This window comes from Myotis brandtii, unplaced genomic scaffold (assembly GCF_000412655.1).
Source record: "Myotis brandtii unplaced genomic scaffold, ASM41265v1 scaffold339, whole genome shotgun sequence".
Classification (NCBI taxonomy): Eukaryota; Metazoa; Chordata; class Mammalia; order Chiroptera; family Vespertilionidae; genus Myotis; species Myotis brandtii.
In genome coordinates, this window is record NW_005363061.1 from 1,315,512 (window position 1) to 1,418,467 (window position 102,956).

The 102,956-nt window shown below is 45.1% G+C and overlaps 2 protein-coding genes across 6 annotated transcripts in view; one reads left to right on the forward strand and one right to left on the reverse strand.

Moving 5' to 3' along the window:
* Nucleotides 1-9,237: 9,237 nt before the first annotated feature.
* On the reverse strand, nucleotides 9,238-76,939 carry GRAP2 (GRB2-related adaptor protein 2). 5 transcript variants are annotated; one of them, XM_014543850.1, is made up of 9 exons: nucleotides 76,766-76,939; nucleotides 33,244-33,335; nucleotides 26,287-26,378; nucleotides 21,489-21,608; nucleotides 18,364-18,532; nucleotides 16,000-16,188; nucleotides 14,348-14,444; nucleotides 13,846-13,877; nucleotides 9,238-13,237 (listed from the first exon to the last, which is right to left on the reverse strand). In XM_014543850.1, exons 2-9 carry the CDS (start codon nucleotides 33,319-33,321, stop codon nucleotides 13,058-13,060), a joined length of 957 nt encoding a protein of 318 aa, XP_014399336.1. In that variant the 5' UTR covers nucleotides 33,322-33,335; nucleotides 76,766-76,939; the 3' UTR covers nucleotides 9,238-13,057. The 5 variants fall into 5 exon arrangements, with proteins under 5 accessions (XP_014399336.1, XP_014399337.1, XP_005871442.1 ...); XM_014543851.1 differs by lacking the exon at nucleotides 76,766-76,939 and adding an exon at nucleotides 53,601-53,769; XM_005871380.2 differs by lacking the exon at nucleotides 14,348-14,444 and having other exon boundaries at nucleotides 13,846-13,974.
* An 11,501-nt stretch (nucleotides 76,940-88,440) lies between these two features.
* ENTHD1 (ENTH domain containing 1) overlaps nucleotides 88,441-102,956 on the forward strand; it is a 106,113-nt gene continuing 91,597 nt past the window's right edge. Inside the window, exons 1-2 of the mRNA XM_005871396.1 lie at nucleotides 88,441-88,789; nucleotides 97,483-97,725. Of these exons, the coding sequence (XP_005871458.1) occupies nucleotides 88,441-88,789; nucleotides 97,483-97,725 (592 nt within the window). The remainder of the gene's footprint in view (nucleotides 88,790-97,482; nucleotides 97,726-102,956) is intronic.

Genomic DNA, 102,956 nt, shown 5'->3' on the forward strand with positions numbered 1-102,956 from the left:
GCGGTCCAGCCCCCCAGCCCCCCAGCCCCCCGCGGGGAAACGTGAGCACGTGCTGGGCCGGGGCGCTTCTGGGGCTGCGGGTCTGACCTCTCCCCGTTGGAGAGCCTGGGACCCCGAAGCCTGAGGCCCCGAAGCTAGACCGGATGGTAAGGGGCGGGCAAGTGTGCGCAAGGAAAATGATAATAAAACCCCCAGCTCCGGGCCCACGCGCCCCATTTCTGAGGTCAGAGGCCTCCCTCCAGAAGCTGTCAATTCAACACCTTCACCACGATAAAAATTTCTTTAAAAAATCCACCCAAATGCAGCAAGGATGTAAGCAAGCAGCAGTGGTGGAATTTCACCCCATTTTAATTTGAAGTGGAGTGTGTGTGTGTGTTTGGGCAAGATAGGCTGCCAGAGGCCTGATTACCATATTAGTGATTCAGAATAGATGTTTGAGCTCAAGGAAGAAAGCCGCACATGAGACACCACACACACACACACACACACACACATCACCACCACCCCCAGCAGCAGCTCTGCTGTTTCCCACTGGATTCAATAGAATCCTCTTAGTCATTAACATATTATTTTGCTCAAGCACTACTGTACATTTGATTCTCTACATTCAAAATATTTTCAGATCATAGCAACCAAGGGTTCACATTTCTCTCATTTTATAGCACAGCCTCTTAGAGCTGCAAGGAGCTTTAGAAACTAGTCCAACCCCCTCATTTACAGATGAGGAAATTGAGGCTTAGAAACATGTGGTTTGCCCAAGTTCCCCGTAAAGAGAAACAGCCCTTGGGGTTCTATGTCTCAGGGCTCTTTGCACTACATTAAAAGCACTTTTGTCTTTTTTATTTCCCTTGTGATATGACAGGATTTGGGACCCGATTTTAAATCAGTGAATTTGAAGAGGTTTCCTACTATTCCTTAGATGGTCTTAAAATAAAGTGAGGATTAGATTTTCAAATATAAGCAAATTTTGTTACAATAGTCAGTCTGCCTGGCTGGTGTGGCTCAGTGGTTGAGTGTTGACCCATGAACCAAGAGGTCACCGGTTCAATTCCTGGTCAGGGCACATACCAGGGTTACGGGCTCAGTCCCCAGTGGGGGGCATGCAGGAGGCAGCCGATCGATAATGTTTCTCTCGTATGGATGTTTCTATCTCTCTATCCCTCTCTCTCTCTAAAAATCAATAAAAACACATATTTTTAAAAGTTGTTTTTTTTTTTTAAAGTCGGTTCTGCCATTCCATGTCAGCCCAAAGATCAGAGTGGTGAGTAGTGAGGTGCTTATGTTCTTTTCTACTCCTGGGGATTGGAAAGCCTTCCTCCTGCTAACACTCCACTTGTAAGTATAGACAAGTTTTCATCTTTAGACTGGAGAGCATTTAGTTTGTTTCCTGATGACTTGGAAGCAAGCATTTACTCAAGGCCTACTATGTGCCTGGCTCAGCACAGACTTCTTTAAAAAAGAATGACATGGGGATATAAAGTACAGCATAGAGAATATAGTCAATAATCTATATATATAAAAGCCTAAGTGACTGTTATGACCCGTTGACCGAACAACCGCTCGACTGGTCGCTATGATGCGCACTGACCACCAGGGGACAAACGCTCAACACAGGAGCTGCCCCCTGGTGGTCAGTGCGCTCCCACAGCCAACCTCTCGCAGCTGGCCAATCTCCCAGGGTCCTTCCCCCTCGGCCGGCCGGCCCTGATCGACCCCGATTGGGACTGGGCGAGAGATGGCCCCAATTGGCCCTGATCGCTGGCCAGGCTGAGGGACCCCAGCCATGCATGAATTCATGCACTGGGCCTCTAGTATTGTAATAACTAGGGATGGTGTCAGATACGGGTACAAGACCTATCAGGGTGATCACTTTGGAAGATATCTAAATGTCTCATCACTGTTGTACACCTGAAACGAATATAATATTGTATGTTAACTGTAATTGAAAAACAAATTTTAAAAAAGAGAGAATGAATTGGGGCCAAGAGACAGGTCTGTGTGGGAGGCTGTGGGGACTCTGAGGGGAGGAGTAATTAAGCTATCCAATGGCATGTGGGTAAGAAGGGCTTCACCCGGCAGGAAGGGATTTTGAGTAGAGCCTAAAAGGATGAGAATTCAAAGGGGAGAGAGAGCGAGAACATTCGAGGCAGAGGGAGTTGAGATTGGGTGTGTCGGAGCATCAGGCTGGTATCAGGTACACGCGGGTTCAGTTCAAGATACAGCCATGGGCCTCATAGCGACATTTTGGTCAATGATGGATGTCAGTAGTCCCATAAGATTATAATGAGCTGAAAAATTTTTATAGCCTCGTGTCGTAGCCATGGTGAGGTCGTGGTGCAGCGGGTTACTCATGTGTTTGTGGTGATGCTGGTGTAAACACACCTACTGCGCTGCCAGTGGTATAAAAGCACAGCAATACAGTTACATACAGTACAAAATACTTGATCATGATAATAAATGACTATGTTACTGGTTTATGTATTTACTGTATTTTTTATTGTCATTTTAGAGTGTACTCTTTCTACTTATAAAAAAAAAAGCCCAAAACAAAGTTTGCTGTAAAATAGTATGCCGTGTTCTTCCAGCCGCAGCCTCGTACAGCTTGTGTTTACCTGTCTCTCAACTATACCATTTTCTCTTGTGTTTGATTTAACCTCATTTTTATTTTTTTTTGTACAGTCACATGCTGTACAGGCTTGTAGCCTAGGAGCAACAGGCTACCCATACAGCCTAGGTGGGTAGTAGGCTGCCCCATCTAGGCTCGTGCAAGTGCTCTATGATGTTTGCACAATGACGAAATCACCCAAGGACGCAGTTCTCAGAATGCATCCCCGGTGTCAAGCGGCGCACGGCTGTACCTAACCCTCAGAGCCTTGGTGTCCCCATCTGTAAAAAGGGATCACAATTCTGACCTCCTATGAGCTCTCAGATTGACGTAGGGATTAAATGAGATCATGTATTTGATTTAATTAGTTCTATCTGACTGGTAGAAAGTGGTTTACAAACGTGATTCTAAAACTTTACTGTGCTTAGCAGCCACCTGGGGAATCGTGCTAAAATTCAGATTCTGGTTCAGTAGGTGTGAGGTGGGGCCCGAGGTTCTCCATTTCTAGCAAGCTCCCGGGTAGGGCTGTCAGTGCTGGTTCATAAATCACACTGTGCATGGCGAGGATTTCAGAGGCCGGTGACTAGGAGCATGAACTTTCATGTCAGAGAGTCCCGGAATGGGGTCCCACTTTCCTGGGATAAGCTGTGTGTCCCTGGGGAAGCCACTTCCCCTTTCTGAGCCTTAGTCACATCATCGGTGAAATATGGGCAATAATAAGTCCAACCTTACAGGGCGTGTGAGAAAGGAAACAAGCTAACGGATAGACATTAGTTAGAGGAGGGCCTGGAAGCCAGTGAAGGGTAGTTGGTGTTAAAGTATGGGTAAGAGGGACCGGAAGAAAGGGACATCGGGGCCAAATTGTGGGGACCTTGACTTTAGATCTTATTCTGTAGCTAGAGGGGAGCCACTGAAGGTTATTAAGAGAGTGATATGGTCATTAAAAAATAGCAGCAGTTACTGTGTGCCAGGCACTGTGCTAAATACTTTAAGTATCCTCCAGGTGAATTCATAAAACCCTATTGGAAAAATTATTATCATCCCCATTTAACAGGTGAGAAAACTGAAGCCCAGAGCGGCTCAGGAGCTCACTCTAGGTGACCCAGCTAGTAAAGAAGAGCCAGGATTAAAACCTGGACCACCTGACTCCAAACCCTGACCTCCTACCCACTTTGTTTTGCTGCCTGTGTTGAGAGTGCTGGAAACGGACATTAGTAAAAGACATCGTTCCCCTTATTTAATAACTTGTTCATTCAACAAACATCTCCTGAATGCTTAGCATTATACTATGGGTTTCAAACCATTCATTCATTCATTTACCATATCCTCATGGAGCCTTACTGAGCACAAGGGCATGTTCTGGGCACTGGGGATGCAGCTCTGATCAAGACCAAGTCCTGGCCCCTGTGGAATGATGAAGACGTGGTTTTGCTCTGAAGGAGCACAAATGTTATACGGCACAGAAGGTGAGAATCTGAGTAGAATACTTTAGTGACAGTTCACATCGGACAAAATCTTTCTTAGATCTGATTGAAACACAGGCGGACTTTTTGTAATGTTTCCCTTTACATACCAATGACGTATTTATTCCATCAACATGTTTGAGCAGTTAATGTGTGCTAGACAACACGCATGTCTCTGAGAATAGGGAAGAAAGAGGAATCAGACATGACAGCCAGCTGCTGTGGCGGCTCCTTTGTTTAGCGGGGAGTCAGACACCCTGTCTTTACAAGGCTGGTTGATGAGTGACACAGTGGCCTTCGCAGAGCGGTTTCAGGCTATGGAGGTATTTTCATGTACAGTTATCTAATCTGACTGCCCCGATCTGGTAAAGTAGACTGTGAAAGTGATTACTGTCAGGTGTTACAGATGAATACACTGAGGCTCTGGGAGGTCTGTTCAAGGTTATCCGCTGCAAGGGGAAATGCCGGGACATGCGCAGGCAGCCCGAGCCCCGGGCCTGCCACCCTGCCACCCAGCTGAGCGCTCCGTGCATCATTACGGAGACTCTACAAGAGCCTTATCAGCCAGGAAACCATTCCTTTCAGCCACAGGTCCTGTGGTGCCTGGGGACATTCCACGAATGGTGACATCCCAGGAGGCCTCTGGCTCTCCAGGTGTTCCTCCTGCCTTAGGTGTGGAGTTCCCGAGCGAGGTGGTGCTCCTCACTGTGGCATTTCCAACTTCGGAGGCCACCTGGGGCAGGGGACGGGCCTTCCTGAGAAATCGCGCCTCCTCCTTCCTTGGCACAGGAACTGGGCCTCTCCCTCCTGCTCGGGACCTTGGCTCTCGTTCACCTTCCTCACCCACGGCACCTGCTGGCTGCGTGTGCAGTGAAGATATGACACCTGCCGAAACCGGTTTGGCTCAGTGGATAGAGCGTCGGCCTGCGGACTGAAGGGTCCTAGGTTCGATTCCGATCAAGGGCATGTACCTGGGTTGCGGGCACATCCCCAGTAGGAGATGTGCAGGAGGCAGCTGATCGATGTTTCTCTCTCATCGATGTTTCTAGCTCTCTATCTCTCTCCCTTCCTCTCTGTAAAAATTCAATAAAATATATTTAAAAAAAAAAGAAAAGAAGATATGACACCTTGTGGTTCACAGTAATTGTAGCTGTGTTCGTCCCCAGGCCATCCTGGGTAATGCAGCCCCAAATAGCCCACCTCTCCATATATGCTTAGATACGTTCCCAGGGCTGACTTTCCCCTCTGTGGCAACTTGTGTCATGAGCCCTATTATAAAACGTTGCGGGCTCTCTCACACTTCTGTGAAATTCGTGCTCGTTGCTGCTATTCCCAGAGAGGATGTGAGAATGAGGGCAGGGGGCTACAGCGGGCACCGTGAGGAGGAGGCGTGGAGGTCTTAGGACCCAAATAATTGAGCAGCTTTCACTTTTTAAAAAATATATATTTTATTGATTTTTTACAGAGAGGAAGGGAGAGGGATAGAGAGTTAGAAACATCAATGAGAGAGAAACATCGATCAGCTGCCTTCTGCACACCCCCCACTGGGGATGTGCCCGCAACCAAGGTACATGCCCTTGACTGGAATCAAACCTGGGACCTTTCAGTCTGCAGGCTGACGCTCTATCCACTGAGCCAAACCGGTCAGGGCGAGCAGCTTTCACTTCTGGCCCGCTCCACTGGCCTGAGAAATGAACGCACTGAGCTTCTCCCCTGCTGGACAGACTCCCTGAGGCCTTCACCTCCTCATCCAGGAGGGCTTTATCGAGCTCCTATTATGTGCTCGGCACATTCCTGCCCTCCCAGACTTGGGGACTTTGTTGTATCTGCAACTTTGGAAACATATGGGCTCCTCTCCCCAACTATTTTGCGACTGCCCGAGCTTCCTGGACACCCCACTTCCTGGACACGCCGCTTCCTGGGTTTTTCTGCCCCTCCCTGTCACTCATTCTTAGTCTGCTTCAGTCATCCCTTAAATGTTGGTGTTGTTCCTCAGGGCAGCAGCCCGGGGAATTCCTGGAGCGGTGCACCCTGGCAGCTGAGCAGGTGGCTGGAGCAACCTTTACCTGTAGGGCTCAGAGCTGCTGACAAAATGCCTCCTTCTCCCACCCTCTGGCAGTGCCGGGGAACTGGGGTGTGTCTAGAATATTCGAGGACACATTTTTAAAACAGCTCTGACCTCAAACAAGGGGCCGGAGCTGGAATTACCTACCTACTTCGTGTCTGCTCATTCCTGTCGTTGGGGACTGAAACCTAAATGTCTAGGGCCAGGCCCGGGGAGCACATGTCAGGAGAGGGACGGTTAGACCCAAGGAAGCCTGGGAAGGACATGGCATTGTCCCTGCCCTCGCAGGCTGGTGAGGATGTGGACAGAGGCCCATAGAAAGGCAGGGGCATTGCAGAGTAGCCCAGCGGTCCTGCCGCCATCTCCCCTCCCCCGCCTTCGGGAGGCAGCTGGAACCCAAGCCACAGACGGCAGGGGAAAGGTTTCCAGTAGAGAAAGCGCCCGGTCTCGGTGGGCTGGTGTGCAAGGGCGGAGAGCCCAGAGGCAGGCAGATGGGCCGAGGAAGGGATGGTGGCTCCAGCTGCTGCCCACCCCTCGGGATGGCCTGCACTTCTCCCTGCAAGAACCAGTCCTTTGGTCTCTGCTTCCGTGAGTTTGTTTCTATTGTATTTGTTCATTTATTTTTTAGATTCCACATATGTGAAATGTTCAAGCACTTGCCTTTCTCTGACTTATTTCACTTAGTACATTATCCTCTAGGTCTGCTCATGTGGCAAATAGCAAGATTTCACTTTTTTTTTAATGGCTGAATAATATTCCATTAAATATACATACCATTTCTTCTTTATCCATTCATTTATCAATGGACACCTAAGCTACTGCCCAATCTTGGCTCTTGTCAAGAATGCCACAACTGATGGTTGCCAGGCAGGAGGGGGGCTGGCAGAGTGGGTGAAAAAGATCAAAGGGATTAAGAGGTGCAAATTGCCAGTTATGAAAATAGTCACGGGGATGTCAAGTACAGCATCAGGAATATAGTCAATAACATTGTGATAACTATGTAGGGTGCCAGATGGGCACCAGAGTCATCAGCAGATCGCTTTGTAAGGTATGTACAAGTCCAGCCACCATGTTGTACACCTGAAACTAACATAATATTGTATGTCATCTGTACTTGAAAAATACATTTAAAAAAAGAATCATTCCTTTATTTGGCCAACACCCTCGGCACTGTTCCCTGCTGGCCACCCCTACAGGCAGCCATCACCTGGACGGGGTGGGCGAGGCCCAGGGAGGGGGCCTCCCCAGAAGTCGATTTACTCCAGCAGCAAGTTACCAGTTTGACGGATGCACAGAGACTTTCCTTGAGCAGGACTGAACATAGGACAGGCGAGTTACAAAGCGGGGAGGCCTTTGTGGGAACATGTCCCTGGGGGTGGGGGGTCAGGTAAAGAAGGCTGCTTCTGCCATCTGGAAGGCACAGTGGGGCTGCCCACCGTTTGCTGGGCCCTTACCGTGCAGATCCTATACTGTGTTTTCTTCTCATGACAACTCTGTGCTACTGGCCCTGGCTCTCTAGATGACCTCAGAGAGGTCAAGTGACCTGTCCAGGCTCACACAGTCAGTGGCAGAGTCTGGACGGGGACCCAGGTCTGCCTGACTCAAAGCTGGTGCCTTCTCCACTGGGGTGCATGGGACTCAAACGTTTGTTTAGTTTATGCTGGCTGCGCACATCAGCGATTTAGAGCAAGGAGAGAGCCAGCCTCTCCTTCATTTTACTGGTAAGGAAAATCAGGCCCCGAGGGATGAAGAGACGTCCCTCAGGCCCAGTGACCCAGAGGGAGTGAGGGCAGAATCCAGGCTGCGGAAGTCCTGGCCACTCTCCCATTCCCCTGCACGCCCCATCTCATCTGGACTTGCCATGGTAACCAACCCTCCTTCAGCGTGGGAAGCAAAGGCTGACTAGCGGTTACCTAGCAACTCCCCATAACCAGGTCAGACGGAGCAGGGGGAGGGAGGCGCCCCTCGCTGCGCACCCTGGGGAGTTCTGACCTGTTGAGATGGAATTGCCCACATCAGAATGTGCTCACAAATGACCCTGGGTAGAGCCATACCTGGAAGAACCTGCGCTGCAGAGGCTCAGTGAGTTGCTGGGATTTATGACACGGATCAGGCTGGCTGGGGCCTCTGTCCCCACGGCAGACACAGGGCCTCATTATGCACGGTCTGCTTTCTGTGAATAGCACGGAACCTGACCCCACTGACGTGCTGGCTTCATCTGCATGTGGAAATCCATACAGGAGGGTGGATGGAAGGGTGAGTGTGTGTGAGACACAGACGCTGTGTGTGTAGTGTGTGTCTGTCTGTCTGTCTACATAGGCATTTTGACTTAGAGGGGAAAAGCTGGGGAGCTGTGCTCCCTCACACTGCCATCTTGTTCCTTAACTATCTCGAGACATGTTTATGGAATGGTCTGGTCATGTAAGATACGAATTTTTTACTATTCCCTGTAGATTGGGTCTTGACAGCCACTGCCCACCTCATTCATTAAACAAATATTTATTGAGCCTCTGTATGCCATGCACAGTGCTAGATGCTGGGCAGACAACAGTTTACAAAACAGAGATGACTCCTGCCCCCAGGGAGCTTACAGTCTAATAGTCACACAAGTCAGTCTAGTGCCGTCATCTAGTGCTACTCAGGCAAAGCACCGGCAACCGCGAGGCGGTCTAATGCAGGCGGACGTTCCCCGCCCACGGGCCCTATAAGGCCCGAGAAATCGTTTGGTCTGGCCCTGCCATGGCATTAGGGGTGAGTTAATGGCAACCACGAGGCGGTCTAAATGCAGGCGACGTTCCCCGCCCACGGGCCCTATAAGGCCCGAAAAATCATTTGGTCTGGCCCTGCCATGGCATTAGGGGTGAGTTAATTAAATGTTTGACCAAATATAGCAGGCTAATTTTTAAGTTGATAATTTTGTATGGCCGCGAAAGATGTTGTATATATCCAAATGGCCCTTGGCAGAAAAACAGGTTCCCCACCCCTGGTAGTGGGAAGGATGGTTTTAGATTAGGGGCCAGAAAATTACAATTTGAGAAAGTGACACTTAAACCAAGACCTAAGATGCATAGCAATTAGCCAGGCGAAGAACAGGGGATGTGGGATGGTTTTAGATTAGGGGCCAGAAAATAACAATTTGAGAAAGTGACACTTAAACCAAGACCTGAAGATGCATAGCAATTAGCCAGGCGAAGAACAGGGGATGCATTCCAGGTAGAGAGAACAGTGGGTACAAAGGACGTGGGGACAAATCCTTGGCCATCTGGAGGCTGAGTGAAGGCCAGTGGGGCAGGAGCATGAAGGCAAGGAGGGGAGAGGCACCGATGGGGACTGGGGAGGGAGGCAGGGGCCAGACCTCACAGGGCCACACTTAGGACTCTGCATTTTAACCCAAGTGCGAGGGGCAAGGGAGTAATGCAATCAGATTCCTGGTTTACAGATTGCTCTGTGTGGAGAAGGGAGTAGAGCAAGAGGGCAGCAGGGAGAAAGGTGAGGAGGTTGGTTCTGTTGCCTAAGGGAGAGATGTTGCTGGCATGGCTGTGGTCATGGAGAGAGTGAAGGAACCTGAGCAGTATTTAAAAAAAGAATTGACACGATGTTTTTCTCTTGCCCTTGCCTTGCTATAGCTAGGCCGAACTGTCGACTTCAGACAGACAAATGGCAGATGTTCTGGCCGTGCCCATCTGCCTCCTATGCGGCCTGGTTTGCTTTGGGCTGGCTCAGATCTAAGGCTGTCACACGGGCCACTCCCCTGCCTCCCAGCAGGCCCACACCTGATGGTGGGAATCAATTTTGTTTAAAGATTTCCTGAGAAGGCTTTCACAACGTGTTCAGTAACCTCTGCTCATGTTTAAAATGATTACTATTCGGAAATCCCAGTTTGTACTTCACCTGAATGCCCCTCCCCCTAAAATTTCCTGATGCTTGATGGAGATAAAGATGCTATAATAATAATACATCACCTGGGCAGCCAAATATGACGTCATAATGACAGCTCTGAATCATGTCTCTCTGTCCCACAGCCCAAGCGACTTATTTGTTAGCAACAAAGAAAGATGCCCTAATGTCCCGGGAAAAGGGATCCGAGCAGCTGTTTAGCTCACTGCCGAGTCCTCTGCCCTTGTGCTCAAAGTGTGGTCTGTGGCTCAGCAACAGAACTTCTGAGACTGGTCGAAAGGCAGGATTGAGTCAGGACCTGCATTTTAACACACTCCCCAGGCAACTCATGGGCACATTTATTTTGAGAAGCACCAGCTTAGATCACCCCAAGGCCGTCTAAACGTGGGTGGGCAGGGGCAGGGGCCAGGCATTTGAAACGCAGCGAGCCTCGGCACGCGGGACGCGGCATGCCGTTGGTGAGACCCAACTGGTCCGACAGGAACTGGGTTTTCGCTGGAAGTTCCCTGCTCCCAAGTCCCACAGGGCATTGCAGCCGGATTCAGAGACAGTGTGCCGTTTCCTGGTTGTGCAGCCTGAGAGGCACTGGTGGACGAGCCCTGGGGCTGAGATGCTATCGGGTGGACGCACTCGCAGGCGCTCCCCCAGCCGGCACCAGGGCCCAGGAGGGTCAGCCTCCCTCCCCCGGCGTGGACGGTGTGGGCCTTGTCCCCTTAGCTTGGTCCCTAAGGCCCTTGTTCTCTGGGTGGCACCTTCCTTCTGAACTGAGCCATGTAACGAGCAGGCTATTTTGGCACCTCAGTTAAAATGACTCCCACAGTGGCCTCTGGTGGAAGAGAAGGTCCAGGCCCGGGGTTCTGAAAGCTCTGCCCACACTGTGCGGTCAGCCTCTGCGGGCCAAGGACTCCTGCGCCGTGTGTGTGTGTGTGTGTGTGTGTGTGTGTCTCACTAGGCACAGCCCCGGCAAAACAAGGCCCTTGTCTTATTATCGCTTTCTTGAAAAGTGTTTCAAGGCACGAAATCCAGGCCAGAACCAAATCTTCTCACTCTGTCCTCACTGGGGCTGATCCTACATAATCAGACAGACAGATCCCGTTTGTGGGCTGTTTAAAGCATATGGGTTGTAAATACTGTACAATCAGACATTAATTCTGGCTTTTATTTTCCTTAACGTGTTCACATTGCCTCGCACCAAAAAGCTGATCGAGTCCCCTTTGCCTCTGCTCTGTCTTCATTCCTGTGGTGCCTTTGCCCCTACCTGCTGGCTTCATCTCTCTGCTCCAATTCCTCCTCCCACCTGCCTCCGCCCTCCTCCGGAGCTGAGCCTGCTGACTCCAGCATCTTCCTGGCCTGTCCCACTTAACCTCTTGCTCCCTCCCCTCCCTCTGCGCCTCTCACGCGGCTCCTTCATCTTGTGAAACATCTTCGCTACTTTTTCCTTCCTGTGCTTTCATTTTCAGAGGCTACAAGACGCCCCTCACTCACGCTCGCCTCCCCCTGCTTCTCTCAGGCGACTTCCTCTCCCCTCCTGCGACCCATCACGGAGTCCCTTCTTGTCCTGTTTTTCTCTAAAGGTGTCCTGGGGAATCAGAGAATCGTAGAATTCAGGGTCAAAGGGAGATAGCCCGCATTACACTGACAGTTACTTCTGAGTCACAAACTCTTTCTTTTGCTTATATGACCTTCAATGATGGTTGTCCCCGTCCCTCCTTAGAGCAGCAAGGATGCAAGGACGAAGGAAGAAGAAACAGACCCCCACTCACCCCGCATGCCCCTCACTAACACACTCAAACCAACCCTTTTTTCACACGCACAACCTCCTAGGTGCCCTGATGCAGAGCTGTGCTCCCAGCTACCCTAGGACACTGAGCGCCCTTCCCCAGGGCCCCTGTTCCCCAGCCTGGCTGGTCTGTGTTATGCCCAGGGGTGGGTCCTGGGAGACACAGTCCACTTTGAGGTGCTGAGGAGAGACGGTGGGGGGTTCCTTTCCCCAGGTGCGGCTCTTGGTGGAGGGAAGGTGCCAGCCCAGGTCCAATGGTCAGGGGAACAGGAAGCTCATCTAAAAGCCAGGCCCACCCAGGGTCATGTTCAACCAACCAATTAGCCAATCACTAGTCAGTGCTCTTGTGGCGTGGGCTTCTGTCTGTGCCGCTGGGCAAGGCATCTTCAAAACGCAGAAAACAAGAGAGAAAACAAACAGAGCCCCAAAGAGACACCCTGTAACCACAGAACAATGACTCTCCCACCCGGCATGCTCGGCCAGGGGTCCTCCGAGCACTTTACAGAAGCTAGGGTGCTGCTTTCTTAGAAGCCGGGGACACAGAGCTCACACCCAGGTTCGCCCCTGGGAGGCCTGTGCAAGTCCCTTCACTTCCCCGTGCGTGGCCCTCACGGTGTCCCCGTGTCTCCACGCCAGCCACAGGACGAGGAGCAGCCAAGGAGCAGCCACTGAAGGAGAGGGAGGTGCCGGCCTTGCCCAGGCCTCACACCCAGCTGCTCTAGCTCAGACTGGAGCGGCTGCACCCTAATTCTCAACCCAGCACGCTCTCCCTGGGAGAGCAGGAGGGAGGCTGCCCTGCAAACCCTCGGGGTGAGTCGGGCGCGCAGGTGAGCCAGAACATGCCCCGCTGAGTCCTGCCCCACCCTGCGGTTCTGCGTCCAGCTCCGGGTGTGGATCTCTGCTCAGCTCCTTGAAAATTCCCAAGACCAGGGGGAAGTGGTGCCATCTTTAGGAGAGCAAGGATTTCTGTTTCCCTGCTCCCTCCTCCCCCAAGCGCCCCCACCTCCGGCACACCCCTTGGGGGGGTGGGGCAGAAAAACAAGTATGAATATAAGCTTCCACCTGAGTTCCTTTCATATCAACTAATTAACCAACTAAATTGCCAATAAATTACTGTTATAAAATGTGTGTACCCATAGGCATATATGTGTGTGTATGCGCGCACGCGTATATGCAGTTCCAGCCTTTCCTCCTTGCTTCCTCTTGCAGGCAGCTCAGACACAAGCCTCCGACCCCGGAGAAGGGCTTCACCGGATCATGGGCGCCACGTAGTTGGCAGGGAAGAGGCCCAGCTTGTTGTGCAGGCGGCCTGTCCACCAGGAGGGGTTGGAGCTGTCCAGGACCTCGACCACCTCTCCGGAGCGGAATCCCAGCTCGTCATCCTCCAGGGCCTCGAAGTCGTACAGCGCCTGGGCCCACCGCACTCGCTGTTGGGGGAAATCACAGGGGGTCCTGCTGAGTTGGGGCGGCCTCCGAGCCACTGTCACACAGAAGAGAATCTGCTGGCTTTGACATCCAGACAAAGTCCTCGGCGAGCAGCCTGCCCTGAAGGCTGATGTTGCCTCTCCAGAGACAGTTCACCCCCCGCTGCGACGGAAAGCAGATGTGGGCTGCAAGGCCCTGAGCTCCAAGTCACCAGAGTCATCGTCGAGGCTCAGGACTTGGGCTAACAGAGCCTCCAAGGCCCCAAGAAAATCCTCGAGGACGACTCTCCCTACGTCGACAGGTGCTCTTTCTACTTTGTTCACGTGACAAACAGAACGGCAGTGCCCAAATGGGCATCTCCCTCCACCAGAACCAGAGCCAAGAAATGGGAGAAGGACGGGGCAAGGCTGACGGCCAGCCGAGAACAAGGGGCTGGATTGTGCTGGGCTGGGACCAGCCCCACGGGAACACTCCCCCCATGGCCACTATTTGGGTTCCCACTACCTCTATTTGAGCTCCGTGCAGTTTGGCATCTTTCCTGGAGAACCAACCGTTTCTCTAATTGCCTATCTTACCTCCTCCATTGGGCCCAGAGGGAAAGTTCACGTACCCCGGCCACCTGGAGTTGCACTGGGTCTGTGTGTCTCCGGTGCATGAGGGTGGCATTCATTTCGCTGCCCATGCCCATGCCCAGGCCACAGTGTCCGTCATTTATGTCAAGGCTGCCTCCACGGCGCTCCTAGAAACAGACGCAAGAGAGGAGCTGTCATCACGCCACCAGAGCATCCCTCACTGTCTTCCCCAGGCCTTGCTCGGATAAACACAGCCAGGGTTCCAGTAATCCTTGCTGATGATGGCAATAAACCAGCCGTGGGCAAACTACGGCCCGCGGGCCGGATCCGGCCCGTTTGAAATGAATAAAACTAAAAAAAAAAAGACCGTACCCTTTTATGTAATGATGTTTACTTTGAATTTATATTAGTTCACACAAACACTCCATCCATGCTTTTGTTCCGGCCCTCCGGTCCAGTCTAAGAACCCATTGTGGCCCTCGAGTCAAAAAGGTTGCCCACCCCTGCCTTAGACCCTCGGGGGAGGGGGAGCTGGGTCATGTCTCCGGTGCATGAGGGTGGCATTCATTTCGCTGCCCATGCCCATGCCCAGGCCACAGTGTCCGTCGTTTATGTCAAGGCTGCCTCCACGGCGCTCCTAGAAACAGACGCAAGAGAGGAGCTGTCATCATGCCACCAGAGCACCCCTCACTGTCTTCCCCAGGGCCTTGCTCGGATAAACACGGCCAGGGTTCCAGTAATCCTTGCTGATGATGGCAATAAGCCCTATAGATGATGGCGAGAGGGGGAGGGATGACAAAGGTACCTAAGATTATGAAGACAAAGATGATGGCAGGTCCCATTTTTTCAATCAAGAAATGCTTATCAGGCCCCTACCATGTACTTCATACTGTTCTAAGCAATGGGGACAAGTAGCTGGAAAGAGAAGGTCCCTTGTCTTCACGGGGCATCAGTTCCGAGGGGGAATCATGCACATGTAAGTGATAAGTGAGCAGGGAGACGAATGTCTAAGTCTGCCTGGGTAATCAGGGAGGGCTTCATAGAGGAAGTGATGCTTGAATTCCAACTTAAAGGGGGAGCTCCAGGAAAGAGCATTTGAGGCAGAGGGGACAGCATATAAAAAGCCTCAAAGGCATGAAAGAAGATACAATGGGCTATGCCAGTAACTAAAGGTAGTGGAGCACTGCTGAAATGTGTGTGTCAGGGGAGCAGAGGGAGGTAGCAGGAGAGAGGCTGGGGGAACAGATATGTGCAGCTCAGAAAGGACTCTGTATGCCCTGCTAAGGAATTTAGGAACGATGTTATCTGGCAGTATTGTCCATCTCGGTAAGCCGCCTCAAATCCCATCTGGATAAGGCGGGGAGAAGTAAATAAATAAGTAAGTAAGTAAGGCTCCGCGGCAGGTGTTAATCCGTCTTTCTTGTAGATCGCCACAGCCAGGTGGGGTAAGGGACGTGAACAGATTTGAAATTGTGCTGATAGAAAAATGAAGCAATTGTTCCCTGAGTCCTTGGGGTAAGAAAGGGTGTGAGTGTGAGTGAGTGTGTGTGTGTGTGTGTGTGTGTGTGGTGTGTGTTCAGGCAGGGAGCAGTTTGATTCACACAGGCTTCTTTGCCAAAGCAGTTTCCATATCATATCAGGCAGGGAGCAGTTTGATTCTCACAGGCTTCTTTGCCAAAGCAGTTTCCATATCATATTTCTACCACTTGGGGCCCCAGCATCATCTTCTTCTTCTTCTTTTTTAAAAAAAATGTTTTTATTGATTTCAGAAAGGAAGGGAGAGGAAGAGAGAGATAGAAACATCAATGATGAGAGAGAATCATTGATCGGCTGCCTCCTGCACACCCCCCACTGGGGATTGAGCCCGCAACCCGGGCATGTGCCCTTGACTGGAACTGAATCTGGGACCTTTCAGTCCACAGACCGATGCTCTATCCACTGCGCCAAACTGGCTCGGGCCCCAGCATCTTCTTTACGAACTTCGTGAGACCTGCTGAGGGGCGGCCAGGCCAGCAGCCCCGGACCCCAGCAGAACCACGGCGTTTATTTGCTATGGCTGTTTCCAGCCTCGCGGGAGGCTCTCACCCAGTAAGTGGCAGTGGGAACAAGGTGACCTGAGCCTCGGTGTGGGGGTGGGGGAGAGAAGGGCCTGCCCCCCACCTCACTGTGCCCGCTCCATCCCTTCCAGATACCTGGTGAAAGTGGTGATGCTGCAGGTACCGCTGCTGCGCCGGTGGTGGGGCTGGGGGATACTGTGATGGAGGGGGCGGTGGGTGATCCGACAGCTTCCGGTTCATCGCAGGCCGGGTTTCTTCTCCCACAGCCCCACTGATATGTGGGCCTCCCTGGGGCCATCGGTCCAGGCTGTTGCCCCGGCGACCCTGGAAGAGAACAAAGATGATCCATCCTCCTCCCATGTCTCCTGGCTCTACCCCCCACTTCAGGCAGCTGTTCCCAGACTTTGCTCATGACAGCTCCGAGAAACTGCTGACAGGTTGGGGGGTATCTTAGAGAGAAGCCATGGTTCAGACCTTCAGATTCTCCTTTTTTGGGGATGTCAGGTCTCTGGGTCACAGACTGACACTTTCCATATGGTCTCCATTTAGTCCATTCCTAGTGGGCTTGTTTTTTCTCTGTGTAATCAAGCTTAGATAGTCTCTTTTTTATTCTGACACAATGCCACCCCTCCTTATCGCATGTTGCCACAATGCTGGGCATGCTACCCTCCAGATAAGCTCTGCTATTGACTTTGCATGATTCTGAACTGTCATTTATAGCCTGGTGATGAGACACAAACACAACCCTCTTGCAGCACCATGGAAACCAGGCCTGCACTGGGCATGCTGGGAGGAGCAAGGCCTTCTTCTTAAGGGTCTCCACCTCAGGAAGCAGAGGGTTATTTTTATGTAACAAGTGTAGAAGGGTTTAGTGTATGCCAGGCAGTGTTCTAAGCACTTTGCAGATACGAACGCATTTAGTCCAGTTTAGGGCAGTTTCATGTGGCCTCTCTATCTCTGCATGCACATCCTAGTAAATTAATACGCCTGTCCGTTCCCTGGTTACAATAATTCACAAGGTCTTGGCTGACCTTTGTTTTTCTTTCTGAGCTTCTGTGTGCACTTGGTGGGAACACCCTTTTCTCCTTTGATTGTAACTTCTCAGGCTGAAAAGCAGCCAATTACTTGAAAGGGACGGTTTCCTTTGTTTCCCCACAGCATGTGTTGCTTTGAAAGTCTCAATGCCTTTTCAGAACCCATCCCTGGGATTTCAGCTACTCCAGTCAACGCTTCTTCCTATACCTCTCTCTTATGTTTTTTCCTTTGAAAAGCATTTTATAAATTGTGTGTGTGCCTGTGAATTTACTCATGGAAGACAAGTTAGTATTTTCATTGCATCTACTATGGACCAGAATCTGTGGCAAGTGCTCTAACTATATTTTCTCAATTAATCCTCATAACAGCTCATTCTATACTCAGGTTTCTTTTTTGTTTTTGAAATTTTTTAAAAAATCCTCATCCGAGGATATATTTTTTATTGATTTTAGAGAGCGGAAGAGGGGTAATGAGAGAGAGAGAGAGACATTGATGTGAGAGAGAAACATTAATCAGTTGCCTCCCGTATGTGCTCCCAACTGGGGATCAAACCTGCAACCTGGGAATGTACCCTGACTAGGAATAGCACCCACAATCTTTTGGAGCACGGGATAACACTCCAGCCAAGTGAGCTACCGGCCAGGGCAGAAATGTTTCTTAACTTGGCTAAGTCATAGGATAGCTAGTGATGAAATCTGAATTTAAAGTTGGGTCTGTCTGATGCATTTTCTGTGAAAACAATATTCTATATTCCAAATTTTCCAAGAGCAAGAATTCCAGGACTATGCTAAGTACTATGAATCCTGTACTATGCTAAGTCTTCTACCCCAATGCCTCCTCTCCACCCCACATCCTGTCACAAAGCTCTAGCTCTGGGCCGAAACTGATGTAGTAATGTCGGTAACAAAATGACGGCATCCAGTGAGAGCTCACTGCACCGAGTGCGCGATGTGGTTAGGAACGACGTACGGGAAGGGGACGCATTATCTTCTCACCTTCACAACCATCCTAGGAGGTGGATAGCACTGACATCCCCATTTCATGGATGAGGAAACTGAGGATCAGAGACCTTTCCAGAATCACCTAGCTAGGGGTTTGAACTGAGATCTGACTTCGCAGTTATTCTACCTTTCAGAATCCTCAGAGGACCTGCCCATCAAATACATCGACTTGGTGGTTCATGTAAGACTCCAGCTGCCTAAAAATATCTAGATGGGCCGGGCCAGTGTGGCTCATTAGTTGAGGGTTGACCCATGAACCAGAAAGTCATGGTTCAATTTCTAGTCAAGGCACATATCCGGTTGCAGGCTCAATTCCCAGTAGGGGACTTGTAGGAGGCAGCCAATCAATGATTCTCTTTCACACTGATGTTTCCATCCCTCTCTCCCTCTCCCTTCCTCTCTCTGAAATCAATAAAAAAAATATTAAAACACTTTTTTTTTTTCAATCCTGAGATGGGCTGACCTGGTCCTCTCGCGTCCTATCCCTCAGGAAGATCTGCTTCTGTTTGGAGATAGAAGTTGTCCTGTAGTAGTCCACCAGCTTGTTGAGGGATGGAAACTTCTCTGTCCATAGGAAGTAGTTACCCTTGTTGTCTCTCATGACCTTGAAGTGCTGAACGTCATCCTCGTGCCTAGAAATCAAGGCAAATCCAAACTGTGTGTTACATGGTGACTGTGTCCCCGCCTTTGGGGTTGATGGCACCTGGGGATGCCAAGCGAGTTCTGTTAGGGCAGGACATGGAGATATGGGGAGCTTGCTCATCACTAGGCAGGTGGGCTGGGCCAGTCAAGCTCTAGGAGGAAAGGGCTGTTCAGGACACAGGCTGCACTAGAGCAGAAGGTAATGTGTCTTCTGACACTGGAGTCGACCTTTGACAAGAAAAAATGTGCCAAGTGCTTTAAAGACTATGAGGTCAAGGACCTTTTGACTATGTTTATCTGAAATGTGGCCACCCCTGGGAAATGTACTATGCTAAGCACTCTGTCAAGACTCAGAAGGGAGGGGTTCTCAAGCCCTTGTTATCTTTCCGTTATCGGAAATACCTCGAACCAGCTCCTTCAAGCCCATAGACTTGCTCTGGACAGTCAGACACTACCTTGAGAAATGTGTCATGCTTGGTCTCTACATCGGTCTCTTGGTCTTGCTTTAGTTTTGCATAAATAAGGTTGCAAAGCATTTTGAGCTTTTGGGGAAAGAAGTATTACATAGCATTGTAGCGTTTTCATGGGAACAGACTTCAGAGATTGTTGATCCTTATGTCTCCATGTCACAGCTGAGGATGCTGAGGCTCCGAGAGATGGAGGGCCTTGGTCAAGGTCCCCGCGAATGAATGGCAGAGCTGAGGCAAGAACCCCGGGTCTCTGACTCCTGCCTGCCACACCATGTGCACATGCTAACTGCTTTAGATGGGCATCTTTTAACACCAGCTGGACTCACAGGGCAGGGGCACATTTGTAGCGGGGTGGAGAGATTGGATTTTATTCATCACAAAAGGGAGGACTGGACCTTTACTAATAGCTCCAAGTGATTCTATCTAGGATATCAAGTTTATGTGTGAAATGGACACACATTTATATCTAAAAGTTAACTGATGTTAATAGTGCCAATTGCCTGATCCAGCAGAAAAATCAAGAATTTAGAGTGTCGGAGAGTAAAGCTACGTCTGAAGGATAGTGGCACTTTCTTAGGGATGGAGTTAGTGGTCTGTGCTCAGAGGGGACAGGAATTCCGATCACCAGTATCATTTACGTGCTGGGCTCTGCTCATGGGCAGGTGAACCCATGCGGTGACCTCTGCTTTGGCTGCTCTGGGGTGGTAACCAGCACTGTGCAATCATGGCCTGGCCGTTCACAGATGTTTCCTTCCCTGTAACACCACATAGCTCAGCTCATAGTCATTACCCCTCACATTTGGGTGAAGAGGAGGGAATATCCTTGCGGTATATTATTCATCCGCCGCCTCTGGCCAAAGACCACAAGAGTGAGAAACATTAACCCTTTCACTCTCATGAGCTGGGAGGGGGGGATGCCAGGATTTTGGTGGAGAGAGCGTGTTCTGCGAGGGGCAGAGAAAAGGCTAAAATTTAGTGTTTCAGATGCTTATCAAATGCTAAGTGACAGAACTACAATTAGCTCTTAATTATCTGTGCCCATGACAGAAAGCAAATGTGTAAATAAATAAATAAAAATGACTTCGCTCTGGAATGCATTACCCTACTTTTCTGCAGAAGATGAGCTCATGATTATGGTAATAATCACTGTTACAGAAGCTGCATTGCCTCAATAGCAGGGGAAGGCCTGGCGGAAGGCAAGGCTGACTGCTTTATAGAATCTGCTTCAATCAAGGAAATGTACTAGGAAGTCATAGCTCCGGGCTGAAGAGGCCAGAGTCAACTTCATGCCAACCACAGGCACCGAGGTGCCCTTTGGTCTGACAACTCACTTGGTCCATTCCATAATCAAGGCCCTTAAGAACTAGGTTAGGCTTGTAAGGTTTACTGACAGAGCAAAATTTCATTAAAAGATGTAACAAGTTTAGAATTGTGAGACATCAGTATTGGCCTGACCTAGAATATACCGCTGTCCAAGCTGTGAAAAAGAGAGGAAAATTAAGAGTTTAAGTGAGACTGCAAGGGCAATGCGCACAAGCCCAAGCTATTTTTGAGAGGCACATGCACATACAAATCACTGACCCATTATTTGTCAGCCCCTCCTCCCTAGTCCTTAAAATATCCATTCTTTCTAAATAGTACAGGGACCTCAGTTTATTAGCCGAGATTGGATTTATGTACCTAAAGCACTCAAGCCACAGGCCTTTCAAAATGTACTGAATAATCCAGATCAGCATTTCCTGTCAACTAACTCGACAGCAGGCTTCACTGTGCAGGCTGTCACCCTCCCGTGCTGCCATCAGCATGAATTCTTGCACTTTCACATGTGGTCACCAAGTCTGAAACGTGACTGCAACCCCAGACATGCTGACCACACGCCGTGTGTTCAGACGTGGGGCTTCTGAGTGCGGCGCTGCATCACGCTTGTGCCTGGACTGAGTCACTTCCTCTGGGTGCTGAGCATTAGGGAGTTTGCTGTTCGTCTCCCCACCCCGGCCGCCTCGGCTCTGCCCTGCTGCCTCTGTTGTAGGTGTGTTGTGCGGACACCCCCCACTCCATCTGTACCCCATAGCGGTGACTAGGGGTTTTCATTTCTCTCCGACCCTGCCTCAGACATCCATCTGTAGTGAAAGGTTACAATTTAGATCTCAAGATGGATGTGGACAATTCTCCCCACTTCTCTCCACAAATACTCATCATGCACCACTGGGCACCAGGCACTGTTAAAGGCACAGAGATGAGGTGGATAAAAATCCCATCTTTCTGGAAGCACCTGCGCTAGAGGGGGAGGCAGAGAAATGTGCGCATGCTTTCGGCCACAGACCAATGTGCCTAGGAGTTACATGCAAGTGCCATGGGAAGCAAGTGGACAGCATCAGGCCCCTTGGCCACCACGCTCCTGAGCAATAGGTCACGTGCAAGAGGTCACTTCATGGCTTAGAGGTCCAGGTCAGGGCGGTGTCGGGGATGACAGTACCTGACGGATATGGAGAAGTCCCCTGGGGAGCTCTGGCTGGCCCGGATGATGAAGAAACCAACCTCCTTGGCCATGAGTAAGTTCTCTGCCTGGTGTCGCGAGAGGCCTTCGTGAAACCATCTACCGGGTGAGAAAACCACAGGATTTTGGTGAGATGCCAGAGCGATAGGAGGGGGAAGTAGAAGTGAGATAACCCCAAGGAGGGAGGCTGGGGACAGCAGCGGAGGAAGTAGAAAGAGGGGCCAGGCACTCTGGAAGCCCAACAAACGTGCAGGCGTGCTCAGGCACAAGAGTGAGTGTGCCTGTGACGCCCCCTCTGTTCCCTCCAGGAGAAGCCCCTCCAGCTCGGAAAGAGTCGCAGCCTTGGCCCAGCTCTCGCTCAGTGCTCGGCCAAGGCTGCAAGGCACCGGCCAAGGCTGCAAGGCACCGGGGAAGCCCTGCACATGCACTTGGAAGTGAGCGAGGCCGGCAGCAGCCCGAGAACCAGGTCTACAGAGCGGGCTCCTGGGCCTCCTCAAAAATCCAGGCTGAAAATAACCTTTACTGCGGAAAAGGAGAAACCGAGGAGAAACTGCCCTTTCAGGGGGCAGCGATGGTGGCGGCCTCGGAAGTGTCAGGCCGCCTGTCATTTATGGAAAAGGCCGCATTCCTAGTATTTTCACTGTAAGCTATTTGCCGGAAACATTTTTGCCACAAGCCCTTTTGCTAATGGCCACAAGGCAATTTTGCAGTAAAAAAAGTTAAAATCACGACAAATAAAAGAACATAAAATTAAAAAGGCTTCATTTGAATATAGTTGAAGTGTGTGTGGCTTCATGGCAGTGCTGCGCAGATAACGGATTTTATTTTGGGGATCGTAGCTGAGCACTTGTCTTCGTTCTGTGGGAAATGTGGGTTCAACTCTGTGCCCGCACAGGGCCTCGCTTCTCTCCTCCAATTAGTGTGTTTGAACACAAGAAACCCACCTTTGGGGCCAATCTTCCTCCTCTGGAAGAAATGCTATGCTAAGACCCCAACCACGTCTCCTCTCACTGTATAGACCGTGAAGAGGGCTGGCTAAACCTCACAGACAGTATAGAAATGGGAGGAACTAGGAGAACTTGTCAATGGAGAAATGTAACAAAATGACAACTAGCTTAAATGCACTGTGTGTGGAAGGCAATTGATCGGTTCATCAATGGAGAAATGAAACCAAACAAACAAGCAAAAAAATCAAAATCAAACTGCCAAACAATTATTTTCTTTTTTATGGCAGTTGATTGATTTGTCAATAAAGAAATGAAACCAGAAGAAAAAAACAATTGTCAACCAGTTATTTATCATTTTTTTTACGGCAAAATTGCCTTCAGCCAATTAGTTAAATGGGGGAAATGTCTGTAGCAAAATGTCTACAGCAAGGACTCTACTAGGGAAGCACCCAGAACAGAAAGGGCCAAGCACCTCCACAGGCCAGGCAAACAGTGGCCACACCTCTCACCCACAGGAAAGCGAAACAAGTATTTGCAATCACTCGGTGGCCAAAGGTGGGACTGGGTCCCGTTGCTCCCAGGTGGGTGCCCTAATTGCTGCCACTGGAAGGCCAGTGTGTGCTTCCCTTTAAGGCAGCGGTTCTCAACCTGTGGGTCGCGACCCCTTTGGCGGTCGAATGACCCTTTCACAGGGGTCGCCTAAGACCATCCTGCATATCAGATATTGACATTACGATTCATAACAATAGCAACATTACAGTTATGAAGTAGCAACGAAAATAATTTTATGGTTGGGTCACAACATGAGGAGCTGTATTTAAAGGGTCAGAAGGCTGAGAACCACTGCTTTAAGGTGAATGTCCAACAGGCACGGCGTGGGATGCCTTTAAAAGTGAGCAATCCCTGTGCTCTCTAGAATTTAGGAATACGAACAGACAGGGGTGGCAGGAGAATGTCCTTACTCCAGGACTGCAGGGGGTGGTGGGGTCGGCTCTGAGGGTCTGGAAGCAGAGGGTCTGGTGATCACTTGCCTAGAGATCCTGCCCAGAGTATTTGCCACAAGCCCTGCAGGGATTTGGGTAAGAAACCTAATGGTGATGGGAACAAGAACGGGACACGCTCCACAGCAGCCACACCTCAAAGGAAATATATCAGACGAGGCAGCAGGTAATAAGGGGATTGTTCAGAAAATACACATTTGTCCTCCGACTGGAATTTGATAAGTGACACTTTTTAAGACTTGCAAAGCTGTCCATACACTACATATTAAACGAGTGACCAGGGTTTCAATGTTACATATCATTCCAAAGCTATTCATTCATTCAATAGCTTTTATTAATAAGGGCTGGGCCAGCCCTGGCTGGGTAGCTCAGTTGGGTAGAGCGTCGTGCTGATATGCCAAGGTAGCCGGGTTGGATCCCTGGTCAGGGCACATACAGCAATCAACCAATGAATGCATAAATATGTGGAACAACAAATCAATTTTTTTTTCTCTTTCTCTCTCAAATCAATAATTCAAAAAAGTGCTGGGCCCTCTTCTGGGCACTGAGGGTAAGTGGTGAGCAGAATAAGTGGTGAGCAGAAGAGACCAAAACCCCTGCCCTCAGGGACCTTACATCCTAGGGGCGGGGTGCACAGTAAACAATAGAATAGGTACAATAGGCCACGTGTCAGGGGAGGAGAAGAGCAGGAGACAATGAAAACGAAGAGGAGGGGTGGGGAGTAGGGTACAGTATCTATACTAATAAAAGCCTCTGTGGTCGTCACGCCCTCATGCCGTGATGCCCTCACGCCATCACAATCCATCACCAGGAGGCTGCATGTACAGCGGGCACGTGGGTGGGCGGGGACTTGACTCTGCAAGGCCCAGAGAGAGAGGGCCTGACAGCTGCGGTGCACTGGAAGTCCCGCCTCTACACATGTGAACTGCACAGGAAACACCTTTTCCGACCACTCATTGGCTAAGCTCACAGTACGCCACTCGCAGTGTTCTTGGTACCGTGGGTAATAAGAATCCAAGAAGGTGATCTAGGGTTTTTCCACCTCACTCCTGGAGGAAAAAATGAAGGTCCACTGCTGGAGGGGATCAAAAATGTCATATTCTGCCCTAGCCGGTTTGGCTCAGTGGATAGAGCCTCAGCCTGCGGACTGCAGGGTCCAGGTTCGATTCTGGTCAAGGGCATGTATCTAGGTTGCAGGCTCCTCCCTGGCTGGGGCCCAGGTCAGGGCTCATGCAGGAGGCAACCAATCTAAGTGTCCCTCTCACATTGATGTTTCTCTCTGTCTTTCCCTCTCTCTTCCACGCTCTCTAAAAATCAATGGAAAAATATCCTCAGGTGCCTTCCCCTGATCATCCTGGTCGCCTCCCGTGGCTTAGGAGCGGGCGTAAGCCGTCAGTAGGACATCCCCTCAGGGCTCCTGGACTGTGAGAGGGGGCAGGCCGGGCTGAGGGACCCATGCATGAACTTTGTGCACCGGGCCACTAGTTTACAATACCCTGCACAAGGGCCTCACTGGGAGGGCGTGTTCTAAACTACAGAAGCTTGGGAAGATGAGGAGAAAGCAGGAAAGGGGACAGAGGAGGAGTAGTCAGGAGGAAGGGTGTCCCAGAGCCAAATGAAGAGGGAGGAAAAAATCTAATTGTGCTGAGATAATGGCCAAGAATTGACCACCGGGACTGTATGTAGTTCACTGTGACCTTGATAAAAAGGGTTCGCAGGAGTGGAAGGATTCTAAAGAGAGTGGGAGTGGGGGAGTTAGAGATAATTAATATAAACAATTCCTTTGAAGAAGTGGAGTGGTAGCTGGAAGGGGATTTGGGATCCAGAGTTTTTTGTTTTGCTTTGGTTTTGGGCTGGGGATGGGAGAAATCGCAGCGTTGTTTGCTGATGGGATGACTGAGCAGAGAGGGAAAGACAGTTGATGTGGGAGAGAGAGAGGAGAATTTTTGCTGGAAGTACAGACGGTTCTTTCCGAGCAGTGTCTGAGCGCAGTGGCAGGAGGTGGGTGGATGCAGTGAGTCAGGAGTGGGTGGAGTGGAGGGGCTTTTCTGGTGGCTTCCACTGTCCCAGTGACCCAGGAAGCAAGGCCCTGGGCTGAGAGTGCGGTGGCAGAGGCGCTGGAGGGCTGAGGAGCAGGGAGGGCATGATGGGGTCATCCAGAAGATTAAGGGCAGCACGGGGGGCCTGGTGGAGGACAGTGGTCAGCACTGGTTCACAGGAGCGCTGCTGCACCTCCCCACTTTGGTTTTCTAGCAAACCTTTGCTCTTTGGCTAGTCCCTGCCGCTCAGACAAGATTAGCTTTCTATCTAACCCTTGTGGTCAGTTCTTGAGACAAATGAGATTCAATCTCAAATTTTCATTTCCTCTTTATGAAGGGAACTTCCCCTTCTCTCCCACTGACTTCTCTTTTTGGTGTGAGCGTGGTTTCAGGAAGGCAGGGAGTGGCCGCAGGCCTGCCTAGGGCCAGAGCTGTTTGGGATCCCTGGTTGGGAGGGAGGGCTGGTTGGTTGGGAGATAATGGAGTGCTTTAAAGTAGCTGCTCTTGAAGTTCAATGGCCAACAGTGCCCCCAGTGGAATTCTTGGAAACCCTGTGATTACAATTATAGATGATTTTAGTTTATGAACTTTAAACAGGTGGTATAAAATTCAAAAGAGAATGCAGTGAAATGCAAATCTCCCTCCCACCCCTGGCCTTCAGCTGCGTGGTTCCCTCTCAAGGCAACCATTTTTGACAGTCTCTTGGTGTGCACGGATAATTTTAGTGACCGCTGAGCAGTAAGGGGAGTGTGTGTGGGCAGGCCCATCTCAGCAGGCTGGAAATACTTACTCAGGAAACTGGATGTCTATAAAATTCTTGGGCACGTATCCTTCTTGGCTCCCAAGCTCTGCCTTGAACCACTCCTCTTGGTTACTTAAGATCTACATGGAAGAGAAGGAAGGACAAAGACACTGCAGGGAGGACACCAAGAAGCAAAAGAAGGGGGCTGCGGGTGTGGGTTTAGAGAAAATAAATCAAAGAAACCACACAGCTGCCCGAGTGGGGGAGCAGCAAAGTTATCTTTGGGGTTTAGCTTTTCTTGACCCCAAGCTGTTTCTGTCCATGAGTGCCACCTACACAGGTGACCCCGCCATGGCGTGGCCTCCCAGACTCAGCACTCAGGGGCTTCCCAGAACCCCTTTCTCTTTCTAGTTTGGAAATTCATGTGCCCCAGACCTTAGCACCTAAGCTCATTGTCTGGGCTGACGGTAAGAAGGCAAGAGTGACTGCTCCATAATTTTTCTTCTCTGTCAGGTGACTAGGATCCTTTTAAAAATTTAATTTGTTCTAATTTTTTTTTTGAAACAAGCAGATTAAAACGTAAGTATCCAAGTGGGGCCAGCTTTGAAAACAGTAACTCTTTGTGTTCACACTCCATGTAGTTCACAAACAATTTGGGCATAACTCAAGATATCTAGAATGCCTTTTTAAAACTTGCTTTTCTTTTCTTTTCTTTTCTTTATTTGCAAACCACATGTATTCTTGACACATATCTTAGCATCAAGACTATATAAAGAACTCTCAAAATGCAACGGTAATAAAGCCCAAACAATCCAAATAAAAAGAGAACAACAGACATAGACAGCCATTTCATTAAAGAGAATACACAGATGGCAATTAAGCACTTGAAAAGGTGTTCAATGTTATTGGCCATTAGAGAAACACAAATTAAGATGACAATGAGCTATCACTACACACCTATCAGAATGGCTAACATAAAAAGTAAAGATAACACCAAATACTGCCAAGGATGCAGAGAACTGGACCACTCACACATTGCTGGTGGGAATTAAACTTGCTTTTAGAGCCAGGTCACAGGCCAAACCAGAAGTCCTGCCTCGCTATGGCATGGTCCTCCCTTGACGGTGATCCCAAATGTTATCACCTACCGTGATTACACATGTGATTGGCCTGATTTGGCTCTATGTGACTTTTGGTTATTTCAGGAAACGTTTCACCATTAAAAGACAAATATCTGCCCACAGCTCCCCTCTGAGAACGTTTCTATAGTATGTGGCATAGACTCGAACAATAATTCAAAATGACGATGGCAGAGCAAGAAGGTGGAAAGAACCTTGATGATGCCACTGAGCCACGGAATCAGCCACCCAGGGGCCCGCCTACTTCTGGACTTTGGGTGAAAATTAATAAATCTTTGTTTAACAATTTTTAGTTTCTGTTTCTTATAGATGAGAGTGTGTTAACTGAGAGGAGTGCTATCATGGAGGGGAAAGCAGAGGACGGATAGGAAAGCCTACCTGCAGGAGGGGACATCTGGGCTGTCCAGGCAATGACAGGAGTTACCCAGGAGAAGTGTGATGTCGAAAGAACCACTTCTGGGATATGAGAAAGTGCACTGCATTCTGGGAGCGAAATGCCTTAGTCTGGTGGGAGTTTAGATCATTGTCCAGAGAGAGAGGGGAAACCAGACACCCGGCCTCATGGCCCATGTTGACAATTTGAATATTTATCTTGACATTTATGGGAACCATTAAAGGATGAGCGATTAAAGCAGGGATATAACACACTGAGAATTAGAGTTACTAGTAAGAAAGAGTGCTGCCTCAGAGTGTGGAGACGGAGTGGAGGGGTGAAGTCGGGGAAGGAACTGCAGGAAGACTACTGCAGACATCCAGGCGAGAGACGGAGGGGATCTGGCCTAAGAAGAGGTGAGGGCATATTTTAGAGGAATCAGGAAGCATAATGGGCAGGATTTCATGATTGTTTGTGGAGCGAAGGGAGAATGGGGATTCTGGGAAGGCTCCGGATTTCTGGCTGGGGAGACCGAGTGGGTGGTGATGCCTTTACTAAAATAGAAAATACAGGAGGAGGAGCAGGTCTGAGGGGAAGCTCATGGGCCTCAGCTTGCGTGTGGGTGAGGCCAGGTTGCCTCTGGGACCATCTGAGGAAAAGGTCAGTGAGCAGTGGGAGACATGTGTCTGGACCCAGCAGCGAGGTTGGGATGTTCGAGTCACCGGAAAGTGGTGGAGTTGAAGCCACAGGTCCGCTGGATTTCTCTCTCCCAGAGATGAAAAGAGAATGAAAGGGAGCTAAGTAATTGAGAAGCAACGACGGCCTCTTTCTACTGTCCCTCCTGAGGTGGAGGGAAGGGGACAGCACGTCGAGTTTGGAATGAGAAGACCTGGTTTCTAGCTTGGCCCTGTCACTCACTGTGTGACCTTTGGCAAGTCAATTGACCATCCGAAATATGGAAACAGAAACCCGGGCTAATGCCTTGATGTGAAGATCAGTTGAGCCCTGTACCTGGACTTCCTTCAGAAGGAGTGTGCTGTTGCTCAAAAATATAATTCTGTAAATGTGATCTTCTTATGAGGGAGGACTCCAGCTCTGAAGGACACAGAAGGGTTTTGTAAGTTCTTTAAAGTGTTCTGTATGTATGTTTTGAGTTTAATCATTTGTTCTGAAGAAGTAAAAGTGTGTCCCATAACTGAGTTCTAGAATTGCTGAGAAAAGAAAACTTACAGTTTCTGACATCAAATGCGGCTGTTAGTATCACCAGGGACATGTGGGGTGTGTATGCTGAGGGGTGTGGGGAGCAGAAAATCTAGGTCAGAAGAAGAACTAGGAACAGGCACCAGCGCTGGTGCTCACATAAAGGCACGAGGACGTTTCACGCGGGCCGTGTCCCCGGGTCTATGGTTTCGGAATGGTCTCATGGGAATTTGGAGTTTGGCCTGCGTGGCAAATGTCAAACAGGAGAGTGGGCAGGGATGAGGTGAAAGCGGCCATTTGGAAATTGGCTCTTCACGGTAAGAACCACATTTTGTGCTTAGTTCTCTGACCTGAAACTAGCTGTCATTTTAGTAATCGTGGCTCACACCCATCCACCTCCTCCAGCGACTGAAAGATTATCGCTCGATGCCCGCTACTTCTCCCCACCACCTGGCGTTCGGTCTGCCTGAGACTGTGTTCCCGGGGAGGTGAATTTCCAGCCTATTTTTGGTGTCTAGAACACAAGGTTTTAAAAAATCCATTTTCTGCAAAGAAGAGTATTTGGGGGGAGGTGGTTTCCTCCTGCCGTTGAGGGGCCCCAGACTTCCTGTGCTCATCTCTCCATCTACTCGGCTCCCCCCTATCTCTTGTCCCCATCACGGAAACCTGAGCAAGGAGTTCGGCCTCAACACGGGAGGGTTGACGCTCCACTTTACCGTGTCTTAATTCTCATAACGCTGCCTACAGAACACACTGCTGATTCCATGCCCGACACTAAGTTAGATGTGCAAAGAGGACGAAATGTACAGTTGGGAGAATTTTAAAATTGGATGGAATTACTGCTTAGAGGCATAGCAGAAATTTGAAATATTGAAGTTAATGAGATAGGATTAACTTAGTGCTTTTAGGTCGCTGTTTTAGTAGGAAGAATTGAGGTCGAATTAGATGTACTAAAGAAGCAGACAGACAGACTGACAAATTCAATTGGTGCTGGGTAGCTGCAGGTCCGAGGTTTGTGACACAAACACAAAACACCCGGCGCTCGGCTTTTCAAATGCTTCTCTCACAGGAGAAGTGGGCTCAAGTCACTTGGCAGGAGTTCCCTATTCACCGTTCTGTGACCAGCATCTAGTGAGCACCTGCTGTTTGCACGTAGATGCTGGGAATGCAGAGGTGAATAAGCTGGGGCCTTCGCCCTGCCTGGGGACTCACAGGCTGGAGGGGGTGGGTTGGTGGCAAGCTGGGCAGACATCTTTTGTACCTTCTAATGAAAAAGTCTGTTTAGCCTTTTATTTAGCTCTAAAGGCCAAACACAAAAGAGCATCTGGGGAGTGAGTTGCAGAGTCAGTCCAGAGATGGCTTTGAAAACAATGGTGAGGCTCCCAGCTTGTTACTCAGCTCTGGGGGGAAGGGACAGGTGTTGCCACATATGCAGAGGGACCCATAGGCAGGGCCACTAACCCCCATGAGGCAGACATTCTGTGAAGCTTGGCCAGAAAGCCCCTCTCGGCTTTTCTCTTCACTGCACAGCTGCAATGGACGGAGTTTGAAAAGGAAGAGGAGTTTGGCCTTCTGATGGAGTTCCACACGAGCAAGCAGAAATGCAATCTAGCAATTCAAGAAATGTGTACAGAGCACCTGTTTGGGGCCGTGATTTGTACTAGATGCTGGGAAGATGCAAAGACAGCGTGGCTCTGCTCTCAGTGAGCTCACAGAGCCGTTGAGGGGTCAACCACTCATTCATTTACCACCTATTAGGGAGGGTCACCTTTCTGCTGTTCAGACACTGAGGCAGACCCAGCCCCCGCCCTCACAGAGCTTTGTCCTGTGGCCAACACACAAATGGCAATTAGGATCCCATGGGGTAAGGACAGCAACCCGAGGTGGATGTACAGGCACCTCAGAGCATGGACGCTCGGCCTGCCCATAAATAACTGTCATGTGAGCCAGGATCATAAATGCCTTGAATAAAGTGCCTGTGAAATGCCGGGGAATCGCTGAAGAGGAAGGCCTTAATTTTCCCAGGGCAGTAGGGAGCGGGAGGATCGGTGAGGGTTCTGGGGCAGAGGTGGTCAAATGTGTGTGTGGGAGAAGGGCATCTGGAGGATGGGGAGAGCCTGAGAAAGGGTGGTGTGTATACTGTAGTGTGACCTGGGGGCAGAGATGTGTGTGTATGTGTGTGTATGTATTCATGCACCTGAGCATGAGGAAGCTGGGGCCAGACGGCTTAGATTTCAACCAATTGGTAATGGGGGACAGTGTGACCTGGGGGCAGAGATGTGGTGTGAGTGTGTGTGTGTGTGTGTGTGTGTGTGTGTGTATGTATTCATGCACGTGAGCATGATGAAGCTGGGACCAGACGGCTTAGATTTCAACCAATTGGTAATGGGGGACCACTGAATGCTTCTGAATAAGGAAGTGACGTGATCTGATCTGTCTTCCAGAAAGATCCCTCCGGGACTAGTTTAGAGAATGATTGAAGGAGGAAGATACAAGAGGTGATGGGGTCAGTCAGGGGGCTGTGGCCACAGTCTGAACAGGCAGAGGCAGCAGGAATGAGTAATACTAATAATACGGTGGCCACTTACTGAGCATCCGCTTTGGGATGGGACCATTACCTCTAATCCGTTCCACAACCCTGCAAAACAGATACAGCCTCCACTTACAGATGAAGACACTGAGGCTCAGGGGGCAAGTGACTGGCCCAGGCCGCACAGCTAGTAAGCTGGGATTCAAACTCAGACTTATCTGCGTCCAAAGTCCATGCTCCTTTTGACTGCATCGGCTCCTCTCTAGCAAGGGGACTGCTTGAGACATATCACGAAGAAAAGTATTCAGAGCAGAGGACAGTGCTAGCAAGTCAGAGAGAACTCCATTCAGACCCGGGAGAGGGAGTTAGGAGTGTCACACTCTACAGGCATTGCAGTAGGGTCATTATATTCTACGTAAGGACATCGCTGGTGGATTTTAAGGGAGTGTTGGGGGTGAAAGTCAGATTCCAGGGTTCCCGTGGAATGAATGGGAAGGGAGGTAGTAGAGGCACCAGCATTGGGAGAAAAAGAGAGGCAGGAAATTGGAAGCTGGATTGAGAAATGGAGTTGAGGGAATTTTTTTTTTTCTTTGAACTTTTCTGGGGAATAGGGAAAATTTAAACAAGACATTAGGTTCTATTTGCAATGAGAGATGAGCCATATGTTCACAATACCCACAGGTAAGGGAGAGATTGCTCACCAGGCGGCAGACCCTTCTGTGACCTTGATAAGATCCCAAAGAATTGAAGGTCACCTTTTCCTGAGTCAGCAGCCAAAGGACATTTTGACCTTGAAAAGCTCTAACATCGAAGGCACATTTTTTTTGCAACCACCTTACTAGATCTTGCAAGGTGAGAACAGTTAGAGGGACAAATACTGGGGGTGTTCAAGTTCCGAACCAAGTCATCCTATCTGGTTTGTGCTCCACAGACACTTTCTGAGTCACCTCTCATGTACCAACACGTTTCTTTCTATAACAAGCATAATTCTTAGTGGTGAGACAATGGTGGCCTCAGTGCTGCTGGGAGCCAGGGATCAGGATATCCGAGGCGCCGAGGCCAGGCAGGGGATATTGGCCTCACAGACTCCCCAGTGGCCTCTTGAAGGCCACTTTTACTCTTCTGCACAAAACAGGGGCTAAGATGCAGAGTCTGCCAGTGTGAGGCATAAAAGTTGGAAGAGGTCCAAGGCCTCTTCAGCTTAGCAAGTGGCCACTACAACTCAAGTGCAGGCTGGGTGTGCATGGCCTTTGTTGAGTCTTGTTTCCACCCACACCCTCATCCTGTAGTCCCAGCGCTGCTGAATCTCACAATGTGCACAGAATTCCACATGGGCTTGCTCATTTCCGAGCTTTAGCAAAAAGCCCAACTCACCTTCATTATATCCTAACAACTGATGTTGCCACACTGCCCACAAACCCACCTTTCACGGTGGGACCACTTGCTCCCTCACCTGTGCTGCCCGAGCTCTTGGATAAGAGCATCTACAACAGCCCTTTGGATGGATTGTTCCCCACCCCCCAGAGACCACGAGCATCTCAGGACAAGGATGATGTCTTATGCCAACCGCACTTCCATCCCCTGGGCTGGTAGCTGGCATACAGGTGCTCAGAAGGAACCCTTTTGATTGAGGTGAACTTCTCTTTTGGAAAGGAGCTGTGTGCAATTCTTTAGAAACAAAGGCATGTGTTGTTCTTTTAAGTCAGTGACCAGACAAGAGTAACCTAAACTCCCCAGGGGGCCCCTGGCCTCACATCACCTACCTTCAGAGTATCTCCAGTGTGAAAGCTCAGCTCATCCTCGCCTGAGGCGGTGAAATCAAACTTGGCGATGGCTTCCATGTTGTAAGGAGAAGCTGGAAGAGAAAAAACGTGGTCATTGTGCCGTTCCGCCGGGGGAAGGGCAGCGGTGCAGATGGTGCTGTGTGGCAGTCTGAGCAGTTGGTAGGCGAGTGGTCCACTGTCTCAGGCTGGAGAGCCTGGCGCAGGACAGGCGTACTGTGAAGACTCTTGTTTTTGAGAAGAGTCTTGCTGGAACCTTTAGGGCCTGCTTCCTGGCATCACTGTCTGAATCCCCAGATGCCAGGAGCAGGAAATGAAAGCCAGAGACTGACTCTCTTTTCATCTCCCTTTGACTGGCCCGGCCTGTCACCATTTCTGGGGCATCTCCATTTCCAGCTGATAGGGAAGGAGACTTGCTATCATCTCTAACTTGAGGCCTGAGGGGCCAGAAAGACTGTTCTTTAAACGCAGTCTGGTCCGAGGCTGCCCCTTGGCAGCTATATTTAACCCGGTGGTGTTAATTAGACAGATGCCATTGCATCTTTTACATCTGAATCATTTAAGAGAATTAGACAGTGCTGGCCACTGGGGACCTTCCGGTCCTTCTGCACGTTTGAGAGTAGAAAGCTTTCTGGTTTTAGAGTTGGGAAACTCGATTAGTCAGCTTCCTAATTTATGTTATTAATATTGTGTAAGCCAAGTACATTTGGAAAATTTTCGTTTTAATACTTCTGAATTGAGTTAAAATATTGACCTCTCCTAGTAACAGATGAGACCTGTGTAGAGATAAATAGGTCAGCCTACAAATGAAATAGAGGTGTTTTTTTGTTCTAGGAGGCAGTGGGGATGTAATAGAGAGCTGAGACCTGATTTGTTGGTGAACAGCTGCAAGCAACTAACCTCTTGGAGTCTCAGTTTCCTCGTCTGTAAAATGGGGGTCATAATATTAAATAGTAAGAGGGTGAAATTAAATTAAATAAATAGCTGCAAAACGTTATAGAAGGTAAAGCTAAGTAGCATTTTTGTTTCAAAATAATCTGATGGAATGAATTTATCCTCAGCAAAGGTAGGCTGGCTAACACAGCACAAGTTTTCTTCTCATCTCTCCCATCTTCTAGAACTTTCTCATTGAAATTTGATGTTTATTTTCTGTGACCCTCAAATCCTTTGGTCCTCTGCTAAGATGGCTGACTGTCTGGACACAGTCTTGAAAGCTGCTGGTTGGTTTTTATGTTTTGCAAAATTTGCCCAAGTCCAAAACCCTTTAGGTTAGTAACACTCAAACTTAATTGACTTTCAGTGACCAGTAAATTGGGACCAGTAAATTGTCCCCTCAGTGGGGATTTCTGCCTAAGTGACAAGATTTGCGTAAATAAGGAAGAAAGGCCGCCATGGGTGGGAGGGTGCAGCGGCCGGCCGAGATCAGGGGATTAGAGCCGACTACTTCTGAATTTAGTTAAAATACTGACCCCTCCTAGTGACAGAGGAGACCTGTGTAGTGGTGATAGCAAGGGGCTCATCTCTTTGATTTTCCACATTTGCTTGGTCGTCCAAAGGTAATTTGTAGAGATGAGTATTACCAACCCCAAAGAAAGATATTAAGTGAAAAATATTTCAAGAGCCAAAGTAAAATGTCACTGCTGCCTGAGCTCTATTACACATCAAAATGATTTTGAAAGAACAAGAAAAAAGTATACTTTTTGTACACTTTCTTCAAGATCTGTCCATCTAAGGCAAATTAAAATTTTTGTGACCTAGGATGACCTACTCAATGGGAAGGCCTATTCTGCCCTCCTTAGTGAATACTAAATGCCTTTGATGATTTGATTCACTCCATTACTTTAACATCCAAAGCTTCCCCTAATTAAGGCCTTGCCTCTAGTTGGCACCACATTAAAATGTGGTGTCTGAGGGTCACCCTCATGGTATCGACAGTGAACACTGGTCACTTCAGGAGATCAAGTGTCAGGTGAATGGTCCTGAAAACCAAGATCCCATTTCCATGCAAATTTACCTTAATGAGCAGGATGGAGACAAGGGGAGTGCAAATGCTAAACATATTAGAAAGTCACATAAATTAGAGATGAAAAGAATATTCAAGGCCTGCTCTAGATGTGACCTTGAGCTTGGGAAGATCTGTCCTCCATTGCATGTAACTCCGATCAGGCCTCGGCCCAGGCTGGCTGTCAGTCACTTCAGAGAGAGGGCTGAGGCGGAAGCAGAACTGCCTCTGAATAGGGGCACTTTTCTCCTTCCCCCACGAGGCAGGTGGCTGGCTTTCAACGACACAGCCACATCACATAGCTCCCCTGCTTATAATATTAATCCTGGCTCAGAAAACCCAATTAAATAGGCCCACTCTTCATGAAATCGCTTTGAAAAAATTTGTTTGCATCCCATTTCCATTTGTGAAATGAAATCTTTCAGCTGCTGTTCAGAGGAGGAAGCTGTTCAGGGGGGAGTGAGGTATGCTTTGTTTTTGTTCAAATCACAGGGCTTTGCAAATTCTTCCCTTGATTTTACCATTCTCTGCCTCCCGAATAGCAGAGGATGGTGCATGTGCCACCCCTGGAGGCCGGTCTCCTGTTTGATCATAGGAATGCGTCAAAATTTATATCTCATTCCTCTATAGCCATTCGTTTTAATTTAATTTGGGAAAGTTTAAGATTGCCACCAGGGAAAAATAAAACTGAACTAATGTAGTTTATTCAATAGGTATCTGTTTGTTTTATAATCTGTACCCACTACTACTGCATCTGGGAAAGTATATATATGAATATATGATAAAACATGGTAGCAACACTTTTGAGATAGAAAAGAGGAAAGAGAGAGATGAGATGAGAGAGAGAGAGAGAGAGAGAGAGAGAGAGAGAGAGAAATATGAGGAAGAGAAGCTGTTTCTAGAATTAGAATTCGAGAGTGCAATGCCTTCTCCATGCTGTCTGCAGTAACAGTGCTACTGACCTCACAGGGAGAGGACAGAGCCACCCCTTCAGAGATCCTCCCAGATGGATTAAATGTGCTTTTTCCTGCCAGTGATCAGTTTTAGAAATGGCTGAAATGCTATCTGCCATAGAGTGTGAATGAGAAGTGACAGTTTCCAGGGGCAGGCAAGCCACCTCCAGCAGCCTCCCCCTAATCCTACCTCAGAGCCCAGGGCTCCTGTCCCTACTGCGACCTCTGCTTCTCACCAGCCCTCCGCATGGGCCTCACTCCCCCTTTACTAATGGCCGGGAATAGCCATTAGCGGCCCCAACACAGATCCGCCTCACCGCAGGGCAGCACTGCACAGGACTCCCCAGGCACGATTTTCTCTGCCCTTGCATTTCCATTCAAGCTTCTTTTACCACCAAAGAACTTGAAAAAATATCCAGACTAAATACCAGGAATGCTTCTCTACTTCTAAAACAGAGTCACCACAGAGAATGGAAACAAAAGCCACGAGACAGTGCTGTAAGAGCCATCCGAATTGATGTCGTTTCCCTACATATGAATACCTTGTCACACATAATGTCAACACATATAGCAATTTTGGTGAAATGTAGCTGATGAAGCATCTCCTCTTCTGTAATTTCGAATACTGCTCTAACAACAAAGTCATGTGATATGAAATTAGTTAGATTTTGCAAGAAGAGCTCTTACAACAAAACTCTCAGCCTTTCTCCCTCCGTCCTATAGCAACTTAGTATCTGGAGCCATTAATAATTTTTTTTTAAATCCAGAAGGCATATAGAAACCTTTTCAAATTTTTTATCTGATTTGTTCATGCAGATGTAGTTTTATCAAAAGACCTTATTTTACCTTAAGATATTTGTTGCACTGCGACCTCTGTGCACTGCTGTGCTTAGAAATTTCTAGTTCAATTCATTAAAAGCTGTAAAGCCAATCTGTATCATGTACCAAACTGATTTAAGGTAAATCTACATGTTTATTGAAAAGAAAATCCTTAACTGAAAGCCAGAATAAGTGGATGTGTTCAGAAACACATGGTTACCATCAAAATGGTAAGAGACTTCTTAAAAGATTTCAGCTCCTCCTAAGATGGCTATGAATAGTCAAGGTTTCTGTTTTATGCATCTCTTAAAAAGAGCAATTGCGTAACACCAGAAGCTGTTTGAAGATTCAGGCTCAAGATCCATCGAAAGAGGGAGCCGGGTCCTCAATTGAATCAGTGACCACACTTCCTATTTTTCTGGGGAGAGTTCTAATTTGAAGATCATATGACTTGCCCCAATTTATACTGTCATTCAGTTAAGATAATGCTTTGGGGGGAAAAAGAGGGAGAAACAGTGCTCTTTATAAGACTCTTAAACAACATGGGGGTTGGGGTGCTGACCCCCCAGTCGAAAGTCTGCCTATAGCTTTTGACTTCCCGAAAGTTTAGCTGTCCCTCAGTATCCATGGGGGATTGGTTCCAGGATCTCCACAGATGCCAAAATCTGAGGTTGCTCAAGTCTCCTAGATCAGTGTATATAGTAGGCCCTCCACTTCCCTGGACTCCTCACCTCAGGTCAAAAACTGTACAGACATTTACTAAAAAACAAAAACAAAACCACCCACATATAAGTAAACTGACACAGTTCAAACTCCTGTTGTTCAAGGATCAACTGTATTGCTTGTAGCATTTTATCAGGACATTAGCAACAAATATAATTTTTATGAATTTATCTTGTGCATCAAATAAAGTGATAGAATAGTGAGGAGTTAACACAGAATAGTGAGGAGTTAATGTTTAGGTTTTGGGCTGTAGCTACGAAGAGGAGCTTGGCTAAAAGTGTAAAGTTGTACCAGCCACTGAACTTCAGCTAAGGCAGACACTTGGAAGCCACAGCTTTCTGTTTGTTAGGCAAAGCCCCTCCTGGAGACAGAGCATTTGCTGCCCTCGGGAACTGATGGGTCAGCTCAATGACTTTCCAGAAATAGGAAACCTTACCCCGCCAGGAAAAAACTGTAGCTAAGCCTCACTGTACACAATAGCTCTGTTCTTGAAAAGTTATTATGAATAGGGTATTCATAAATGAACCATATTAGCATACATATGGAAGCTCATTCCATAAAAGAACCCCCGTGGTGAATCCTTTTACAAAGTGAAAAGGAAAATTTGTTATGCAAATCACTACCCTTTAATTTACCTCTTTTAAAGTCGTCTTAAAACTGAGCACACCTGTACAACCCTTGAGGCACCTCACACCCTGGGTTAAATCAATATTCGTTTTCCCTCTTCTTAATTCTCAAAACCCCTTTAAAAAACCTCTCCTATTGATATAAAGCTTTTCACTTTGGAGTATAGACTGGGAGTCGGCAAACCATTTCTGTAAGGGCCAGAGAGTAGATATTTTTGGCTTTGTGGCCATACGGTCTCTACCACTACCACTCCACTGTGCTGTTGCAGCCCAGAAGGCAGCCGGGAGAAGAGTGAGGGAATGGGCGAAGGTGGATTCCAATAAAACGGTATCTATGAATGCTCAAATTCAAATATACTTTTACATATGCCACAAAGTATGATTGCTCTTCTGATTTTTCCACAACCATTTAAAAATGTAAAAACCATCTCAGCTCCTTCGCAAAATTACGTGATGGGTTGATTTGGCTTCTTAGCGACAGTTTGCCAATCCACGGCATAAACGTTTATATCCATCTCCGGTCTCTCCTAATCATTTGTAAACTTGAGGAGAAAGGCTGTAGATTAGTGGACAAAGTGTAGGCTTAGGAGATGATGGGCCTGGATTTGAATCTTGGATGTGCCATTTACTTCTCAAGTGCCCTGTTTCTTCATCCACAAGACAGGAGTAACACTTACTTCATGGGGTTGTGTGTTGTGTGTTCATGTGTATAAAGACCTTGGCACATAGTAGGTATCCAACAAATGCTAATAGTAGCTACTGCTATTATTTATTCTTAGATTCCCTACAATACTTAGCCAGTGCTTAGTAGGCACTTAATACATGTTTGCTGAGTCAATAAGAACATGATAAATCATCTGCCATCAGAGTTACAACTGTCATTGATTTCCTAGGGGAAGGGACAGCAGATAAGACCCATTTACAAAGATAAATTAATTTTCCACTCAAAGGTGCACTGACTTCTCAGCAAATGCAGCCACAGATAATGAAACACACACCCACACTAAAGGTCTGATTTATTTAATCCAATAGAGGGCAATGGTGCACCCCAAACCGACGATTCCATCTTGTAACTTTTCTTTGTACGTGAGTCCCTGTATCTAGACAGGTTTCCCAATTGTGCTCATTGTCTCTTATGCATTTGAAGGCATATAAACTTTAACATTTCAAAGAGTCTAAAACCCATAAAATACAGAATTGTTTAGATGGAAAAGAATTCAAAGCCATCTGCTCCTACGTTTCCTGATGCTTAAATTCCCCCTGCGCCGAAACCGGTTTGGCTCAGTGGATAGAGTGTCAGCCTGTGGACTGAAAGGTCCCAGGTTTGATTCCGGTCAAGGGCATGTACCTGGGTTGCGGGCACATCCCCAGTAGGAGATGTGCAGGAGGCGGCTGATCGATGTTTCTCTCTCATCGATGTTTCTAACTCTCTCTCTCTCTCCCTTCCTCTCTGTAAAAAATCAATAAAATATATTAAAAAAAAAATTCCCCCTGAGTTTCCTGAAAAGGTGGTTCCTGTTCATCTCAAAGTGACTGGTCCCTCACTCCTGCTTTTGACTCCAGGTTAATGGTTTGTGTTGAAACCCCTCTTAGTTTATTAAACCCTGTTCCTCTGTCTAATGTCCAGTAAAAGGTGATAAACTGAGGCAGAAAGGCTCCAGTCACACCTGTAGGATTCAGGTAAAAAAACAAAAGCATACAGTAGGTTTCAACATAAATCATTAACCTTGAAAATTCATAAGCATAGGAGGAACAACTATCTATAGTTCACCTGTCAGCTGCTGCTTTAATAGTCTTCTCCAGACCCAAACAAATTTGTTCTGGAAAAGAAAGTGAAGAGAAGCAAAAGGCTGAGGATGGCCAAGAGATGGAGGGCTGGCCTTTCCTCAGTTTGAGTTCTCATCTGACAACAGTTTCGCTCTCTTCTAACCCAGCAGAGTCCCTGCTTACAGGAGACCTCTTAAGCAGCGGGCCAAGTTGGAAATGTTAACCTTCTCCCTGAATGTCTAACAAGGCTTACATATACATATACATTTTTTACTGTGCTTACTCTTGAATTATCTCTAACTCATCCTCTAAAATAGAGACCCTCAAATCCTATTCTAGTAAGATCCTCCTATTGGGTTGTCTGGAGACTCAGCTCCTGGGTCAGGTGCAGAGGGTGAGGTGGGAGCTGAATCATGCAGCGGCAACCCAGCTTGCAGGTAGCCATGAACTTGGGAGTGACCTTCAGGGGCCTCTGCTTTAAACCATTTCCAACCAGCAGTTCCTGTGCTTATCTGGACCTCCCAAGTCAGAGGCACCCAAGTCAGAGGCAAGACCATTTCTTTGGGGCTCAGGATCCCCGGGGCATAAACGGCCTTCTCAGGAGGACCGGGCCTGTTTCCACAGATGCTCTCTCCATGGGATCTAAGCATTTTGATTTCATAGCAACCAGAGTGAGTCAAGACAAGCGAAACATACCCCGCCACACCGTTTCTGGTTGGTTGGCTGAGATTTCATATACTCTCAGAGAGCCTCCACTTTACATGCTTTTATGCACACAGGGCATTCTTACTTTCCTCATCTCCTGGCGACTCCTTAGTTCCCCTCCAAAGCCCCAGGAAAGCTTAAGTCCCCTTGCATGACAAGCGGGGTGAACCCATGGAACTAGAGGGGCCCTCCAAAGCCTGTCAGAGAACAGCAAGCAGTTCCTCACAGCTGATCTGCTGATGCCAGTCGTGGAGGCCACAAGGAGTGGCTTATGAAAGAAGCCTCCAGGGCGTTCCCCATCTTTCTGTGCACGTGTGTTCCCCACATAACACATCCTCTGGCCTCCTCGGTGAGGCTGGCTTTACACACCCCGACCTGACTCTGGTCTACCAATTCACCTCCTGTAGACCCTCTGCCAACCTCTTAGGGTTTCAGTCCCACCCTTTGGCCTTGTCTTGAGATTTCTTCCAATTTTTCCAATAGGAACCATCTCTTCAGCTAGAAGGCACTTGGTTTCTAGGCTAGGCTTGGAAGCCAAATAAAAATATTTCAAAGACGTAGAGACATGCTTTGCACAACTGGAGAGCCCTCTAAATCCTGTATATCCTTATTTAATCAAATTGCTGTTCTGCAGGTCCCTGTTTGTCACTGTGGATTAGGGAGATCCCACTGGTCTCAAGGATGCTGTCCTCTTTTTAAATTAGCTCCTCTTTTCCTGCTTAAGGTTTTTGTGTGTGTGTGTGTGTGTGTGTGGGTGGGGGAGGGGCAGGATAGTGAGAGGAGGGAATAGAAGAGGAGGGGGACAAATCAGGAGATTGTCCCTGTGCAGATCCTCTCCTTAGCTCCTCTCCTGCTTAAGGTTTTTGTGTGTGTGTGTGTGTGTGTGTGGGTGGGGGAGGGGCAGGATAGTGAGAGGAGGGAATAGAAGAGGAGGGGGACAAATCAGGAGATTGTCCCTGTGCAGATCCTCTCCCCTGGGGAGCAGCCTTGTAAGTTGAGTGATGCCCAGATGAAGGGTAATTTGCTCTTCCTTTTTCTGATTTATTTTTAAAATTGTTTTTTGTTAAAGCACAGTTGACATACAATATTATATTCCTTCTCTGATTATGTATCACCTCATTCTTTTTTAATCAATATCAGTCTGGTTTACAAAACGTAACTTTTTCTATGTTCAAATGTTATTTGTCCTCAAACTTTTTGTTAGAAAAAGATCTTTGTCTTTAAGTGTAACGTACATGTTCTATCAAACTCGAGCACATTCCATCCTTCTCTTAAGTTGGCACTCTCTGCAAGGCGAGGCTGCCGGCAACTGTGCAGGTCCCTGGGACCCGGACGTCAGAGAGACCTGCTTCCAAACTCAGATCTCATTGGTAGCTGGGGAAACAACATCTCCAGGCCTCAGTTTCCTCATCAGGAATCCAGATCATAACCCTCACCCCACGGCACTGTAGGAGGAGGATGGGGAATGCTTGGCTCTCCCTTGGTGTTTGACACTTTAGTGTCTTTCTCTAAAGCATCTCTGCTACCTACCACCCTTTCTTGCAGAGAAAACAATTTCAAAACCGTTTATAAAAAGTGTATACCCACTAAGCATATACAGTCCTCCTTTTCAGCTTTTCAAGTCCCCGTTATTCCTCACACCCCTGGCTCGTGCTAGCCTCTCTCTCCTCACCACGGAGCCCTGGCTGCAACGTCATAGGAGGGTACAACACTCTTGTAATCAAGACAATCCAGAGAGTGGAGAGAAAGGATGGCATTGACAGAAGGGAAGTGGAGAAATGGAAGGCTGAGAAACAGAAAACTGATTTGGCTTCTAAACCTTGCTGTGGGGCCAGAGCTCAGTCACCGCGTAGCTACCTTTAAACAGGAAGCCCTGGGGCAGCCACGCGGGGAGAGCACCCAACCACGCCTCACAGAACAACCAGCTCAGACTACCAAGGCGCCTCCTGCAGACCCTACCCGTCCCAGTCACTGATATGGTCCATCAGGTGCCAGGGGCTTCACAAAGGTCTCCCTTTGCAACATGGATTATTACTGTTCCTACCATTCACATTTTATAGCTGAGAAACTGAGGCGAGAGATGAGAGTACCTGCCTGCTGGCTCTTCAGGCTGTGCTCCCTGCTTCACCGCGTGCCTCTGCCAGTCCTAGCAACATGGTGCCCATCTTGCACTAGTTCAGGATAATTACTAACTACCTTAGGGTCCCCGACCCTTCCTGGTCGGCTGTCCTTCAGCCAAGCAATTGGTGGCAACAATTCTCACACACTCACAGAATTCAAGCCCATCACTCCTTGGTCAAAGAGGCAAAGGTTGCAATATATGTGACTGACCCCGGCCCAGGCAATCATGTGCTTTAAGGCAAGTGCAGAAATGGAAACAACCTCCGTTAATAAACTTACAAGCTACTGCTCCTTCTATTCCTTTCTGTTCAGTTTTCTCTCTCATTTTCTAATCTTTCCCACCATTAAATGTCCCCATAATACATTCTGCATTTTTCAAGTTCTTTTTCTTTCTCCTCAAAACATTACTCACTTAGCATGAATCTAATAAGAAAAAAAAAAGTGTATCTAAAATGCTTTTGTTTTTAAATCCCCTCCACTTTTCTTATTTAATCGACACCATAGAGAACTCCAATCCAACACAACAACAAAATGAAACAGAAAGAGCCACCCAGCCTGCTGGAGAGGTTTCTCCGAGCCCTACTCTGTTGGGAAACTGAGATACGTCACTTGCCATTTCCTCGTTTTAGCCTTATTGTTTCCTAAAGCGATGACAACTGTCTGTGGAGACACCATGAATCCTGCTGTCAAAACCCCAACGTGAATGAAGCATTACAAATATCCATCCGGAATCAGGCCCGATCTAATGAGCCCTATAAGAAGGGTGGGAGGGGAGGTGGTGGATGTGAGTGGAGGGCAAGAAGGAGACAGACAGAGAGACCATTTTGCAAATCTCCAGCCCTCATTTATTTTTTTTCACTTCCTATTTTCTATTCACATCACGATTTCCCCTCAAATGTATCACCAGGATATTATGGTGCCTTTATGTTCTCTTTTCCTTCCATCCCTTCTGTTCACTTCATGTTTGTTTTTATTGATTTGGGCTTGGAAAGCACGGCTCATTTGTCATACATTTGAAAGCCTCCATGGTCTAGCTCTGTTGTCACCAGGGCTGTAATATCACTCACAAACGTTGCAAATACGCCCGGCGTCCTCTCCCCTTCCCTCACCGTCTGCGCTGCCTTAATTCCTGTTTGGGCAAAGCTCGAAAGGGTAGAGTTGATGACTGCAGGACCACAGCTACTTTAATCTTCTTGTCACTTTTACTTACGTTCCCAAGCCCCATTTATTATTGGAACGTGGGTCATTTTTTTTAGTTCGCTGGTCATAAAACTCACCAAAGCGGATATTAACTTGTGTTAACAGCTCACCTTGCTTAATTTGATATATCTATGCTGAAAAGTTGGCGATAATTACATTTTTATATATTAAGTCACCCCATAAAGATACTAAAGAGCTGTCAATAAGAGGAATGATAGTGCAAATTACTTCCATCAAGTGGAAATTTAGGTCTTAATCCGAGTTTGCTTAAACTGACGAACACCTGTATTTGTCTTGTTTCAAGTCATTCTGTTTCTTTTTAATTGGCAGTTTTGATCAAGTAGGGCCCTAAATCTTAGGTTCTCAAAGTTGGAAGTGACCCCGAAAGTTTGTCCCGTCTTTCCCTAATTTATTGAGATGTCAGAGAATGGGCACAGGGAGGGGTGGAAGGGGCAGGAGTTGTTAAGGCGAACCGAAATGTCTCACTATAATCTTCCATCTGAATTCTGCCCTAAGAAACAAAGACACTGAATATATGAAGATGATGTTCACAAGCCCCAATTTCGTATTGATAAGCTGAAATGTCCCCAGGGGCCTCCCTGTGACAAGGCTCAGTCTCCTTGCTCTCCAGGTCACATCACAGTTTTTCAATGTTCTTCTCAGAATGTGTTACCTGGAATTGAACCCAGTGTTCAAGGTGTGGTCTGAGCTGGACTGAGTAGAATGGGACTATTTAATTACTTTATCTGTACAGCAGATATATATTATCCTTGCCCGAGTAGTGAGGGTATTTTTTCCATTGATTTTTAGAGAGAGAGGGAAGGGGAGAAAAGGGAAGGAAAAGAGATAGAGACACATCTATTGGTTGCCTCCCATACATGCCCCAACTGGGGCCAGAGATCGGACCTGCAACCCACATATGTGCCCTTGACCGAGAATTGAACCCTCAACTCTCCAGTGCGCAGGCTGATGCTCTAACCACTGAGCACGCTGTGGGACTATTAATTACTTTATCTGTACAGCAGATATATATTATCCTTGCCCGAGTAGTGAGGGTATTTTTTCCATTGATTTTTAGAGAGAGAGGGAAGGGGAGAAAAGGGAAGGAAAAGAGATAGAGACACATCTATTGGTTGCCTCCCATACATGCCCCAACTGGGGCCAGAGATCGGACCTGCAACCCACATATGTGCCCTTGACCGAGAATTGAACCCTCAACTCTCCAGTGCGCAGGCTGATGCTCTAACCACTGAGCACGCTGGCCAGGGCTGCACCGATATTTAATGATGTGTTACACTGTTGGTTGTCAGGGAGTTCAACAACAACCATTATGACAAAACCCCAAGTGTTGCCCACCGTGAAGCGGAGTCAGGCCAGGCCTCTCTAATTCTGCAGGGGATTTTTGGGAACCAAAATGTGAGCTCATATTTAATCTGTTTGCCATTCACCTTGTTTTTGCCCTCCCCCGTGGGCAGTTTCTTCCATCAGTCACAATTCTTTTGGGCATGGATTTATATTCCTATCCTCTGGTTATCCCTTCCAACTCTTTTTTCATAAGCAAACATAATGCCTTTTTGGTCTTTATTCCATAATAAATAGAACACGAGCTTTGGAGTCACACAGAGCTGGGTTTGAATCCCGACTCCTTTCTTCCTCAGCTGCGTCATCATAAGTAAATCAGTTATCTCGGAACTCAGCTTCTTCCCTAAAGACTCATCTCCTCCAGGTTGTCATTAACCTATGAATCAACATTCTTTGAGTATCAACTCCAAACCCACCAGATTAAGTAGTTACCATTCGGCCTGCCTCTCTGTACTTTATTCTCTAGGGTATCATGAACAATGTAACCAGATGCCTTGCTAAAGCCACCGTGCTGCGCCTGTGGCCCTTTTCTTATATGCCAGTCTACCCTTTAGGAGAAGAAAACAAACGAGAACAGGGTCAACTCTCCCTTTAGGGCCGCACTTGGGAAAATGCTAAGTGGAAGAAATTAATCTTCTCACTCATTTTCTCTCTTTTGTGTTTTCTGTTCCCTACTCCTTGTCCTCTTTTCCAGGCTATTGAGTTTTCTTTTAATGTCTTCTAAACAAGCTGCTGTCACCTTACGTACCATGGCTCATTCTCCCTCCACCCATTCCTCCTGCCTGACGGAGCAGCAACCCCTGTGTGTTGAAGCTTTCTGACGTACACCTTGGAGTCATGTCCCCATTTGATCCACTATCATTTCAGGCCTTCAGCAATCTCCCCGATCCTGTCTCTAAATTGAGTTCAGAAACCACATGCCCCGTACAGTGCACTTTAGAAAATGGTTTCTCATTATTCTCTAAGCTCCCCATCTGCATCTTCGCCTCTGCACTGGTTTTTCTTCGTCATCTAACTCAGGCTGCTCTGTACAGTCATGCATGTTCGCTGGACAAGGCCCTTGGCTGAGCCTGCAGTGGGTTAAAATCCATCTGGTGCTCTTCTTCTTCTAATCCTTACTCGAGGTTTTCCATTGATTTTTAGTGAGAGTGGAAGGGAGGGAGAAGGGGGAGAAAGAGAGAGAGACAGAGAGAGAGAGAGAAACATTGATGTGAAAGAAACACATCGACTGGTTGCCTTCTGCACCACCCTGACTGGAGCTGGGGATTAACCGTGCCCTTGACTGGGACTTGAACCTGAGAACCTTTGGTGTGGGGGTGACGCTCTAAACACTGAACAACATTGGGCAGGGCCATCTGGTGCTCTTCTAGTCAAGCTGTGAGTTCTGGTATGGGACTGCTTCTGTCTAAAGTTAGGGGCACACTTTTCTAACTTAAACAAAGGCACCTGGTCTAATTTCAACTGCTCCCTCAAGGCCTTCCACAGAGCCTGCCCATTGTACCCTGTGCTCGAGTTCTTTTATTCTTCTGGGGGACTCAGTGTATCTACCCCTGGCTTAGTGCTGTGCCATGTCAAGTGAGGTGGAAAAACACCTGTGATTTTGAGTCAGGCTGCCCAGAGTTCAAATCCTGGCTCTATCACTAGCTATGTGGGGGACTCTGAGCAAGTTATTTAATTCTCTGAGCCTGTTTCCTTATCTTTAAAACAGAAATAATAGTAATGACTGCCCCATAGTGTTCTTGTGAAGAATATACATCTAAACCACTTAGTATGGCGCCTGGCACATAGTGGGCACTCAATAGTTGTTAGCTACGGCTACTTTATGCACCAACAGCTAACGACTGAGACATGCTGTCTGTGGCTCTCGGGAGGCATGGAGGAGAAAGTGCATACCTCACCAGGGAGGGCTGCTAGACAAAATACAGAATGCCCAGTTCAAATTGAATTCAGATGAACAACAAATAGTTTCCTAGTATAACTCAAAATTTCACCTTCTCCATGGAAATTTCAGTGTCAAGAACCATGGCAAGGAATCATCTCAATTTTCCATCGTCTCATCTTGATTTCCCCTGTGCCCCTTCAACTCACACATGCCTCTCCCACAAGATCTCTTACATGAAAATTGGGAAGTGGGCGAACCTGTGGAGTGAGACCTGAGGTCTTGGAGTGAAGCCTTAAGGTGCTGTTGTCAAGGTTATGGCTTGCACGCAGAAGTACATATTTTCTATGTGTATCCTATGAGCTTCAAAATGTCCTACTTTCTTTCTCTACCTTTCTTATATTACTTGTTCTTTTTAATATTGTGTAGGTCAAAAGGCATCCTTTTATCAGTATGTATTATGGAACACTACAAGTTTTGATAAGTGGGTCTTGTATATGGAAATTTCTGTTTTTATTAGTAAACTAGAGGCCTGGTGCATGAATTCGTGCATGGGTGGGGTCCAATCGGGGCTGGGCTGGTGGGGGGAGGGGCCGTGGGAGGTTGCAGGGGGCCGATTGGGGCTCCAATCAGGCCGGTTGGCCGCTGCAGTGCATGTCATAGCGACCGGTCGTTCCGTCGTTCTGGTTGCTTGACTTTTATATATATAGATTTTCTTGTAATCCAAACTTGTGATAAAGCAGGAATCCTCTCAGCCCTCTTACATATTCAGATATTCCTCTTGTGATTATTCTGGCATTTCACGTCATTATTCTCCAATTCACTATCTGCTTTCCCATATCTATAAATTGTCAAAATTTTCCATGCTTGGCATTTGCACCACAGTAAAAAATTCCTAGGCAGCAGCCCCAGTAAATTATTAGTCCCATCACGTAGTCACCAGGTTGACATTTACTTGTGTCACCATGCATCCACTCCTGATGACAAATAATCCTCAAACCGGCTGCTGATATCTTGTCCTTTCTTTATATGATCTGTGCCTTCCTAGAGCCCGTCTCTTCCTGGAACCATGTAGAGGAAGTTACTAAACCACCAGCAATACCAAATGTGGTTCTGTTTTTTTTCATGATCTTTTCTTCTTTATAGTCTTTCACTTCAAATCCTCCATTACTGACTCCTTGTCCAGATTCTTTCCTCTCTCTCCCAACTGTCTGCATGGCCAAGAAGCAGCGATTTCTCCTTGGGCTAGTCTTCAGATTTTCCGCTGCCTGACGCCACTGGGCTCTCATGCTCCTTATACTTTATGCATTCACTCAACAAACATTTACTAGGCCCTACTTTATGCCAAGCACTGTGCTCAGCATGGAGATCCAGAGTGGACTAGAGAACCCATCCTGGGCCTCAGGTGGTTCATAGTCTTGTAGGAAAGACAGACAAGTCGACCGGAGAAGTGAGATCAGTGTGATGGTGGAGTCAAACCTCAAGTGGTTGAGAAGCCCAAAGGAGTGGTTCCTAATCCATGCTGGGATGGGCACAGGTGCAGGAGGGACCAGGGAAGTTTCCCAAATGAGGTGACGAATAAACTCAGTCTTGTAGACAAGTAGAGGGCATGTACATCACAGATAGAGAGAACAGTATGTGTAGATAGGAGTTGGGGAGCCCATTTGGTTCATTGCGGCCATCATGGACTGGCAGGGGGTGGGATTGTGATTCAGATGAGGGCAGGCCATGGAGGGCCTTGCATACATGCCAAGGACTTTGGACTTTATCCAAAAGGTGATAGGGAATAACTAAAATACTAATAATATTTGCATTATGAAATGTTTAATCTGGTGGCAGTGTGAGAGACTGGAGGGCAGGGTGAACTGGACATGGAAAGACTATTGTAAGTCTTGGCTAGAAATGATGAAGGCCTGAAATATGACAATGAGAGACCATGTTCTTTCTTTTGACTTTGGGCCTTTGCACATGCTTTTATCTCCACAGCAAGTGTTTTCCACATATCATCTCATTTTATGCTTGCAAGAACCTGAGGAGTAAGAACTATTTTATATGCATCTGAGAGATGAGGAAACTGAGGTTCAAAGAGTTATTAAATACATGCCCAGATTCATATGGATCAAAATATGTGAAGCCAGGATTCAAATTCAGCCTGTTCACTTAACTAATATTGTCCGTGTCTTGACTTGAGAGAATCACTGTGAGTTCTTGGCCAATTGGGAGTGGCTAAAAGGCAGGTAAGTCTAGAGCAGCACTATCCAATAGAAATACAGTGCAAACCTCTCAGGTAATTTAAAATATTCTAGAAGCACATTAAAAAGTACGAGGAAACTATTTTTAATAATTTATTTTATCTAACCCAATATATCCAAAATATTGTCATTTCAACATGAAATCAGTGTAAAATATTATCAAACTATTTTGCACTCTTCTTTCTGAACCAAGTCTGGAGTGTATTTTACACTTACTGCACATTTCAACTTAAACTAACCATATCTGAAGTACTTAATAGCACATGTGGCTAGAGGCTGCAATATTGGGCAGTGTGGGTCTAGGAATGGCTCTTACATTTCTGCCATGAGCAATATGGTAGATGGCAACATTTTCAGAGATAAGGGAATATAGGAAGAAAAGATAAATTGGAAGGAGTGTGAAATGTGATACAACTAGGTAGAGATTCCTAGTCAGGGGTTGAGTATGTAGGTGTGGATCCCAGCAAAAAGATATGAGTAGACGCCGAAGCCGGTTTGGCTCAGTGGATAGAGCGTCAGCCTGCAGACTGAGGGGTCCCAGGTTCGATTCCGGTCAAGGGCATGTACCTGGGTTGCGGGCACATCCCCAGTAGGGGGTGTGCAGGAGGCAGCTGATCGATGTTTCTCTCTCAGCGATGTTTCTAACTCTCTATCTCTCTCCCTTCCTCTCTGTAAAAAATCAATAAAATATATTAAAAAAAAAAAGATATGAGTAGACAAATAAAAAGGGGAGCTATTCTCATACAGGTGGCTATTAAAACCCCAGGTCAGAAGGAACTCACAAGGGAAGATTACACAGAAGGACTGAGCCTTTGGAAACAGCAGGAAGGGATGGATGCCTTGTGCAGGTGAAGGACTTCGTTTGTAGAGCAGGTGTGGCATCTGCCGTTGAATGGAAGGAAGGAGGTAAGTTTGTGTAGGTGAAGTGGGTGGGGAGAGGCAGGAAGTAGGATTTCTAATCTGATGTTGGCAGTGGTTCTCTTGGCTTATTCTACTTCTTTCTTCTCTTCTATAGAAAAATGAGCCTGAGCTCCTACATCTGACTGCTCACAAAGTCTATATGTGAAAAGGGGAGGAGGAGGTAAACAAAATGTAAATATTTGTCCAGGCAGGGACTAAAACCAAGATGAACACTCATTTCCTAATTGCAATCCCACTTGTATTCTCTCTCATTAAATATGTTTATTTTGAAATAATAATAAACCCACAGGAAATAAAAATAGTACAGAGAGGTCCCCTGTACCCTTTATGCTGCTGTCTTTAATGGTGACATCTTACATCACCATAGTACAGTTTCAAACCCAGGAAACTGACATTGGGACAATACTATTAACTGGACTGCTATCATCTCTTTTACCACTTCCTAGTGAGAAGTACATTGAATAAAAAGAATCAAAATGTTGCTAGATGTAATGTCCAACCAGATCAAGAGTTTTGTGTGTGTTCAAGAGGTTTTAGCTTCTTAACTAAGTGACATGTATCAAATACAACACGAATGCCACCTAAATGTTCAGGCCAAAAATACCTTCTTACAGTCATTTGTAATTTGTACCACGTAGTTAGACCAGGCTCTTCACTGTCTGTTTGGCTTTATCTCATTATGGAGAAGAGCAAAGAAGAACAACAGACTGTTCTGTTGTTCCCATGAGTATTTATAACAAAGAATGTGCGACACAAGATTGCACGGCTGTACAACCTAGGTCTTGCTGACTACAGAATTCAAGCTCAGTTTATGACATCTCACTGTCTCTTGTTCAATGGCGATTTCATGTCCCCATTTACATGGCAGAAAGACAATGGATTAGAAGGGAGTTAGCATTCAGATTAGTGACTTCATCCACCTTTCAAGCAAGGAGGACTTCAGAGGAACCCACAGCACCCAACACAATAGGCTACTCAATAAATGTTAGGGGTTTAATCCAACCAGCTCACAAAACAAACCACCCCGAGGAGACAGGCCCATTCCTCAAAAGCAGAATCAAACAAAGAGCCAAGAATTCTCTTTGCTATAAAGCAATGAAAACCAACGAGAGAAAATTAAGCCAACTTGAAGGGAACAGTGGCTGTCCATCAGCCAAGGTTCAGGAAGACGGATAACCCCATTTGCCGCCGAGTGCGAGAGTTCCTCCGTATTTTCACTGTAAGTGGTCATTTGTTAACGGATAAATATGGAATGACTTTCTTTCTGCCTTGGAGATAAATGAGCTCTAGTTCCCCAAAAACAATATCGCTCACAAGAGGCAGAAGACAGGGAAAAAAAGTGTTTTGTCCATCATGATCTGAAAAGCAAAGGGAACACACATTTCTGGTAGCTAGGTGAGAAGAGTCTGGCCTCACAATTTTTGAGCAGCTGAAGGAGGAAACATTTAGCAGGAACAGGCTGAATAAGGATGGTCAGATGTCTTTAGGCTAAGTGATATCTACAGATGACATTTCTCCTACATGGGCCCCTTATTTATTTTGTGTATCTACACCTTCCCTAATATGGTTGCATATTACATCTGTGCCACCAGAAATAAAATCATTTTTGAAATATTCAAGAAGACAGCCTGAGAGCAATCTGCGGTTGTGAAGACAAACTGAAGGGAACAGGACCCAGGGGAGGGGGTTCCTCACTCTGCTATAGCCGGTGGGAAGCGTCTCTAGCCCTCAAGTGCGGAACAGAGCAGCACACACGAGGAGGGCTAAGGGAAGTAGCTGAAATCAACTCAGCTCTGTAACTGCTGTTATCCAATTGTGCTGCACCAGCACGGCCAAAGGTGAACCTGAGGAGGGGCGGTGAAGGATTGAAGAAAAGACAGACAAGAGAATACTGCTGGGGCTCGGTGGATCTCCTGTGCTTGGATGAGGACACAAAAGACCGAGCCTGCAAGCTGATCCTTTATTTTATAGTCTGATTATAACAAGGGTAGATTAACATGTATACAAATGTTCTTGTTTTGACAACACTTGCTGTACCTCCCACAGCCCATTAGCTACTTAGGAAAGAATTAGGGAGGGCTACAAGGTCAGGCTTAATTATGCTAGGAGAGCTCTGCCCTCCAGGCTGGGACTTGTTTGTGGCCCTGCCACAGGTCAGCCGGAGGCTTAACCTTAGAGCTGCTCCCTACATACAATAGTCAAGGGTGAGAAAAGAAAAGTCACATGTCTGATGGACTGGCCCTGCATTGGCCGGAGTTCGAATTCAGCCATGAGCTGAAATTCGGTTGTTGACCACTCCTATAACCATGTAACTTGGCCATTTGTCTGGGGATGAATAAATGCCGCATGCATTTTGAAATCTGTGCAGATGCTTAAACCCCACTCTCTAGTCAGATAAGAATGCCACCAGATGGGACTTAAACACCGCCCTCCTTTTTTTTAGCTGTTGAAATTCCTTCCATATCTAGTCCACTGCAGGGGACTATTTTTATCGGGGTCGTTCAATCCCAGCTCTGAGACACATCACAGATATTCCCACGAAAGTCCCACAAGTCCACAATGAGACAGACCCATGCCAGACAGACTCGCACACCCAGGCAGGCAGAGAGGGGGGCAAGTCCTGTCACAGTATTATTCCCCGAGATGACTTTGAATTGCAGGTAAGCTAAGTGGGGGCGGCATGGCCAACAGGGTGGAATTAAAATGTGATCAACGTGGCATCTGGTTTCTCTTCCCTATTCAGCTTTTGCTGAATTATTTCAAAAAGGGAAGAAGAGAGGAGGAAAAATGAGGAGAGACGGGGTCCCTTCTGGGCAAAACAATGCTAGTCCCAAATTCTCACGGTGCCTTCCACCTTAAGAAGCTGTGACCCCTTTTACTGAGCACCCGGTGACAGACACGCTGAGTTTGATACAAGCCGGAGCCAGGCAAGGGGGTGGCAGCTTCTGCTTCAACCTCTCTGCTGTCTCCCTTCCCCGTTCTAATCACAATAAATATATTTATACTCACTTGGTTATGTCAGCCAGACAATGCTCCCCTAATTGGCAGTGATCAGAGCTCCAGAATTGCTTGGGTGAACCTGCTGTCTCTCTATCAGGCAAAGCGATAAGGGGCCGCTAATGCAGTCCCCATTAACAATTTCCAGCGGAATAAAAACCAGTCCCCTGACTCCTGCATGGCAATGAATTTTCCTAACAGCTTCTAAAGCCAACCCTTGAGGAACTCAGACTTACATGAACCTGCCCAGCATAGAATGCTTTGATAAATCTCCCCCACCCCTGGCTCAAACGCACAGAAAAAACACACACAAAAAGCATAGCCACTTCCTTCTGCTCGAGGTTCTTTTGTTCTTTCGCATTTTTTTCTTGTAGAGGGCTTATGGAGCTAACTGTCATTTTTGGTTGTTGGGTCTTTGTAAATTTCAGGGACATCTGGCACAGTTTTCTGCGTTTGCTAGCTCTGGTATGTGTGGTTATGCACGCAGTCCCTGCCGCGTGTGCATGCTAACACTCTAGAAGCATAATTGATGCATGCATAATTTGGAGCTTGAGTGCATTGGTATATTTTGACATGTAAGTGTGACTACTGAGGTGCTGATTATAAGTAATTGGTCAATAAGTATTTACTAAGTGAATGAATGCACCATGAAGGCAAATGCCATTCATTCATTCATCAGACCTTTAAATGCCTAGTATGTGCCAGGCCCTGGGCTAGATATGGGGTGTTCAATGATGCAGAGCCACAGTTCCTGCCCTCCAGGAGCTCACAGTTCAAAGATGGGAGGCAGGCCCATCAACAGAGGATAACACATCATGGAGACATACAGACAGAACTCCGTGCGAGTAGTGTGGGAGCTCCTTGGAGGGAGACCTTAGTATATCTAGGGGAGGGGTTGAGGCCAGGGGGCATTTCCTGAAGGTGTTGAGGCCTAAGCTGGGGCCTTAAAAAGTTCCAGACAAAGAAGACAACACAATTAATGGCAGGGCAGAGAAACCACCGGGAGTGAGCAGAGAACTAGAAGGCAGAGGTGTTGCAGGAAAGCATGGAGGCAGGGAGTTGGCAGAAGTGAAGTGGGGGTTCAGGTGAGGACTGGATTGGAATGGGGGTCTGGGGGGAGTAAAGGAAAGGAACTTCAACTATCTCAGTTAGGAGGCCAAAAAATTCTTCTGGATTCTGCCAGAATCTGTACACACACATATCTTAAAGCAGAATCTGGACCAGTGCTGGACGCATTGCTGGAGTGCAGTAAGGACATCTGGTCCTGCCTGGACCTGTCCCCGATGAGCGTGGGAACTGGGCAAGGGCTGGCTTCTGTATAAGTGAGCTGAGGAGATGGACTTTGCAGGCTCCAAGATTCCTCCCAGCTTTTATACTGGAAGTTGCCTGGATTCTGAAGTCTGCACATAGACCACATCTGAGTCTGTTCTATGTACAAATCATGAAGCTCTTTGCAGCACATGATAATATCACAGTATCAAGTGGTCTTGGGAGTGTGGAGGCAGTTAGGCACACTGAGCACAATTTTATAGGAATCCCTAAGAAGTATTCACAGAAATGTACCGCAGGATGGAGGTATCCTACTGTCCCCAGCCTGGGCCGAGGTCTCATCTCAACTCTGAAACCCCTCAATGAAATTCATAGCACAGATCCCTGCTTGGTCTAGTTTCTGTGTAACATTGTTTAGCTCATATTCTTTCTACTTAAATGATTCCAGTTGACTTACAGAATCAAGTCCAAAGTCCTTAGAGTGGCATTCAAGGCCATCCCCAATCCATCCCCTTCCTTACCTGCCACAACCTCCACCTCAGCCAGATGGGACTCCTGGCAATGGAATCCATAAATGTTCTCACCTCTCTGCCTTTTCTCATTCCAGACCCCCCACTAAAGGTCCAACTCAAATTCCAGTCCATCTCCTCTATGAATGCTGTCTAGACATCCCAGCCTCCTCTGAACCCTGTGTGGCACTTACTGATCATGTCGTTCATTGGTGACTATTGGTTTTACTTTGTGGTTTGGTCGTACCTCCCCAGCTAATTTGTAAGCCCAGAGATAGGAACTGTGCCTCACCCCTCTTGGGAGTCTATGCACTTGGCACAGTGTCCTGCTCACGGTAAGTGTTCGCTGATGATACATTTCCTACATTGCAGCCTATACGAGCCTGCGGAATAAAATCCATGGGAAGTATGATTATTATTGTTATCATAGTGCTGTGGCCTCAAGTTCTTTTTCTCTCTTCTTGGATAAAAAACAAAAAGGATCCTCGGAGAGAGTGGTTTGGTGCAACCATTTTGGAGTAATGCGATTGTGAAACATTTCTCCCACGATTCATAAACAGTATTTTATATGCGTTACTTTGGAGCTTAAAGTTCATCCAGGAATGAGCTATTTCACAGATCAAAGGGAGCATATGTGCATCCCACCAGGGGGAATAATCACTCTGCTAAATTTAAAGGGGAAAACGCTGAACACTGCAGACTGAAAGTAGAAACGGTTTAGCATCACCTGACTAGAGAGGAACACGAGTGACTTACTTAAGTCTGAACCCGATGTTCAGTTTTTATCGTCCATGTTTCATTGAGCAGCACATGGGATTTTTCACAAAAGAGGAACTGGCATTAAATCAATAAGGAAAATCACCACTTCCTTACTGATCCAACAGCATTGAAGGAAGCTGAGCTTTGCCAATCGTACAACTGCACAGCATTTGTAACCAGGCAGTTAAAACCACCGTCTAAGCTGGCACTATGATTTTCCCAGAAGTAGAGCTTCAGGAAGAAAAATAGCTTTTAAACTTCAGTTCCATTTTTGCAAATTGGATCTGTTCATGAAAAACTGTTTTAAAACCAATTTTTTTTCTCTTTTCTTTCCTCATTAGCAAAGGACAGGATTGTTTCTTTTTACCCATCATGAGTCAAACACCATTTTAGGTGCTGAGGATGGAGATGTGAAGAAAAGAGGCAAAGTCCTTGACCTCATGGAGCTTGTTTTCAGCTGGGGGGAGACAGATAAGAAATAAGTAAACAAATAGATATATACTATGTCAGGCATAGAGAACGAACTAATGCAAACATCGTACTTGGAAAACTAATTTCCAGACAATTAAAAAATGAAGATTCCCAGATAAGTATTATCTTAGCTCATGTATATCACATATATTAACGGGTATTTTAAAAAGAATAAATAGTAAGAAATATATTGCTCTTTGCATATGATGTTGGCATTCCCTATGGACTTTCAACAGGACCTACATCTTCGAGGAGCATTTCTAGAAGGATTTGTGCCAACTTGTATTCGCGCCATGATGGCACTATATGGTGTCATGGCCCTCGTGCATAGGAAACGTGGAATTCCTTCTGGATTCCTCCCTCTTTCCCAAATCCGACAGCCCTCTCTCCTGAGTCTTTAAACCCTATCTTTTAAGTCGACTCTCGTTTCCATCACCCTTTCCTCGCGCAGGCTTCATAATCTCTCTCCATGACCCCAGCAGCCCACTTCTGTTTCTGGGCTCACATGCCTCCAGTGTGCCCTCGTCATTACTTCCAGAGTGATTTGTAAACACACCCTCCCCTGGACCCTCACGCCTGCAGGATAGAGCTCAGGCTTCTAGGTCTGGTCGCTACCGGCCTGGCCCCAGCTAACCTAGGAAGCTTTGTATCTCTGCATCCTTCCTAGATCCTGGGCCCCTCATACCTGTGTCTTCGAAGGTTCCCTGGCCATACAACATGCAAATGACTGCTTCTTCCCTGAATACTCTCTTCCGTCTTTCCTCTCAATCCTTGTCATTCTTTCGTACGGTTCAAAAGTCATCTTCTCTGTGTAGCCTTGCTGTTCCCACCATGCAGAGCTGCATTCTCCCTCCCTTCTCTCCCAGGGTTATCCTGACGCCTTCTCACTTCAAGTACAGCATCTAATGGCAGACGTTTGCAGTGGTCTGTTTACTTCCGTGTCTTCCCTCCCAAGCTGTAAGCTCCTTCAAGTAAGAAGTGTCTTTTTTGTTATATTTTTACTGATTTTAGAGAGAGAGGAAGAGAGATGAGGAGAGAGATAGAAACACCGATGAGAGAGAAACATCAATTGGCTGCCTCCTGCACACCCTCTACTGGGGATCAAGCCCTCAATCGGGCATATGCCCTGACTGGGAATCCAAACAGTGACCTCTTGGTGCATAGGAAGACGCTCAATCCACTGGACCACACAAGCCAGACAGAAGTGTCTTATTTATAATCTGAAACATAGCACAGGGCCTGGAATATAGTAGACCCTCAATAAATATTTGATGAATGAATGAATGACCTATGGTTTCTCTGGTTCAGCTTGTGCTGAACTATGCATTTGAAAATTAGGTGATTATGGCAATATGACAGAATAAAACCAACCTACCAATATGGTAAAAAACTTAACTTTGATCTTATGAACAATGGATTTTAAACATTTGAGTTAATGGATATAGATGATAAGGAATTTCAAAACCAAATTTCTTAGACAATATTTCTGCATGTACTATAAATCTGGAGATGGTTGAGACGTTCAAATAAATGATCAAAGCATGTAAAACAGAACCACTAAGTAATCTGGATCATTTACTGCAGAAAAGAAACTTAATAAAGGCTTTTATTGAAAGCTTGTACTCCAAGGATGACTAGCCATCCTCCTTCTGCACGTACATAGAAAAAGAAGAAATGAGATTGAACTGCTACAAAGATTAAAGTTAAAAACAGAACAGAACTCAAAGGCTTCCTAACTGGGGTATGTAAGCCCATTTCAAGTTACTAAAACAAATCAATCACAGGCTTACTCCGAACCAGGCATTGTTCTCAACACTTTACCATTTATTTCATCAAATCTTCATAACAAACCCATGTGAGTTCATTTTACAGGCGAGGAAATGGAGGCACCGTGTGGTTAAGGAACTTACCTGGATGCACAGCTGGAAATTGGTAGCCATGAAATCCCAGCCAGGGCTGTCTGGCTCCTGAGCCTTTGCTCTTACCCACTGCCTTCCTAGAGGCTGAAATCGATGCCAGACCTCTATCTGAGGATGGAGGCCTAAAGCTAAGCTCGTGAAAGTAAGTTCGTTCATGGGACTAGTTTAAATTTAACACGAAAATCCTTGAAAACATTATTTGCCCGCCATTGCCCGACCAACTAACTGTCTTGTGGACTTCACTACAGCCACGTGCGTGTGTGTAAAGTTAGAGTGCCCATTTTTCTTTATTCTGGTGAGCTGGCCTGCCAGCTCTTATCTTTCTAATGAGACAGTGTGTTGTGTTGTTTTTAGCAGTCAGCATACATGGTTTAAGCATCCACATGTGTGCCTGTATTTACAAGACCTGACATAAATCGGGTCAAATTCAGATGTTATGATTTTATCTTCAGAGTGATGGATTTTACTCTTGGGGGCTGAAAAGCCAGCATCTTATTCCTTGTTGTTTTTTCCAAGGCGACCTAATTTAGCCTGCCTCGGGGACCGAAGCAGTGGGGTCGCTGTTGGCACAGACAAGCGGCAGCTTGCCTAGCAACTCAGATGCCTGTACAAAAGGAAGGCAACGCTCACCCGATCAGCGTCAGCGGCAGAGAGTGATCAAGCGCTGAGCTGCAAGCGGGCTGTGGGAGGCCCGGAGGCTGGTACAGGAGAACCGGGTGGCTGGGCAGGAGCCCTGTGAAAAGACTGTGAATGAGTCACTAACTTTTCAGGTTGACTGAGATGATGTCTGTTGATTTTCTTCGAATTTAGATACGTTATCTGTGTTCACACCTTGGGCGTAACGGGAAGATGAGTGAACATTTTCTTGATAGTGCCTGGCCTCTGGCAGGGTTGTGATAAGATTTGGGGTAAGATGTGACTCTGCAAGAATGCCCTGGTCAGTGCGTGTGGCCTGTGTCCCAGTGAGTGTCAGGGGCCTCACAGGGGTGTGTCTTCGTGTCCTGAGCTGGGAGTAAACCCAGTGGGATAGGTTCAAGTGTGTGCTGACATTGTACACAAGTTGGCCTGGCTGATATTTAGGGCATTAGGAGGCATTGTTAACTGGTCAGACTTCTAGTTCACGGCCTGGGAAAAGCACTCGCTTTCTAGCATTGGGGCAATAACCAGGTAATTTGTTGGTGTCTTGGTTAAGTGTTTGGGTTCTAAAAGCTCACTTAACCTCTCTGGCTTCAGTTTTCCTCATCTTTAAAATGAATATAACAATGGAATCTACCCCCTTGGGCAGTGTTAAATAGAGGAATGCTTGTCAAGTACTTGGGACAGTGCCTGGTCTATATAGTCAGCACTACATTTGTATTTATATTGATACATACATTTTTGTTTACACAACTCCATATTCGGCAGAGGACTGACTCCATGGCTCGTGCGAAACAGGTGTCTGGTAAATATTTGTTAAACATCGATGGAACTAGAAGAACGTATTTAGTGGAATATACATATGGTGAGCTGTTCTGATTTCTCAGTAACCTGAATGGTAGACCGGATGTTAGATTTAATCTCCCAAATAAATGGAGTGTTCTACAAGCAAACATCTCTGCAGAAACGAAGTTCTGCATGGAAATCACTAAGGAAATGGCACGAGAAACCGAGTTGGGGAACATCACACGTGAAGAACCGGTAGCAGGCTGATGCATGACTCTATGTCAAATAAACAAAAGTACCTGATATAATAGAAAACTTTAAACCTACAAAATATATATTATTTTTGAGTCTACAAAAATAAATATGAAAAACGCTGACCTGTATTTACTTTCTATTGATTGTCTAATAATGACAGCTTCAACTTGAAATGAGTCATTTAATTTTAAAAATAGAAAGAAACTGAACAGTATTAATGTTTTAGGAGCTGGTACAGCATGACAAGGGTATCTTAATATTAGGTTGAATCATGAAATTGCCACTTCTCTTCGTAAAAAACTGTCAGACATTGTCAATTTCATATGGTTCCATCTGATATATGTAAGCTAATTTGACACTAAATCAAAACACATATTACCTTGCCCTTGACTGCCTTTTAACTAGGACTATAAAACGAAATTAGCCAATTTATTTGTCTTCGCCTCTTTTGCTTCTCAGAGTTTGTGCACAGTAGGTGTTAAACAAATGTTTTATTAATTGAGCAGTGTTTTCTGTTATCTTCGCTCAAAAATAGGCCTACATTTTGACACACTGCCTAATGCTGAGACTGTCCTTAAAATAAAATTAACGAAGTGTTAGCTTTGTTTCATGTTTCATGATTTAGATCAATTCTTTCTGTTCCTTGTTTGGGCAGCACTGGGAAGCTAATTAATACATTATTAATATATTGTAAAGACTAACAAGACTCTGCTTGCGCACACAGACACGACAAGAGTAAATTCAGGTCAGAAATACTTTTGCAATTAGGGGAAAATGCTAGTACAAGAAGGAGATATTATTGTTTATGTGACACATCTCTGCACTGAAACACATTATAGACTCACACATGAGGTGAATGACAGAATCAGGCAAGAGCTCCCCTGAAAGTTCCCATCATTTAGGGCCCCACTGGGGCATCCAAAGTGCCCTGGAATGAACTAGAAATGGTCACTTTGCGATCCCAGGAATGAGGAGCTTCATTATTATTCATATACGGTTTCGTAACAGTTGGGATTAGCCCCAAACTCAGGAGTACATACTGAAATCACTGAGCAGGCAGCACGACACGGTTTTCAATCAGAAAATAAAGAGCGCCTTCCACGGTGGAAGAGATGGGCAATGTTCAAGGAGGAGCGTGAGTAACCCGAGTGATTGCACCTCCCTCGGCCTCAGTTTCCCCTGCTTGTTAATTACCTCCCAGAGAACAGTCGTTCTCTATTGCATCTGTTGTTGCAATGATAAGTGGGATGATGTCTTAAAATGCTATGCATTTCTTGGGGGGGAAAAGCTTGAGCTCTGAAATGTATTATTTGGGTTTTGGTTGACCTAGAACTGTGACAGCAGCCCCATCGTAAAAGCCGAGTTCTGAGAAAACAGAGTTGCTTTCATTTTTCAAACAGAACCACAACCCTCTCTACGTCTGGATTCTTATACAAACCAAATGTATGAGCAAGAGAGGGCTCACAAAAGCGTTAATTTTAACTTTTCTTCCAACACCACCAATTTTTCTCAGAGATTTTTTTTTTTTAAAGCACCGGAGCATGCTTAATTTCGCTCAATTTGTGCTATCTAATAAGATCCTAGCCCAAGGTGATGTGCTCCTACAATAATGTCTTCATGCTAATTACATTTTTGAATGGTTAGGGTGAGAATAGTTCCAAACATACTTGAGGTAATAACTAGTCATGTATCTAGAAGGTCAACAGTTCAATCAAAGAGAGAGAGAAATTAGCATATCTTAAGAAAAGAATTCAAGTGGTTTTGTACAGAACTCTCATTTCAGTCTACAAGAATACTTAAAACACTGATAGAGCCAGGTAATTCTGTATTTCCCTTTTTAACTCACTGAAAGCCCCAATTTCAGGGTGTAATGTCTGAGAACAAGAAGCATCCGGCAGGTGAAGGGGAGAAAGTGCATTGTAGAAAAGTTGGCTGGAGTTGGAGGTTAGGGGTCTGTGCCAGGACTGCATCCCACAGAGTTTTGGGGGGCGGGGGACCCTGGGCTGTTGATGGGAGAACAGAAGCGGTGCTAGAGAGTCTGGCACTGGAGGAAGGCTCTGGGCCAATCATCTATTATAGTAACAACATAGCTTTAATCCAGATGACAATATAAACCTCAAATAATTGTGTATCAAGTCACTATAAACAAAATTACAATCTGCTAAATCATCCATGCAGTTTCCATAACAGTGTCTGATCCCTCCCCCCCGCCCCCAACTTCCCATTTTTCTATAATTTCTAATGGACATAAAGACCAGCAATTGGAAACTCTACCCATTGTGTTCTGCTTTAAAGGACTTAAGTTGTCTTTCGTTCAGAAGTGCATATCATTCTAATTTATTTAAAAAATATTTATTGAGCACTTATTATGTACTTGGCAATAGTTAAATGGCTCATTGGTTCAGAGATGATTCCTAAAAATGACTATTGCTCTGCCAAAGAGAAGGTATTAAAATATTAAATCAGCTGAAGGATTTTTTAAAATGTGCTAAAAAGTGGGACTTTTCATCCTCTAAGAGCCCACGCCCTGCACAAGGAGTTCCTTTCAACAAAGGTGCAGTGTAACTGGCATTGTGTGAAAGAACGAACAAGTTCCAGGGGTACCATATCCAGTAGATAAACACAATGAAGCTGGGAAGCAAAGGATGACTTTTGTGATTTAAACTACAGGGATACCTTTAGGCTGAAAATCAAGTTACAGTGCAAGCTACTCAACTCACTAATTTTTAAATAGGATGGGGTCTTTTTATGACCATTGTAAACAGAGAGTGTTTAAAGGTACAGAAAAGTGAAGAAGAAATAGAAGCTTCCCTGTACCCACCACTCAAGGGGTTTTTATGAGTCTACTGACTAGGCCCTGCTCCATTTCAGAGGGGTCTTTGCTCACCCAAGGACATTTCCATATCTGAGACCAGCCTCTGGGAAGAAAACCTTTTTGTGGACATTTTTGGTCCTTGGAGTTTTCTCCTTTATCCTCTGGCCACTCCACTGTGAGCTGTTACTCACAGAGGGAGGGGAGGGCCTGGCAGATGCCCTTCAGCAGGTCACAGTCAATTCAGGAGGATCAATACCCACATAAATAATTCTACCACAGGCTGACATGAGTGCTGGGGAGAAAAAGATGAATCCTGTCTGGGGAAGAGCTGGGGAGAGGGGAAGTTTTGGGGCTTGCCCTTGAAGGTTGCTGGGATTTTGAAAGGTGACTAAGTGAGGGATGGGGAGCTCAAGCAAGAACGAAGGCTCAGTCCTTGGAACAGAGCATGTGCTCTCAGTGGAGGGAGCGCGTTTTGGCTGTGAGGAATGTTGAAGGCCTCCAGCTTACCCATGGAGGGGTCAGTGCCTCAAATTCTCCAATTTTCTTTTTCAATTGTGCTACCCAGTCTTACTGAATTTTAATATATCACCCAGCTGCTTTTTCTCCACAAGCTATTTCCTTTGAAAGTAACTACTAGTTACAGAAACTACTAGCTATGGAAATCAGAAAAATTTCCATGAACAGCCTTCTTGTGTTAGAAGTGAAAGCGAGAATAAAGCCAGCAATTCAGGAGAAATGAAAGGAAGGCTCCCAAGACAGAGACTGAAAGCCGCGGGAAGCTGAAGAGATGGTGTGTGTGGAAATGGAGAGTGATGCAGAAAAGACGGTGTGTAGCAGAGAGTGGCGGATGGAGTGAGTGGAGGGTGGAGGCCCATTACCAGGTGGTACTTGGCACAGTGCTGAGCACACAATGAGCCCACAGCCAGTACCTGCTTAACCACAAGTGGGGTTGGGTGCGTATCTTGAACAGAACCATATGAAACACAATTCAAAAATCTGAAATGGTGGCTTTTAGAACATGGGTATAAGACAAAATGAACAGTCTTTTATAACACTGAGGAGTGGACGAGTGGTTCCGGCCCCAGGAAGGGGCAGAACACTCATCTCATTTTGCACATCTGTGCGCTCTCTCATTCTACCACATCCCCAATCTATTGTAACTTTGATAAGCTGTTCTCAGCCCACATACTGAAGGGGTGCGCTTTTGCAACTCCTTTATAGAAACTAAAACAATTGGCCCACCATGATGGTTGTAATCTAGTTGGCATAATCTTACTGACGTTGGATGCATCAACATATCCCTTTAGCCTGCTGCTAAAGGGATGTGAAAGTGAGAATAATTTTAGCCTGCTGCAAATCAGTTTACTTTTCTACTTAGAGACATGATGTGGAATGGAATTAATCCAGTTGCAGCAAAGTGAATGAATTCTGTTGAATAAATCCCTTTCTGTGGAAAAGAACTGGTTTTGCAACTCATTTGAAACGAAATTCACACGGCAGTCTAATGCCTTCTTTGGAACTGAGCAAATGCATTTATCTTTTTTATTTGGAGCTAAATTCACATCAGAACTACTTTTTATGATAGTGAACTCTATTGTCCTTAGGTGAGTGCCACAGTGAAAGTATTTGCAAGAACAATCAAAATATCCCAATGGAACTTAGCCTAAGGACTACTGCTCCAACGAGTGTTTGAATTTGGCAAAGACTGACAACTCCTTGGAGAGAGAAGAAACTAATAAAAACCAACCAAACCATGTATATCCTTTTGTATTTTCCCTTCTTTGCTTTCCACGGTCAAAGGGCTGTCTACACACAGCATGTATTTAATAAATACGTTTTGGTGGTGACCATCATAAGCAGACAAAACTTGGAGAGCGCCTGGAGAATAAGGAAGGGATAAGAGGTTGGGCAGAGACTCAAGGTGACACATTAATGGAATTGAGATCTTCAGCCCAGAGCAGGGAAGCCTGGGCCTGGCAGCCGTGGAGGCAGTTTGTGTTACTTACCATCACCGAATGTTAGAAAGCACCCCGTGTGCAGGGTAGGATAAAAGAGAGTCAACTACATTACACCCCAGGACAGGGATTCAGGGTTAGGAATGCGTAAGTCTTGATTTAGATTGGATTAGGCATCAACACGCATCCTTAACAAATCTTTCTCTGGAAATTTTATACTTGAAGAGCAGATAATCTTTCCAAAATGATTTAGGGGCCCTGCAGTAGGAAAATAACCTGAAGACACTCTCAAGTTCTATTCCAGGCCTGATCCTGTGATTTTTTCAGCAGCCAGTGTCAGCACCTAGATTGCTTCTCGCCCTCCTATCTCCATAGCTGGAAGCACTTGACCTCTCCCTGCAAGTGAACCTCACTGCAAACACAACACGAAGCACTTCTCGGTTGGGAGGGATTAAAGAAGCTCACCCCCTGCTGCTGGCCTGGCTCTGGGGTGTCCCAATTTTAGCAAGTGGGACTCTGCCTTGCCCCCAAGTCCACATCTTACTGCAGTTGAAATCCACCGTGTACTCCTATGCTAACACTTGAAATCCTTTCTTGTTCTCCAGGTCTCACATGATTTTGAGATCAGACCTAGTATCCCCGCTAGGAGCCTGGTGTCTCTCCAGCCCACACCTCCCTGTGTGCAGCCTCTGAGCCCAGCCTGTCACCTAAAGTTGTCTGTCTTTGTGTGAACTGGTTACCTTCTATCTGTCCTGATGTCTCCTCTCACCGTGGCTGGATTTTCCAACCCCTTCCTTCCAAGGCCCCACCATCATCGCCCAGGCAGCTGTCAATCTATTTGCTCTTTGCCTGGCCATACCATGATGTGGCACGTGGCTCCATTTTCCCATGGCATTCTGTTACGCATGGCTGCACATCTGACTCTTTCTCTGCAGACCATACACCTCCATCACAGGGCCTCTCAACCTCATTACTATGGACATTTGGGGCTGGTTAGGTCTCTGTTGTGGGGACTGTCCAGTGCACGATAGGGTCCTTAGTAGCATTCCTGGCCTCTACCCACCCGGTGCCAGTGACACCTCCCCCTTTCACTCAAATTGTGGCGATCAAAAATGTCTCCAGGGGGTGGGGATATTGAGAAATATCCCTGGGGGTGGGAGGGGTTGTCCAAATCACCCTCTGTTGAAAACTTCTGCTCTATAAGAACCCAGAAAGGCAAGAGTATTTTAGAGCCAGTTATATATTTGAGAAACAGCTGGATGTATATAAGCTGGAAGTATACAGAATATTTAAATCTGGTAAAATGTTAACTAACAACTCTAAACTCTTAGTAAGCACCAAATGGAATTTTGTAAGTTTTGTATAACAACACAGTGTAGATAATGGGTAAAGTGGGACGAAATCCCTTCCCCCTAGGTCAGTTCTCATATTTTATTGTGCATAAGAATTACCAGGGGAACCTTTTGAAAGTTAAGATTCTGATTCGGTAGGCTAGAGGCAGGGTCTGGGATCCTCATTTCTAACCAGCTCCCAGGTGGTGTCAATGCTACTGATCCCCAGATTTCACATTGAATAGCAAGACCCTAAACAGAATCACTGGGGAGGGTTGGAGAGGGGGTTGAATCTTAATGATTTCAAGATCATGAGAGCAACCTTAACATTTGCATTGGAATGGCAGATTAGAAAAACCTGGATGTTCCCTGTACCTTTCTATAATAAATGAAACTGCTCATAGGAATGTGTTCTGAAATGTGACATTTCTGTTAGCTTAAAATTATAAATATTATACAAGATACCTGTGAGTTCTCTGCTTTGGCTAGAAATGAAAACCTATGAACTGCTACGCTAGTTTGGCAAGACTTTCAGAGGTTTCCAAAAGTCTGATGAAAACCTAAACTTCAAGGTCTTCGTAGCCCTTGTTTTACTAACGGAAGAGGATGGGGGTGGGAGAGGGGATGGAGAGAGGAGAATCACTATAAACCAGCGGTTCTCAACCTGGGGGTCGAGACCCCTTTGGGGGTCGAACGACCCTTTCACAGGGGTCGCTTAAATACATCCTGCATATCAGATATTTACATTACGATTCATAACAGTAGCAAAATTACAGTTATGAAGTAGAAACGAAAATAATTTTATGGTTGGGGGTCACCACAACATGAGGAACTGTATTAAAGGGTCGCGGCATTAGGAAAGTTGAGAACCACTGCTTGAAACAGAGCCTTGCAATACAACAGATACACCTTATGGTGTTTACACAAATTACAAAAAAATTGTCCACTGAAATTATACTGATATCACATGATGTTACTGCAGCCCCAAATCAGATAACTCAATTATAACTTTAAACCAGTTGCAAAAATGAATGTTATTTACTGTATCCTGAAGTGATAAGGAAAATCAAATCTTCTGAAAGCTGCCAAGAGCTTAAAATAAAAATTTCTTCCTCTCATATATACGGCCTCTGAGTAACTTTTCCTCCGAGTTTTGTAGACATCTTTGCTGTGTATCCTTGGGACGTAAATAACCATTCCTATTTGCTCCTATTTTACAGTAAGGAAAGTTAAGGCTCACTAGTTTGTCTAAAGATATAGATTTGTGCAGGGTTGCAGACAATTTATCCATAGGAAGGAGATACTGACCCTTTGACGGCCTCTTCCAGGGACCCAGCAAGAGACTAGCTATGCCCTCATAGCAAATAAGTACACACTCACCTGCGGGGAGGAGAACTAATATGCCAGCTCTGAAATATTTTGATAGGGGGTTACCGATATGATTAAGTATAAAAGGGATAAATTTCTCTACACTTAAACCTCTGTGCCTAGGTACAGAATAAAGATCTGACTTAATAGTAGTACATGGGAACTCATGGGTTTTTTGTTGACCACAATTTCACTATGAGTCAGCAGTGTGACATGAATGCTCAAAAGGCTTATGCAATCTTGGGCCATATTAAGAGAAGTATAAGGTATACATCAAGGGAGTATACTACTCCCTGGTGTTCTGCATTTGTCAGACTACTCCTGGAGCGCTCTGAACCATTCCGGACACTATGGTGTAGGAGGGGCCTTAAAGTGATGTCTGACAGAGATGAACACTTAAGATGAAGACAGCATGTAAAACCACATCATGCTGAAGGATATTGTGTTTGAAAGATAAGACTTAGAGAGGGGCATCGATGGAAATGAGAGAAGAGCAGTCTTTCTGGAGGAAGAGCTTAAGGTACAGTTTCCAGTGGCAGAAGTTTAATTTCTAGATCCCCAAGAGGGGGGCGGGATCATGAGAGCCCTCTCAATTCTGTCATTTGCAAAATAAACAGATCTTCAGTGAAGAAGACCCTGCTCCTCCTATGATTTTCTTGAAATGTGCAAATCTGTGGATGTATTTCTGCCTCTTTGACAAGCCATCCCCCTCTGCCTGCAGGTGCACCTCCTTCAGGAAGCCCTCTCTGCAAAGCCCCGCCTTGAGCCACTTACTCTGCTATCTCCTCATCGTGAGTTCTGCACTGCAGTAGCATTTTCTTCTGTTTGTCCCAGTTTCCCTAATAGCTTGTTAGTTCCTTAGGGAAAAGGACACCATTTTGTTTTTGTTTTTATTACCCTAAATGTTCTCAGTACATCTGGGTACAGTGAATTAGAGACTGAGGGGAGCCAAAGATGAATTAAAGTAACCAGACAGGTAATTTTTTACAGCGTCTACATGACAAAGCATTACAGCGTGCTCTCTTGATGATAATAACACCTAATTGAACCTTCACTTTATAAAATAATGCAAGCTGACAGAGATGGCTGTGTAGTAAAACTAACTTCTCCCTACATTTTGCATTTTTAAATAAAACTTGTGTGTCCATGCTGGAGAAAAACAGAGTTTACACTCTAAGAGCTCTGTCTTGCTTGGTGCAGGTCTTGGGAATGACTCTCCAGCTGGGGGGAGTCTTTGACTTCTGACTTTCTCCTTTATTTGGGTAGTTACAGGGTACCAAGTGTCAAGTCGCAGCACCACACAGTTTCTGGTTTTTAAAATGAATCAGTAGTCTACTTAACAATATTGGTGTAGGAGACAGAAATTCCACAAATGGGTTTGTTTACATAAGAAAGTACCATGTTATGCATTTTATAAATGAAATATTGATATTTATATCAAAGACATAAAAATGCTTTTGAGGTAACAATGCCTGTCTCTTCCTAAGTCTCTTAGGTAGCAGGTTAAAGAATGGTGTAATTTCACTCAAGCACAGAGGAGTGGATGGGGCACCCTGAGTCATCCACGAGCTGAGAATAGAATACAAAACATGGGACTAAGTTCATGCTCCATCACTCTCTTCCCCGGACAGTATTAACTCCCACAGTCCAATGGCCTGACATGGTACGGAGCAAATTATATACTTCTCTGTAAGAAGTTGATATAATGCCATTTGCCAGCCTGAGGCTCTTTTAGAAAATTGAAAGAGCAAAATGGCTGAGAAACAGGGCCCCCAATTTCTTATCATCAGCTGATAATCACGAATAAAGATTGCCAGCTTCCTGGTTATTGAGGTAGCATCCTGTCCATGCTGGTATCTGGCTTGGATGAGTCCAGAGGCCAAGAGCGCACGGGGGGTGGGGAGGGGGGGTCCTGTAATGTGCAGCAGACCCTTGGTTCTGCAGTTCCACGTTTGACAATTGCTGTTATAAAACCCTAGTTTCCTGACATATGGAACATAAGAATTTCCTGCTTGTTTTAGCTTCCCGGAGAGACTCAGAATTAAACTGGGACTATATCATGGATTTTGTGTACTTGGCAGCATATGCTATGGACACTTTTTATAAATCTGAAACAAATGTTAACATACAAACTTGTCCTAATTATACTGACTCATTCTCCAAATACCTCCAAAAGCTTGGTCACATCGTTCCTGTCTCAGGGCTTCTGCATTCAGCTCTGCAGGGCCTCTCATGAGTCTCAAGTTTCCAAGCACATTTCAGGGATATTAAGGAAATATAAAAATAACTCTTAATAATGAAAAATCGGGTGGAAGGTTTGGGTCCTTCAAGAGAAATAACCTTTTCAGAAGGATAAGGTCTATCAGCCCAAAATAAGTCCATCAACATGATTTATTTCCATATTATACCCTGAACTACCCAAGAGGGATAATAAAATATCGTGTTATGTCTGTATGATGCAGAGCAGCGTTAGAGCAAAATCGCTGTGAGACAGTCAGCCCTGCAGGAAAATGAAGCAACCAGCAGAACGACACACAAACAGGCCATCAAAGCGCTATTGATGTTTATAGTTTCTAACAGGATTTGGATATTGCAAAGGAACCCATCAGGAATTGGACGCCAGCTCTTATGACCTACAGGGAAGGGTTGAAAGGTCTTGCCATCTATCATAGAAAAGGTCATTTCTGTTCTCAGACCCAGTGGGAGTAGGTAGTTTGCAACAGAACCCAAAGAGCTTTACAGAACATGTGGTCTAACCTCACACTTGACCAAGAAGGAAACTGAGGCCCAGAGTGGTTATAATGTCTTGTTCAAAGTCACACAGGTCGTTTCCAGTAGAGCCAGAATTCAGATTTCCAGCAGTCCCAGAAAGGGTTCCTGCGTCTCCAGAATGCTGTGCCCAGACCAGTGCAGTCGGAGGCCAGGGCTACAACTTACCAGCCGTGGTACAGTCTTGGCAGACATTAGCAAAATTACCTAGAGCAGGTGGTTTAACCTCATGAGCTCTACTTTTCCCACTCTGCAAAACGAGAGGTAAAATATGCGGTCTGTCTACCTCAAAGATCACAGCCAGATCAAATGAGATAATGTGTGAAAGCTCTTCTCAAAGCTTTATAAGGCTCAGAGGGAAAAGAGACAAAACTCCAAATAAAGGAAATTTTTCCTGTCAAAGATATATGGATGGACTCCGGGGATCCATGGACCAATGGAAATTCTGTGTAAAGGGGTGTGCGGCTGAGAGCTAGATATATCCTCCTCCCCTTGCCGCCCCCCCACCCAAGATAATTTCTATAGCTTTCCTCAGCTTTGTAAATGTCTCTGACACTCCCCTCCACCCCCACCTCACCACCACCAGAGAAAACCTATGTGCTGTCTTGGATATCAACATATTTATGATCAACTTAAAGAGTTTACATACTGTATTAAAATACGACACTTTCCTTAGATTTAGCATATGGTTGAGATCTCCCTGCTAGCCTTAATAATAAGGGTATAATTAATAATAATTCATAATTTTAGCATATAATTCTCTTTGGGGGAGGGGATCAAATCTGACTTCACGTTTTGCTCCATAAGGTGCTAAAAATCTGTGACCTATAAAATGAATACAAATTTCAAACAAATCACCCAGATTTTTTTCTACTTGTGTACTTTCCTAGTAATACTTATTTATTTATTTATTTTTATATATTTCTATTGATTTCAGAGAGGAAGGAGAGGGAGAGAGAGATAGAAACATCCATGATGAGAGAGAATCATGGATTGGCTGCCTCCTGCAAGTCCCCCACTGGGGATAGAGCCCATAACTTGGGATCGAACCTAGGACCTTTCAGTTCGCAGGCTGACGCTCTATCCACTGAGCCAAACCCGCTAGGGCTTTCTTAGTTATTTAAAAAGACTTTTCTTTAAAATCATATTTAACAGGAGGAACTATCCACATATTATTTACTGAGTTCCTACTGAGTTCCCAGCAGATTGTTTCCAGTATTTTCTGACAAAGCACCAGACAAAAGACACCAATCATACACCATTTGTAGGCTGCCACATTAAACCTGTGGTTCTGGAAGGCTGAGAGGTGTGGAGAAAAACAAATGGAAAAGTATTATTCGTGACCAATTGATCAATTAGAGTGCTTTTCATTAAAAAACATAAAAAAGGCGGAAACAATTTAGCAATGACTGTGTTAGAAATGCATGAAAACATTATTAATGTCGGATTTTTTTCTCATTTATTTTTAGTTCTCTTTAGAAAATTACACTTGAGAGTTTTCTGTAATGGCAATCAAAGGAGCAAATAAGACAGCACTGGAGCCCTTTTGTAATGTTAATGAAGGGGTAGGGACTGATCCCCAGCTTGTAAGGCCTTTTCTGTGTAGTTGCTTCAGAAGCCAGACAGATTTACGGATGTCTGAGAGCATGAGATAACCAATTAGGGAAGTCACCTTCTAACAAGACTCATCCTTTGTCCCATGAAGAAATCCAGCGTGGTCTTTTATAAATCTGACAATGGCTACACTCTTGTGTTTTAGCAGTAACATCTTATACAGCACAGGAATGTGGAAAACGATATGTCAAAATATCATCTTGTGTCCTGAGGCTCTGAGGTCTCTTAACTCCCCTCTCCTATTATTCCTTTCAGTTTTTTCCTTCCTACTCCTTCATCGTTCTACATTTTTCAGTTCCTAGTATTATCCTTTATGTTTAAAGTCCCTCATACAGAGCCTTAAGCTACATAAATGCAATAAGTAAACTCATCTATTGCTCTAATTCAGGTGAACAAAACCAAAAACATATTTTGGTAGCAATACTCTCGGATTTTCAATAACTTAACTTAAAACTTGGATGGTGGTGGTGGTGCTTGGGGAGTGAGGGGTCCTGTTACTGATTTCCATTCAGTTTCATTTGTGTCACTTCTCCCTGACAGGTGCCAGTCTTCATACAGAATGCTCTGGAATCAGACCATCTGGGTTCAAATCTGAACTCTACCACATACTAGTTAAGTGACCTTGTGCAAGTTACCTAACTTCTCTGTACCTCAGTTTCCTCACTTGTGAAAGAAGGATAATATTAGCACTTATTTCATTGTGCCATTATGAGAAGCAAATGAGTTAATACTTGCTAAGTGCCAGACCAGTGCTTGGCAAATAACAGACACTGTTTTAGAAACTTTATATGCATAAGTTATTTCATCTTCAAAACGATACGATGAGATAGGTGCAATTATTACTCTCATTTTATAGCTTAAGAAACTAAGGCACAGAAAGACTGAATAACTTGTCCCAGTTGGCCCAATTAGTAACTGAAGGATTGGCCTCAAACCCAGACTGTCTGGCTCCACAGCAAGTATTCAGTAAATGTTACTTGTTGTTGATACCTGAACGTATACACTCAATAAAATATAGCAAGCATTCAGTAAATGTTACTTGTTGTTGTTGATACCTGAACGTATACACTCAATAAAATATCTCCTGTTGCCCTGGCCGGGTAGCTCAGTTGGGTGGAGCATCGTTCCGATACGCCAAGGTTGCAGGCCGGATCCCCGGTCAAGGCACATACAAGAACCAACCAATGAATGCACAAAGTGGAACAACAAATCAATGTTTCTCTTTCTATCTCTCTCCCTCCCTTTCTTTCTCTCTAAAATCAAACAATAAAATTTTTAAAAGTGAAAAATACTTATAAAAAATAAATATCTGCTGTTGCTGCTGATAATGATGAATTTGTATGTGTAATCCTTCTTCAAAGTGTACTAAGATGTATATGACCCCTACAGGATTAGTCGATTTAGGCAAGGATTATCGCCTGAAGTCATTGGTGAAGTTTGTTGGGACATAGGATATTACCATGTGCCAAAGTGTCACCTGCTCAGGTTACTTCTCAATTGCAAAGGAGAGAAAGTAGCTTTGCGACAGAGATCCCTGGAGTGAGGTCGCTACCTTGAACCACGATCAAACTGAGCATCACAAACAGAGGGACAACCTGGCATTCGGTGCCTCCTGTTACAAGGTGCTCTGTATTCTTGCAATACAGAGCACCTTGTAACAAATGCTCCCTCGAAATATAATAAATGCTTTAGGTCTAACTTTGAGCTTACAGGAAATACACGGGGTAAAGGAAGAAATGAAATGATATCATGAGGCAACAACAAATCCAGAATGTGGAACATTCCACAAGATAAATGGCCTAACCTTTTAAAAAATTCAATGTCAAATAAAAAGACATAAAACACCAAGGCAAAAATGTGCTTTCCTTTTTAACAATCAGATCTAGTTTTGTTTTTGTTTTGTTTTTTTTTAGGTATGGAAGAAATTTCAAGGACGAATGGTGAAAGTTAGATATGGCCTAGATATTAGATAATATTAAGGAATTACTGTTCATTTTCTTAGGTTTAATGATGGCATTGTAGTAATACAGGCAAATGTCCTTATTCTTAGATGTACTGAATTATTTAGAGATGAAATGTCATTCTGCCTATAACTTACAAGTAGTTCAGAAAGAAATCACATACAAATGTAACCAATATAGCAATAAATTCCCAACTGTTGAATCTAGGTGTTATAGAGGTGTTAATTGTATCAATATTTCAACTTTAACTTTGAACATTTTCTTCACTTTTTTCATAAGATATATGCCTTATATCTTTGGAGAACATGTAGGACTTTTATTTTCATGTACTTAGTAATAGTTTCATGTTTTAACTACCTAAAACGTTTGCCTCTGAATTAATATTTAAAAAGAAATTTTTTTTAAAAAAAGTTACTAAATTCCTATTGGCTCAAGCTTATTGAAAACTTAATAATAGTTGTTGAAGAGAATTCAGTGCCTAACACATAGTAAATGCCCAATAAACGTTTGTCAATGTTCATTTATGTATGTAGTATGCTTTTCTGAGGATTGCAAAGTGGAGAGAGACAGGGAGAGAGGGAGAGGAGAGGAGAGAGGGAGAGAAGAAGAGAGAGAGGGAGGGAAGGAAGGAGAGAGGGAGGGAGAGGGAGGGAGATAGATAGAGAGGGAGAGGGAGAGGAGGTTGTGTTGTTTCTTTACGGATCAAGATATGCTGGGCAAGTACTTGAGATGGACAAAATGGGGGCCATTCGACCCTATCCTTTGATTCAAATAGCTTAGGTCATGAAGATTCTTGACCAAGTTTTGAGTTTGTTTTGCAAGGGCACGAAAATGAAAAATCTGTCCCTAGGACTAATCCAGAAGCAACTACTATTACTTGTTTAGAAAATACTGATGGAATCACACTTAATGACACATTTTTGAACAATTGTAGACTTTTCTTGATTCAGGAAAAGACGCAAGTTTTGCTCAAGTTTTGGCATGAACCCTACAAGTCACCAATACCAGTGGATGTTATTCTCTGAGAATCAATTAATATGGGGAAACTAGAGTCATTTTCAGCTCGTCCAGAAGGCAATGGTTCTCAAAGAGATGGCTTTAGGTAGTGAGATATACTTTGTATAAGAGGTGGGAAGAAAATGATCAAGATTAAAAAAATAATAATGGTATCATTTTGCATTTTCATAGTGCCATTTTCCTAAGGCACTTCATATCTATGTTAACTCATTTATTCTTATAATATCCCTGTAAGGTAGACATAGAACTACTGAGATTAAAAAAAATAAAAGGGATTTTCATCAGGGTCTAATATGTGGAAGAAATTCAAAAGGATATTATATTAGCAATAGAGATATTTCTTCATATTGAACAAATTGACCACCTCCTTCCCCTCTGCTTCAGTAAAGTCTTTTTAAAATGATAAAATCTATTATAATTTAGGGAGAATAAGATTACAGTTTACAACAGGGGAGACACTCCCAGTTCAATCTAAAAAGGTAATTTTATTCAATGATATAGGGCTGTCTCTCTTTAATAAAAAACACAAAATAATTCTCAAAAAGAGTACAAATCAGAATTTTTAAAACTTGAAATTTAAATGCACTTAGCTGACTATTACATAGTTTTCTTTATTTAACAATGGATCCTTTTGTAAAGAGAATCACTTTAAGTTATTTTATAAATATTAAGTTTTATAAAAAATTACACTGGCTTGTTAAAGCAGAATATACTTACAGTAAATGTTCTTTCTGAAACCAAAAATAAGAAAAAAAGGGGAGAGGGGACCACTAAGGAGCTAAACAATCTATGACAAATGTAGTTGTATAGAAAAGTCTTCAGCCTGAGGTTTCCCATTCTCAGATGACACAACATTAGCAACATGTAATCCTTTCCATTGGATTTTTAGATTCTAAATTTTTCCTCTCTTAATTGATCTAGGGATGCTTATTTTCAGTAATGTGCAAATTAAGAGCATGTGCTTAATTAACAAGGCCTAATTTGGGGTATATAAATACAATAAATTTTTCCCACAAAATTGTGTTTAAATACATACAATATTTTAACGTTAGTAAAATCCTTGGCAGGTGTGTTCAATCCTCACATTCAGGAACAGGTGGGGCAAAGAGCATAGAGGAGATGTCTTAAGACTTGGTGCCTGAACTAAAGACAGTCTTAGGGATATAGCGTTAACAGTTAATAAAGAGACAAAGATAGACAGCACTCTTCTCAAAATCTATTTCAACACAACGTTTTCTTTTTGTAAAGAAGCCCAAACTGGAGTTCTTTGTTAAGGCAACATAAATACGAACAGAAGTAGAAATGAGAGCAATAAGAGAAATCCCGACCTCAGAGTACTAGTGTTCATTCATTGCTGCTCAGCCCCTCACCTCCACTCCCCAGTTTGAATTAAATGCTGACTATGGTGAAGTGAAATTTCACTTTGGTAATCCCAGGGCCTAAAGTCTCTCTCTGATCTGGCTCAGAAGCCAGTCAGTGGAGGTATTTTTCTGTAATGGGCTGGGTAAGGAACAGGTCTTCTACTAGTTCACTTGCCAGAGAGAAGTCAAATCCTATCACCACAGCCATTGCCACAGCAAAAGATTTAGAGACCTTAGCTGATGGACCAAAGTATTAACAGCAATATTTGGAGAGCCCATGGGGTTCATTTTAATTAGAACTGACTCATAGAGAGCATTCTGCAAATTATAAAACTGTTCAAGATGTCTAGAGAATGTGGACCGACGTTGTATAATGACATACCTTTTAGAAGAGAAGCGGTTGAGTCTGTATCTTGGCTTTGACACTGAGTTATTAGAATCCTCTCCTGCAAGAAGGAAGATGCATTCACATACAAATTACTGCATTTCAGAGTACAGATGCGCTGTCTTCCAACTACCACACTAAAGAGAGGGTACACGCTCACAGAAACATTAAAGTTCCTCCTCCTCCCTACTTCTTACTCCCTCCTCCAAACTACCCCCAGTCAGTCCTGCAGTGTGCAGGCAAACCACACAGGAACTAGCAGATATGGGGCTTCAGAGAGTTGGGTGTGAGCCTTAGATTATGTGGTTTTGTTTTCTTGCTGCCAGAGTTGAACTAAAATGCAGGAGGTTCACTGAAACACTTTGCTTCTTTATGCTTGGTTTCAGTTTTAACAAATTTCCCCCTGAACCATTATGTTCACATAAGAAAATTTCTAATCCTGGTGATGATCTATTGGCAAGCTGCTGCTGGTCTTAAGGAAAACGCTCATTTTCTCTTAGTATAGCCAAACATCCATAGAAACATTAAGAATTCTTAGGGGCACTTACTTAATACCACTCTGGTTCACTCACAATATTAAAATCCCAGGGAAAATGCATTCTGAGTGCACTTAGCCCATAATATTACCCTTAACAAACAAACAAACAAAGAGAAAAGCTGAGCCAGGATGCGTTCTAACATGCTTTACCACAGTCAGGACATGAACTGGGACTGGCTACTTCAACTTCTGGGATTCACTTTCTCTTGAGTTGGTTGGACTTAAGGATTTCTGAAATTTTAAGATTTTTTTTTTTACTGCCTTAAAGATTTTTGTCACCTCAACTTTCTTAGTTCTTATCTTCAAATTTATAACTCACCCGCCTCTCTAAGTTCCTCCCTCCCATAACAAGTACAACTTGTGAAGGCCTCTTTCCCTCTCTTTTCTCTTGTTGGAAAATGGATTGCAACGTTGCATCTTTTGCACAAAATTAGACACGTTTCTATTTCATTCAGAGTTGGGGAACTGGACCCACGACAAAGAGGAAACTGTTGGCTCACAGGATATTCCTAACATCAATCCCTTGAAGACTAAGAAGAAAGGTATTATATAAGACTCAATTTGGGGTTCTAAAATGGAAACTTATTCTATACTGTGAAATGGTATCCTTTTCTATCTCTTTGCCCCTTTATACTTAAAACCTTGCTCAAGATTTACCCCTTTGAACTTTTATTTGGTAATGATTTTCTTTTTTAAAAAATTGAAATAGAAAAGAAGAATCTGGTGTGGAATCAGCAGAGTACCTTGGTCATAGTAGGTAGATGCTCAGTAAATATAGGGTGTCCCAAAAATATATATACACACTTTGAATAATTATAAAGACAGTGTTTAATAACATACATTTCTTTTTCAAAATTGAACTGTTAACATGTGTATACATTTTCTGGGGACACCCTGTATTTGTTAAATGAGTTAAAAGAAGTAATTTGCTACTCCCAACTCTTTAAAGAAGGACTTTTTAATAATGCCAGCGTGCTGAATTTCCTTAAATTCAAGTTGTGTCTGAACAGGGTCCCCATTATTTCCACACGTAAAGACAGAAATTTCAAGATAACAACATGTTGCTGATTTTAAAACAATGACATCTCAAGGTTGGTCTCTGTGTCCTCAGCAGCTCCACTGCTGGTTTTCAAACACTGAATCCTCTGGCCACAGTACTTATCCCAAGTTATTGGTTAAACACTGAATCCCTAAACTTCCATGGCTGGGGAGTGGGAAGAAAGGAAAAGTTGAGTAGTGCTCTATAGGAAGTACCATGGTGTTTTTAGCTTGCACCATAATGAGGAAGCTACTTTTCCACAGGATACTGCATTCCTGGGAGCAAAATATAACCCCGCCCCTAACAAGTATGGGCAGAGTGCAGAACAGAAAAATCTCTAAGAGAAGTTATTTCAGTAGTAAGTAACAATCAGTAGATGTGAGAGAGCCTATTGGGAGGATAGCAAGGCCACTTATTGGTTTATTTCATAACAGCTCTGTCACTGAACAAGTGCAAAGGCAGAACCTTAGAATAAAGACTGTAATGTGAGATTGCCAGCATTTCAGCCCTCACCCCATCATGGACACTCAGAAGAATATAAGCCAAATTGGGAGGGTTTAGGAATATGTGAAATCTCAACTTATCTACAGTGGAGAATTTTTCTTTTAATACTATACTTGTTTAAAAATTTTTAGCAATTCTTTTTGAGGGAATCGTTGTTAATATCAGAACTTCTTGTGCATAACCATGTTTAATCTAACTCTATGGTAATATGTACTTCTTATTCAATAGTTTAGATCCAGTCACTCTCTTCTCACTCATTCAGTAAATAATGTTTGAACACTTACTTTGTGTTAGGCCTGTTCTAAGTGCTGGGAATGTATCAGTGAACAAAACTTAGCTCCTATCATCCTGAATCTTACTTCTGGCACAATGAGAAACAGGACGGGTGTCAGATGGTTGTACCACCACAGAGCGTTCTTATTCAATAGTTTAGATCCAGTCACTCTCTTCTCACTCATTCAGTAAATAATGTTTGAACACTTACTTTGTGTTAGGCCTGTTCTAAGTGCTGGGAATGTATCAGTGAACAAAACTTAGCTCCTATCATCCTGAATCTTACTTCTGGCACAATGAGAAACAGGACGGGTGTCAGATGGTTGTACCACCACAGAGAAACATAAAATGGGGCAAGAGTCATAGGGAGTGTGGCTGAGGTGGGGGGTTGTGATTTTACTGGGAGATCAAAGGAAGTTTGAGCAAAGTCCAAAATAAAGCCATGGAGCCAGCCTAATAGCTCTCTGGGCAAACAGCTTTTGCAGGTATAGGGACCAGCAGATGCAAAGGCTTAAGGTGGAGCAAGTCTGTAGGGATGGAGGTTAGAGAGAGACAGGGGCCAGAACATTAGGGCCTTGCTAGCCATGGCAAGGTCTCTGGGTTTTACTCTGAGTGAGATGGGAGTCAATGGAAGATTTTGAACTGGATATTACCATATATGATCTGACTTGGGTTTTAAGTTTTAAAAGAATCGCTCCAGTTGTCGTGTTGAGATTAGATTATAAGAGAGTAAGAACAGAAGCAGGGAGACCAGTTAGGAGGCTACTGTACTATTCCTGGCAAGAGATGATGGCAACCTAAGACAGCTTGTGGGAAGTGAAGGTTGTGGAAGTAACTGAATTCTGAATATACAGGGTGACCATAAAGTCTTGAAACACAGATATTATTATTTTATTGTGTATTAGAATATGTCACTGATATACCATTTATTAACTACGGACCACATATTACCCAGATTTAGTATGAAAGATGAGCTGATGAATATGATGCGCGGTGTGACAAAGAGACGAGTCAATGATGACTCCAAGGTCATGGCCTGAGAAACCAGAAGCAAGGATGTGTCACTTACTGAGATGGGGGAGCAGGTTTGGAAAGTCAGGAATTTGGTTCGGGACATATTAAATTTGAGATGTCTATGAGAAATACCAGTAGGGGGGCTGGTCAGGAGAGGTTAGAGCTGATTATGAAACATTGAGAGCTGTTGAAAGAGAAGGGTGTTAAAAGCTGAGACTGGATAAAGCCACCTAAAGAATAAATACAGAGAACAGGCCGCTCCAAAGTTGAGAGGGTCAGAGAAATGAGAAGAAACCAGCCAAAAAGGTGAGAAGGAGCAGCGATGCCCTAGAAATCAAGAGAATAAAACTTTGCTGACTTCTATAAAACTCTGAGTTTCGGGGGTGGGGAGGAGCACACCAAGTTATTATTGTAAAACGAAGTCTGTGTTTGGCGAATACTACAGTACTGCAACTAAATTATGGTGCCCCCAAATGGAGGAAAGCAGATAAAAAGGACCTCTTACATAATGGCACTTTAACGGAGTTAATTCCACTAGGTAGGTAGCACTACACTTATGCAGAGCCTGATCCACTCCCTTTTAAATTTATCCAGAGATTCAGTCTAAAAGGAGAAAATGAATGGGTTTAAAATGCCCTTCTCAAAATACCACAGGGAGACTTGTGATGGAGAATATCAACGGAGCTCAACATCAAGGACCAAAGATTAATCCTTAGGGTAGGGGAAAGGGCACAGAACTGGACACAGCACATTTGCGTTCAAGTTCTAGCTAAATCACTTGCTAGCTGAATGCTACTTGAATAATTGTGGGCCACGATGTAACCTATTTGTTCCTGCAAACTCAAGCTCAAGTTCACCTACTCTAGGAAGCCTTCCCTAACAAATCCCTTTTTTGCTCCCATATCACTTTATCCTTGCCTTTTTCATGGCAACCTATTGTAATTGCTGATTTATTCCTGCCTCCTCTAGGAGATATTAGACTATAATTTCCTTGTATTCCTTGGCTCAGCAGAGTGCCCGGCACACAGCAGGTGCTCAATCATGCAGAATGAATGCATGTTCCCCAAGCTCACTGCCTCAATATGTAAAATGGGATAATTAATGCCTACTTTTCAGAGTTCCTTTGAAATTTACATAAGATATGCTTAGGAAAAAATCTTCATAAACTATAACTCCATATATAAAAGACTTGTGTTTGTCCTCCTCCTCTCCCCTTACTTTACAGAATAGCCCTTTAGCATGACATTCATGGCCTTGGACAATCTCTTTCCTGGCCACCTTTTCTATTTCCCTCTGCTGCTACCCCACTCCTCCATATTACAGCCGGCTAAGCAATATTTCAAGCAGACCAACTTCTTTCGTACCTCCTACATTTTAGATGATACGTACCTATCTACATGTCAGCAGGAACAAGGTGGGCTGTTATGATCGAAAGTAGTAAGAATGAAAAACAAATGTTACCTGCATCTACTAAGCATTTTCCTATTCTCTGAGTCTTTTCCCTCCATCCTCGGAGAATGCTGACGTATTCCACTCCGCCACCAGCGTGCTTTCAAACATAGGTTTGCTTATATTTCCAATGCCTACTGGATAAAACCACCTAGCAGCAGGGACAAGGTCCCTCATGACCTGATTTTCCTCTGGCCACTTCACCTCCCTCCGCTGTTCTGCTAACAGCCGGTGCCATAGCCATAGTAACTACAGTCCTGGCAGGTTTCCCAAGGCAATAAGCCCGCTCAGCGTTCAGGCTTTTACACACGAGGGGTCCTTACCCTCTAACAGCCTCCTCTACTTTGCTTATTCAGTGACCTCCCTGTCATTTCTTAAGGTTCAAATCCCATGTAAACTCTTCGGTGAAACCTGCCCTGAAACACTCCCCGGCATCATTAGCTGCCTGCTCCTCTCTTATGACGCCGCCATACACGTCTCAGTCACAGTCTTCAGTGACGGTGGCTGTCACTCCACTCCCACCAGCCTGCACACCCCGGGGCACTGGATTGTGCTTTATGTCCGGGTCCTTACTGCTTGGTGGGGTGCCCGGCACCTAGTGGGTGTTCACCAGAGACCAGCGGAATCTTCCAGGGCCTACTGCGGGTCATCACTGGGGGCTCTCCGTCACTGCCCATCACGCATGCTGCTCTTCCCATCTCTAGACACGACTTTTTTACATGCTTTGTCCTTTGAGGGGGACATCGGCTGCGGATGGCACTTCTCGTCAGTTCACATTACACCAACACAAAACTGTAACATGTAGTCTTTGAAAGGAGACGTAGGGCCGCACCACATTCAACAGAGTGTTCAATGAAGACATTTACCTTCGTCCCACCTGGTCCCCGCAAGCTGGGTTTAACCCCTCGCACCCCTCGCCCTCGAGACCCTGGGAGCCGCACGCACCAGACCGAGGAGAGAAGGCAAGCTAGCGGCCGGAAGTGAGGGACCGGAAGTGGGAAAGCGGAAGTGGGACGGGGCAAAGGCACTTGGGCCTGGTTGGAGGAGGCGGATAGGTCTGGGGAGCCGCGGCTTGAATTTGAGTGGGAAAAGGTCCCGACGCGAGAGCTGGACTTTCTGCTCAGGTAGATTCCCTTTGGAGGAGGGGGCGGAAACGGAGGTCGGAGGTCGGAGGTCGGCGTGGAGGGGCCGCTTAGCTCCTGTCTCCTGTGGTGCCGGTGCCATCCGGGTACCGGTGAAAGGGGGTCGAGGTCCGCACAGTCTGCGTGAGGGAAGGTCCCTGCTGTGTGACGCCATCCCATCACTCCCGCTTTCTAGAAGCTTCTCCGCGCCCAGCCTCCCCCTCCCAAGTCCATTGAGAGCTCTCAGAGGGCAGTCGCTGGAAGTCGGTTCCCTCTCAGCCAACACCCTTCCCGTACAGAATTCCTCCCCAGCATCTCCTTTCTTCCTCTTAACTGTCCTGCCTGCGTGGTGATGAGTCCTTTGGCGGCGGCGGGGGACCCGAGGCCCAGAGAGGAGGTGGCAGAGCAGGGCCTCCCATCCCTGCCTTTGGGGTCCTTGTTAAACTAGTGAGATGAGACAGGTGCACGTGAGCTCGCAGCAGAGAGTAGCCAGTGACTCCTGAGGGCGGTGACTGTGGCTTGTGCGCCCGATCCTCCAGTTCCTAGAATGCAGCCCGTCACATGGTAAACGCGGGAAAACGAATAGAGTTCGTTAATGAACACGCGGGAGGGGCTCCGACAATGTTCTTTCCATCGGAACAGGTACATCTAATGTCCATGGAATTCTCTCTAATCATTTTATAGGGACCGTCTTGGTCAGACCTTATTTCCTCCTGAGCTGAACTCATGTCTACAGGCAGAACCTATACAAACAAACACAAGAGCTGTTTTCTGCTCATGATCGCGCTGCCCTAAATCCATGTTTCTAGAGATGCTTCTTGGCACCCCGCCTCTTTGATGTGGTTCTTGTTACGGTTTTCTGTCTTTGGAAAAAGGCGTTTCAGCAACTCAGTCCCTTAGCCTCAATTTTAATACCCAACACGTTTTGAAAACCAATTTCCCCCCTAACTTATTTGGTGCCAAGACCTGAACTGAAACGAGCCATTTGTCTTCATTTATTCCATATATTTATAGGTTTTGTTTGCAGTCATGTTAATGTTTGACTGTTCATAGTGGCCCCACACCTTACTGTGGGTATCATGACAAATACATATGTACAGGTATGTAGCGCAGGCATGGCATTACCCTTCAAAAGTAAAAAATAAAAATTAAAAATTGAGTTTGAATTCTACAACTCATCTGGCCTCAATGGATTTGGATAAGAAATTGTGGACCAATAGTTTAATGTCCCTTGATAAGTTAAATGATTTCCGGTATTGATCCAGGCAAAGTTGTGGGAGGAAACAGCTTTTGGCAAAGCATTGTGGAAGTGGATAAACCTAAAAAGAAAAGAGACCTCTTCTACTTCATTTGTTAATTTTGGAGTTATTTAATGGGAATAGATTCTTAATGATGTGTTTTTAATGTAGGGATTGTGTTTTATATTTCTTACTAGAGGCCTGGTGCACGGATTTGTACACCAGTGGGGTCCCTTGGCCTGGCCTGCAGGGGTCGGGCCAAAACCAGCTCTCTGACATCCCCCAAGGGGTCCTGGATTGTGAACGGGCACAGGTCAGGCCGAGGGACCCCACTGGTTCATGATCGGGGCTGGATCACAATCGGGGCCGGGGAGGGACTGTGGAGGGCTCTAGGGCGTGTCCGGCCCATCTCACCCAGTCCCAATTGGCCTGACCCCAGCAACAAGCTAACCTACCAGTTGAAGCATCTGCCCCCTGGTGGTCAGTGCACAACATAGTGACTGGTCGACCAGTCAAATGGTTCGAGGGACAATTAGCATATTAAGCTATATATATATATACATATATACACACACACACACACATACACACACACACACACACACACACACACACACACAAGGGGCCCAGTGCAAAATTTGTGTACCTTGAAAGGAACTGTGGGCACAGGGGTGGGTCTCAGCCCATCCTCCACGCCCCCACCCAGCCGCTCCCACTGCGGCCCCAGGTCCCCTGTCTGCCAGCAGCCCCGCTCCCGCCACCACTGTTCCCATGCGCTGATGGTGCCGGCCCCGCTCACACCCGCTGAGGGTGCTGAGTGATTGGGGCCAGCGCCAGCAGTGGGTGCAAGCTGCGGCTGCTGCCCCGATCACGCCTCAGGAGCAGGGGGAGGTGGAAAAGCCCTCAGGGACAATTAGGGCTGGCAGCCGCCACTTGAACCTGCTGATGGCGCCAAGCGAATGGGACCGGTGCTGGGCATCGGCAGCGGGTGCAAACAGCTGCTCTGGCACTGACTGTGGGTGTGAGCGGGGCCAGCACTAGCAGTGGGTGCGAGCGGCGGCTCTGGCGCTAGTAGCAGGTGTGAGTGGAGCCGACGCCGGCAGCAGGTGCGAACACTGGGCAGGACTACGGCGCGTGGGAGCAAAGAATTTTCAGTAACTACTAGGGGCTTGTCCTGATGACAGTGACTGGTGCCCTGCCTTGGTTTGGCGCCCCCACTCACCTGCTCCACCAGCCCACTGCGGCAGACACCCGCCATGTTCTGCACATGCACCATGGTGGTCAGTGCACATCATAGCGACTGGTTGGTTGTTCCGATTGTTCCACCGTTCAGTCTATTTGCATATTAACCTTTTATTATATAGGATAGATATCTCCCACAAAGCTGTATAAGTGGTAGGTATTCAAAAAATATTTATTGATTTGAGAACATTTGCTCAATACTCTAGAGTTTTACTGGACAATTACAAGAGCTGGGTTATATTTTTAAAATGTCATGTTTATAATCTAAAGATATAGAATCAATGCAGGTTTATCCCAAAGCAGAATCATTCAACCATTTGGCCACTCACCCAACACCTGTTTCTTGAGTACCTACTATGTGTGCTAGGTACATGTTAGTCAATAAGATTACACTGGTAAATAAGATGGACAAGGTCCCTGCTCCCAAGGGCCAGTCTGGTGGTGGAGAAAGCCAAAAAGCAAATGACAAATACATATGTACAGATCATGATAAGTCCATAAAGGAAATACACCAGGTGCTAAAAAGAGTTTGATGGGAAGACGTAAGTAGTTAGCAAGGTCAGTGAAGGCCTCTCAAAGGAGGTGACATAGATTTGGGGTATGGAATAACTTACTTCCTTCCATTTCTATGTATTATAGGGATTTGAGTAGTCAGACTACCCAAATTCTGGTATGAAAATTTACCTTTTGGGGGCACTAATTTTGTCTCATCATTGTGATAATAATATCAAGTGTTTGATGATATGAGTAAATTGAGTGTTTGCATGTAGTCAGGTGTCTAAAACACATAATAAACCAACATATAATTTACAGCTACAGCTAATTGAACTTCTTAGTGTGAACACATCAAGAGTAGGATCGTGTCTTATATATTCTTTATCTTGTTACAAAGTACCCTATGTTAATAAATGATACTAATTCATGTATCCAGATGCTTTTCTTTTTGGTTTTTCTAATGGTTGGAAATGTATTTAATTTTGGTATGATGCCAACAACATCCATTTTAAACTACTATATGGATTGAAGGCTATTATTTAGATAGTTTTCTGGGGCAGAAAATTCATTTAAGAAAACATTTTTTTAATTTAAAAATGCAGGTTAGAGAAAATAGGAAAGCCTAAAAATTAGGGTTTTGTTCCACCAAAATATAGATAGCTCTCCAAAAAGAAAAAAATGGGTTTTTAATGACTGTTGTTCAATTACAGAAGGGTACGATTCTAACAGGATGTTGTTTTTTTTAATAGCATTGTGAGGAAACAGATCAATATTTGTTGCTCTAAGCCAATGTCACAGTGCATCTCTACATTTAGTGAGCTTGGTAGAGGGGAAAAAAGGACAATAGAAAAAGAAAACTCTCATGATTGAAAATTTTAATAACTTATAAACTGGGTTTTTGCTGCAGTAGTGAGTCAGATAAAAATGCTGTATTTGAAGTGAAAATGAGAAAAAATCAGAAAAATTAAAAACCACACAACTTCTTTTTTTCTTCCTGGGTTGACGATAGTCTCTTTCTGAGAAATCTTAATTAAACTGATGCATTTTCTATCTTGCTTATTTGAGGATGTGTTGTATTAAAAAAAAGATTATCTCTTATTTTTAAAAAAGGACATAATAATCCATTTAGGATGCTTCTGAAAATTTATATTTTCCATAAGTACACACACAGGAATTAATAAAGCCTGAACTGGGAGTTGAGAAGGTCAAGGAAGAGAAACAAAACAAAATTAAAATAACAAACACATTTGTTATGGATTTTAACCATTTTCTTTTGTATGTATACACTTTCTCTAGCAAAATCTAATTATAGATTGTGGAGGCTTCATTGAGTCTAGATGCTCACAGGGCTTGAAATCAATTTGGTGTGTACTATTTTGGTGGTCATCAGTGGTGATCACTACGGAAATTGCAAACTAATTGACCCACCTTAATACAAAATAATCAAAAAGAAGAAAGGGAAGAGTTTCATGTAAAATGAGAATTGATCATTCACAAGCATCATTTAAAGTTTTGGGGCTGCGTACCCCTTTTAAGTTTTAATGTTGTTGTTGTTTTTTTATCAACCTACATGGGACTTTCTTTGTGTACTTGTTTTGAGATCTGAGAGAGACATGCCTATCACTTCAGATTTTAGGAAAATTCTTACACTGTTTGAATCATACTGTTCTAACCTCAGACTTTATTTTTTAAAGTTGAGTAAAGAAAGTAATTTAACCTTTTCCTTGAATGTACTGGTCTTACTAGGACTAAACATTGCTTTAGTGCCATGAGTCAGATGTGGAGTCCACTGAGGTGCAACTACTTGTCTTAATAGTTGGTGACCCTTCCTTCCCCCTTTTGATTGACAAGAAAGCAGACCACATTTAGATCTGATTCTAATGGCCTGTAGTTCTAAAAAGAATATGACCATAGGGTTACTTGGTGACTTTAAGACTCAATTTTCACCATCTTAATTACTTTTAGAACTTAATATTTTTACATATTATAACTAATCTTACGCATCATATGTCAGAGCCCAAGTCTCATTTTCCTTTTCTTTTTTTGGTTAATCTCACTCGAAGGTATTCTTCCATTGATTTTTTAGAGAGAGTGGGAGGGAGGGGGAGAAACACAGAGAGAGAAACATTGATGTGAGAGAGATACATCAATTGGTTGCCTCCTGCTCGTGCCCCAACCAGGGCCTGGGATCGAGCCTGCAACCGAGGTACGTGCTCTTGACTGGAATTGAACCTGAGACCCTTCAGTCCAGGGCCAATGCTCTATGCACTGAGCCAAATCAGCAAGGGCCCAAGTCCTATTTTCTTACACTAAGTTGTCCACTGTCCATGAAATGCTTTGTAATAATTTTATTTCTGGCCAAAGAGGATGAATGATATTTTCTGCGGGAACCATTAGGACTAGAAAGACCACTTATATTGCTCTAAATTAAGTAGGCCAATCCCTTATGAGAGATTATCCCATAATGACCTTAGAAACATTTATATATACCCTCAATTCTGGCTGATGTGAGGGGCTGATTTAGAAACTAAAGTTAGATTTTTTAGACTGACTTGTTGTTCAGTAGACATTAACTTACATTTTTGTGTGTGCTTTTCTTTGCAGGAAATTGATGCCTTGTCAAGATGATGATTAATCATTTGTATTTGGGAACAGCAGAAACAGGGACCAATGACCTGACAAGGGTTTTATAACGCAGTTACATACACTCCTATGCCATTGCTCTCCTCTCCTATCTCACCTTCAAACTTGTCTTACCTATGGCATTCAGGAGGCAAGTGAAAAACTTTGTGAAAAATTACTCAGAAGCTGAAATAAAAGTCAGGGAAGCAACTTCTAATGATCCTTGGGGTCCTTCTAGTTCCCTGATGTTAGCTATCAGTGACCTGACTTTCAACACGATTTCTCTCTCAGAGATTATGAATATGCTATGGCAGAGACTAAACGACCATGGGAAGAACTGGCGCCATGTGTATAAATCCCTTATGCTAATGGATTATCTCATCAAGAATGGATCTAAGAAAGTTATTCAGCTTTGCCGAGAGGGGTTCTGTAAAGTTCAAATACTAAAAGATTTTCAACATATAGATGAAGCTGGAAAAGACCAAGGTAACAGTTAAAGAGGTGTATACTGTGTGCTAATAAAGAGTAGGAGCTTGGGAGGGAATCATTTTAAACCAGGAGCTGGGGAAAAGTTGTTCTTAAACGTATTAGCTACCTTTCCTCTGGGACAGTTGTGGTTTCCAGTTTAATCCTTTGTGTTGTCTCTTGAGAGCCTTAGAGGGCAGCATTTTGGTTTTTTCCCCCAAAAAGGATGTATAAAACTAACACTTAGGTTCATGATAAAATAATACCTCATAGAAAATGAGCAAAGTGAATAAAACAGGAGGTATGGCAAATGGCTAAAATAATGTCACTATAATTCATAACTATAATTAGATTGGACTTTAGACATAAATATAAGGAAATGTTTCCAAAGGCTATGGAATCTTCAAAGACTAGCTATATTCAAGTGGTTTTGTGAATATAAAATCTAGGTTATAAAATAATTTTGTCAGTGGAGGAGGGGGTGAAATAGGGAAAGGGTAAATAGAATACTGAACTGAGATGATTCAGTAGTGCCTGATTTTCTACAATGGTAAAAGAATCAGCACTTTCTCCCTATCCAATGTAAAATTATTATTTGTGCTTAAAGTGAATAATCTTACGAATAATGAGAAAAGGATATAATTCAGTGCAGTGTCTATGTTACCATAAGTGTACATTTTTAAAAATAAACTGTTTTTACAGCAGTTTACAGAAAACTATGCAGAAAGTACAGAGATCTTACATACCCTTTCCTACCCTCACATGGTTTCACCTATTGAACATCTTGCATTAGTGTGGCACATTTGTTGCGATTGATGAATCAATATTGATGTACTAGAGACCTGGTGCACGAAATTTGTGCACTCTGCGGGGAGGGGTCCCTCAGCCTAGCCTGCACCCTCAGGGGATGTTCGACTGATGGCTTAGGCCCGTGGTCAGCAAACCGTGGCTCTCGAGCCACATGCGGCTCTTTGGCCCCTTGAGTGTGGCTCTTCCACAAAATACCACACGTGGGTGTTCACGTACAGTGTGATTGAAACTTTGTGGCCCATGCGCAGAAGTCGGTATTTTGTGGAAGAGCCGGTATTTTTTTTTAATATATTTTATTGACTTTTACAGAGAGGAAGGGAGAGGGATAGAGAGTTAGAAACATCCATGAGTGAGAAACATCAATCAGCTGCCTCCTGCACACTCCCCACTGGGGATTTGCCCGCAACCAAGATACATGCCCTTGACCGGAATCGAACCGGGACCCTTGAGTCCGCAGGCTAATGCTCTATCTGCTGAGCCAACTGGTTAGGGCAAGAGCCGGTATTTTGTGGAAGAGCCACACTCAAGGGACCAAAGAGCTGCATGTGGCTCCCGAGCCGTGGTTTGCCAAGCCGCAGTTTGCTGACCACTGGCTTAGGCCCACTGTTAGTCGGACATCCTTAGTGCTGCCGTGGAGGCGAAAGAGGCTCCCGCCACCGCTGCTGCGCTTGCCAGCAGTGAGCCCGGCTTCTGGCTGAGCAGTGCTCCCCCTGTGGGAGCACACTGACCACCAGGGGTCAGCTCCTGCATTGAACGTCTGCTCCCTGGTGGTCAGTGCGTGTCATAGCAACCGGTCATCCCGCCTTTCTGCTATTTGTATATTAGCCTTTTATTATATAGGATTATTATTAACTAAGGTCCTTAGTTTACATTACGATTCACTCTGTACTGCGGGTTTTGAAAATGCATAGTGATATGTGTCTACCGTTCTGTTATCATATAGGATAGTTTACTCAGTAGTTACTGCCTTATAAGTGCCCTGTTCTCCACCTATTCATTCTCCCCTGCCTCACCCTCTTGAACCCTTGACAACCACTGATCTTTTTACTGTCTCCATAGTTGGAATCAAATGGCATGTAGCTTTTTCAGACTGGTTTCTTTCACGTAGCAATATGCATTTAAGATTCTTCCATGTCTTTTCATAGCTTGAGAGACCTAATTTCTCTTTTTGTCCTTCACTTCTTTGTTGTTAATCCTTACTCGAGTATATTTTTCCATTGATTTTTAGAGAGAATGGAAGGGAGGAAGGGAGGGAGGAGAGAAGGAGAGAGAGATAGAGGCAGAGAGAGAGAAAGAGAGAGAGAGAGAGAGAGAGAGAGAAGTCCTTTAAAACTCAATTAAATATCGATGTGAGGGAGACACATTGATTGGTTGCCTCTCTCATGTGCCAAGTTGGGGTTGGGGATTGAACCCACAACCCAGGTACATGTTGTTGACTGGGAATCAAACCTGATGCTCTGACCACTGAACAACACTGGCCAGGGCTTTTCGTAACTTTTTTAAAAACAGCGTTATTGAGATACGTCATATACAGTATCATATAATTCACCCATTTAAAGTGTACAATTCCATAGCTTTGGTATGTTATTTTTAAAGCTCAAAATATATATAACATAAAACTTGCCATTTTAAATGTACAATTCAGACATTAATTACATTCTCAATATTGCATAACCATCTCCACTATTAAACATACGTCCCCTGCTCACTTCTAATCTACTTTCTGTCTCTCCCACATCAATGTTTTCCCTCTCACCCCTCCTCCACTCTCTAAATATCAATGGGAAAAAAAAAATAGCCTCGGGTGAGGATTAACAACAAAATAACAAAATCTTTGTTTAAATCCTATAACAATATAGATTATTGACTTATAGAAAATCCCATAGAGTCCTGTAGAATACTGATTTCATTTGGAGTGAATTTGTTGTGATTTCTCTTTTATTGACTATTAACATATTTTTTAAAAATCTATTTTCGAATTTTAGTTTTCAGCTTATTTTGAGTGAGATGTTATTCCCCAACCACCCCTGTTCACTTTTCCCTTTATGTTGGTTTTTCAGTTCCTGCCACCCAGCACCCTTTGAGCCTTCAGTATAGCCCTTATAAAGGTAGCTCAGGGCTCCTGCTTGAGATAATACTAGGGTGTGTGTCACTGAGCCAGTCACTGAGCCAGCTGGTGGCTTAGTTTAGTTTCAAGCCTTAAGGCTGCATGTGTGTCCTCTTGCTTCTAGACCCACAACTACAGATAAATTATAGCCCAGGAAGCTATTGGGGAATTTTTTTTTCCTTTCTTCCAAGACTTCTCTCACAAACATGGATAACCCCTAACATCAAAGAGTGAGACAGTGCTGATTCCCTGGCACCTGAGGAGCTGAACTCCTCGTGTCAGATCAAAAGCCCAACAGCCTGTGGCTTCAGCCCTGCTCACTGCCTTTTCATTTCTCTTATATTTCTGGATCATGGAGGTTTTTATCTTGTTTTTGAGACTGATGATGTCTATTATTGCTGTGATTTTTGGAGAAGAGCAGAGGGTAATTTGAAGCATGAACTTACTGTGCCAACTGGACTGAAGATTTTTTAACTTGAAAATAACTTAATGTTTGGGATACTTATCCCCTTCCTCCCCTCCCCTATCCCTGAGGCATTGTGAAGGGCAGATTGGAAGGGAGGCTAAAAATCCTATATAATAAAACCCTAATATGCAAATCGACCTAACGGCTGAATGACGGGTCACTATGATGCACACTCACCACCAGGGGGCAGACACTCAACACAGGAGCTGCCCCCTGGTGGTCAGTACTCTCCCACAGGGGGAGCGCTGCTCAGCCAGAAGCCGGGCTCATGGCTGTCGAGCGCAGCAGCAGTGGCAGGAGCCTCTTCCGCCTCAGCAGCAGCGTTGGGGAGCAGGCCTAAGCCAGCAGGCAGACATCCTCTGGACTGAAAGAGGGAGCAGGCCAGGCTGAGGAATTCCCCCGCCCCCAAGTGCATGACATTTGTGCACTGGGCCTCTAGTAAGTAAATAATTTAGAACACCACAGGCAACAAATGATGAGGGAGATGGAGTGGAGAGAATGGGCTTAGAAGATATTTAGTATGTACAACCAATAGACATACATTATTGAATTTGAAGAGGTGAATGCTCATATTTCTGGCTTAAAATGGAGATAAAATTCACTGAGAAAGGAATATGGGGAGAAGAGTAGATTTTGGTGGGTCAGAATGGAGAAAGGAATATTAAGATGTTTTGTAACTACTGTGTGAAGCTCAGTACATACTGGTATAATTCTAAAAGTCTGGTCTGTGTCTTTCATGCTGGTGCATCTCAGTGCCCAAGATCTTTGAATTTAGCATGCTTCCAAATCTCTTCACTTGATACTCAGTTATGAACTTACGTAGACTCCTTCCCTGTATTTGGGAAGTTTTTCTCAGCATATTCATTCACTCATTCATTCATTTAACAAGCATTAGGTATTTCTTAAGCAAACAAGTATAGTTCTGGCCTTGAAGGATGTTATACATTGATAGAGGAAAAAGGCATTTATCAAATAGCAATTACGAACAGTGGAAGTACTATAAAAGATAAGTGTAGCGTGAAAGCGGGGCCTGACCAAGTCTGGGCGAGTGGGAGGGGGTTTTCCTCTCAGAAAGGCTTTATGAAGAAATGAGGTCCTAGCTGTTCCCTCTGCCAGGTGCTTTTTCCTGGTACATCTGCATAGGTGGCTTTTTCTTGCTGTTCAAGACTCAACTGATGTGGTACTTCCTCAGCAAGACATTTCTTGACCACACCCCAAATTAATGTTTAGCACATCACTCTTCTTTATCTCCTTTAAAAGTATTTATTTTTCTCTGGATTTATCTTGTTTAGGGTCCTTGGCTCTTTTTTTCTTCACTTGTGCCCCCACTGTTTAGAACATTTTCTGAAACGTAAGTGTTCAGAATTTTTAAATGTGAATAACCTTGGGTATTGGTCTGTTGCATGGTTGTTCTGATTTGCATGTCCTCAAAGTCCTCTGCCTTGAGTTCGGGAGGACTCCTCAGTTGGCCTTCTACTTGTTCACTTTTCTATCCCGTTGATCCTCCCCTCACTCCCCTGTACCTTTCTAATGGGAGTTGCCAAGGGTAACATCTCACTCTCTGGCCATACTGATGGGCATGTGACTTGCTAGCTGGGACAGAGTTATTCTCCTGGATTTTTCAAATTTGAAGGAAAGAAGAGGGAGACTTCTCAGGTGGCAGACTATGAGGTGAACCTGGAGCTGTTTGTGGTCATATCCACATCCAGATTGAAGAAGCCGGTCTGCAGCAGGAGAAAATGAAGGCATTAAACAGAGAGAAGCAGAGGTGGGAGAGGAGAAAAGAAAGACTCCTTCCTGGTAGTTTACCAGTTTCTGCTTCACTTGGACCTGAGGCCCAATTGCAACCCCTGGTTTTTCCATGCCCTTTGCCTTAGCCAGTTCAAATTGAGTTTCTGTTGCTTATAGCCAAAGATTCCTAATTAAAAATACTATATAATTTTATTTTTACTTTAACCTTTACCTCAACTAGCAAGCTTTTCATCTTGATGTGTTTTATACAATATCTTTGGATATTGATCTCTTACATAGTATCTTGTTTCAGAGAAGCCATATTTTCTCCCTCTCTCTGTTTCTCTATATCTCCCTCCTTTACCCTCTCCTTTTCCCCATCCCTCTCTTTTCTTTCTCTCTCTCTGATACAAAGAAGTTACTGCCTAAGTTTATCCTATTTCCAGTAATAGTCTATTTTAGTTCTGTGTCCTCTTTCCTTTATTTATTTATTTTAAATTTTGTTTTATTGCTTAAAATATTACAAAGAGTAGTACATATGTCTCCCCCCCCCCCCTTGCCCTTCCCCTGGCCTCCCCTTTCCTTTATTTAAAAACATATTGGTTAGCCCTAGCCGGTGTTACTAAGTGGTTAGAGTGTCGACCCAGCCTTGAAGGGTCGCAGGTTTGATTCCCTCCTGTGGGCAGGAGGCAACCAATAGATGTGTCTCTCTCACATTGATGTTTTTCTCTCTTTCTCCCCCTCACTCCCTCCCTTCCACTCTCTAAAAAAAAAGACACAAAAACATGTTGGTTGGAGGTGAGGTACATGCCATCTTATTTTTATTATTGTTATTATTTAACCCATCCTTGAAACAGACTTATTGGGTTCTTGAAATTTTTCACTTTCAACTTTGATGCTTTAGAACAGCCAGGTTTCTATTCTTCAGCATCTCAAGGACGGAGGGGAGGTAGCCAGGGCAGTGGGCAGCCGTGAACAGGAAGTTCATGTCTGGGTGATTTCTTCCCAATTTTCTGTCAACTCCTGTGACGACCTTACTGATGCTGCAGATTGCTACCTCAGGGAGGAGTCCCGGTGTTTCAGGGAGAAGTCTTCCATTACTGCGGTTGGCTTTCTGCTCTATGTACCTGCTTGTCACTTTGAATGAGGAGAGCTGCCCTCAATCCCTATCAATCCATGCAGACTCCAAGTAGAATATTCCACATCTGTTCCGTAACTTCTAACTTTTTCTAAGTAGGGGTGTTGCAAGAAGTTGTTTCAGGTCAAGCAACTTCCTTAGGCAGCTAGGTTGTAAATTGGCTCTCATTATCCATTCGTACTATGTCAAGAAGGAAATTCAGATTTTTGGTAATTTGCTCCTTTTATTGATTCATTCATTCTGTAAATATTTATTAAGCATCTACCATTGCAATCACTCTTCTAGATGATGAAGATACTGGATGAATGAGATTCTCTGCCTTAATGGAGCTTATATTCTAGGTGAGGAAACAATAAACAAATAAATATATAATACAATATTAGGTAGTGATTATGCCAAGGTGAAATATAAAGTAGGATAAGGGACTTGAGTTTGGGAGGACTGATGGGCTGGGGCTATTTTAGAGAAGGTGAGCAGAGGGAAGGCTTCTCTGAGGAGGTGACATTGGAGTAGAGACCTGAATGAATCAAGGATCTAGCCATACAAAGAGTTCCTGGTAGAAGCAACAGCCAAAGAGCGTGGTAGGATTATAGAATAAGGCAGCCAGGGGGGCTAGAGTAGAGGGAGTGAGGGGAAAAGCGGGAGATGAGCTCCTGAAATTAAAGGGAAAACAAGTTTTTCATTCCCCACCTAAACCAAGCTCTGTCAGTTATGGGGTGGGTGGGGGAAGGTAGTGTCTGGTGTGTTTCTAGTCCCCTAAGGCTGACAGTCACAGAAGACTCTGCCTATCATGCGGCAATGAGTGATAACCCAAAACACTGGATTTTTTTGGCTATAAACTGCAAGCTAATTATAGGAAATTAAAGTGTTTAGAATGATAAGGTTTGAAGCAATTATAAGAGAGTTTGAAAGAAAGAAATGACTCAGAAGTGAAACTAGATAAAATAATCTTGAAAAAGATGGCAGCTTGAGCAAAGGTTTCTTACACGATCCCTATCAATCCTTGATGAAATGATTGGCATTTAGAGAACATTGTTGGCCCCTCTTCTCTAAATATGGGGTGGGCAAAAGTAGGTTTACAGTTGTGAGTATGTAGAAACAGTTTATTCTTACATCATATTTATTAATTACTGTGTTTTCCATACAAACAACTATAAACCTACTTTTGCTCACCCCGTGTATACCCTGAATTTGACCATTTCAAATTATTTCCACTACTAGTAAATTATAGTTGGAAACATTAATGTTTAATTCATCGCACTTGGAGCCCAAAATGAACAAAATAGTGGATCTTCAGGGACTTTTCAGCTTACCTCAAAGAAGGCTTGGAATGACATGAAATGTTAATATAAGTTGGTCCCAAGATGTGGAGAAGTAAGGGATTTCTTATATCATTTCTCATAGAAAAAGATTGAGAATAATAATAATAATATTACCACATATTTGAAAGAGTAAACTTTTATATCTGTGAATTAGATTGAACAGATAGACTGTTTTTCAGGAAGGAAACTCAGGCCAGACAGACACCTGGTTCAGAGTCACACAGGTGATAGAGGGCAGCAGCGTGGTTGGAGTTCAGGTCTTAGACTGGGCTCTGACACTCTGTTAACGGCATCAAGTTGCGAGGAGTTTATGTCAAAGAAAAGCCAGTTGCCCTCCCTTTTCTTTTCCTCTGTAGTTGTACCCCTCTAAGGTAACATGTTAATAATGTTATGGGTACACAGTGGGTTGTCTGCCTGCCCCACCATTATTCATCCATCCATCCATCATCAATCCGTCCATCCATCCACTTTTCTCTCCTGGATACAAATACTGGTTTATTTTCCCCTATGCTTTACAGATTTGAGTCATACTATGCATATTATTTTAAATCTTTAGCCATATGTCATGGTCATTCATCTAGGTCAGTACATCTAGATCTAATTCATTCCTCCACTTTGCCAATTTTGTTTGACTTATTGCAGATTATGTAGTGCTTTTAAAATTATTCTTAAAGTGAAAAAATGTAATTCCAATGCCTGATATAATTTCACCTTATATTTATTGAAGTATTTCTTGAAGTATAAGAAAAGGAATATCTATAATAATAAAAGGGTAATATGCTAATTAGACCAACATCTTCTGGACATCATTCCGGACATCCTTCCTGATGAAGCCCCGGCCTGAGGGAAGCCAGCCCAGGTCCTGGGTGCCTGCGGGCGGCCCAAGGGAAACAGCTGGGTCCCGGGTGCCGGAGGGAAGCTGGTGCTGGCAGCTGGGGGAAGGAAGGCCTATTCTTGCATGAATTTTCGTGCATCAGGTTTCTAGCTTGTTGATAATTGTAATGAAACTTAGGTTTCTCTCTACATTTGCCACAGGTTTTTTTCACTTTGCTCACATATTCATTTTTCCTAATTTTCTTTTGAATAGAAATTAATTGTAGCCTTAATATTTTTTCTATGCATATTCAACGTATTTTTCAGGTTATCATATCCGGGAAAAGTCTAAGCAAGTCATAACATTGCTGATGGATGAGCAATTGCTGCATAAAGAGAGGGAAGTAGCATGTCGGACTAGACGGCGTAGCTCCTACTCTATGGCATTTTCTAAAAGATTACCTCATACAGGTAACTCTCCAACAGCCTGGGCTTCTGCCCCCACACCAGAAGTTCCTGCCTCAGAGAAGAAGTGTAAGCTTCTTAAGGTTGCAAGGCTACGTAAAAGAAGTGTGTATAATGAACATTGGCCTAAAATGCAATAGGTATTTAAGAACAACTAAAAAACATAATACATAACTTGTAGTACAAACTTGTTAATATTAGACTAGTTCTAATATTACTACTATATTAGTCATCATACTTTAGCGAACAAAGATGAAGAATAATATTCAGTAAAATATTTTATGGCTATTTTCTGAATGCAGTTATCTGGGATTCAAATAAAATGATTTTGAGCTTAAAAGGAATTAAATAAGTGACTACCCTATTTTGCATCCTGATTGATTTTTAAGATTATAATTAAAATTGGAATGTCAGTAAGAACTGTTTTCTGAGACTAGGATCTGGGTATGTGTGCATTTGTGCCATTTAATTCTATAAATCAGAAAATTGACATTTTCTTAAATGTGCCTCAAAATTTCAAAATTGCTCTAAAACTCTTCTAGGACAATGCCTTGTGTTACATAACACTTTCCTTTGACTAAAATGTTAATTCTGGACTACTGAACTTTTATTTTTTATTAGAAAGCAGGAAAATGAATTTTTTTCTACCAAATTTGCTAAAACATAAAGGACAGTACAAACCCTGTGTGGATAAGCTGTGTTTAAGGAATGGACAGGTTGAGGAAACAGAAACATTAATGAAATGTGACTTAGATCATTGTCCCTTGAACAGAACTAAACTTGGTGCTGTAAGTGAGGGGCTTAGTAGGAGTAACATATAATTAGTTACAAGTATTGTACCTCTAGCTTTAGGTAAATCTGTTTCTCATGATCCTGAAAGAGATGCAGGTATTCAATATGGAATGTCTACCTTAATGAGTAGACATTCCAAATGTCAGTTAAGTATGAAAATATAAAAATGTTAATAGTAATACCAACACAAACCAGTTCTACTAGAAATCATTAAAGTATTTGTCTGACTTGGTCAGGAGTTCTCAGTCTGTACTTGTGTGGACTGGGGAGATGGAAATACAGTAAAGAGGTGCCATTGTAATTATAATAGTAAATACCACCAAATGCTTCTAAAAGGTGAGGAACCTCTTCCTCTAGGGTACCCATTCCTTTGAAATATATCTCAAAAGAGAGAGATCCTTTTTGAAATTTTCTCACGGAAGCCTGAATTCAAACTGACCCTAAAAAAGAAGTAACAGTAAAATAACCAATTGTGGTTTATCCAGAGTTTCTTTACCCCTTTTGCTACTTCTCTGTTACCTTTTTTGTACCTTCCTTCATTTCTTCTCTCTCTTCTTTTCTCTTTTATTATAAACACTAGAAGCCTGGTGCACAAAAATTTGTGCACTTGGGGGGGGGGTCCCTCAGCCCGGCCTGTGCCCTCTCACAGTCTGGGACCCCCCAGGGAATGACCACCTGCTGGCTTAGGCCCGCTCCCTGGGGCATTGGGCCTAAGCTGGCAGTCAGACAACCCTATGGCAGTCTGGGAGCCCTTGGGGGATGTCCACTTGCCAGCGGGGAGCAGGCCTAAGCTGCAGTCGGACATCCTTAGCGCTGCTGAGGAGGCGGGAGAGGCTCCCACCACCACCGCTGTACAGGCAGCCATCAGCCTGGCTTGTGGCTGAGCAGAGTTCCCCCTGTGGGAGCACACTGACCACCAGGGGGCAGCTCCTGCATTGGGCATCTGCCCCCTGGTGGTCACTGTGTGTCATAGTGACCAGTCATTCCCAGTCATTCTGCTGTTAGGGTCAATTTGCATATTACCCTTTTATTATATAGGATAATTGTATTGAGTTTATTATTTGAAATTTTGATGTCTAGCAGAAATTTGGAGCTATAGCTCTGATAATAAAAGCCCCTTTCATCGTGGGGAAAATATTCTAGTGACTGAGACAGATATTAAAGACACATAAGCAAAATAGATATAAAACTATTATGTCAGGCTCTGGCTAGTATTCTCAGTGGTTAGAGCGTCTGCCCGAGCATGGAAGGGTCACATGCCATCAAGGGTATGTGCAGTTTTGATCCCTGGCTCCAATTCCTGGCCACAATCCCTGGCCCTGGTTGGGGCATATGTGGGAGGCAGCCAATCAATGTGTCTCATATTGATGTTTCTCTCTCTCTCTCTCTTCCTCTCTCTGTCTTTCTCTCTCCCCCTCCCTTTCTCACTTCCAGTCTCTCTAAAAATCAATGGAAAAAATATCTTTGGGTGAGGATTAACAAACAAAACAAAACAAAAGCTATTACGTCAGATAGTGAAGTGGCAATTCCTATTTATAAAAGAAAACAAGGAAAGCAGTGTCAGGGGACAGAGAAGGACAGGAATGACTTTATTTTAGGTCAGGTAGTAAGGGAAGGCCTTTTGGAGGAGGTGGATATATAAAGGTAGACCTGAATGATGTGAAGAGTAATCCATGTAATAGCTGGGGAGTTCCAGGCAGAGGGAATAGCAGGTGCAAAATGCTCCAGAACTGGAGCAAGCTTGGCATCCTTAACTATAAGCTTAGGAAATGAGGCCCTGAACTGCTACAGAACTGGCTCATCTCTGAGCTGTTTTATGATTCATACAAGAAAAATCTAGCTTATTATTTTATAGTCACTACTTTTTTTTAACCCAAAATGATATTCCCAGCTTTTTGACACATCTTATTCACTAGACCAGTGGTCGGCAAACAGCGGCTCAGCAAACCGCGGCTCGAGAGCCACATGCGGCTCTTTGGCCCCTTGAGTATGGCTCTTCCACAAAATACTGGCTCTTCCACAAAATACTGACTTCTACGCATGGGCCACAAAGTTTCAATTGCACTGTACGTGTGCGCCCGCATGTGGTCTTTTGTGGAAGAGCCACACTCAAGGGGCCAACGAGCCACATGTGGCTCGCGAGCCGCGGTTTGCCGACCACAGCACTAGACTAAGCTCTGAATGACTTTTGACTCTTTTTTGAAAAATCATTCTACCTTAAAATGAAGACGTTTTGCTACAATTTATATTTCTCATACTGTAAATATGTCTTGAGTACCTACTTACTATATGTTAGATACTGTTCTAGGCCTGGTAAGCAAATTGAGTATATTTCCCCTCCCATGGAGGTAATATCTAGTGATGGGCTTTTTGTTTGTTTTTAATGTGCAAAAAATTTTGATGAATGATGTCATCATTAAAATGAATCTGTAGTAAGAGTACTATTTAAATAGTGAATGTTTGGGTGTATAAGCTGTAGTAAATTTGTTAAAAATCTGTTACATTATTTTTAATTTTACTTATCCATATATTTATGTATGTTTCTTGTTCAAAGAAGAATAATTTAATTAAGTAAGCTTAGCAATATTAACCCTTTCCATGTAGGATTCTTTGTTTGAATCTGAAGCTGTATTTTAAAGGAAGAAAGAAAACTGACAATTTGGGGTAGGAGGGAAGATAGGAAAAATTGGGGGGGCCTTCTTAGTGGGATAGGAGAAGTAGCAAATAAAAACTTAGAGATGGATGGATCAGTTAGAATTTGGTACACCCACAAGTGATAGTAATAGAGGCCATAAAAATGGTAGCCCATATCTTCTATACTAATAAAAGGGTAATATGCTAATTAGACTGGGTGACTGGCCATCTTCCAGATGTCCGACTTCCTTCCAGACAAAGCCACTGTGGTGGGGGCTGAGGCAGAGGTGGTTAGGGGCAATCAGGTCGGCAGGGCAGTTGGGGGCCATCAAGCTGGCAGGGCAGGGCAGTTGGGGGCCATCAGGCCGGCAGGAGAGGGCAGTTGGGGGCCATCAGGCCGGCAGGAGAGGGCAGTTGGGGGCCATCAGGCCGGCAGGAGAGGGCAGTTGGGGGCCATCAGGCCGGCAGGAGAGGGCAGTTGGGGGCCATCAGGCCGGCAGGAGAGGGCAGTTGGGGGCCATCAGGCCGGCAGGAGAGGGCAGTTGGGGGCCATCAGGCCGGCAGGAGAGGGCAGTTGGGGGCCATCAGGCCGGCAGGAGAGGGCAGTTGGGGGCCATCAGGCCGGCAGGAGAGGGCAGTTGGGGGCCATCAGGCCGGCAGGAGAGGGCAGTTGGGGGCCATCAGGCCGGCAGGAGAGGGCAGTTGGGGGCCATCAGGCCGGCAGGAGAGGGCAGTTGGGGGCCATCAGGCCGGCAGGAGAGGGCAGTTGGGGGCCATCAGGCCGGCAGGAGAGGGCAGTTGGGGGCCATCAGGCCGGCAGGGCAAGGCAGTTGGGGGCCATCAAGCCGGTAGGGGAGGGCAGTTGGGGGCCATCAGGCTGGCAGGGCAGGGCAGTTGGGAGCCATCAGGCTGGCAGGGGAGCGGTTAGGTGGCAATCAGGATGGCAGAGGTGGTTAGGGGTGATCGTGCAGGCAGGCAGGTGAGTGGTTAGGAGCCAGTGGTCCTGGATTGTGAGAAGGATATCAGTCGGACATCCCCCAAGGGGTCCCAGATTGGAGAGGGTGCAAGCCAGGCTGAGGGACACCACCCTGTACACGAATTTCATGCACCGGTCCTCTAGTCTACACTAATAAAAGAGAAACATGGTAATTGGCGTACGACCGCTACCCTTTTCATTGGCTAATCAGTGAGTATATGCAAATTAACTGTCAGCCAAGATGGCGGCCGGCAGCCAGGCACTGAAGCGAGCACGAGGCTTGCTTGCTGCGGACTCCAACGTTCCCCACCTCAGTTGCCAGCCTCTCAGCTGCAAGTCTAAGCAACTATATACTATGTTGCAAATAAGAAGCTAAACAAAACCCCAGAAAAGGGCTTCCATTCAGCCAGGCTCGGACCGCAACATTGTATCTATGTTTTCAGCAGCGAGGCCTCAGAGCTAAAGCTGGCCCAGAATAAAAAAAAAAAAAAGAAAACAAGGAGCAGTTGGAAACTTTAGTCACTCGCCAGCCAGAAAACAGCCCTCAGCCCCTCACCCAGACTGGCCAGGCACCCCAGTGGGGACCACCCCCCTGATCCAGGACACCCTTCAGGGCAAACCAGCCAGCCCCTACCCATGCACCAGGCCTCTATACTATATAGTAAAAGGGTAATATGCCTCCCAGCACCGGGATCAGCGGAGCAGCGAGGCTCCCGGCACCGGGATCAGCGTGACAGGGGGCAGCGCCCAAACCCCCTGATCGCCCTGTGGCTCTGTGAGTGACAGGGGGCGGGGCCACAACCTCCCTATCCGCCCTACTCTGTTCGTGACAGGGGAAGGCACCCCAACCCCCTGATCAGCCCTCCTCTGTGCCTGATAGGGGGGAGCTCCCCAATCCCCTGATTGCCCTGCGGCTCTGTGTTTGACAGGGGGG

Bases quoted from the DNA above. Each gene is read 5' to 3' on its own strand.
- GRAP2 (XM_005871380.2), bottom strand. From the start codon at position 33,321: ATGGAAGCCATCGCCAAGTTTGATTTCACCGCCTCAGGCGAGGATGAG. The intron at 26,379-33,243 runs GTAGGTGATGTG...TCTTCCATGTAG, and splicing joins ACACTGGAGATACTCTGAAG to ATCTTAAGTAACCAAGAGGA. The intron at 18,533-21,488 runs GTACTGTCATCC...CTTGATTTCTAG, and splicing joins GACTTCTCCATATCCGTCAG to GCACGAGGATGACGTTCAGC.